This window comes from Felis catus (assembly GCF_018350175.1).
Source record: "Felis catus isolate Fca126 chromosome D2 unlocalized genomic scaffold, F.catus_Fca126_mat1.0 chrD2_random_Un_scaffold_45, whole genome shotgun sequence".
In the NCBI taxonomy this organism is placed as follows: domain Eukaryota; kingdom Metazoa; phylum Chordata; class Mammalia; order Carnivora; family Felidae; genus Felis; species Felis catus.
This window is the reverse complement of record NW_025408508.1, coordinates 1-137,189: the sequence shown is the minus strand read 5'-3', so window position 1 is coordinate 137,189 and position 137,189 is coordinate 1. Positions and strand designations below refer to the sequence as shown.

At 48.7% G+C, this 137,189-nt stretch overlaps 1 protein-coding gene and 1 long non-coding RNA gene across 22 annotated transcripts; one reads left to right on the top strand and one right to left on the bottom strand.

The window, feature by feature from the left end:
• Positions 1 to 43,196: 43,196 nt before the first annotated feature.
• Positions 43,197 to 115,963, top strand: LOC109501251. 17 transcript variants are annotated; one of them, XR_006593444.1, is made up of 14 exons: positions 51,495 to 52,571; positions 52,750 to 52,773; positions 53,770 to 53,793; positions 54,213 to 54,236; positions 55,413 to 55,457; positions 55,855 to 55,878; positions 58,404 to 58,493; positions 82,017 to 82,173; positions 108,331 to 108,469; positions 111,619 to 111,679; positions 111,787 to 111,822; positions 112,101 to 112,195; positions 114,841 to 114,994; positions 115,591 to 115,963. XR_006593444.1 is itself a non-coding variant. In XM_045051537.1 (7 exons), the coding sequence occupies exons 2-7, from the start codon at positions 108,442 to 108,444 to the stop codon at positions 115,880 to 115,882; spliced, it is 723 nt and encodes a 240-aa protein (XP_044907472.1). In that variant the 5' UTR covers positions 81,188 to 82,173; positions 108,331 to 108,441; the 3' UTR covers positions 115,883 to 115,963. The 17 variants fall into 17 exon arrangements, 3 of the variants coding, with proteins under 3 accessions (XP_044907472.1, XP_044907473.1, XP_044907471.1); XR_006593442.1 differs by having other exon boundaries at positions 51,458 to 52,571; positions 55,413 to 55,878; XR_006593443.1 differs by having other exon boundaries at positions 51,499 to 52,773.
• LOC109501253 lies at positions 110,980 to 134,734 on the bottom strand. Of its 5 annotated transcripts, none has more exons than XR_006593455.1 (5): positions 134,482 to 134,734; positions 116,324 to 119,965; positions 115,041 to 115,220; positions 111,968 to 114,897; positions 110,980 to 111,294 (listed from the first exon to the last, which is right to left on the bottom strand). It is a non-coding gene; the product is annotated as an uncharacterized LOC109501253 (long non-coding RNA). The 5 variants fall into 5 exon arrangements; XR_006593456.1 differs by lacking the exon at positions 111,968 to 114,897 and having other exon boundaries at positions 116,324 to 116,416; positions 119,899 to 119,965; XR_006593458.1 differs by lacking the exons at positions 111,968 to 114,897; positions 134,482 to 134,734 and adding an exon at positions 120,868 to 121,703 and having other exon boundaries at positions 116,324 to 116,416; positions 119,899 to 119,965.
• Positions 134,735 to 137,189: the final 2,455 nt, after the last annotated feature.

Genomic DNA, 137,189 nt, shown 5'->3' with positions numbered 1-137,189 from the left:
GAGAGTGCGGTGTCCCGGGCACTGGGTTCACTGCAGAGTGCAGTGCCACGGGCACTGGGTTCACTGCCAAATTCAGTGCTGCGGGCACTGGGTTCACTGGAGGGTGCAGTGCCTCGGGCACTGGATTCACTGGAGGGTGCAGTGCCGCGGGTATGGATTCACTGCAGACTACAGTGTCACAGGCACTGGGTTCACTGGAGGGTGTGGTGTCCCTGGCACTGGGTTCACTGGAGGGTTCAGTGCTTTGCGCACTATGTTCCCTGGAGGGTGCAGTGCCGCGGGCACTGGATTCACTGCAGACTACAGTGCCACAGGCACTGGGTTCACTGGAGGGTGAAGTGCCGCTGGCACTGGGTTTACGGGAGGGTGCAGTGCCCCGGACACTTGGTTCAATGGAGATTGCAGTTCCACGGGCACTGTGTTCACTGGAGGGTGCAGTGCCGCGGGTACTGTGTTCCATGGAGGGTGCAGTGCCACGGGATCTGGGTTCACTGCAGGGTGCAGTAATGCGGGGACTGGGTTCAGTGAAGGCTGCAGTGCCGCGAGCTCTTGCTTCACTGGAGGCTGCAGTCCTGAGGGCACTGTGTTCAATGGACGCTGAAGTGCTGCGGGCAAATCGTTCACTGGATGGTACAGTGCCACGGGCACTGCCTTCACTGTAGGCTGCAATGCCGTGGGCAATGGGTTCGCTGGAGGCTGCAGTGCCGGGGGCAATGTGTTCATTGGAGGCTGCAGTGCCACGGGAACTGGGTTCACTGCAGACTGCCGTGCCACGGGCACTGGGTTCACTTCAGACTGCCGTGCCACGGGCACTGTTCACTGGAGGGTGCAGTGCCGCAGGCACTGGGTTCACTGCAGACTGCAGTGCCACGGGCACTATATTCACAGCAGGCTACAGTGCCGCTGGCACTGGGTTCACTAGAGGGTTGCAGTGTCATGGGCACTGGGTTCACTGGAGGGTGCAGTGCCACGGGTACTGGGTTCACTGGAGGGTGCAGTGCCGCGGGCACTGGGTTCACTGCAGACTGTGGTGCCGCGGGCACTGTGTTCACTGGAGCGTGCAGTGCCGCGGGCACTGGGTTCACTGGAGAGTGCAGTGTCGCGGGCACTGGGTTCACTGCAGAGTGCAGTGCCGCGGCTACTGGCTTCACTGCAGAGTGCAGTGCCACGGGCCCTGGGTTCACTGCCGAATTCAGTGCTGCGGGCAACGGGTTCACTGCACAGTGCAGTGCCACGGGCACTGGGTTCACTGCCAAATTCAGTGCTGCGGGCACTGGGTTCACTGGAGGGTGCAGTGCCTCGGGCACTGGGTTCACTGGAGGGTGCAGTGCCGCGGGTATGGATTCACTGCAGACTACAGTGTCACAGGCACTGGGATCACTGGAGGGTGTGGTGTCACTGGCACTTGATTCACTGGAGGGTTCAGTGCTTTGGGCACTATGTTCCCTGGAGGGTGCAGTGCCGCGGGCACTGGATTCACTGCAGACTACAGTGCCACAGGCTCTCAGTTCACTGGAAGGTGCAGTGCCTCGGGAACTGGGTTCACTGGAGGTGCAGTGCCGCGGGAACTGGGTTCACTGGAGGGTGCAGTGTCACGGGCACTGGGTTCACTGGAGGCTGCGGTGCTGTGGCACTAGGTTCACTGCATGCTGCAGTGCCAGGGGACCTGGGTTCACAGGAGGGTGTAGTGCCGCGGGCATGGATTCACTGCAGACTACAGTGTCACAGGCACTGGGTTCACTGGAGGGTGCAGTGCCGCGGGCACTGGGTTCACTCCAGACTGTAGTGCCGCGGGCACTGGGTTTACTGGAGCGTGCAGTGCCGCGGGCACTGGGTTCACTGGAGAGTGCGGTGTCGCGGGCACTGGGTTCACTGCAGAGTGCAGTGCCACGGGCCCTGGGTACACTGCCCAATTCAGTGCTGCGGTCACTGGGTTCACTGGAGGGTGCAGTGCCGCGGGTATGGATTCACTGCAGACTACAGTGTCACAGGCACTGGGTTCACTGGAGGGTGTGGTGTCACTGGCACTGGGTTCACTGGAGGGTGCAGTGCCACGGGCACTGGGTTCACTGGATGGTGCAGTGCCACGGGTACTGGGTTCACTGGAGGGTGCAGTGCCGCGGGCACTTGGTTCAATGCAGACTCTGGTGCCGCGGGAACTGGGTTCACTGGAGCGTGCAGTGCCGCGGACACTGGGTTCACTGGAGAGTGCAGTGTCGCGGGCAGTGGGTTCACTGCAGAGTGCAGTGCCGCAGGCACTGGCTTCACTGCAGAGTGCAGTGCCACGGGCCCTGTGTTCACTGCCGAATTCAGTGCTGCGGGCAATGGGTTCACTGCACAGTGCAGTGCCACGGGCACTGGGTTCACTGCCAAATTCAGTGCTGCGGGCACTGGGTTCACTGGAGGGTGCAGTGCCTCGGGCACTGGGTTCACTGGAGGGTGCAGGGCCGCGGGTATGGATTCACTGCAGACTACAGTGTCACAGGCACTGGGTTCACTGGAGGGTATGGTGTCACTGGCACTGGGTTCACTGGAGGGTTCAGTGCTTTGGGCACTATGTTCCCTGGAGGGTGCAGTGCCGCGGGCACTGGATTCACTGCAGACTACAGTGCCACAGGCTCTCGGTTCACTGGAAGGTGCAGTGCCGCGGGAACTGGGTTCACTGGAAGTGCAGTGCCGCGGGAACTGGGTTCACTGGAGGGTGTAGTGTCACGGGCACTGGGTTCACTGGAGGCTGCAGTGCTGTGGCACTAGGTTCACTGCATGCTGCAGTGCCGCGGGCACTCCTTTCACTGGAGGGTGCAGTGCCACGGGCACTGCATTCACTGGAGGGTGCAGTGCCACCGACACTGGGTTTACTGCAGTCTGCAATGCCGCGGGCACTGGGTTCACTGGAAGGTGCAGTGCTTCAGGCACAAGGTTCACTGCGGAATGCAGTACCGCGGGTACTGGGTTCACTGGATGGTCCAGTGCCGCTGGTACTGGGTTCACTGGAAGGTGCAGTGCCACGGGCACTGGGTTCACTGCAGGCTGCAGTGCCTCCGGCACAGGGTTCACTGCGGAATTCAGTACCATGGGCACTGGGTTCACTGGAGGCTGCAGTGCTGTGTCCCTAGGTTCACTGCATGCTGCAGTGCCAGGGGAACTGGGTTCAAGAGGGTGCAGTGCTTTGGGCACTGGGTTCACTGGAGGGTGCAGTGCCGTGGGCACTGGGTTCACTGCAGACTGCAGCCACGGGCACTGTGTTCACAGTAGGCTATAGTACCGCTGGTACTGTGTTCACTAGAGGGTTGCACTGTCATGGGCACTGGGTTCACTGGAGGGTTCGGTGCCCCGGGCACTGGGTTCACTGGAGGGTGCAGTTCCGCGGGCACTGGGTTCACTGGAGGGTGCTGTGCTGCTGGTACTGTGTTCACTGGAGGGTGCAGTGCCGCGGGCACTGGGTTCACTGGAGGGTGCAGGGAGGAGGGCACTGGGTTCACTGCAGAATACAGTGCCACGGGCTCTGGGTTCACTGCAGGCTTCAGTGCCGCTGGCACTGGGTTCACTGGAGGGTGCCATGCCTCGGGAACTGCTTTCACTGGAGGGTGCAGTGGCACGGACACTGGGTTCACTGGAGGGTGCAGTGCCACCAGCCCTGGGTTCACTGCAGTTTGCAACGCCATGGGCACTGGGTGCACTGCAGTATGCTGTGCCGCTGGCACTGGCTTCAATGGAGGGTGCAGTGTCACAGGCACTGGGTTCACTGGAGGCTGCAGTGTTGTGGCACTGGGTTCACTGCGGGGTGCAGTGTCACAGGCACTGGTTCACTGGAGGCTGCTGTGCTGTGGCACTAGGTTCACTGCATGCTGCACTGCCAAGGGAACTGGGTTCACTGGAGGGTGCAGTGCCTCAGGCACAGGTTTCAGCGGAATGCAGTGCTGCGGGCACTGGGTTCACTGCAGGGTTCAGTGCCGCGGGCACTGCATTCACTGCAGACTTCTGTGTCTTCTGTGTCTGCAGACTTCACTGCAGGCTGCAGTGTCCCTGGCACTGGGTTCACTGGAGGGTGCAGTGTCATGGGCACTGGGTTCACTGGAGACTGCTGTGCTGTGGCATTAGTTTCACTGCATGCTGCAGTGCCAGGGTACTGTGTTCAGAGGAAGGTGCAGTGCCTCGGCCAAGGTTACACTGGAGGGTGCAGTGCCGTGGGCACTTGGTTCACTGGAGGGTGCAGTGCCACGGGCACTGGATTCAATGCATGCTGCAGTGCTGATGGCACTGGGTTTACTGGAGGGTGCAGTGCTGTGGCACTGGGTTCACTGCATGCTGCACTGCCATGGGTACTGGGTTCACAGGATGGTAAAGTGCCTCGGTCACAGGGTTCACAGAATGGTGCAGTACGTGGGCACCTGGTTCACTGAAGGGTGCAGTGCCTCGGGCACTGGATTCACAGTAGAGTGCAGTGCCGCAGGCACTGTGTTCCCTGGATGGTGCAGTGCCGCAAGCACTGGGTTCACTGGAGTGTGCAGTGCTTTGGGCACTGTGTTCCCTGGAGGGTTCAGTGCCTCGGGCACTGGTTTCACTGCAGACTATAGTGCCACAGGCACTGGGGTCACTGAAGTGTGCAGTGCCGCGGGCACTGGCTTCACTGGAGGGTGCAGTGCCACGGGCCCTGTGTTCACTGGAATGTGCATTGCTGCAAACACTGGTTCTCTGAAGGGTGCAGTCCTTTGGGCAGTGTTCACTGGAGGGTTCAGTGCCTCGGGCACTGGTTTCACTGCAGACTATAGTGCCACAGGCACTAGGTTCACTGGAGGGTGCAGTGCCGCTCACACTGGTTTCACGGGAGGGTGCAGTGCCACAGGCATTGGGCTCACTGGAGGGTGCAGTGCCGCGGGCACTGGGTTCACTGCAGAGTGCAGTGCCACAGGAACTGGGTTCACTGCAGGGTGCAGTGCCGCTGGCACTGGGTTCCCTGGAGGGTGCAGTGCCGCGGGCACTGTGTTCAATGTATGGTGCAGTGCCGCGGGCACTGGGTTCACTGGAGGGTGCAGTGCCTCGGGCACAGGGTTCACTGCGGAATGCAGTATCGCGGGCACTGTGATTACTGCAGAATGCAGTGCAACGGGCACTGGGTTCACTGGAGGGTGCAGTGCCGCGGGAACTGGGTTCACTGCAGGCTGCAGTGCCTCGGGCACTGGGTTCACTGGAGAGTGCGGTGTCGCGGGCACTGGGTTCACTGCAGAGTGCAGTGCCACGGGCACTGGGTTCACTGCCGACTTCAGTGCTGCGGGCACTGGGTTCACTGGAGGGTGCAGTGCCTCGGGCACTGGGTTCACTGGAGGGTGCAGTGCCGCGGGTATGGATTCACTGCAGACTACAGTGTCACAGGCACTGGGTTCACTGGAGGGTGTGGTGTCCTTGGCACTGGGTTCACTGGAGGGTACAGTGCTTTGGGCACTATGTTCCCTTGAGGGTGCAGTGCCGCGGGCACTGGATTCACTGCAGACTACAGTGCCCCAGGCACTGGGTTCACTGGAGGGTGAAGTGCCGCTGGCACTGGGTTTACGGGAGGGTGCAGTGCCCCGGACACTTGGTTCAATGGAGATTGCAGTTCCACGGGCACTGTGTTCACTGGAGGGTGCAGTGCCGCGGGTACTGTGTTCCATGGAGGGTGCAGTGCCACGGGATCTGGGTTCACTGCAGGGTGCAGTAATGCGGGGACTGGGTTCAGTGAAGGCTGCAGTGCCGCGAGCGCTTGCTTCACTGGAGGCTGCAGTCCTGAGGGCACTGTGTTCAATGGAGGCTGAAGTGCTGCGGGCAAATCGTTCACTGGATGGTACAGTGCCACGGGCACTGCCTTCACTGTAGGCTGCAATGCCGTGGGCAATGGGTTCGCTGGAGGCTGCAGTGCCGGGGGCAATGTGTTCATTGGAGGCTGCAGTGCCACGGGAACTGGGTTCACTGCAGACTGCCGTGCCACGGGCACTGGGTTCACTTCAGACTGCCGTGCCACGGGCACTGTGTTCACTGGAGGGTGCAGTGCCGCAGGCACTGGGTTCACTGCAGACTGCAGTGCCACGGGCACTATATTCACAGCAGGCTACAGTGCCGCTGGCACTGGGTTCACTAGAGGGTTGCAGTGTCATGGGCACTGGGTTCACTGGAGGGTGCAGTGCCACGGGTACTGGGTTCACTGGAGGGTGCAGTGCCGCGGGCACTGGGTTCACTGCAGACTGTGGTGCCGCGGGCACTGTGTTCACTGGAGCGTGCAGTGCCGCGGGCACTGGGTTCACTGGAGAGTGCAGTGTCGCGGGCACTGGGTTCACTGCAGAGTGCAGTGCCGCGGCTACTGGCTTCACTGCAGAGTGCAGTGCCACGGGCCCTGGGTTCACTGCCGAATTCAGTGCTGCGGGCACTGGGTTCACTGCACAGTGCAGTGCCACGGGCACTGGGTTCACTGCCAAATTCAGTGCTGCGGGCACTGGGTTCACTGGAGGGTGCAGTGCCTCGGGCACTGGGTTCACTGGAGGGTGCAGTGCCGCGGGTATGGATTCACTGCAGACTACAGTGTCACAGGCACTGGGATCACTGGAGGGTGTGGTGTCACTGGCACTTGGTTCACTGGAGGGTTCAGTGCTTTGGGCACTATGTTCCCTGGAGGGTGCAGTGCCGCGGGCACTGGATTCACTGCAGACTACAGTGCCACAGGCTCTCAGTTCACTGGAAGGTGCAGTGCCTCGGGAACTGGGTTCACTGGAGGTGCAGTGCCGCGGGAACTGGGTTCACTGGAGGGTGCAGTGTCACGGGCACTGGGTTCACTGGAGGCTGCGGTGCTGTGGCACTAGGTTCACTGCATGCTGCAGTGCCAGGGGACCTGGGTTCACAGGAGGGTGTAGTGCCGCGGGCATGGATTCACTGCAGACTACAGTGTCACAGGCACTGGGTTCATTGGAGGGTGCAGTGCCGCGGGCACTGGGTTCACTCCAGACTGTAGTGCCGCGGGCACTGGGTTTACTGGAGCGTGCAGTGCCGCGGGCACTGGGTTCACTGGAGAGTGCGGTGTCGCGGGCACTGGGTTCACTGCAGAGTGCAGTGCCACGGGCCCTGGGTACACTGCTCAATTCAGTGCTGCGGTCACTGGGTTCACTGGAGGGTGCAGTGCCGCGGGTATGGATTCACTGCAGACTACAGTGTCACAGTCACTGGGTTCACTGGAGGGTGTGGTGTCACTGGCACTGGGTTCACTGGAGGGTGCAGTGCCACGGGCACTGGGTTCACTGGATGGTGCAGTGCCACGGGTACTGGGTTCACTGGAGGGTGTAGTGCCGCGGGCACTTGGTTCAATGCAGACTCTGGTGCCGCGGGAACTGGGTTCACTGGAGCGTGCAGTGCCGCGGACACTGTGTTCACTGGAGAGTGCAGTTTCGCGGGCAGTGGGTTCACTGCAGAGTGCAGTGCCGCGGCTACTGGCTTCACGGCAGAGTGCAGTGCCACGGGCCCTGTGTTCACTGCCGAATTCAGTGCTGCGGGCAATGGGTTCACTGCACAGTGCAGTGCCACGGGCACTGGGTTCACTGCCAAATTCAGTGCTGCGGGCACTGGGTTCACTGGAGGGTGCAGTGCCTCGGGCACTGGGTTCACTGGAGGGTGCAGGGCCGCGGGTATGGATTCACTGCAGACTACAGTGTCACAGGCACTGGGTTCACTGGAGGGTATGGTGTCACTGGCACTGGGTTCACTGGAGGGTTCAGTGCTTTGGGCACTATGTTCCCTGGAGGGTGCAGTGCCACGGGCACTGGATTCACTGCAGACTACAGTGCCACAGGCTCTCGGTTCACTGGAAGGTGCAGTGCCGCGGGAACTGGGTTCACTGGAAGTGCAGTGCCGCGGGAACTGGGTTCACTGGAGGGTGTAGTGTCACGGGCACTGGGTTCACTGGAGGCTGCAGTGCTGTGGCACTAGGTTCACTGCATGCTGCAGTGCCGCGGGCACTCCTTTCACTGGAGGGTGCAGTGCCACGGGCACTGCATTCACTGGAGGGTGCAGTGCCACCGACACTGGGTTCACTGCAGTCTGCAATGCCGCGGGCACTGGGTTCACTGGAAGGTGCAGTGCTTCAGGCACAAGGTTCACTGCGGAATGCAGTACCGCGGGTACTGGGTTCACTGGATGGTCCAGTGCCGCTGGTACTGGGTTCACTGGAAGGTGCAGTGCCACGGGCACTGGGTTCACTGCAGGCTGCAGTGCCTCCGGCACAGGGTTCACTGCGGAATTCAGTACCATGGGCACTGGGTTCACTGGAGGCTGCAGTGCTGTGTCCCTAGGTTCACTGCATGCTGCAGTGCCAGGGGAACTGGGTTCAAGAGGGTGCAGTGCTTTGGGCACTGGGTTCACTGGAGGGTGCAGTGCCGTGGGCACTGGGTTCACTGCAGACTGCAGCCACGGGCACTGTGTTCACAGTAGGCTATAGTACCGCTGGTACTGTGTTCACTAGAGGGTTGCACTGTCATGGGCACTGGGTTCACTGGAGGGTTCGGTGCCCCGGGCACTGGGTTCACTGGAGGGTGCAGTTCCGCGGGCACTGGGTTCACTGGAGGGTGCTGTGCTGCTGGTACTGTGTTCACTGGAGGGTGCAGTGCCGCGGGCACTGGGTTCACTGGAGGGTGCAGGGAGGAGGGCACTGGGTTCACTGCAGAATACAGTGCCACGGGCTCTGGGTTCACTGCAGGCTTCAGTGCCGCTGGCACTGGGTTCACTGGAGGGTGCCATGCCTCGGGAACTGCTTTCACTGGAGGGTGCAGTGGCACGGACACTGGGTTCACTGGAGGGTGCAGTGCCGCCAGCCCTGGGTTCACTGCAGTTTGCAACGCCATGGGCACTGGGTGCACTGCAGTATGCTGTGCCGCTGGCACTGGCTTCAATGGAGGGTGCAGTGTCACAGGCACTGGGTTCACTGGAGGCTGCAGTGTTGTGGCACTGGGTTCACTGCGGGGTGCAGTGTCACAGGCACTGGTTCACTGGGGCTGCTGTGCTGTGGCACTATGTTCACTGCATGCTGCACTGCCAAGGGAACTGGGTTCACTGGAGGGTGCAGTGCCTCAGGCACAGGTTTCAGCGGAATGCAGTGCTGCGGGCACTGGGTTCACTGCAGGGTTCAGTGCCGCGGGCACTGCATTCACTGCAGACTTCTGTGTCTTCTGTGTCTGCAGACTTCACTGCAGGCTGCAGTGTCCCTGGCACTGGGTTCACTGGAGGGTGCAGTGTCATGGGCACTGGGTTCACTGGAGACTGCTGTGCTGTGGCATTAGTTTCACTGCATGCTGCAGTGCCAGGGTACTGTGTTCAGAGGAAGGTGCAGTGCCTCGGCCAAGGTTACACTGGAGGGTGCAGTGCCGTGGGCACTTGGTTCACTGGAGGGTGCAGTGCCACGGGCACTGGATTCAATGCATGCTGCAGTGCTGATGGCACTGGGTTTACTGGAGGGTGCAGTGCTGTGGCACTGGGTTCACTGCATGCTGCACTGCCATGGGTACTGGGTTCACAGGATGGTAAAGTGCCTCGGTCACAGGGTTCACAGAATGGTGCAGTACGTAGGCACCTGGTTCATTGAAGGGTGCAGTGCCTCGGGCACTGGATTCACAGTAGAGTGCAGTGCCGCAGGCACTGTGTTCCCTGGATGGTGCAGTGCCGCAAGCACTGGGTTCACTGGAGTGTGCAGTGCTTTGGGCACTGTGTTCCCTGGAGGGTTCAGTGCCTCGGGCACTGGTTTCACTGCAGACTATAGTGCCACAGGCACTGGGGTCACTGAAGTGTGCAGTGCCGCGGGCACTGGCTTCACTGGAGGGTGCAGTGCCACGGGCCCTGTGTTCACTGGAATGTGCATTGCTGCAAACACTGGTTCCTGAAGGGTGCAGTCCTTTGGGCAGTGTTCACTGGAGGGTTCAGTGCCTCGGGCAATGGTTTCACTGCAGACTATAGTGCCACAGGCACTAGGTTCACTGGAGGGTGCAGTGCCGCTCACACTGGTTTCACGGGAGGGTGCAGTGCCACAGGCATTGGGTTCACTGGAGGGTGCAGTGCCGCGGGCACTGGGTTCACTGCAGAGTGCAGTGCCACGGGAACTGGGTTCACTGCAGGGTGCAGTGCCGCTGGCACTGGGTTCCCTGGAGGGTGCAGTGCCGCGGGCACTGTGTTCAATGTATGGTGCAGTGCCGCGGGCACTGGGTTCACTGGAGGGTGCAGTGCCTCGGGCACAGGGTTCACTGCAGAATGCAGTATCGCGGGCACTGTGATTACTGCAGAATGCAGTGCAACGGGCACTGGGTTCACTGGAGGGTGCAGTGCCGCGGGAACTGGGTTCACTGCAGGCTGCAGTGCCGCTGGCACTGTGTTCACTGGAGGGTGCAGTGCCGCGAGTACTGTGTTCCATGGAGGGTGCAGTGCCACGGGATCTGGGTTCACTGCAGGGTGCAGTAATGCGGGGACTGGGTTCAGTGAAGGCTGCAGTGCCGCGAGCGCTTGCTTCACTGGAGGCTGCAGTCCTGAGGGCACTGTGTTCAATGGAGGACGAAGTGCTGCGGGCAAATCGTTCACTGGATGGTACAGTGCCACGGGCACTGCCTTCACTGTAGGCTGCAATGCCGTGGGCAATGGGTTCGCTGGAGGCTGCAGTGCCGGGGGCACTGTGTTCATTGGAGGCTGCAGTGCCACGGGAACTGGGTTCACTGCAGATGCCGTGCCACGGGCACTGGGTTCACTGGAGCGTGCAGTGCCGTGGGCACTGGGTTCACTGCAGACTGTAGTGCCGTGGGCACTGGGTTCACTGGAGGGTGCAGTGCCTCGGGCACTGGGTTCACTGGAGAGTGCGGTGTCGCGGGCACTGGGTTCACTGCAGAGTGCAGTGCCACGGGCACTGGGTTCACTGCCGACTTCAGTGCTGCGGGCACTGGGTTCACTGGAGGGTGCAGTGCCTCGGGCACTGGGTTCACTGGAGGGTGCAGTGCCGCGGGTATGGATTCACTGCAGACTACAGTGTCACAGGCACTGGGTTCACTGGAGGGTGTGGTGTCCTTGGCACTGGGTTCACTGGAGGGTACAGTGCTTTGGGCACTATGTTCCCTTGAGGGTGCAGTGCCGCGGGCACTGGATTCACTGCAGACTACAGTGCCACAGGCACTGGGTTCACTGGAGGGTGAAGTGCCGCTGGCACTGGGTTTACGGGAGGGTGCAGTGCCCCGGACACTTGGTTCAATGGAGATTGCAGTTCCACGGGCACTGTGTTCACTGGAGGGTGCAGTGCCGCGGGTACTGTGTTCCATGGAGGGTGCAGTGCCACGGGATCTGGGTTCACTGCAGGGTGCAGTAATGCGGGGACTGGGTTCAGTGAAGGCTGCAGTGCCGTGAGCGCTTGCTTCACTGGAGGCTGCATTCCTGAGGGCACTGTGTTCAATGGAGGCTGAAGTGCTGCGGGCAAATCGTTCACTGGATGGTACAGTGCCACGGGCACTGCCTTCACTGTAGGCTGCAATGCCGTGGGCGATGGGTTCGCTGGAGGCTGCAGTGCCGGGGGCACTGTGTTCATTGGAGGCTGCAGTGCCACGGGAACTGGGTTCACTGCAGACTGCCGTGCCACGGGCACTGGGTTCACTTCAGACTGCCGTGCCACGGGCACTGTGTTCACTGGAGGGTGCAGTGCCGCAGGCACTGGGTTCACTGCAGACTGCAGTGCCACGGGCACTATATTCACAGCAGGCTACAGTGCCGCTGGCACTGGGTTCACTAGAGGGTTGCAGTGTCATGGGCACTGGGTTCACTGGAGGGTGCAGTGCCACGGGTACTGGGTTCACTGGAGGGTGCAGTGCCGCGGGCACTGGGTTCACTGCAGACTGTGGTGCCGCGGGCACTGTGTTCACTGGAGCGTGCAGTGCCGCGGGCACTGGGTTCACTGGAGAGTGCAGTGTCGCGGGCACTGGGTTCACTGCAGAGTGCAGTGCCGCGGCTACTGGCTTCACTGCAGAGTGCAGTGCCACGGGCCCTGGGTTCACTGCCGAATTCAGTGCTGCGGGCACTGGGTTCACTGCACAGTGCAGTGCCACGGGCACTGGGTTCACTGCCAAATTCAGTGCTGCGGGCACTGGGTTCACTGGAGGGTGCAGTGCCTCGGGCACTGGGTTCACTGGAGGGTGCAGTGCCGCGGGTATGGATTCACTGCAGACTACAGTGTCACAGGCACTGGGATCACTGGAGGGTGTGGTGTCACTGGCACTTGGTTCACTGGAGGGTTCAGTGCTTTGGGCACTATGTTCTCTGGAGGGTGCAGTGCCGCGGGCACTGGATTCACTGCAGACTACAGTGCCACAGGCTCTCAGTTCACTGGAAGGTGCAGTGCCGCGGGAACTGGGTTCACTGGAGGGTGCAGTGTCACGGGCACTGGGTTCACTGGAGGCTGCGGTGCTGTGGCACTAGGTTCACTGCATGCTGCAGTGCCAGGGGACCTGGGTTCACAGGAGGGTGTAGTGCCGCGGGCATGGATTCACTGCAGACTACAGTGTCACAGGCACTGGGTTCACTGGAGGGTGCAGTGCCGCGGGCACTGGGTTCACTCCAGACTGTAGTGCCGCGGGCACTGGGTTTACTGGAGCGTGCAGTGCCGCGGGCACTGGGTTCACTGGAGAGTGCGGTGTCGCGGGCACTGGGTTCACTGCAGAGTGCAGTGCCACGGGCCCTGGGTACACTGCCCAATTCAGTGCTGCGGTCACTGGGTTCACTGGAGGGTGCAGTGCCGCGGGTATGGATTCACTGCAGACTACAGTGTCACAGGCACTGGGTTCACTGGAGGGTGTGGTGTCACTGGCACTGGGTTCACTGGAGGGTGCAGTGCCACGGGCACTGGGTTCACTGGATGGTGCAGTGCCACGGGTACTGGGTTCACTGGAGGGTGCAGTGCCGCGGGCACTTGGTTCAATGCAGACTCTGGTGCCGCGGGAACTGGGTTCACTGGAGCGTGCAGTGCCGCGGACACTGGGTTCACTGGAGAGTGCAGTGTCGCGGGCAGTGGGTTCACTGCAGAGTGCAGTGCCGCGGGCAGTGGCTTCACTGTAGAGTGCAGTGCCACGGGCCCTGTGTTCACTGCCGAATTCAGTGCTGCGGGCAATGGGTTCACTGCACAGTGCAGTGCCACGGGCACTGGGTTCACTGCCAAATTCAGTGCTGCGGGCACTGGGTTCACTGGAGGGTGCAGTGCCTCGGGCACTGGGTTCACTGGAGGGTGCAGGGCCGCGGGTATGGATTCACTGCAGACTACAGTGTCACAGGCACTGGGTTCACTGGAGGGTATGGTGTCACTGGCACTGGGTTCACTGGAGGGTTCAGTGCTTTGGGCACTATGTTCCCTGGAGGGTGCAGTGCCGCGGGCACTGGATTCACTGCAGACTACAGTGCCACAGGCTCTCGGTTCACTGGAAGGTGCAGTGCCGCGGGAACTGGGTTCACTGGAAGTGCAGTGCCGCGGGAACTGGGTTCACTGGAGGGTGTAGTGTCACGGGCACTGGGTTCACTGGAGGCTGCAGTGCTGTGGCACTAGGTTCACTGCATGCTGCAGTGCCGCGGGCACTCCTTTCACTGGAGGGTGCAGTGCCACGGGCACTGCATTCACTGGAGGGTGCAGTGCCACCGACACTGGGTTCACTGCAGTCTGCAATGCCGCGGGCACTGGGTTCACTGGAAGGTGCAGTGCTTCAGGCACAAGGTTCACTGCGGAATGCAGTACCGCGGGTACTGGGTTCACTGGATGGTCCAGTGCCGCTGGTACTGGGTTCACTGGAAGGTGCAGTGCCACGGGCACTGGGTTCACTGCAGGCTGCAGTGCCTCCGGCACAGGGTTCACTGCGGAATTCAGTACCATGGGCACTGGGTTCACTGGAGGCTGCAGTGCTGTGTCCCTAGGTTCACTGCATGCTGCAGTGCCAGGGGAACTGGGTTCAAGAGGGTGCAGTGCTTTGGGCACTGGGTTCACTGGAGGGTGCAGTGCCGTGGGCACTGGGTTCACTGCAGACTGCAGCCACGGGCACTGTGTTCACAGTAGGCTATAGTACCGCTGGTACTGTGTTCACTAGAGGGTTGCACTGTCATGGGCACTGGGTTCACTGGAGGGTTCGGTGCCCCGGGCACTGGGTTCACTGGAGGGTGCAGTTCCGCGGGCACTGGGTTCACTGGAGGGTGCTGTGCTGCTGGTACTGTGTTCACTGGAGGGTGCAGTGCCGCGGGCACTGGGTTCACTGGAGGGTGCAGGGAGGAGGGCACTGGGTTCACTGCAGAATACAGTGCCACGGGCTCTGGGTTCACTGCAGGCTTCAGTGCCGCTGGCACTGGGTTCACTGGAGGGTGCCATGCCTCGGGAACTGCTTTCACTGGAGGGTGCAGTGGCACGGACACTGGGTTCACTGGAGGGTGCAGTGCCGCCAGCCCTGGGTTCACTGCAGTTTGCAACGCCATGGGCACTGGGTGCACTGCAGTATGCTGTGCCGCTGGCACTGGCTTCAATGGAGGGTGCAGTGTCACAGGCACTGGGTTCACTGGAGGCTGCAGTGTTGTGGCACTGGGTTCACTGCGGGGTGCAGTGTCACAGGCACTGGTTCACTGGAGGCTGCTGTGCTGTGGCACTATGTTCACTGCATGCTGCACTGCCAAGGGAACTGGGTTCACTGGAGGGTGCAGTGCCTCAGGCACAGGTTTCAGCGGAATGCAGTGCTGCGGGCACTGGGTTCACTGCAGGGTTCAGTGCCGCGGGCACTGCATTCACTGCAGACTTCTGTGTCTTCTGTGTCTGCAGACTTCACTGCAGGCTGCAGTGTCCCTGGCACTGGGTTCACTGGAGGGTGCAGTGTCATGGGCACTGGGTTCACTGGAGACTGCTGTGCTGTGGCATTAGTTTCACTGCATGCTGCAGTGCCAGGGTACTGTGTTCAGAGGAAGGTACAGTGCCTCGGCCAAGGTTACACTGGAGGGTGCAGTGCCGTGGGCACTTGGTTCACTGGAGGGTGCAGTGCCACGGGCACTGGATTCAATGCATGCTGCAGTGCTGATGGCACTGGGTTTACTGGAGGGTGCAGTGCTGTGGCACTGGGTTCACTGCATGCTGCACTGCCATGGGTACTGGGTTCACAGGATGGTAAAGTGCCTCGGTCACAGGGTTCACAGAATGGTGCAGTACGTGGGCACCTGGTTCACTGAAGGGTGCAGTGCCTCGGGCACTGGATTCACAGTAGAGTGCAGTGCCGCAGGCACTGTGTTCCCTGGATGGTGCAGTGCCGCAAGCACTGGGTTCACTGGAGTGTGCAGTGCTTTGGGCACTGTGTTCCCTGGAGGGTTCAGTGCCTCGGGCACTGGTTTCACTGCAGACTATAGTGCCACAGGCACTGGGGTCACTGAAGTGTGCAGTGCCGCGGGCACTGGCTTCACTGGAGGGTGCAGTGCCACGGGCCCTGTGTTCACTGGAATGTGCATTGCTGCAAACACTGGTTCTCTGAAGGGTGCAGTCCTTTGGGCAGTGTTCACTGGAGGGTTCAGTGCCTCGGGCACTGGTTTCACTGCAGACTATAGTGCCACAGGCACTAGGTTCACTGGAGGGTGCAGTGCCGCTCACACTGGTTTCACGGGAGGGTGCAGTGCCACAGGCATTGGGCTCACTGGAGGGTGCAGTGCCGCGGGCACTGGGTTCACTGCAGAGTGCAGTGCCACAGGAACTGGGTTCACTGCAGGGTGCAGTGCCGCTGGCACTGGGTTCCCTGGAGGGTGCAGTGCCGCGGGCACTGTGTTCAATGTATGGTGCAGTGCCGAGGGCACTGGGTTCACTGGAGGGTGCAGTGCCTCGGGCACAGGGTTCACTGCGGAATGCAGTATCGCGGGCACTGTGATTACTGCAGAATGCAGTGCAACGGGCACTGGGTTCACTGGAGGGTGCAGTGCCGCGGGAACTGGGTTCACTGCAGGCTGCAGTGCCTCGGGCACTGGGTTCACTGGAGAGTGCGGTGCCGCGAGTACTGTGTTCCATGGAGGGTGCAGTGCCACGGGATCTGGGTTCACTGCAGGGTGCAGTAATGCGGGGACTGGGTTCAGTGAAGGCTGCAGTGCCGCGAGCGCTTGCTTCACTGGAGGCTGCAGTCCTGAGGGCACTGTGTTCAATGGAGGACGAAGTGCTGCGGGCAAATCGTTCACTGGATGGTACAGTGCCACGGGCACTGCCTTCACTGTAGGCTGCAATGCCGTGGGCAATGGGTTCGCTGCAGGCTGCAGTGCCGGGGGCACTGTGTTCATTGGAGGCTGCAGTGCCACGGGAACTGGGTTCACTGCAGATGCCGTGCCACGGGCACTGGGTTCACTGGAGCGTGCAGTGCCGTGGGCACTGGGTTCACTGCAGACTGTAGTGCCGCGGGCACTGGGTTCACTGGAGGGTGCAGTGCCTCGGGCACTGGGTTCACTGGAGAGTGCGGTGTCGCGGGCACTGGGTTCACTGCAGAGTGCAGTGCCACGGGCACTGGGTTCACTGCCGACTTCAGTGCTGCGGGCACTGGGTTCACTGGAGGGTGCAGTGCCTCGGGCACTGGGTTCACTGGAGGGTGCAGGGCCGCGGGTATGGATTCACTGCAGACTACAGTGTCACAGGCACTGGGTTCACTGGAGGGTGTGGTGTCCCTGGCACTGGGTTCACTGGAGGGTTCAGTGCTTTGCGCACTATGTTCCCTGGAGGGTGCAGTGCCGCGGGCACTGGATTCACTGCAGACTACAGTGCCACAGGCACTGGGTTCACTGGAGGGTGAAGTGCCGCTGGCACTGGGTTTACGGGAGGGTGCAGTGCCCCGGACACTTGGTTCAATGGAGATTGCAGTTCCACGGGCACTGTGTTCACTGGAGGGTGCAGTGCCGCGGGTACTGTGTTCCATGGAGGGTGCAGTGCCACGGGATCTGGGTTCACTGCAGGGTGCAGTAATGCGGGGACTGGGTTCAGTGAAGGCTGCAGTGCCGCGAGCTCTTGCTTCACTGGAGGCTGCAGTCCTGAGGGCACTGTGTTCAATGGACGCTGAAGTGCTGCGGGCAAATCGTTCACTGGATGGTACAGTGCCACGGGCACTGCCTTCACTGTAGGCTGCAATGCCGTGGGCAATGGGTTCGCTGGAGGCTGCAGTGCCGGGGGCAATGTGTTCATTGGAGGCTGCAGTGCCACGGGAACTGGGTTCACTGCAGACTGCCGTGCCACGGGCACTGGGTTCACTTCAGACTGCCGTGCCACGGGCACTGTGTTCACTGGAGGGTGCAGTGCCGCAGGCACTGGGTTCACTGCAGACTGAAGTGCCACGGGCACTATATTCACAGCAGGCTACAGTGTCGCTGGCACTGGGTTCACTAGAGGGTTGCAGTGTCATGGGCACTGTGTTCACTGGAGGGTGCAGTGCCACGGGTATTGGGTTCACTGGAGGGTGCAGTGCCGCGAGCACTGGGTTCACTGCAGACTGTAGTGCCGCGGGCACTGGGTTTACTGGAGCGTGCAGTGCCGCGGGCACTGGGTTCACTGGAGAGTGCAGTGTCGCGGGCACTGGGTTCACTGCAGAGTGCAGTGCCGCGGGCACTGGCTTCACTGCAGAGTGCAGTGCCACGGGCCCTGGGTTCACTGCCGAATTCAGTGCTGCGGGCACTGGGTTCACTGCACAGTGCAGTGCCACAGGCACTAGGTTTACTGCAGAGTGCAGTGCCACGGGCCCTGGGTTCACTGCCGAATTCAGTGCTGCGGGCACTGGGTTCACTGCACAGTGCAGTGCCAAAGGCACTGGGTTCACTGCCGAATTCCGTGCTGCGGGCACTGGGTTCACTGGAGGGTGCAGTGCCTCGGGCACTGGGTTCACTGGAGAGTGCGGTGTCGCGGGCACTGGGTTCACTGCAGAGTGCAGTGCCACGGGCACTGGGTTCACTGCCGACTTCAGTGCTGCGGGCACTGGGTTCACTGGAGGGTGCAGTGCCTCGGGCACTGGGTTCACTGGAGGGTGCAGGGCCGCGGGTATGGATTCACTGCAGACTACAGTGTCACAGGCACTGGGTTCACTGGAGGGTGTGGTGTCCTTGGCACTGGGTTCACTGGAGGGTACAGTGCCCCGGACACTTGGTTCAATGGAGATTGCAGTTCCACGGGCACTGTGTTCACTGGAGGGTGCAGTGCCGCGGGCACTGGGTTCACTGCAGAGTGCAGTGCCACGGGAACTGGGTTCACTGCAGGGTGCAGTGCCGCTGGCACTGGGTTCCCTGGAGGGTGCAGTGCCGCGGGCACTGTGTTCAATGTATGGTGCAGTGCCGCGGGCACTGGGTTCACTGGAGGGTGCAGTGCCTCGGGCACAGGGTTCACTGCAGAATGCAGTATCGCGGGCACTGTGATTACTGCAGGGTGCAGTGCCGCTGGCACTGGGTTCCCTGGAGGGTGCAGTGCCGCGGGCACTGTGTTCAATGTATGGTGCAGTGCCGCGGGCACTGGGTTCACTGGAGGGTGCAGTGCCTCGGGCACAGGGTTCACTGCAGAATGCAGTATCGCGGGCACTGTGATTACTGCAGAATGCAGTGCAACGGGCACTGGGTTCACTGGAGGGTGCAGTGCCGCGGGAACTGGGTTCACTGCAGGCTGCAGTGCCGCTGGCACTGTGTTCACTGGAGGGTGCAGTGCCGCGAGTACTGTGTTCCATGGAGGGTGCAGTGCCACGGGATCTGGGTTCACTGCAGGGTGCAGTAATGCGGGGACTGGGTTCAGTGAAGGCTGCAGTGCCGCGAGCGCTTGCTTCACTGGAGGCTGCATTCCTGAGGGCACTGTGTTCAATGGAGGCTGAAGTGCTGCGGGCAAATCGTTCACTGGATGGTACAGTGCCACGGGCACTGCCTTCACTGTAGGCTGCAATGCCGTGGGCAATGGGTTTGCTGGAGGCTGCAGTGCCGGGGGCAATGTGTTCATTGGAGGCTGCAGTGCCACGGGAACTGGGTTCACTGCAGACTGCCGTGCCACGGGCACTGGGTTCACTTCAGACTGCCGTGCCACGGGCACTGTGTTCACTGGAGGGTGCAGTGCCGCAGGCACTGGGTTCACTGCAGACTGCAGTGCCACGGGCACTATATTCACAGCAGGCTACAGTGCCGCTGGCCCTGGGTTCACTAGAGGGTTGCAGTGTCATGGGCACTGGGTTCACTGGAGGGTGCAGTGCCACGGGTACTGGGTTCACTAGAGGGTGCAGTGCCACGGGCCCTGTGTTCACTGGAATGTGCATTGCTGCAAACACTGGTTCTCTGAAGGGTGAAGTCCTTTGGGCAGTGTTCACTGGAGGGTTCAGTGCCTCGGGCACTGGTTTCACTGCAGACTATAGTGCCACAGGCACTAGGTTCACTGGAGGGTGCAGTGCCGCTCACACTGGTTTCACGGGAGGGTGCAGTGCCACAGGCATTGGGTTCACTGGAGGGTGCAGTGCCGCGGGCACTGGGTTCACTGCAGAGTGCAGTGCCACAGGAACTGGGTTCACTGCAGGGTGCAGTGCCGCTGGCACTGGGTTCCCTGGAGGGTGCAGTGCCGCGGGCACTGTGTTCAATGTATGGTGCAGTGCCGCGGGCACTGGGTTCACTGGAGGGTGCAGTGCCTCGGGCACAGGGTTCACTGCGGAATGCAGTATCGCGGGCACTGTGATTACTGCAGAATGCAGTGCAACGGGCACTGGGTTCACTGGAGGGTGCAGTGCCGCGGGAACTGGGTTCACTGCAGGCTGCAGTGCCGCTGGCACTGTGTTCACTGGAGGGTGCAGTGCCGCGAGTACTGTGTTCCATGGAGGGTGCAGTGCCACGGGATCTGGGTTCACTGCAGTGTGCAGTAATGCGGGGACTGGGTTCAGTGAAGGCTGCAGTGCCGCGAGCGCTTGCTTCACTGGAGGCTGCAGTCCTGAGGGCACTGTGTTCAATGGAGGACGAAGTGCTGCGGGCAAATCGTTCACTGGATGGTACAGTGCCACGGACACTGCCTTCACTGTAGGCTGCAATGCCGTGGGCAATGGGTTCGCTGCAGACTGCAGTGCCGGGGGCACTGTGTTCATTGGAGGCTGCAGTGCCACGGGAACTGGGTTCACTGCAGATGCCGTGCCACGGGCACTGGGTTCACTGGAGCGTGCAGTGCCGTGGGCACTGGGTTCACTGCAGACTGTAGTGCCGCGGGCACTGGGTTCACTGGAGGGTGCAGTGCCTCGGGCACTGGGTTCACTGGAGAGTGCGGTGTCCCGGGCACTGGGTTCACTGCAGAGTGCAGTGCCACGGGCACTGGGTTCACTGCCGAATTCAGTGCTGCGGGCACTGGGTTCACTGGAGGGTGCAGTGCCTCGGGCACTGGGTTCACTGGAGGGTGCAGTGCCGCGGGTATGGATTCACTGCAGACTACAGTGTCACAGGCACTGGGTTCACTGGAGGGTGTGGTGTCCCTGGCACTGGGTTCACTGGAGGGTTCAGTGCTTTGCGCACTATGTTCCCTGGAGGGTGCAGTGCCGCGGGCACTGGATTCACTGCAGACTACAGTGCCACAGGCACTGGGTTCACTGGAGGGTGAAGTGCCGCTGGCACTGGGTTTACGGGAGGGTGCAGTGCCCCGGACACTTGGTTCAATGGAGATTGCAGTTCCACGGGCACTGTGTTCACTGGAGGGTGCAGTGCCGCGGGTACTGTGTTCCATGGAGGGTGCAGTGCCACGGGATCTGGGTTCACTGCAGGGTGCAGTAATGCGGGGACTGGGTTCAGTGAAGGCTGCAGTGCCGCGAGCTCTTGCTTCACTGGAGGCTGCAGTCCTGAGGGCACTGTGTTCAATGGACGCTGAAGTGCTGCGGGCAAATCGTTCACTGGATGGTACAGTGCCACGGGCACTGCCTTCACTGTAGGCTGCAATGCCGTGGGCAATGGGTTCGCTGGAGGCTGCAGTGCCGGGGGCAATGTGTTCATTGGAGGCTGCAGTGCCACGGGAACTGGGTTCACTGCAGACTGCCGTGCCACGGGCACTGGGTTCACTTCAGACTGCCGTGCCACGGGCACTGTGTTCACTGGAGGGTGCAGTGCCGCAGGCACTGGGTTCACTGCAGACTGAAGTGCCACGGGCACTATATTCACAGCAGGCTACAGTGTCGCTGGCACTGGGTTCACTAGAGGGTTGCAGTGTCATGGGCACTGTGTTCACTGGAGGGTGCAGTGCCACGGGTATTGGGTTCACTGGAGGGTGCAGTGCCGCGAGCACTGGGTTCACTGCAGACTGTAGTGCCGCGGGCACTGGGTTTACTGGAGCGTGCAGTGCCGCGGGCACTGGGTTCACTGGAGAGTGCAGTGTCGCGGGCACTGGGTTCACTGCAGAGTGCAGTGCCGCGGGCACTGGCTTCACTGCAGAGTGCAGTGCCACGGGCCCTGGGTTCACTGCCGAATTCAGTGCTGCGGGCACTGGGTTCACTGCACAGTGCAGTGCCACAGGCACTAGGTTTACTGCAGAGTGCAGTGCCACGGGCCCTGGGTTCACTGCCGAATTCAGTGCTGCGGGCACTGGGTTCACTGCACAGTGCAGTGCCAAAGGCACTGGGTTCACTGCCGAATTCCGTGCTGCGGGCACTGGGTTCACTGGAGGGTGCAGTGCCTCGGGCACTGGGTTCACTGGAGAGTGCGGTGTCGCGGGCACTGGGTTCACTGCAGAGTGCAGTGCCACGGGCACTGGGTTCACTGCCGACTTCAGTGCCGCGGGCACTGGATTCACTGCAGACTACAGTGCCACAGGCACTGGGTTCACTGGAGGGTGAAGTGCCGCTGGCACTGGGTTTACGGGAGGGTGCAGTGCCCCGGACACTTGGTTCAATGGAGATTGCAGTTCCACGGGCACTGTGTTCACTGGAGGGTGCAGTGCCGCGTGTACTGTGTTCCATGGAGGGTGCAGTGCCACGGGATCTGGGTTCACTGCAGGGTGCAGTAATGCGGGGACTGGGTTCAGTGAAGGCTGCAGTGCCGCGAGCGCTTGCTTCACTGGAGGCTGCATTCCTGAGGGCACTGTGTTCAATGGAGGCTGAAGTGCTGCGGGCAAATCGTTCACTGGATGGTACAGTGCCACGGGCACTGCCTTCACTGTAGGCTGCAATGCCGTGGGCAATGGGTTCGCTGGATGCTGCAGTGCCGGGGGCAATGTGTTCATTGGAGGCTGCAGTGCCACGGGAACTGGGTTCACTGCAGACTGCCGTGCCACGGGCACTGGGTTCACTTCAGACTGCCGTGAAACGGGCACTGTGTTCACTGGAGGGTGCAGTGCCGCAGGCACTGGGTTCACTGCAGACTGCAGTGCCACGGGCACTATATTCACAGCAGGCTACAGTGCCGCTGGCACTGGGTTCACTGGAGGGTGCAGTGCCACGGGCACTGGGTTCACTGGATGGTGCAGTGCCACGGGTACTGGGTTCACTGGAGGGTGCAGTGCCGCGGGCACTTGGTTCAATGCAGACTCTGGTGCCGCGGGAACTGGGTTCACTGGAGCGTGCAGTGCCGCGGACACTGGGTTCACTGGAGAGTGCAGTGTCGCGGGCAGTGGGTTCACTGCAGAGTGCAGTGCCGCGGCTACTGGCTTCACTGTAGAGTGCAGTGCCACGGGCCCTGTGTTCACTGCCGAATTCAGTGCTGCGGGCAATGGGATCACTGCACAGTGCAGTGCCACGGGCACTGGGTTCACTGCCAAATTCAGTGCTGCGGGCACTGGGTTCACTGGAGGGTGCAGTGCCTCGGGCACTGGGTTCACTGGAGGGTGCAGGGCCGCGGGTATGGATTCACTGCAGACTACAGTGTCACAGGCACTGGGTTCACTGGAGGGTGTGGTGTCACTGGCACTTGGTTCACTGGAGGGTTCAGTGCTTTGGGCACTATGTTCCCTGGAGGGTGCAGTGCCGCGGGCACTGGATTCACTGCAGACTACAGTGCCACAGGCTCTCAGTTCACTGGAAGGTGCAGTGCCTCGGGAACTGGGTTCACTGGAGGTGCAGTGCCGCGGGAACTGGGTTCAGTGGAGGGTGCAGTGTCACGGGCACTGGGTTCACTGGAGGCTGCGGTGCTGTGGCACTAGGTTCACTGCATGCTGCAGTGCCAGGGGACCTGGGTTCACAGGAGGGTGTAGTGCCGCGGGCATGGATTCACTGCAGACTACAGTGTCACAGGCACTGGGTTCACTGGAGGGTGCAGTGCCGCGGGCACTGGGTTCACTCCAGACTGTAGTGCCGCGGGCACTGGGTTTACTGGAGCGTGCAGTGCCGCGGGCACTGGGTTCACTGGAGAGTGCGGTGTCGCGGGCACTGGGTTCACTGCAGAGTGCAGTGCCACGGGCCCTGGGTACACTGCCCAATTCAGTGCTGCGGTCACTGGGTTCACTGGAGGGTGCAGTGCCGCGGGTATGGATTCACTGCAGACTACAGTGTCACAGGCACTGGGTTCACTGGAGGGTGTGGTGTCACTGGCACTGGGTTCACTGGAGGGTTCAGTGCTTTGGGCACTATGTTCCCTGGAGGGTGCAGTGCCGCGGGCACTGGATTCACTGCAGACTACAGTGCCACAGGCTCTCAGTTCACTGGAAGGTGCAGTGCCGCAGGAACTGGGTTCACTGGAAGTGCAGTGCCGCGGGAACTGGGTTCACTGGAGGGTGTAGTGTCACGGGCACTGTGTTCACTGGAGGCTGCAGTGCTGTGGCACTAGGTTCACTGCATGCTGCAGTGCCGCGGGCACTCCTTTCACTGGAGGGTGCAGTGCCACCGACACTGGGTTCACTGCAGTCTGCAATGCCGCGGGCACTGGGTTCACTGGAAGGTGCAGTGTTTCAGGCACAAGGTTCACTGCGGAATGCAGTACCGCGGGTACTGGGTTCACTGGATGGTCCAGTGCCGCTGGTACTGGGTTCACTGGAAGGTGCAGTGCCACGGGCACTGGGTTCACTGCAGGCTGCAGTGCCTCCGGCACAGGGTTCACTGCGGAATTCAGTACCATGGGCACTGGGTTCACTGGAGGCTGCAGTGCTGTGTCCCTAGGTTCACTGCATGCTGCAGTGCCAGGGGAACTGGGTTCAAGAGGGTGCAGTGCTTTGGGCACTGGGTTCACTGGAGGGTGCAGTGCCGTGGGCACTGGGTTCACTGCAGACTGCAGCCACGGGCACTGTGTTCACAGTAGGCTATAGTACCGCTGGTACTGTGTTCACTAGAGGGTTGCACTGTCATGGGCACTGGGTTCACTGGAGGGTTCGGTGCCCCGGGCACTGGGTTCACTGGAGGGTGCAGTTCCGCGGGCACTGGGTTCACTGGAGGGTGCTGTGCTGCTGGTACTGTGTTCACTGGAGGGTGCAGTGCCGCGGGCACTGGGTTCACTGGAGGGTGCAGGGAGGAGGGCACTGGGTTCACTGCAGAATACAGTGCCACGGGCTCTGGGTTCACTGCAGGCTTCAGTGCCGCTGGCACTGGGTTCACTGGAGGGTGCCATGCCTCGGGAACTGCTTTCACTGGAGGGTGCAGTGGCACGGACACTGGGTTCACTGGAGGCTGCAGTGTTGTGGCACTGGGTTCACTGCGGGGTGCAGTGTCACAGGCACTGGTTCACTGGAGGCTGCTGTGCTGTGGCACTAGGTTCACTGCATGCTGCACTGCCAAGGGAACTGGGTTCACTGGAGGGTGCAGTGCCTCAGGCACAGGTTTCAGCGGAATGCAGTGCTGCGGGCACTGGGTTCACTGCAGGGTTCAGTGCCGCGGGCACTGCATTCACTGCAGACTTCTGTGTCTTCTGTGTCTGCAGACTTCACTGCAGGCTGCAGTGTCCCTGGCACTGGGTTCACTGGAGGGTGCAGTGTCATGGGCACTGGGTTCACTGGAGACTGCTGTGCTGTGGCATTAGTTTCACTGCATGCTGCAGTGCCAGGGTACTGTGTTCAGAGGAAGGTGCAGTGCCTCGGCCAAGGTTACACTGGAGGGTGCAGTGCCGTGGGCACTTGGTTCACTGGAGGGTGCAGTGCCACGGGCACTGGATTCAATGCATGCTGCAGTGCTGATGGCACTGGGTTTACTGGAGGGTGCAGTGCTGTGGCACTGGGTTCACTGCATGCTGCACTGCCATGGGTACTGGGTTCACAGGATGGTAAAGTGCCTCGGTCACAGGGTTCACAGAATGGTGCAGTACGTGGGCACCTGGTTCACTGAAGGGTGCAGTGCCTCGGGCACTGGATTCACAGTAGAGTGCAGTGCCGCAGGCACTGTGTTCCCTGGATGGTGCAGTGCCGCAAGCACTGGGTTCACTGGAGTGTGCAGTGCTTTGGGCACTGTGTTCCCTGGAGGGTTCAGTGCCTCGGGCACTGGTTTCACTGCAGACTATAGTGCCACAGGCACTGGGGTCACTGAAGTGTGCAGTGCCGCGGGCACTGGCTTCACTGGAGGGTGCAGTGCCACGGGCCCTGTGTTCACTGGAATGTGCATTGCTGCAAACACTGGTTCTCTGAAGGGTGCAGTCCTTTGGGCAGTGTTCACTGGAGGGTTCAGTGCCTCGGGCACTGGTTTCACTGCAGACTATAGTGCCACAGGCACTAGGTTCACTGGAGGGTGCAGTGCCGCTCACACTGGTTTCACGGGAGGGTGCAGTGCCACAGGCATTGGGCTCACTGGAGGGTGCAGTGCCGCGGGCACTGGGTTCACTGCAGAGTGCAGTGCCACAGGAACTGGGTTCACTGCAGGGTGCAGTGCCGCTGGCACTGGGTTCCCTGGAGGGTGCAGTGCCGCGGGCACTGTGTTCAATGTATGGTGCAGTGCCGCGGGCACTGGGTTCACTGGAGGGTGCAGTGCCTCGGGCACAGGGTTCACTGCGGAATGCAGTATCGCGGGCACTGTGATTACTGCAGAATGCAGTGCAACGGGCACTGGGTTCACTGGAGGGTGCAGTGCCGCGGGAACTGGGTTCACTGCAGGCTGCAGTGCCGCTGGCACTGTGTTCACTGGAGGGTGCAGTGCCGCGAGTACTGTGTTCCATGGAGGGTGCAGTGCCACGGGATCTGGGTTCACTGCAGGGTGCAGTAATGCGGGGACTGGGTTCAGTGAAGGCTGCAGTGCCGCGAGCGCTTGCTTCACTGGAGGCTGCAGTCCTGAGGGCACTGTGTTCAATGGAGGACGAAGTGCTGCGGGCAAATCGTTCACTGGATGGTACAGTGCCACGGGCACTGCCTTCACTGTAGGCTGCAATGCCGTGGGCAATGGGTTCGCTGCAGGCTGCAGTGCCGGGGGCACTGTGTTCATTGGAGGCTGCAGTGCCACGGGAACTGGGTTCACTGCAGATGCCGTGCCACGGGCACTGGGTTCACTGGAGCGTGCAGTGCCGTGGGCACTGGGTTCACTGCAGACTGTAGTGCCGCGGGCACTGGGTTCACTGGAGGGTGCAGTGCCTCGGGCACTGGGTTCACTGGAGAGTGCGGTGTCGCGGGCACTGGGTTCACTGCAGAGTGCAGTGCCACGGGCACTGGGTTCACTGCCGACTTCAGTGCTGCGGGCACTGGGTTCACTGGAGGGTGCAGTGCCTCGGGCACTGGGTTCACTGGAGGGTGCAGTGCCGCGGGTATGGATTCACTGCAGACTACAGTGTCACAGGCACTGGGTTCACTGGAGGGTGTGGTGTCCCTGGCACTGGGTTCACTGGAGGGTTCAGTGCTTTGCGCACTATGTTCCCTGGAGGGTGCAGTGCCGCGGGCACTGGATTCACTGCAGACTACAGTGCCACAGGCACTGGGTTCACTGGAGGGTGAAGTGCCGCTGGCACTGGGTTTACGGGAGGGTGCAGTGCCCCGGACACTTGGTTCAATGGAGATTGCAGTTCCACGGGCACTGTGTTCACTGGAGGGTGCAGTGCCGCGGGTACTGTGTTCCATGGAGGGTGCAGTGCCACGGGATCTGGGTTCACTGCAGGGTGCAGTAATGCGGGGACTGGGTTCAGTGAAGGCTGCAGTGCCGCGAGCTCTTGCTTCACTGGAGGCTGCAGTCCTGAGGGCACTGTGTTCAATGGAGGCTGAAGTGCTGCGGGCAAATCGTTCACTGGATGGTACAGTGCCACGGGCACTGCCTTCACTGTAGGCTGCAATGCCGTGGGCAATGGGTTCGCTGGAGGCTGCAGTGCCGGGGGCAATGTGTTCATTGGAGGCTGCAGTGCCACGGGAACTGGGTTCACTGCAGACTGCCGTGCCACGGGCACTGGGTTCACTTCAGACTGCCGTGCCACGGGCACTGTGTTCACTGGAGGGTGCAGTGCCGCAGGCACTGGGTTCACTGCAGACTGAAGTGCCACGGGCACTATATTCACAGCAGGCTACAGTGTCGCTGGCACTGGGTTCACTAGAGGGTTGCAGTGTCATGGGCACTGTGTTCACTGGAGGGTGCAGTGCCACGGGTATTGGGTTCACTGGAGGGTGCAGTGCCGCGAGCACTGGGTTCACTGCAGACTGTAGTGCCGCGGGCACTGGGTTTACTGGAGCCTGCAGTGCCGCGGGCACTGGGTTCACTGGAGAGTGCAGTGTCACGGGCACTGGGTTCACTGCAGAGTGCAGTGCCGCGGGCACTGGCTTCACTGCAGAGTGCAGTGCCACGGGCCCTGGGTTCACTGCCGAATTCAGTGCTGCGGGCACTGGGTTCACTGCACAGTGCAGTGCCACAGGCACTAGGTTTACTGCAGAGTGCAGTGCCACGGGCCCTGGGTTCACTGCCGAATTCAGTGCTGCGGGCACTGGGTTCACTGCACAGTGCAGTGCCAAAGGCACTGGGTTCACTGCCGAATTCCGTGCTGCGGGCACTGGGTTCACTGGAGGGTGCAGTGCCTCGGGCACTGGGTTCACTGGAGAGTGCGGTGTCGCGGGCACTGGGTTCACTGCAGAGTGCAGTGCCACGGGCACTGGGTTCACTGCCGACTTCAGTGCTGCGGGCACTGGGTTCACTGGAGGGTGCAGTGCCTCGGGCACTGGGTTCACTGGAGGGTGCAGTGCCGCGGGTATGGATTCACTGCAGACTACAGTGTCACAGGCACTGGGTTCACTGGAGGGTGTGGTGTCCTTGGCACTGGGTTCACTGGAGGGTACAGTGCTTTGGGCACTATGTTCCCTTGAGGGTGCAGTGCCGCGGGCACTGGATTCACTGCAGACTACAGTGCCACAGGCACTGGGTTCACTGGAGGGTGAAGTGCCGCTGGCACTGGGTTTACGGGAGGGTGCAGTGCCCCGGACACTTGGTTCAATGGAGATTGCAGTTCCACGGGCACTGTGTTCAGTGGAGGGTGCAGTGCCGCGGGTACTGTGTTCCATGGAGGGTGCAGTGCCACGGGATCTGGGTTCACTGCAGGGTGCAGTAATGCGGGGACTGGGTTCAGTGAAGGCTGCAGTGCCGCGAGCGCTTGCTTCACTGGAGGCTGCATTCCTGAGGGCACTGTGTTCAATGGAGGCTGAAGTGCTGCGGGCAAATCGTTCACTGGATGGTACAGTGCCACGGGCACTGCCTTCACTGTAGGCTGCAATGCCGTGGGCAATGGGTTCGCTGGAGGCTGCAGTGCCGGGGGCACTGTGTTCATTGGAGGCTGCAGTGCCACGGGAACTGGGTTCACTGCAGACTGCCGTGCCACGGGCACTGGGTTCACTTCAGACTGCCGTGCCACGGGCACTGTGTTCACTGGAGGGTGCAGTGCCGCACGCACTGGGTTCACTGCAGACTGCAGTGCCACGGGCACTATATTCACAGCAGGCTACAGTGCCGCTGGCACTGGGTTCACTAGAGTGTTGCAGTGTCATGGGCACTGGGTTCACTGGAGGGTGCAGTGCCACGGGTACTGGGTTCACTGGAGGGTGCAGTGCCGCGGGCACTGGGTTCACTGCAGACTGTGGTGCCGCGGGCACTGTGTTCACTGGAGCGTGCAGTGTCGCGGGCACTGGGTTCACTGGAGAGTGCAGTGTCGCGGGCACTGGGTTCACTGCAGAGTGCAGTGCCGCGGCTACTGGCTTCACTGCAGAGTGCAGTGCCACGGGCCCTGGGTTCACTGCCGAATTCAGTGCTGCGGGCACTGGGTTCACTGCACAGTGCAGTGCCACGGGCACTGGGTTCACTGCCAAATTCAGTGCTGCGGGCACTGGGTTCACTGGAGGGTGCAGTGCCTCGGGCACTGGGTTCACTGGAGGGTGCAGTGCCGCGGGTATGGATTCACTGCAGACTACAGTGTCACAGGCACTGGGATCACTGGAGGGTGTGGTGTCACTGGCACTTGGTTCACTGGAGGGTTCAGTGCTTTGGGCACTATGTTCCCTGGAGGGTGCAGTGCCGCGGGCACTGGATTCACTGCAGACTACAGTGCCACAGGCTCTCAGTTCACTGGAAGGTGCAGTGCCTCGGGAACTGGGTTCACTGGAGGTGCAGTGCCGCGGGAACTGGGTTCACTGGAGGGTGCAGTGTCACGGGCACTGGGTTCACTGGAGGCTGCGGTGCTGTGGCACTAGGTTCACTGCATGCTGCTGTGCCAGGGGACCTGGGTTCACAGGAGGGTGTAGTGCCGCGGGCATGGATTCACTGCAGACTACAGTGTCACAGGCACTGGGTTCACTGGAGGGTGCAGTGCCGCGGGCACTGGGTTCACTCCAGACTGTAGTGCCGCGGGCACTGGGTTTACTGGAGCGTGCAGTGCCGCGGGCACTGGGTTCACTGGAGAGTGCGGTGTCGCGGGCACTGGGTTCACTGCAGAGTGCAGTGCCACGGGCCCTGGGTACACTGCCCAATTCAGTGCTGCGGTCACTGGGTTCACTGGAGGGTGCAGTGCCGCGGGTATGGATTCACTGCAGACTACAGTGTCACAGGCACTGGGTTCACTGGAGGGTGTGGTGTCACTGGCACTGGGTTCACTGGAGGGTGCAGTGCCACGGGCACTGGGTTCACTGGATGGTGCAGTGCCACAGGTACTGGGTTCACTGGAGGGTGCAGTGCCGTGGGCACTTGGTTCAATGCAGACTCTGGTGCCGCGGGAACTGGGTTCACTGGAGCGTGCAGTGCCGCGGACACTGGGTTCACTGGAGAGTGCAGTGTCGCGGGCAGTGGGTTCACTGCAGAGTGCAGTGCCGCGGGCACTGGCTTCACTGCAGAGTGCAGTGCCACGGGCCCTGTGTTCACTGCCGAATTCAGTGCTGCGGGCACTGGGTTCACTGCACAGTGCAGTGCCACGGGCACTGGGTTCACTGCCAAATTCAGTGCTGCGGGCACTGGGTTCACTGGAGGGTGCAGTGCCTCGGGCACTGGGTTCACTGGAGGGTGCAGTGCCGCGGGTATGGATTCACTGCAGACTACAGTGTCACAGGCACTGGGTTCACTGGAGGGTGTGGTGTCACTGGCACTGGGTTCACTGGAGGGTTCAGTGCTTTGGGCACTATGTTCCCTGGAGGGTGCAGTTCCGCGGGCACTGGATTCACTGCAGACTACAGTGCCACAGGCTCTCGGTTCACTGGAAGGTGCAGTGCCGCGGGAACTGGGTTCACTGGAGGTGCAGTGCGGCGGGAACTGGGTTCACTGGAGGGTGCAGTGTCACGGGCACTGGGTTCACTGGAGGCCGCAGTGCTGTGGCTCTAGGTTCACTGCATGCTGCAGTTCCAGGGGACCTGGGTTCACAGGAGGGTGTAGTGCCGCGGGCATGGATTCACTGCAGACTACAGTGTCACAGGCAGTGGATTCACTGGAGGGTGCATTGAGGCGGGCACTGGGTTCTCTGGGGGGTGCAGTGCCGCGGGCACTGGGTTCACTGCATATAGCAGTGCTGCAGGCATTGGGTTCACTGCAGACTGCAGTGCCACAGGCACTGGGTTCACTGCAGGCTGCAGTGCCGCTGGCACTGGGTTCCCTGGAGGGTGCAGTGCCGCGGGTATGGATTCACTGCAGACTACAGTGTCACAGGCACTGGGTTCACTGGAGGGTGTGGTGTCACTGGCACTGGGTTCACTGGAGGGTTCAGTGCTTTGCGCACTATGTTCCCTGGAGGGTGCAGTGCCGCGGGCACTGGATTCACTGCAGACTACAGTGCCACAGCACTGCGTTCACTGGAGGGTGAATTGCCGCTGGCACTGGGTTCACGGGAGGGTGCAGTGCCCCGGACACTTGGTTCAATGGAGATTGCAGTTCCACGGGCACTGTGTTCACTGGAGGGTGCAGTGCCGCGGGTACTGTGTTCCATGGAGGGTGCAGTGCCACGGGATCTGGGTTCACTGCAGGGTGCAGTAATGCGGGGACTGGGTTCACTGCAGGCTGCAGTGCCGCTGGCACTGGGTTCCCTGGAAGGTGCATTGCCGCGGGCACTGGGTTCACTGCAGGCTGCAGTGCCACGGGAACTGGGTTCACTGCAGGCTGCAGTGCCGCTGGCACTGTGTTCACTGGAGGGTGCAGTGCCGCGAGTACTGTGTTCCATGGAGGGTGCAGTGCCACGGGATCTGGGTTCACTGCAGGGTTCAGTAATGCTGGGACTGGGTTCAGTGAAGGCTGCAGTGCCGCGAGCGCTTGGTTCACTAGAGGGTTGCAGTGTCATGGGCACTGTGTTCACTGCAGGATGCAGTGCCAGGGCACTGTGTTCACTGGAGGGTGCAGTGTCGCGGGCACTGGGTTTACTCCAGACTGTAGTGCCACGGGCACTGGATTCACTGCAGGCTGCCGTGGCTGTCACTGGGTTCACTGGAGGGGTCAGTGCTGCAGGCCCTGGGTTCAATGGAGGGTGCAGCGCTGTGGCAGTAGGTTCCCTGCATGCTACAGTGCCAGAGGAAATGGGTTCACTGGAGGGTGCTTTGCCTCGGGCACAGGTTTCACTGTGGAATTCAGTGCGGTGGGCACTTGGTTCACTGGAGGTTGCAGTGTCACAGGCACTCCGTTCACTGGAGGGTGGAGTGCCATGGGCACTGTGTTCACTGGACGGTGCAGTGCCTTGGGCACAGGGTTCAGTGTGGAAGGCAGTAACACCGGCACTGGGTTCACTGGAGGGTGCAGTGTCGCGGGCACACAGTTCAGGGCAGGCTGCAGTGCCACGGGCACTGAGTTCACTGCCGATTGCAGTGCCGCGGTCACTGGGTTCACTGGAGTGTGCAGTTCCGAGGGCACTGGGTTCACTGCATACTACAGTGCCACGGGCACTGGGTTCACTGCAGGTTGCAGTGCTGCTGGCACTGGGTTCACTGGAAGGTGCAGTGCCTCGGGACCTGGGTACACTGGAGGGTGCAGTGGCGAGGGCACTGGGTTCACTTGATGCTGCAGTGCCGCGGGCACTCCTTTCACTGGAGGGTGCAGTGCCACGGGCACTGCATTCACTGGAGGGTGCAGTGCCACCGACACTGGGTTCACTGCAGTCTGCAATGCCGCGGGCACTGGGTTCACTGGAAGGTGCAGTGCTTCAGGCACAAGGTTCACTGCGGAATGCAGTACCGCGGGTACTGGGTTCACTGGATGGTCCAGTGCCGCTGGTACTGGGTTCACTGGAAGGTGCAGTGCCACGGGCACTGGGTTCACTGCAGGCTGCAGTGCCTCCGGCACAGGGTTCACTGCGGAATTCAGTACCATGGGCACTGGGTTCACTGGAGGGTGCAGTGCCGCGAGTATGGATTCACTGCAGACTACAGTGTCACAGGCACTGGGTTCACTGGAGAGTGCAGTGTCACGGGCACTGGGTCACTGCAGAGTGCAGTGCCGCGGGCACTGGCTTCACTGCAGAGTGCAGTGCCACGGGCCCTGGGTTCACTGCCGAATTCAGTGCTGCGGGCACTGGGTTCACTGCCGAATTCAGTGCTGTGGGCACTGGGTTCACTGCACAGTGCAGTGCCACAGGCACTGGGTTCACTGCCGAATTCTGTGCTGCGGGCCCTGGGTTCACTGGAGGGTGCAGTGCCTCGGGCGCTGGGTTCACTGGAGAGTGCGGTGTTGCGGTCACTGGGTTCACTGCAGAGTGCACTGCCACGGGCACTGGGTTCACTGCCGAATTCTGTGCTGCGGGCACTGGGTTCACTGGAGGGTGCAGAGCCTCAGGCACTGGGTTCACTGGAGAGTGCGGTGTTGTGGGCACTGGGTTCACTGCAGAGTGTAGTGCCACGGGCACTGGCTTCACTGCAGAGTGCAGTGCCACGGGCCCTGGGTTCACTGCCGAATTCAGTGCTGCGGGCAATGGGTTCACTGCACAGTGCAGTGCCACGGGCACTGGGTTCACTGCCAAATTCAGTGCTGCGGGCACTGGGTTCACTGGAGGGTGCAGTGCCTCGGGCACTGGGTTCACTGGAGGGTGCAGGGCCGCGGGTATGGATTCACTGCAGACTACAGTGTCACAGGCACTGGGTTCACTGGAGGGTTCAGTGCTTTGGGCACTATGTTCCCTGGAGGGTGCAGTGCCGCGGGCACTGGATTCACTGCAGACTACAGTGCCACAGGCTCTCGGTTCACTGGAAGGTGCAGTGCCGCGGGAACTGGGTTCACTGGAAGTGCAGTGCCGCGGGAACTGGGTTCACTGGAGGGTGTAGTGTCACGGGCACTTGGTTCACTGGAGGCTGCAGTGCTGTGGCACTAGGTTCACTGCATGCTGCAGTGCCGCGGGCACTCCTTTCACTGGAGGGTGCAGTGCCACGGGCACTGCATTCACTGGAGGGTGCAGTGCCACCGACACTGGGTTCACTGCAGTCTGCAATGCCGTGGGCACTGGGTTCACTGGAAGGTGCAGTGCTTCAGGCACAAGGTTCACTGCGGAATGCAGTACCGCGGGTACTGGGTTCACTGGATGGTCCAGTGCCGCTGGTACTGGGTTCACTGGAAGGTGCAGTGCCACGGGCACTGGGTTCACTGCAGGCTGCAGTGCCTCCGGCACAGGGTTCACTGCGGAATTCAGTACCATGGGCACTGGGTTCACTGGAGGCTGCAGTGCTGTGTCCCTAGGTTCACTGCATGCTGCAGTGCCAGGGGAACTGGGTTCAAGAGGGTGCAGTGCTTTGGGCACTGGGTTCACTGGAGGGTGCAGTGCCGTGGGCACTGGGTTCACTGCAGACTGCAGCCACGGGCACTGTGTTCACAGTAGGCTATAGTACCGCTGGTACTGTGTTCACTAGAGGGTTGCACTGTCATGGGCACTGGGTTCACTGGAGGGTTCGGTGCCCCGGGCACTGGGTTCACTGGAGGGTGCAGTTCCGCGGGCACTGGGTTCACTGGAGGGTGCTGTGCTGCTGGTACTGTGTTCACTGGAGGGTGCAGTGCCGCGGGCACTGGGTTCACTGGAGGGTGCAGGGAGGAGGGCACTGGGTTCACTGCAGAATACAGTGCCACGGGCTCTGGGTTCACTGCAGGCTTCAGTGCCGCTGGCACTGGGTTCACTGGAGGGTGCAGTGCCTCGGGAACTGCTTTCACTGGAGGGTGCAGTGGCACGGACACTGGGTTCACTGGAGGGTGCAGTGCCGCCAGCCCTGGGTTCACTGCAGTTTGCAACGCCATGGGCACTGGGTGCACTGCAGTATGCTGTGCCGCTGGCACTGGCTTCAATGGAGGGTGCAGTGTCACAGGCACTGGGTTCACTGGAGGCTGCAGTGCTGTGGCACTGGGTTCACTGCGGGGTGCAGTGTCACAGGCACTGGTTCACTGGAGGCTGCTGTGCTGTGGCACTAGGTTCACTGCATGCTGCACTGCCAAGGGAACTGGGTTCACTGGAGGGTGCAGTGCCTCAGGCACAGGTTTCAGCGGAATGCAGTGCTGCGGGCACTGGGTTCACTGCAGGGTTCAGTGCCGCGGGCAGTGCGTTCACTGCAGACTTCTGTGTCTTCTGTGTCTGCAGACTTCACTGCAGGCTGCAGTGTCCCTGGCACTGGGTTCACTGGAGGGTGCAGTGTCATGGGCACTGGGTTCACTGGAGACTGCTGTGCTGTGGCATTAGTTTCACTGCATGCTGCAGTGCCAGGGTACTGTGTTCAGAGGAAGGTGCAGTGCCTCGGCCAAGGTTACACTGGAGGGTGCAGTGCCGTGGGCACTTGGTTCACTGGAGGGTGCAGTGCCACGGGCACTGGATTCAATGCATGCTGCAGTGCTGATGGCACTGGGTTTACTGGAGGGTGCAGTGCTGTGGCACTGGGTTCACTGCATGCTGCACTGCCATGGGTACTGGGTTCACAGGATGGTAAAGTGCCTCGGTCACAGGGTTCACAGAATGGTGCAGTACGTGCAGGCACCTGGTTCACTGAAGGGTGCAGTGCCTCGGGCACTGGATTCACAGTAGAGTGCAGTGCCGCAGGCACTGTGTTCCCTGGATGGTGCAGTGCCGCAAGCACTGGGTTCACTGGAGTGTGCAGTGCTTTGGGCACTGTGTTCCCTGGAGGGTTCAGTGCCTCGGGCACTTGGTTTCACTGCAGACTATAGTGCCACAGGCACTGGGGTCACTGAAGTGTGCAGTGCCGCGGGCACCGGCTTCACTGGAGGGTGCAGTGCCACGGGCCCTGTGTTCACTGGAATGTGCATTGCTGCAAACACTGGGTTCTCTGAAGGGTGCAGTCCTTTGGGCAGTGTTCACTGGAGGGTTCAGTGCCTCGGGCACTGGTTTCACTGCAGACTATAGTGCCACAGGCACTAGGTTCACTGGAGGGTGCAGTGCCGCTCACACTGGTTTCACGGGAGGGTGCAGTGCCGCAGGCATTGGGTTCACTGGAGGGTGCAGTGCCGTGGGCACTGGGTTCACTGCAGAGTGCAGTGCCACGGGAACTGGGTTCACTGCAGGGTGCAGTGCCGCTGGCACTGGGTTCCCTGGAGGGGGCAGTGCCGCGGGCACTGTGTTCAATGTATGGTGCAGTGCCGCGGGCACTGGGTTCACTGGAGGGTGCAGTGCCTCGGGCACAGGGTTCACTGCGGAATGCAGTATCGCGGGCACTGTGATTACTGCAGAATGCAGTGCAACGGGCCCTGGGTTCACTGGAGGGTGCAGTGCCGCGGACACTGGGTTCACTCCAGACTGTAGTGCCATGGGCTTTGTATTCACTGCAGGCTGCCGCACCTGTCACTGGGTTCCCTGGAGGGTGCAGTGCCGCGGGCACTGTGTTCAATGTATGGTGCAGTGCCGCGGGCACTGGGTTCACTGGAGGGTGCAGTGCCTCGGGCACAGGGTTCACTGCGGACGATGCAGTATCGCGGGCACTGTGATTACTGCAGAATGCAGTGCAACGGGCACTGGGTTCACTGGAGGGTGCAGTGCCGCGGACACTGGGTTCACTCCAGACTGTAGTGCCATGGGCTTTGTATTCACTGCAGGCTGCCGCACCTGTCACTGGGTTCACTAGAGGGTGCAGTGCTGCGGGCACTCGGTTCCCTGGAGGGTGCAGTGTCACGGTCACTGGATTCACTGGGGGGTGCAGTGCCGCAGGCACTGGGTTCACTGGGGAATGCAGTGCCACGGTCACTGGTTTCACTGGATGGTGTAGTGCCTTGGGCCATGTCTTCACTGGAGAGTGCAGTGCCGCTGGCACTTGGTTCCCTGGAGGGTCCAGTGTCATGCGGGCACTGTGTTAACTGGGGGGTGCAGTGTCGCGGGCACTGGGTTCACTGGGGAATTCAGTGCAGCGGGCACTGGGTTCGCTTAATGGTGCAGTGCGTTGGGCGCTGTGTTCACTGTTGAGTGCAGTGCCTCTGGCTCTGGGTTCACTGGATGGTGCAGTGTCAGCAGGCACTGGGTTTACTCGGTGGTGCAGTGTCGTGGGCACTGGTTTCACTGCGGAACACAGTGCCGCAGGCACTGGGTTCACTGGAGGGTGCAGTGCGGTGGGCACGGCGTTCAGTGGAGGGTCCAGTTCCGCGGGCACTGGGTACACCGCAAACTGCAGTGCGGCGGGCACTGGGTTCACTGCAGACTGCAGTACCGCGGACACTGGGTTCACTGCAGACTGCAGTGCCGCGGGCACTGGGTTCCCTGGAGAGTGCAGTGTCACTGGCACTGGGTTTTCTGGATGGTGCAGTGCCGCGGGCACTGCGTTCACTGCGGAATGCAGTGCCGCGGGCACTGGGTTCACTGGATGGTGCAGTGCTGCGGGCACTGGGTCCACTGCAGGCTGCAGTGCCATGAGCAATCGGTTCACAGCATGATGCAGTGCCACGGGGACTGGGTTCACTGCAGAGTGCAGTGCCGCTGGCACTGGGTTCACTGGAGGGTGCAGTGTCACGGGCACTGGTTTCACTGGAGGCTGAAGGGCTGTGGCACTAGGTTCACTCCATTCTCCAGTTCCAGTGGAACTGGGATCACTGGAGGATGCAGTGCCTTGGGCACAGGGTTCACTGCGGAATGCAGTGCCGTGGGCACTGGGTTCACTGGAGGATGCATTGCCTTGGGCGCTGGATTCACTGGAGGGTGCAGTGCCGCGGGCACTGGGTTTACTGCAGACTGCAGTGCCACGGGCAGTGGGTTCACTGCAGTCTGCAGTGATGCTGGCACTCTGTTCACTACACACTGCAGTGCCGCGGGCACCGGCGTCACGGCAGGCTGCAGAGTCACGGGTGCTGGGTTCACTGGAGGCTGCCGTGCTGTGGGACTAGGTTCACTGCATGCTGCACTTCCAGGTTAACTGGGTTCAGTGGAGGGTGCAGTGACTCGGGCACAGGGTTCACTGGTAGGAATGCAGTGCCGCGGATACTGATGGTTCACTGGAGGGTGCAGTGCCTCAGGCATGGGGTTCACTGTAGTGTGCAGTGCCACGGGCACTGGGTTCACTGGAGGGTGCAGTGCCGCGGGCACTGGGTTCACTGGAGGATGCAGTGAGTCTGGCAGTGGGTTCACTGGAGGCTGCAGTGCCTCGGGCACTTTGTCCAATGGAGGCTCCAGTGTTGTGGGCACTCGGTTCAATGCACACTGCAGTACTAGGGGAACTGGGTTCACTGCAGGGTGCTGTTCCGCGGGCACTGTGTTCATTGGAGGCTCCAGGGCCGTGGGCCCTGTGTTACACTGGAGGATGCAGTACTGTGGGCACTGGGTTCACAGGAAGCTCCAGTGCATCGGTCACTGGGTTCACTGGAGGATGCAGTGCCACGGGCACCGGGTTCCCTGGAGGATTCAGTGCCACGGGCACTGGGTTCACTAGATGCTCCAGTGCCGCTGGCAATGGGTTCCCTGGAGAATCCAGTGCTGTGGCCCTGCATTCACTGGAGGATGCAGCGCCACGGGCACTGGGTTCACTGGAGGCTGTAATGCTGCTGGCAGTGGGGTCACTCGAGGCTGCAATGCTGCGGGCAGTGGGTTCACTGGAGGCTGCAGTGCCTCGGGTACTGGGTTCATTGGATGATGCAGTGCAGCAGGCACTGTGTTCACTGGAAGATGCAACTCCGTGGGCATTGGTTTCACTGTAGGCTGCAGTGCCTCGGGCTGAGGGTTCACTGTTAGCAGCAGTGGTGGCCCTGTGGGTGTCCTGCAAGCAGAAGTGCTTCAGGGAGTGGATTCAATGTCAGCTTCAGTGCATTGGACAATGGGTTCATTGGAGGCGGCAGGGCCTCGGGCACTGGGTGCACTGGAGGATCCATTGTCGCGGGCATTGGGTTCACAGGAGGATGCAGTGTCGAGGGCACTGGGTTCACTGGAGGCTGCAGTGCCACCGGCAGTGTGTTCACTGGATCTCCAGTGCTGCGGGCCCTGGTTTCACTGGAGGATGCAGTGCCGCCGGCATTGGGTTCACTGGAGGATGCAGTGCCTCGGGCTGTGGGTCCACTGGAAGCAGCAGTGGTGGGGCAGTGGGTGTCCTGCAAGCAGAAGTGCTTCGGGGAGTGGATTCACTGTAGGCTTCAGTGCATTGGGCAATGGGTTCATTGGAGGCAGCAAGGCCTCAGGCACTGGGTTTACTGGAGGATCCATTGCCGCGGGCACTGTTTTCACTGGAGGCTCCAGTGCCACGGGCACTACGTTCACTGGAGGAGGCTATGTCCCAGTCAATGGGTTCACTGGAAGCTGCCAGTGTCGCGGTCACTTGTTTCACTGGAGTCTCCAGTGCCGCGGGCACTGGGTTCACTGGATGATGTAGTGCCGCAGGCACTGTGTTCACTGGAGGATGCACCGTCCCGCGGGCCCTGGGTTCACTGTAGGCTCCAGTGGCGTGGGCACTAGGTTCACTGGATGATGCAGTGCCGCGGGCCTTGTTTTCACTGGAGTGCCGAAATCCCAGGCACTGAGATTGACTGGAGGCTCCAGTGCCGCTGGCACTGGTTTCAAGGGAGGCTGCAGTACTGTGAGCACTGTGTTCACTTTAGGCTCCACGGCTGTGGGCACTGGGAGTGGAGGCTATGACATCAGTCACTGGGAGTAACTTGAGGCTTCAGTCAGTGGTAGTGACATCAGGATTGACTTCAGTCACTGGGAGTTACTTCGAGAGTGACTTCCATCAGTGAGAGTGACTTCAGTCATTGGGGGTGAGTGACTTCAGTCACTGGGCATGACCTCAGGCACTGGGCATGCCTGTGCCATTCAGGCAGGGGGCTAGCCTTCAGGCACAGGGTGAGAATTCAGGCGTGGGGCGTGCCTTCAGGCAAGGGGCTGTGCCTTCAGGCACTGGGCGGGGCTTCATGCTTGGGGCAAGGCTTCAGGCACGGGGCTTGCTTTCAGGTGCTTGGCTTGCCTTCAGGCAAGGGGCTTGTCTTCAGGCACGGGGCTTGAGTACAGGCACCTGGAGCTGTTTCAGGCAAGAGGCATGCCTTCAGGAACAGGGCGCGGCTTCAGGCGCAGGGAGCATTTTCAGGCACGGGGCACACCTTCAACCATGGGGCTTGTCTTCAGGCACTGGGAGCACCTTCAGGTACAGTGAGCGTCTTCATGCACAGGGTGCGACTTCAGGCACGGGGAGCCTCTGTGCTCTTCGGGCACAGGGTGCGCCAAGAGGCACTGGGCTCACCATCAGGCACAGGGTGAACTCAGGCAAGGGGTGCACTGTCAGGCATGGGGCACGCCTTCAGGGAGTTCCTGTGCCCTTGAGTCAAGTGGAGTGTTTTTTGGCATGGGGCTTGCCTTCAGGCATGTGGAGCTTCTTCAGGCATGGGGTGTGTCTTCAGGCACAGGGAGCTCTTGTGTCATTCAGGTAAAGGGAGCACATGTGCCTTTCAACAAGGATGCCCCATCATGCACAGGATGCTCATTGAGATTCACAGCATGCCCTCAGGCATGGGGTGCGCCCTCAGGGAGTGCCTGTGCCTTTCAGGCAACGGGAGTGCCTTCAGGAACTGGGTGTACCTTCAGGCATGTTGAGTGGCTTCAGCAACTGGAGGCTCTGTGTTGCGAGCACTGGGGCCTGGAGGCTCCCTGCTGTGAGCACTGGGGCCTGGAGGCTCTGTGCTGCGAGTACTGGAGACTAATGCCTCCAGTGCCACGAGCACTGGAAACTGGAGGCTCTGTGCTTCAACCACAGAGCCTGGAGCCTGCTTGGAATTCTGTGTCTCCCTCTCTCTCTGTCCTTCCCCTGCAGTTCCTTCAGGCAGTGGGAATGCTGACTTCAGGGAATGGCAATGCAGACTTCAGGCACTGGGATTGACGACTTCAGTCACTGGGAGTGACAACTGCAGTCACTAGGAGTAACTGCAGACACTGAATGTGACTTTGACTTCAGTCACTGGGAGTGACGTCAGGAGTGACTTCACTCACTGGGAGTGACTTCGGGAGTGACTTCTGTCACTGGGAGTGACTTCAAGAGGGACTACCATCACTGGGTGTGACTTTGCAAGGGACTTCGTTTCTGGGAGTGACTTTGCCAGTGACTGCCATCGCAGGAGAGACCTCCCTCTCTGGGAGTGACTTTGGGATTAACTTTATTTACTGGGAGTGACTTTGACTTTAGTCACTGGGAGTGACTTTGGGAGTGTCTTCATTCATTGGGCAAGACTTCAGTCATTGGGAGTGACTGACTTCAATCACTGGGCATGTCTACAGGCACTGGGCATGCCTGTGCCCTTCAGGCAGGGGGCTAGCCTTCAGGCACAGGGTGAGAATTCAGGCATGGGGCAAGCCTTCAGGCATGGGGCATGCCTTCAGGCAAGGGGCGTGCCTTCAGGCACTGGGCGGGGCTTCATGCAAGGGGCAAGGCTTCAGGCACAGGGCTTGCCTCAGGCAAAGGGCTTGAGTACAGGCACGTGGAGCTGTTTCAGGCAAGAGGCATGCCTTCAGGAACAGGGAGCAGCTTCAGGCACAGGGAGCGTCTTTAGGCACGTGGCGCACCTTCAACCATGGGGCTTGTCATAAGGCACTGGGAGCACCTTTAGGTACAGGGAGTGGCTTCATGCACAGGGCGTGACTTAAGGCACGGCGGGGGGAGCCTGTGCTCTACAGGCACGGGGCGCCCTCTGGCGAGGGGTGCGCTGTCAGGCATGGTATGCGCCTTCAGGGAGTGCCTGTGCCCTTCATTCAAGGGGAGCGCCTTCAGGCATGGAACATGCCTTCAGGCACAGGGTGTGCCTTCAGGCACTGGGCGAGGCATTATGCATGGGGCGCTGCTTCAGTCAAGGGGCTTGCTTTCAGGCAGTGGTCTTGCCTAGGGCATGTGGAGCTCTATCAGGCATGGGTCGTGGTTCAGGAACAGGGAGTGGCCTCAGGCACAGGGAGCATCTTCAGGCAAGGGGTGCACCTTCAGCCATGGGGCTTGTCTTCAGGCACTGGGAGCGCCTTCAGGCACAGGGAGCAGCTTCATGCAAGGGGCGCGCCTTCAGGCAAGGGGAGCATCTGTGCTCTTTAGGCATGGGGCACGCAGTCAGGCATGGGGCAAACCATCAGGCATAGGGAGTGGCTTCAGGCATGGTGCATGGCTTCAGGCATGGGACGTGGCTTCAGGCAAGAGGAGGTCCTGTGCCATTCAGGCAAGGGGAGTGCCTGTGCCTTTCAGGCAGGGAATGCCCCATCCTGCACAGGGAGCTCAGTCAGACTCAGGGCATTCCTTCAGGCATGGGGTATGCCTTTAGAGAGTGCTGGTGACTATTCAGGCAAGGGGAGTGCCTTCAGACAAGGGGAGTGCCTTCAGGCATTGGAGGCTCTGTCCTGTGAGCTCAGAGCCTGGGGTTTCTGTGCTGGGAGTACAGAGCCTGGAGGGGCTTCTTGGGATTCTATGTCTCCCTCTCTGTCCTTCCCCAGGAGGCTCTGTGGTGAGAGCACAGAGCCTGGAGCCTGCTTGGGATTCTGTGTCTCCCTCTCACTCTGTCCTTCCCCTGGAGTGTCTTCAGGCACTGGGAGTGCCAATTTCAGGCACTGGGAGTGATGACTGCAGTCCCTGTGAGTGGAGACTCCAGTCACTGGGAGTAACTGCAGACACTGAGAGTGACTTTGACTTCAGTCTCTGGGAGTGACTATGACATCAGTCACGGGGAATGACTTTGACTTCAGTCACTGGGAGTGATGTCAGGAGTGACTTCGAGAGGGACTTCCCTCACTGGGAGTGACTTCTGGCGTGACTTCTGTCACTGGGAGTGACATCTGGAGTGACTTCCATCACTTTCAGTCACTTCGGGAGTGACTTTCATCACTGGGAGTGACTTCAAGAGGGACTTCCCTCACTGGGAGTGACTTTGGGCGTGACTTCTGTCACTGGGAGTGATATCTGGAGTGACTTCCGTCACTGGCAGTCACTTAGGAGTGACTTTCATCACTGGAAGTGACTTCGGGAGAGACTTCCGTCACTGGGAGTGACTTTGGGATGACTTCCTTCACTGGGAGTGACTTTGTCTTCAGTCACTGGGAGTGACTTTGACTTCATTCCCTGGGATTGACTTTGGGAGTGACTTCATTCACTGGGCATGACTTCAGACATTGGAAGTGACTGACTTCAGTCACTGGGTATGCCCTCAGGCACTGGGCATGCCTAACCCTTCAGGCAAGGGGCGAGCCATCAGGCATGGGGCGAGCCTTCAGGCAGGGGGAGCCTTCAGGCAAGGGGCGAGCCTTTAGGCAAGGGGCGAGCCTGCAGGCATTGGACCTGCCTACAGGCATGGGACATGGCTTCATGCTCGGGGCATGGCTTTAGGCAAGGGGCTTGCCTTCAGGTAAGGGGCTTGTCTTTAGGCATGGGGCATGCCTTCAGGCCCTGGGCATGCCTTCAGGCACAGGGAGCTTGCCTTCAGGCAAGGGGCTTGCCTTCAGGGACGGGGAGAGCTTGTCTTCAGGTATGGGGAGCGGCTTTAGGCATGGGGTGTGCCTTCAGGTACTGGGAGCGTCTGTGCCCTTCAGGACACTTTCCATGGAAAGTAAACGCTGTACCACTTCTGGCCCCACATGTGTGTGGTCATATCAGATTTAGGAATTTTGTCCTCATCGAGAGAGAGAGTCTTAGCTAGTGTTTGGGTTTGGGCCAGGGACTTAGATAGGGCTGAATGGACAGGAGACCTGTGATCACCCTGGAAGGCTGAAGTGAGGGCCCATGCACTAATGCGTGTAAGGTTTAGGATTATGGTAAGAGTTGGTGTGAACTTTAGGTTGAGGGGTATGGTGCGGGTCAAGGTTACTGTTAGGTTTAGGTCCCAGGAGGTTCTAGGCATTGAACCCCTAGCAGTGCAGTGGTCTCCACATAGGGTTGAATGGAGACTGCATGAAAGCCTCTAGTTCAGGCTTCGTCTTTCCATGCCAGAGCCAGCCTCCCGTGTGTGCCACTCTTCAGTTGGGCCTCAGCACCCTCCTTGTGCAACTCCATGCCGGCAGTGGAATCGACATGATGATGTTCCAATTCCATACCGAATAATACTTCAGGGGTCTGGGCCCTATGGGCGTGGTGTTCTCAGAATTCGGAACTCGATCCCCATTGGGAGAGAGCCATCGCTAGGGTTAGGGTATGTTCCAGCGACATAAGCATGGCTGAAGTGACACCAGTCCCTTGAGCTACATGGAGGGCTGAATAGGGCGCATGCACAGGTGCAGGTCAGATGTAGGGTTACGGTTAGAGTTGGTGAGGTTGATGTGTATAGTTATGTTCATTGTTATAGTTCTGTTCATAGTTATGTTCATGGTGAGGTTGGTGTGTATAGTTATGTTCATTATTGGGTTTGGGGTTAAGTCCTAGGTGGCTCCAAGCGATAAACCAACAGCAATGCAGTGAGCTTCCCGGAGGGCTCAGTGGAGGGCATACTGCAGGTTGTCCGTCATGCTTAGTCTTTGTTTGCCAGGGCAAGCCTCCATCGTGGGCCATTCTTTGATTGAGCCTCAGCAACCACTTCTGCAGCAACATCTGGGCTTTGGATATTACATGGTGATATTCCACATTCCACGCCGAGTAATACTCCTCCTCCTCTGGACTCCATGTGTGTGGTATCCTCAGACTAAAGAATTGGGTCACCATCAGGAGAGAGCCTTAGTTTGAGTTAGGGTTTGCTTCAAGGCCATAAGCAGTGCTGAAGCAACACTACTCACGTTATCTACATGGGGTGTTGGATGAGGGACCATGCGCACGTGAGGGTCTGGTGTAGGATTAGCGTTAGAGTTGGAGTGAGGTTTAGGTTGAGGAGTACTGTGAGGGTCACGGTTAGGGTTAGGGTCCAGGAGGCCCTAGGTGCTGAAACCCAAGCAGTGCAGTGATCTCCCTGGAGGGCTGAGGGAGGTCGCATTGGAGGGTGCTGGCCAGGCTTAGTCTTTAGGGGCTAGGGCCAGCCTCAGATATGGACCACACTTTGGTTGGGCCTCAGCAACCCCCTTGTGCAGCTCCCTCTGGGCTTTGGAAATTACCTGGTCATGTTCCACGTTCCATGCCGAGGAATCCGGCTCCTCTTCTGAACCCCACGTGTGTGGTTTGCACAGAAGTAAGTATTGGGTCACCATGGGGAGACAGCCTAAAATGGAGTTCGGGTTCGGTCCAGGGACGTAAGCAGGGCCGAAGTGACAGCAGTCCCGTGATCTCCCTGGAGGGCTGAAGTGAGGGTCCCTGCGAGGGTGCGGGTCAGTTGTAGGTTATGTTTAGAATAGGGGTGATGTTTAGGTTGAGGGGTACTTTGAAGGTCATGGTTATTGTTAGGTCTCTCGAGGCTCTAGGCGCAACAACCCCAGGAAGGATGTGGTCTCCAAGAAGGGCTGAGTGGATCCCACATGGGATTGTGCTGATCAGGCTTTGTCTTTGAGTGCCCGATCAAGCCTCTCGTGTGAGTCACTCTTCAGTTGGGCCTCAGGAACCCCCTTGTGCAGCTCCTTGTGGGTAATGGAAATGACACGATTTGCTCCAAGATCCATGCCGAGGAATCCTGCAAAGCTTTGGGCCCCATGTGTGTGGTCTCTCAGAGTTAGGCATTGGATCCCCATCGGGATTCAGCCACAACTAGGGTTAGGGTTCGGTCCAGGGAGGTAAGCAAGGCCGAAGCAACAGCAATCCCATTACCTACATGGAGGTTTGAATGAGGGCCCATGCGCGGGTGAGGGTCAGGTGTAGGGTGTCAGGTGAAGCCTTAGAGTTGGGGTGAGGTTGAGGTTGAGGAGTATGTTGATGGTCACGTTTACGGTTTGGGTTAGGTTCCAGGAGGTACGAGGTGCTGTACCCCAAGGAGTCCAGTGGTCTCACTGGAGGAATCAGTGGAGGGCAAATGGTAGGTTGCCCTCAGGCTTAGTCTTTGGGTGCCGAAGCCAGCATCAGTTGTGGGGCAATCTTCGGATGGGCCTCAGCAAACCCTTTTTGCAGCTTCCCCTGGGCTTTGGAAATTACCTGTCGATGTTCCACGTTCCATGCGAGTAACGCTGCAGCGCTTCTGGGCCCCATATGCATGGTGACTGAGACTTAGGAATTTGTTCCTCAATGAGAGACAGCCATTACTAGGGTTAGGTACCGGCCCAGGGATGTAGATAGGGCCAAATCCACATGAGTCCGTGATCGTTCTGGAGGACTCCATAGGGCCCATGCTTGGGTGTGGGTCATGTGTAGGGTTAGCGTTAGAGTTGGTGTGAAGTTTAGGTTGAGGTGTATGGTGAGGGTCAAGTTTAGTGTTAGGGTTAGGTCCCAGGAGGTTCCAGGCAGTGAACGCCTAGCAGTGCAGTGGTCTCCACAGAGGGCTGAGTGGAAGCTGCATGCAAGTCTACAGTTCAGACTAAGTCTTTGCGTGCCAGGGCAGCATCCTATGTGTGACACTCTTCAGTTGGGCCTCAGCAACCTCCTTGTGCAGCTCCATCCCAGCAGTGCAAATGAAATGATGATGTTCCAATTCCATCTGAAGAATACTGCAGGGATTTGGACCCTATGTGCATGGTGTTCTCAGAGTTAGGAACTGTATCCCCATTGGGGGAGAGCCATAGCTAGGGTCAGGATTCGGTCCAGGGACATAAGCAGGGCCGAAGCAACACCAGTCCCATTATCTACATGGAGGGCTGAATTGGCACCCATGCAGGGGTGCAGGTCAGGTGTAGCGTTACCTTTAGAGTTGGGGTGAGGTTGAGGATGATGTGTATGGTTCTGGTCAATATAATGGTTAGGTTTTGTCCCAGGTCCTCCAGAAGCTGAAGCACCAGCAGTGCTGGTCTTCCTGCAGGGTTCAGTGGTGAGCACATGGGAGGGTGTAGGTCATGCTTAGTCTTTGAGAGCCAGGGTGAGCCTCCTTTGTGGGCCACACTTTGGTTGAGCCTCAGGAACCGCTTCTGAAGAAACATCTGGGCTTTGGATATTACATGGTGATATTCCACGTTCCATGCTGAGGAATCCGCCTCTTCTTCTGGAAGGGAGGTATCCTCAGACTTAAGAATCGGGTCACCATCTGGAGAGAGCTTTAGATAGAGTTGGGTTTCAGACCAGGGCCATAAGGAGGGCCAAAGCTACCCCATTCCACTTACCTCCATGGGGTGATGAATGATAGCCAGTGTGCAGGTGAGGGTCAGTTGTAGGGTTAGCGTTAGTGTAGGAATGAGTTTGAGGTTCAGGGTATGGTGAGGGTCATGGTTAGTGTTAGGGTTAGGGCCCAAGAAATTCCAGGCAGTGAACCCCTAGCATCACAGTGGTCTCCACGGAAGGCTGAGTGGTGGCTGCATGGGAGCCTTCAGTTCAGACTTATTCTTTGTGTTTCAAGGCCAGCCTCCTGTGTGTGCCACTATTCATTGGGTCTCAGTAGCCTCCTAGGGCAGCTCCATCCCAGCAGTGGAAACGAAATGATGATGCTCCAATTCCATACCGAGTAATACTGTAGGGGTTTTGACCTATATGCGTGGTGTTTCAGAATTAGGACCTGGATACCCATTGGGAGAGAACCACGGATAGGGTGAGGTTCTGTCCAGGGACATAAGCAGGGCTGAAGAGACACCGGTCCCGTTATCTCCATGAGAGCCTGTATGAGGGCCAATGCACGGGTGAGGGTCAGGTGTAGGGTTAGCATTAGCGTTGGGGTGAGGTATAGGTTGGGGAGTATGGGGAGGGTCACGGTTGGGGTTAGGGCTAGGTTCCAGGAGGCCCAAGGTGCTGAATCCAAGGCAGTGCAGTTGTTTCCCTGGGGGACCCAGAGGAGGGCGCATGGGAGGGTGCCAGTCATGTTTATTCTTTGGGTGCCAAGGCCAGCCTCTTGTGTGGGCCACTCTTCGGTTGGTCCTCAGCAACCCCCTTGTGCAGGTCCCTCTGGGCTTTGAAAATGGTATGGTGATGTTCCCCGTTCCATGCCAAGTAAGCCTGCACCGCATCTGGGCCCCATGTACGTGGTTTTCTCCAAGTTAGGAATTGGGTCCCCATCGGGAATGAGCCATAGCTAGGGCAAGGGTTTGATCCAGGGATGGGACGTAAGCAAGGCTGAAGAAACAACAATCCCTTTACCTCCATGGAGGGCTGAATGAGGGCTCATGCACGGATGCGGGTCACGTGTAGGGTTAGCGTTAGACTTAGGGTGAGGTTCCGATTGAGGAGTATGGAGTGGGTCATGATTAGGATGAGGGATAGCTCCAAGGAGTCCCCAGGTGATGAACCCCATGCAGTGCAGTGGTCTCCTGGGAGGGCTCAGTGGAGGGCACATGGGAGGGTGATGGTCAGGTTTAGTCTTTGGTTACCAGTGCCAGCCTTGCATGTGGGCCACTTTTGGGCCTCAGCAAGCACTTTGGCACCTCCCTCTGGTATTTGGACATGACATGGTGGTGGTCCACGCTCCATGTGGAGTAATCCTGCACCGCTTCTGGGCCACAGGTGCATGATATTCTCTGCATTAGGAATTGGATCCCCATCGGGATAGAGAAATAGCTAGGGTTACAGTTAGATCCAGGGACATAAGCAAGGCCAAAGCAACAACAATCCATTTATCTCCATTGAGTATGAATGAGGGCCATGTGCGGTAGCAGGTCAGGTGTAGGGTTAGTGTTAGAATTGGGGTGAGGTTTCGGTTGAGGAATACGGCGAGGGTCATGGTGAGGGTTAGGGGTAGGTTCCAGGAGGTGCTTAAGTGCAGAATCCTAAGTAGTGCAGTGTTCTCCTAGAGGGTTGAGTGGAGGGCGCAAAGGATGGTGCCATTCCTTCTTAGTCTTAGGGTGTCAAGGCCCTCCTTGGGTGTAGGACACTCCTTAGTTGGGCCTCAGCAGAGCCCTTGTGCAGCTCCCTCTGAGCTTTGGAAATGACATGGTGATGTTCCAGGTTCCAAGCCGAGTGATTTACACCATGAGTGTGCTGTTGTCAGTCATTGGAATTGGGTTGCCATGAGGAGGGAGACTTAGCTAGGGTTAGGGTTCAGTGCAGGGACATCACCAGGGCAGAGTGACTCCAGTCTCGTGAATTTCATGGAGGGCTTAAGTGAGAAACCTTGCGAGGGTACGGGTCTGGTATAGAGTTAGTGTGAGAGATAGGTTTAGGTTTAGGTTGAGTGCTAGGGTCAGGGTTCTGGTTAGGGTTGGGGATAGGTCCCAGGAGGCTCCAGATGCTGAACCCACAGCAGTGCAGTGGTCTCCCCGAAGTGCTGACTGGAGTACACAATGGATGCTGTGGGTCAGGGTTAGTCTTTCGGTTGCCAGGCCAGACAACTGTTTGTGGCACTCTTCGGGTAAGCCTCAGGAATGCTCTCGGGCACAACAGAGGCTGCCGGTCAGGATTAGTCTTTGGGTTCCAAGGCTAGACAAGTGTATTGGACACTCTTTGGGGGAGACCTCAGGAATCCTCTTATGCAGCAGCAGCTGGGCTTTGGAAATGACATGGTGATGTTCCATGTTCCACGCCGAGTGATCCTGCACTGCTTCTCGACCCCATGTGCATTCTGTTGTCAGACATTGTAATTGGGTACCCATGGGGAGTGAGTTTTAGCTAGGGTTAGGGTTCAGTGCAGGGATGTGGCCAGGGCCAAAGGACTCCAGTCTCGTGATCTCCCTCGAGGGCTGAAGTGAGGGCACATGCGCTGGTGTGGGTCTGGTGTAGAGGTATTGTGAGATATATGGTCAGGTGAGATTGAGGGTTATGCTCAGGGTTATGGTTAGGGTTAGGGTAGGTCAAAGAAGGATCCAGGCGCTGTACTCACAGCAGTGCAATTGTCTCCCCGAAGGGCTGAGTCAGTGCACAATGGAGGCTGCTCGTCAGAATTAGTCTTTGGGTTCCAAGGACGGACAACTCTATAAGGTCTGGTGTAGATAGGTGTGTCTAGTGTGATAGAAACTGTTAGATTTAGGTTGAGGGTTATTGTTAGGGTTACGGTTAGGTTTAGAGTTAGGTCCCAGGAGTCTCCAGGTGTTGAACCCACAGCAGTGCAGTCGTCTCCTGGAAGGGTTGAGCGGAGTGCACAATGGAGGCTGCCAGTCAGGAATAGTCTTCGGTTTCCAAGGCCAGACAATTGTATCGGGAACTCTTCAGTTAGGCCTGTTGAATCCTCGAGTGCAGTGGCAGCCGGGCTTTTGAAATGACATGATGATGTTCCACATTCCACTCCAAGTATTCCTGCACCGCTTCTCGATTCCATGTGCGTGCTGATGTCAGACTGTGAATTGGGTCCCCATGGGGAAGGAGCCTTAGCCAGGGTTAGGGTTCGGTGCAGGGAAGTCACCAGGGCCGAAGCAACTCCAGTCTAGTGATATCCCTCAAGGGCTGACCTGAGATCCCATGCGAGGGTGTGGCTCAAGTGTAGGGTTAGGGTTAGAAATAGGGTTACGATTAGGTTGAGGGTTATGGTTAGGGGTACAGTTAGGGTTTTCTTCGTTCCCAAGGCTCCATTCACTGAACCCACAGCAGTGCAGTTGCCTCCACAAATGACTGAGTGGTGTGCACAACCGAGGCTGCGGGTCAGGATTAATCTTTGGGTTCTAAGGACAGACAACTGTATCTGGTCTGGTGTAGATAGATGTGTCTAGTGTGAGTGATAGGGTTAGGTTTAGGTTGAGGGTTAGCATACGGTCCTGGTTAGCATTAGGGTTAGGTCCCAGGAGGTTCCAGGCACTGAAACCACAGAAGAGCAGTTGTCTCCCCAAAGGGCAGAAGGGAGTACACAAAGGAGGGTGCTGGTCAGGATTAGTCTTTTGGTTCCAAGGCCAGACAACTGTATGGGCCACCCATCGTTTAGGCCTCAGGAATCTCTTGTGCAGCTGCAGCCGCGCTTTGGAAATACATGGTGATCCACATTCCGTGCTGAGTGTTCATGAACCGTTTCTGGTCCTGGTGTGTGTGCTATTATCAGTCTTTCGATATGGATCCCCATGGGGAGAGGGCCTTAGGTTTATAGTTTTAGATTTAGCGGGTAGAGTTAGAGCGTTAGGATGAGGGTTTTAGGGTTAGAGTTAGAGGCTTAGGGTTAGAGGGTTAGGGTAAGGTTAAGGTTAGTTCGAGTTATATTTATGTTTACGGTTAGTTAGAGGTAGGGCTAGGGTTAGGGGAAGGGTGGGGGCAGGATTTAGCATTAGGGTTATGGTTAGGGTTAGGTGTTAGGTTTAGGTGGTGGGATTTTGTTTAGTGATAGGTTTAGGAGTTGGGCAAGGAGTAGGTCATGCTTGCACTCCCACTTTGAGCGGGAAGGTGTTCATGCGTGGACACCGCCCTCCATATTTGAGGGATTGTGTTCTTGCTATCACCCCAGTCTCTCTGCACTGCAGGTTTTTCTTGCCTCGCCCATTCCAGCTTTGCTCTGGAGTTTTTCACACCATCTCCCCACACTCTCTCGGTATGGTAGGATTTCACATACCACCCAATCCTTTTGGTGCATGGGGTGTGTTCACACATCCGACCCTCCACACCCTCTGCATGCGATGGTGTCACCCATGAGCCTCACCGCTCCTTAGATTTGGATTACTGATGCCAGTATTAAATCTGATACTGATGCCAGTATTAAATCATGAATATCTTTTTCCACTTTCACAACTGAAAAAGTAGGCGTTTCTTAAGGTAAGGTTTATGTTTAGGATTAATGTTAGGTGTCAGTTAAGGTTTAGCGCATGGTGCAATCCCCCTTGGTGTGGGATGGCTTCACGAATGTGTCCCATCTGCTTCCCTTTATCCGCAATGTAGCAGTGATATTCCTTTTAATTCAGATGTTTTCCTTGGCACCTGGATGTCTCTGAGTTAAGCGTCCCACTTCGTCTTGGTTCATGATCTCTCGGTTTCTGGTTTGAGCGCTGGGTAGCTTCTGTGCTGATAGCTGGGAATCTGGAGCCTGCTTCAGATACTATCTGTCTCTCTCTCTCTGCCCATGCCCCACTTGTGTTCTTTGTGTCTTTCAAAAATTAATGTACCTAAAATCATTTTCAATCCGATATTTCCTGGATGGCTCTTTTCACTTTCATTGCTGAAGAAGCAGGCGTCTGTCTCGTTCATTGTTCTTTTGTTATCTTTGGCATAGCTGACAACATATACGACATTTCCCCAGCCAGCATCGGGGATGTGCAGCATTTCTTCTACCAGCCGGACACCTCTCATCCACTGTAACACTGCATTCCTCTAGAGCATCCCACATGCTCTCGGAAACTGGACTGTAACTGTGGATGGTAGCAGTGTCCCATAGTCTTCTGATGGTATTTCAGGAGGTTCTTCATTCGCATCTTTGGTTACCTGAGTGTCTTCTGACATCTCTCATGTTTCCACTAGGCCGCTGCTATGATGCTCAACAGGGAACCCGAAGCACACAGGGATTCAGGAGCAGACCAACTACCGCTTGGCTCCCACAAATGGTCGCCTTGGAACTCTTTATGGAAGAGGAGAAAACACCCACCACCACCGTTTCATAACCCTGCACCGAATGTGGAGACAACAATCACCCACCCCCAAAAGGAAACTCTAGCAGGGTACATGTATCAAACCTAAGGTGTTGGTTATGTATTTTGGATCAATAAGTGAGGTTGTACTTTTGACTGGTAAGTGTACATCTAAATCCCTCAGAGGGGATATTCTCTGAGGTCACCCCAACCTAAATTGTTGGCCCATGGGGAGATGTGTTGTCCCTATTGATTGTATTGATGTTGTCTCTGTAGGCCAGTGAATTAAAGCTCCATAGGGTCTTGTCCTGTTCTTGCCTCTTCACGGGAAGGTCCATTTCACCGATTGAAAGAGACAGCAAGGGAGTAGTGTTGGCACTATTAAATCTGACGTTTCATGAATGAGTCTTTTCACTTTCATGGCTGAAGAAGCAGCATCTCTTATGATGAGGGTTAGGGTTTGGATTACCCTGAGGATTAGGGTAAGGGTTAAGTCATGCTTGCATCCCCGTTTTGGCAAGGGAGGAACGTCACACCTGACCCCCGCCACCCTCCTTGTGGAAGGGTGTTCAGGCATGCAGCCTGCCTCCCCTCCACAAGGGAGTAGTGATGCCACTACTTAATGTGTTGTTTCATGAATGGCTTTTTTCCCTTTCACAGCTGAAGAAGCAGGCATTTCTTAAGGTAAGTGTTATGGTTAGGATTGCCGTTCATGGTTAGGGTAAGGGATAGGCCATGCCTGCACCCTCCCTTGGAGTGGGAGGGCGTTCACACATGAGCCACCCCCCCTCATCTCGGGAGTGTGTTCACCAATAGGAACCAGTCCCCTTCAGTGGGGGGGATGTTGATGTATGCGCCTGCACCCATCTTGTGTGTGAGGGTGTTCATGCATGGACACCACAACCCTTGGCGAGGGAGGGCATTTGTCCATGCACCATGCCCTCCTTGGCTCAGGAGGTGTTCACGCATGAGCACAGTGCCCCCTTGGCTTAGGAAGGTGTTCAGGTATGTGCATGAACCTGCCCCCCAGTGTGGGAGGGGATTCACGCATGTGCCCTCCCCCCTCAGGCTCTGGAGGGGGTCACCTGTGCACAGCACCACTAGTCAGCAAGGGAGTAGTGATGCCACTATTAAATCTGACGTTTCATGGACGGCTGTTTTCACTTTCACAGCTGAAGAAGCATGCATCTCTTAAGGTCAGGGGTAGGGTTAGCATTACAGTTAGGGGTTAAGATAAGGGCTAGGTCATGCTTGCTCTCCCCCCTCAGCACGGGAAGACTTCATGCATCACCCTACTATCCTGAGCAAGGGAGAGTGTTCACCCTTTCACCCCAACCCCTGAGAGTGGTAAAATATTGAAGCACGTGCTCCACTCCACTTCCGCTGGGGAGGGCTTTCACACATGCGTAGATCCCCCCTTCAGGACAGATTGTTCACATATGTGCATGACCACCTGTCGGGTCGGGAGGGTGTTCACTCATGGGCACACCCCACCTCTGCATGGGAGATGGTTCATGCATGTGTCTTGCTCACCTCAGCAGGGAGGGCTTTTACGCATGTGCACAGCCCCACCTTGGTGTGGGAGGAGGTCACCCATGCAGAGCGCCACCCTTCAATGAGGGAATAGTGATGCCATTATTAAATGTGACGTTTCATGAATGGTTCTTTTCAATTTCACAGCTGAAGTAGCAGACAACTCTTAAGGTAAGGGTCTGGGTTAGCATTACCATTAACGGTTAGGGTAAGGGTTAGGTCATGCTTCCACACCCACCCCCTCGTCTCTAGAGTGTATTCACGCAATAGCACCGCCCCTCAGTGTGGGAGAATATTCATGCATGTGTCCCGCCCCCTTCAGCGTGGGAGGGTGTTCACACATGTGCCCCATCCTCTTCAGCTTGGAAGTGCGTTCACGCATTCTCACATTTGCACCACCCGTCCCAAGGTGAGGAAGGGTGTTGACACATGTGCCCTGTCTCCCTCGGCATGGGAGGTGGTTCACACATGCTCCTCATCCCCTCGGTGATGGAGGGTGTCACCCATGAACAGTGCCACCCCTCGGAGAGGGAGTACTGTTGCCACTATTAAATGTGACCTTTCATCAATGATTCTTTTCACTTTCACAGCTGAAGAAGCATGCATCACTTAAGGTAAGGGTTAAGGTTAGCATTACATTTAGGCTTTAGGGTAAGGGTTAGGTCATGCTTGCTTTCCCCCTCTCTGCACGAGAGGTGTTTCACTAATACTCCCTGCCCCCCCGGCACAGATGGGCACAGCCCTCCGTCTGTGTAGAAGGGTGTTCTCACGCACAACCCTCCTTGGCGACGGAGGGCGTTTGTGCACGCACCCTGCCCCATTAGTGCAGGAGTTTGTTCTCGTGTGTGTAAGGCCCCCCTCCTGGCGGAAGGGCGTTCACCCATGTGCACCATCCCCCCACTTTGGCATGGGAAGGTGTTGACCTATGTGACGTGACACGTCAGCATGGGGGAATATTCACGCATCTGCCCCGCCCCCCTCTGCCCGGGAGGGTGTTCATGCATGCGCACAGCCACCAGTCAGTGAGGGACGGGTATTCATGCATGCGCACAACAACCCCTCCATGAAGGAGGGCAGTCACATATGCGCCATGCATCCCTCAACAAGGGAATGGTTCAAGCATGTGCCCCATACCCATTTTGGCACGGGAGGGTGTTGACCTATGCACCTTACCCCCTCAGCGCTGGAGGGTGTTCATAGATGTGCACAGACTCCATTGTGGCGGAAGTGTGTCACACTTCTGAACAACCCCGGCTAGGGGAGGGATGCCATTCGCACGTAGGCCCCGTCCCCATACCACTGGGTGCTGTTCACACATGTGCACAGCTCTCCCTACTGGCGGAAGAGTGTTCACACATGCACAAAACTCCTGCTCCAAGAGGTAGGGCGTTTCCACATGAGCACAATCCCCATCAGTGAGGGAGGGCATGCATGCATGCTCCTTACCCACTACCGCAGGAGGCTGTACAGGCATGCGCACAGCCCCCCTTACTGGTGTATGTTCACGCATGCACACAGCTCCCCTCAATGAGGGAAGGCATTTGCACATGCGCCCCCTTCCCCTGGGCAAGGAAGGGTGTTCAGGCATGCACAGAACCACCACCTCAGCCAGGGAGGTCGTTGGTGCATGCGCCCTGCCCCACTTAGCACAGGAGGTGGTTCAGGCTTCCGCCTGGCCCCCTGTCAGCATGTGAGTCGGTCACCCATGCACAGCGCCACCCCTCAGGGAGGAAGTACTGATGTCACTATTGAATGTGATGTTTCATGAATGGTTCTTTTCACTTTCACAGCTGAAGAAACACAGCTGAAGAAACGTGGCCAGGGAGGGCGTTGACGTATGCTCCCCGCTCCCCTCGCCAGGATGGTGTTCACACATGTGCAAAGCCCCCCCCCCTTGCCAAAGGGGGTTCAGGCATGCCCACAACCCCCGCTCTGTGAGGCAGACCATTTGTACAGGCACACAACCCTCCCTCAGCAAGGGACAGTGTTCATGCTTGGCCCCACTCACCTCGGTGGGAAGGGTGTTCACACATGCACATAACCCCCCTCAGCATTGGAGGGCGTTCAAACATGTGCCCCACCCCACTTGACGCCAGAGGTGGTTCAGGATTCTGCCTTGCCCCTGGTTGGTGTGTGAGATGGTCACCCATGCACAGTGCCACCTTTTAGGGAGAGAGTAGTGATGTCACTATTAAATGTGATATTTCACGAATGGTTCTTTCACTTTCACAGCTGAAGAAACACACATCTCTTAAGGTAAGTGTTAGGGTTGGCACTGACATAAGGGGTAGGGTAAGGCTTAGGTAGTACTTCCTCCACCCTGGGTATGAAAGGTTTTCAAGCATTATCTTTCCCCCCCCTTTGGACAGGAGGGGGTTAACACTTGCGCCCTCCCACATCAAGGGAGGGGGTCACCATTGCGCCACTGTCTCTGTGATGGAGGGGTGTCACTCATGTTCTTTCCCACACCTTGGCACGGGAGGGGATCATGCATGTGCCCCTTCTGCACCCCTTCATCGGCGACGAAGCCTTGATGTTCCTTTTAGGCCAGACGTATTTTGCACTGCCTCGGCCACTCAGTGGATTAAGTGTCCCACTTCAGGTCATAGTCTCACGGTTTGTGGTTTCGAACCCTCGCTTCACCTCTGTGCTGATGACTCTGAACATGGAGCCTGCTTCAAATACTGTGTCTCACTTTCTGTCTGCCCCTTCCCCACGTGTGTTCTGTCTGTCTGTCTGTCTGTCTCTCTCTCTCTCTCTCTCTCTCTCAAAAAACAGTGAAGCTAAAAACATTTTAAAGCAGCTCCATCAGTCTACTTGTCTTCTTGCCCTATTCCCGCCTCTTCTCGGGAAGGTCCATTTCACCGATTGGAAGAGACAGTAAAACCCTCGTGTGGCCATTCAAATGAGTCACTATTTAGGAAACAAGTGATTATGCTACTTTTCCACGGTCAGGATACCATGGCCATTTCATGAATGTCCCTAGGCAGGCGGGGCCTCTAAAACTAGAAATGCTAGAGGTGATTTTACTGGTAAACAGGTGAGGTTTGTGTTCGCTGAGTTCCTTTTACTTCGTTTCATCTTTCCTTGATTGCCTATCTGTGTTGGGTCAACAATTGGTTTGATATTGACTTTACAGTTAGGTTATTTTTATCTCATGGTTAACTATCCATGGTTATCTGCTCTGATAGAGCTTAAGCAAGTACAAATATTTCGTGTTGCACATATTAGCATTAGTGTTTCCTGTGCACCTGCAGCTGTTTCTCCCAGCCCACAGGGAGCAATCACTTCCCATCCAGCACCACCTGCTTTGTCTTCCTATGCCTAGCAGTGCACGTGCTGGTGCCTGCAGAACTTCCCTTGTTTCTCTGTCAGCTGAGTCTGAATGGGCTTCCTCTCCCACTCGTCCCTACTTCTCATCTCTTTAATGGATGACACACATCGCTGAAGGTCACAGTGAAGTCTCAAACTTCAGTATGTGGATTACGTGGCACCATTTTACAGTCTCACTTGATTACCCCCTTTCTTTAAAAATTACTTCCTTCCTCCTCCCACCGTCTGGGCCGCTGCTCACCAGTGTCTGTGTTGGTAGGTCCTCGTCTTCTTCCTGTCCCCCATCTGCTTTCCACCCGCCCTTACTCTGGGGTGATCTCAGCCAGCCTCAGGCTTCTATATGCCAGCATCTGGGGCCTCTAAGTCTTTATGCACTGCCCACAGCTGTTCATGTCTCCAGACACCTGACTCCAGCTGTGCACCACACAGGTGCTACCCTCCCCAGACTCTGCTACCTCCCTGTAGGCCTCTCCTATTCCCCTCCCCTTTTTTACTGGGCTGCTGCCACACTGGCCCCTCCCTGTTCCCTGAGCTTGTCAGGCACATACTCCTGCTTCAGGTCTTTGCACTCACTTTGCCTCTCTCTGTCGGGGATATACTTCCACGTGCCAACAAGACATACTCCCTCATTTCCATCATAACCTTGCTCTGACATCACCTGCTCAGTGGAGTCTCTGCTAGCTCTCTATGTAAAACTGAAAACTGCTCCTTCTCCGACCTGAACACCCGATATCCCTTTCCTGCATTCTTTTTCTTCCTGGCCCTTGGCACCATCTGTTTTTCTTTCTTGCTTGCTGGATGTCGCCTACTGCAGTCCCTGCCAGATTGTCGGCTCCATGGGGTCCAAAGACCAAACTAGCTTTGTTTAGGCCTGGTTCCTTAGGGCCCTCGAACAGTGCCCAACTCCTTCAAAGGCTCACACACCATTTGCTGAGCAAGTAAATATTAGGATTTCATATTATTTTGCTGGGTCCGCCATCACAATGTACCACAGACTGGGTGGCTTAAGCAACAGAAATTGATTTATTTATTTTCTCACACTTCAGATCAAGGTGTGGCCAGGGTGGGTGTCCTCTCTCCATGACTGGTGGATGGCCTCCTTCCCACTGTCTTCACGTGGTCTTCCTTCTGTGTGTGTAGTTGCCCACTCTCTTCCTATAGGACACCGGTTATCAGACTAGAGTCCCTCCCCACAAATGAGCTCATTCGACCTCCACTTTACCTTTCAAGATCTGGTATCCAAGTACAGTCCCATGGGTAGTTAGGACTTCAATGTATGGATTTTGGGGGCAAATCCATTCCATAACAGGTTTCTGTCTGTTGTACCTAGTCACTACCTACATGGGTTTTTTTTTTCTCTATGCCCTTGTGCCCGTTATTTGCTCACACAGTGCTAATCCCAGTTTGCCCTTAGCCCAAGTTATAACTCTGTTTATTTATTTGTATAGGCTTGCATCTTCCCTCTACCTCTATACTCCAAGTTCCGGGCTGGCACTGGAATTACATCTTTAGCACGGACATCATAACCTCCAGGTGAGGTAAGTATGATTATTTTCATTTTGAAAATCAACAATCTGAAGCTCAAAAGAGAGTAGGTCATGTTTCTGAGATCACAGTACTAGTAAGTGCTGTCCTTTGGATAACTTTGTTCTCATGGGCTCCAAAGCCCACTTTCTTTCATCTACCATATGTCCCCAAGATGAACGGGGAAAAGCCATACTTCAGCCTGGTATAATATAAGCAATGGTACGTGTAAAGCTGGTGTAACAATTCAGGAAATGGGATTAAGTTTAGTATCTGAGTAATTATACCCACAGGTTGAATTTCAATATCACATCCTTTTATTTTTTACTGCTGCAATTTCTGTTATCCTTAATGATTATATAAACGTATTCTTCCCTTTGCAAAATTTAGCCAGTAAGAATACTGAGAGAGTTTGTTTCCTTTGTAACAGGTCTGAATTATACAATGAATTCATAATGTCAAGATAATAGCTGTTATTTTTTCCTACAATATAGAGGAAAAGGTCATTGCCTTTGTTGTAAGAGTTTACCATGTGTTCTTGGTAACATGACTGAGCTGTATTGGTGAAAACCCGTCGTAGATTTTGAAAGTCAGTTATTTATAGTTAAGAGAGTATCGTTCTTTCTTTGGGTGCAGCTGATTGTTTGAAATAGAACTTAGGATTTGTCTGCATAGATTGTCTATTTCAGAATGAGCTTTGTTTTAAAAAGTATGTTATATTTGCATTCATGCAAGTTGTACCATCATTAAATTGACAGGAAAGCAGCTGTTAATAGTTGTCATTTGGACATGTAGATGGAAATCCTAAGGGTCATGGTGTGACTCCTTACACGTGTTGAGCTCTGGTTTCATTTGGCATTTCCAAACCATTGCCATGACCTTATGAATGTTGATCAAGTGGCCATATAATGGTTGTTTTAAATTGGCATCAGTGGTGTAGAGATGATTCTTAAGTTGTGTATGAGGAAGCTGTTGGTTTTCTGCTTCTATGTCTGTGTAGCTCCTAAAAATAGAAGACTAGCGCATCTTATCAAAATTACTTTTGTTCAAAGTCAATGCAACTTGTGAATGAGCTAAAGGCTTAGATAATAGTCAGTACTTTTGGAGTCTGATATTTGCAAATTTAAAATAGGTCTTCGGGTATCTGTGTGGCTCAGTTGGTTAATCATCTGACTTTGGCACAGGTCATGATCTCACTGCTCATGACTTTGAGCTCCATGTTGGGCTCTGTGCTGGCAGCTGGGAGCCTGGAGCCTGATTGCGATTCTGTGTTCCCTCTCTCTGCCCCTCCCTGGCTCATGCTCTTTCTCTCTCTCTCAAATATAAACTTAAACATAGAAAATAGGTCTAGAATAAATCTGTAGACCATAACATATTTATAGTGACTGCTGATTGAAACAAAGAAATAGCCTGAAATTCCAAAAATACATTACTGTTGTTTCCCTAGGCTCCCATTAAATGCCAGGTTGACCATTAAGCTGAATACAAGCAGTAATCTTTTAGTAACTTGGAAGAGATAAGCATACTATCATAGCTAGTAAGGTTTGATATATGTCGTTTTGGTAGACCTATTTTCTTTAATGATCAAAAATTAATTTGAGGTCTCATTTATTTGGGTATTCAGGATTAAGAGAAGTTACCCGAGGCAAATGAATTAAGACCATTTTAGAACTGACCTGGACTTAAAAAGCCAGAGACTGGAGTCATGATAAAGATAGTTTGAACATGCCATTTCATCAAATAAAAAAAAATACAGCTCCTGAATGACAATCATCATGTTGGAGGAGAGTTTCTGGTGTTCCCTCCACAAATGGTGCATGATTTTCAGTCAAGGATACAGCCTCACTGACTGTACTTTTACTGACATGATGGTTCAGATACCAACAATGTTGTCTGTTGGGATTGTCTTTTACAAAACTGATATCCTTTCAGTTTTCAGCTTAATTAATATACTAAGGAGAAAAAAAATGTTTCCCTCTTTCTGAAAAATAATCCCATTTGTATTTAGAGTTATCATTAAACATAGTATTTCTAAAAATGGTTAATAAATTGGAAGTCAATATAAATTTGCTTGTGAAGTTATCAAATGGAAAACTGTTGCCAAAGCAGTTATTTTATGTTTTATAGGAAAACTAATCTTTTATGTCCTTACTGCATTTATGTTATATCCTATTCACTTTTGTTTCATGCTATTTGTGTGTGTGTGTGTGTGTGTGTGTGTGTGTGTGTGTGTGTGTTTGCAACTAAGTGAAATGTGCAATATTTGGTCATTTAAATAGATTCACTAATTTAGGCAAAGTCAGCCATAAACAAATGCAATACATTATGTCCAAAGTAGTCAAGCAGATTTTGCATCATGAGTAAAACTTGCTTTATCTTAAATGAATTTGCTTTTCTCTTTTCTTTTTAACAAGCCAAGTCAAAGGTGAATATATTCTTTCTGCTCACCTTGAGGCAGGGCAAGAGCAGATTTGTGTCAGAGCGCACTGTCCGTATTTATGAGAAACTAGGGAAATTAAGAAAGCCACTTAGGTACAAACCTTAGTGGGGACTCATGACTGACACCTTTTCAACAATATTCTGTTGGGATGTCTTTTATTTACTGGGTTAATTTTTTTTTATTTTTAGTTAATTTATTTTTTAAATTTACATCCAAGTTAGCATAATGTGGAACAATGATCTCATTAGTAGATTACTTAAAGTCCCTTACCCATTTAGCACATCAGCCCTCCCACAGTCCCTCCAGTAACCCTGTTTATTCTCCACATTTAAGAGTTTTTTTTAATGTTTTTGTCCCCCTCCATGTTTTTATATTATTTTGCTTCCCATCCCTTATATTCATCTGTTTTGTATCTTAAAGTCCTCATATGAGTGAGGTCCTATAATATTTGTCTTTCTCTGACTAAATTCGCTTAGCATAATACCCTCTAGTTCCATCCATGCAGGTTAAATGGCAACATTTTATTCTTTTGGATTGCTAAGCAATACTCTATTTGTGTGTGTGTGTGTGTGTGTGTGTGTGTGTGTGTGTGTGTGTGTGTATACACCACATCTTCTTTATCCATTCATCCATCGATGGACATTTTTTTTTTTCTATACTTTAGCTGTTGTTGATGGTGCTTCTATAACTTTGGGGTTCACTTTTCCCTTCAAAATAGCACATCTGTATCATTTGGATAAATACCTAGTAGTGCAACTGCTGGGTTGTAGGGTAGTCCTCTTTTTCATTTTGTGAGGAACCTACCTACTGGTTTCCAGAGTGACTGTGCCAGTTTGCATTCCCGCCAGCAGTGCAAGAGTTCCTCTTTCTCCGCTTCCTCGCCAACATCTGTCGTTGCCTGAGTTGTTAGTGTTAGCCATTCTCACAGGGGTGAGGTGTTATCTCATTGTGTTTTTGATTTGTACTTCCATGATGATGAGTGATGTTGAGCATTTTTTCATGTTTCATTTGGCCATCTGGATGTCATCCTTGGAAAGTGTTTGCTCATGTCTTGGCTCATTTCTACACTGGATTACTTGTTTTTTGGGTATTGAGTTCGATATGTTCTTTATAGATTTTGCATACTAATCCTTTATCTCATATGTCGTTTGCAAATATCTTCTCCCATTCTGTTGGTTGCCTTTTAGTTTTGCTGATTGTTTCCTTCACTGTGAAGAAGCTTTTTATTTTGATGAGGTCCTAATCGTTCATTTTTGCTTTTGTTTCCCTTGCCTCTGGAGACTTGTTGACTAAGAAGTTGTGGAAGCAAACATCAAAGAGGTTTCTGCCAGCTTTCTCCTCGAGGGTTTTGATGGCTTCCTATGTTACATTTAGGTCTTTCATCCATTTTGAGTGTCTTTCGTCCATTTTGAGTGTGAGAAAGTGGTCCAGACTCATTCTTCTGTATGTCGCTGTCCAGTTTTCCCAGCACTCTTGCTGAGGAGACTGTATTTATTCCATTGGATATTCTATCCTTTTTGTCAAAGATTAGTTGGCCATACGTTTCTGGGTCCATTTCTGTGTTCGTATTCTCTTCCACTCATCTGAGTGTCTGTTCTTGTGCCAAGAGCATACTGTCTTGGTGATTACTGCTTTGTAATACAGCTTGAAGTCCAGGATTGTGATGCCTCCTACTTTGGTTTTCTTTTTCAAGATAGCTTTGGCTATTCAGGGTCTTTTCTGGTTCCATACAAATTGTAGGATTCTTTGTTGTAGCTCTGTGAAGAATGATGGTGTTATTTTGATAGGTATTGTGTTGACTATGTAGATTGTTCTGGGTACTATTGACATTTTAACATTATTTGTTCTTCCTATCCAGGAGCATGCAACATTTGTCTTTTCTGTGTGTTTGCCATCTGCAATTTCTTTCATAAGCTTTCTATAGTTTTCAGTGTATAGATTTTTCACCTATTTGGTTAGATTTATTCCTAGGTATTTTATGGGTTTTGGTGCAATTTTAAATGGGATCGATTCCCTGATCCCTCTTTCTCTTGCTTCATTGTTGGTGCATAGGAATGCAACTGATTTCTGTGCATTGATTTTATATCCTGCCAGTTTGCTGAATTCCTGTATTATTTCTAGCAGTTTTTTGTTGACTATTGTGGGTTTTCCACATAGAGTTTCATGCCATCTATGAAGAGTGAAAGGTTGAGCTCCTCCTGGACGATTTGGATGCCTTTTATTTCTTTGTGTTGTTTGATTGCTGAGGCTAAGACTTCCAATATTATGTTGAATACCAGTGGCGAGAGTGGACATCCTTGTCTTGTTCCTGACCTTAGGAGGAAAGCTCTCAGTTTTGCCCCTTTGAGGATGATATTAGCTTCGGGTCTTTCATATATGCCTTTTATGATCTCGAGGTATGATCCTTCTATCCCTACGTTCTTGAGGGATTTTATCAAGAAAGGATGCTGTATTTTGTCAAATGCTTTCTCTGCATCTATTGAGAGGATCATGTGGTTCTTGTCCTTTCTTTTATCGATGTGATAAGTCACATTGATTGTTTTGTGGATATTGAACCCGATTTGCATTCCAGGTATTAATCCCACTTGGTCGTGGTGAGTAACGTTTAAATGTATTGTTGGATCTGGTTGGTTCATATCTTGTGGAAGATTTTTGTATCCATGTTCATCATGAAAATTTGTGTATACTTCTCCTTTTTAGTGGGTCTTTTTCTGGTTTTGGAATCAAGGTAATGCTGGGTTCAGAGAAAATGTTTGGAAGTTTTCCTTCCATTTCTTTTTTTGGGACAGCTTCAAGAGCATAGGTGTTAACTCTTCCTTAAATGTTTGGTAGAATTCCCCTGGAAAGCCATCTGGCCCTAGGCTCTTTTTCTTGGGAAATTTTTGATTACTAATTCAATGTCTTTACTGGTTATGGGTCTGTTCAAATTTTCTACTTCTTCCTGTTTCAGTTTTGTTAGTTTATATATTTCTAGGAATTTGTCTCTTTCTTCCAGATTGTCCATTTTATTGGCATATATTTGCTGATAATATTCTCTTATTATTTGTATTTCTGCTGTGTTGGTTGTGACCTCTCCTCTTTCTTTCGTGATTTTATTTCTTTGGGTCCTTTCCTTTTTCTTTTTGATCCAACTGGCTAGTGGTTTATCAATGTTATTAATTATTTCAAAGAACAAGCTTCTGGTTTCATTGATCTGTTCTACTGTTTTGTGTGTGGGTGGAGGGGGGATATTTGTTGTTTTTTTTTTTCTGTGTGTGTTTTTGTTTTTGTTTTCAGTTTCGATAGCATTGATTTTTGCTGTAATCTTTATCATTTCTTGTCTTCTGCTGGTTTTGGTTTTATTTGTTGTTCTTTTTCCAGCTCTTTAAGGTATAAAGTTGGGCTGTGTATCTGAGACCTTCTTACCTCTTTTGGAAGGCCTGGATTGCTATAAACTTCCTCTTATGACTACCTTTGCTGAATCCCAGAGGTTTAGGGGTGTGGTGTTATCTGCTTCGTTGGCTTCCATGTACTTTTTAATTTTCTCTTTAACTTCTTGGTTCACCCATTCATTCCTTTTTTTTAATTTTATTTTTTATGTTTTAAAATTTACATCCAAATTAGTTAGCATATAGTGCAACAATGATTTCATGAGTATATTCCTTAATGCCCCTTACCCATTTAGCCAAACCCCCTCCCACATCCCATCCAGTAACACTCTGTCTGTCCTACATAGTTATGAGTCCATTCTGTTTTGTCCCCCTCACTGTTTTTATTTTATTTTTGTTTCCCTTCCCTTATGTTCATATGTTTTGTCTCTTAAAGTCCTCATGTGAGTGAAGTCATATGATTTTTGTCTTTCTCTAATTTCACTTAACATAATACCCTACAGTTCTAACCACGTAGTTGCAAATGGCAAGATTTCAGTCTTTTTGAAATATATATATATATATATATATATATATATATATATCTATATCTATATATATATATCACTTATATATATATATATCACTTCTTTATCCATTCTTCCATTGGTGGACATCATTTGGGCTCTTTCCATACTTTGGCTATTGTTGATAGTGCTGCTATAATCATGGGGGTGGTGCATGTGTCCCTTCAAAACAGCACACCTGTATCCCTTCGATAAATGCCTAGCAGTGCAATTGTTGGGTCGTAGGGTAGTTCTGTTTTTAGTTTTTTGAGGAACCTCCATACTGTTTACAGAGTGGCTGCACCAGCTTGTATTCCACCATTCATTCTTTAGTAGTATGTTCTTTAGTCTCCAAGTGTTTGTTATCTTTCCAAATTTTTTCTTGTGGTTGATTTTGAGTTTTATAGCATTGTGAGCTGATCATATGCACGGTATGATCTCAAACTTTTTGTACTTGTTGAGGGCTGATTTGTTTTCCAGTATGATATCTATTCTGCAGACGTTCCATGTGTCCTGGAGAAGAATGTACATTCTGCTGCTTTAGGATGAAATGTTCTGAATATAACTGTTAAGTCCATCTGGTCCAGTGTCTCACTCAAATCCATTGTTTGTTTGTTGATTTTCTGTTTAAATGATCTTTCTGTTGTCATAATGGGGTGTTGAAGTCCCATACTATTATGGTTTTATTATCAATGAGCTTCTTTATATTTGTGATTAATTGATTTATATCTTTGGGTGCTTTCACATTGGGAGCATAAATGTTTACAATTGTTAAGTCTTCTTGGTGGATAGACCCCCTCAATTATGATACAACACACTTATTCATCTCTTGTTACAGTCTTTATTTTGAAGTCTAGATTGTCTGATATGAGTAAGGCTACTCCGTCTTTCTTTGGCTATCATTAGCATGATAGATGGTTCTGCAGCCCCTTACTTTCAATCTGAAGGTGACTTTAGGTCTAATATGGGTCTCTTGTAAACAGCATATAGATGGATCTTGTTTTTTTCCCCACCCTGTTACCTTGTGTCTTTTGATTGGAGCATCTATGCCATTGACGTTTAGAGTGAGTACTCACAGATATGAGATTATTGTCATTATGTGTCTTGTAGCGTTGGATTTTGTGGTGGTGTTTTTTTGTGCTATCCAGTCTTTGGTACTTTTGGTGTTTTTTTTATTCTTTTTTTTAATCTTTTCTCCCCTCAGGGAGCCCCCCTGAAAATTCCTTTAGGAATTGCTTAGTGGTCACGAACTCCTTTAAGTTTTATTTGTCTGGGAAACTTTTAATCTGTCCTTCTATTTTGAACGACAGACTTGCTGGATAAGGAATTCTTGGCTGCATAGTTTTCTGATTCAGCACATTGAGTATATCTTGCCACTCCTTTCTGGCCTGCCAAGCCTCTGTGGGTAGGTCTGCTGCAAACCTGATCTTTGTTGTCTTCCCTTGTTGGTTAAGGACTTTTTTCCCTTGCTGCATTCATGATTCTTTCCTTGACTGAGTATTTTGTGAATTTGAATATGATATTCCTTTTACTGGTGGATTTTTGTGGAATCTTATGAGAGTCCTCTGTGCTTCCTGGACTTTAATGTCTGTGCCTTTTCCTAGGTAAAAAAAAATATATATCCGCTATGATTTGCTGACTTAACACTTCTATCCCTTTGTCTCTCTCTTCATCTTCTGGGAGCCCTCTGATTCTGATGTTGTCCTTTTTAATGAGACAGGGTTAGGTATAGGTTGAGGGTTATGGTTAGGGTTAAGGTTAGGGTTAGACTTAGGACCCAGGATGCTCCAGGCACTGAAACCCCAACAGTGCACTTGTCTCCACGAAGGGCTGAGTGGAGTACACAAGGGAGGGTTCCAGTCAGGATTAGTCTTTGGGTTCCAAGACCAGACAACTCTATGGGACGTTCTTCAGGTAGGCCTCAGAAATACTCTCTTGTAGACACACTCGCGCTTTGGAAATCACATGGTGATGTTTCAGGTTCCATGCCAAGTGTTTCTGCACCTATTTTCGATCCCGTGTGCGTGTTGTAGTCAGACTTTGGAATTGGGTCCCATGGGGAGAGAGCCATAGCTACAGTTAGGGTTCAGACCAGGGACATCGACAGGGCTGAGGCAACACCAGTATCATGAATTCCATGGAGGACTGAGGTGACGGCACATGCACAGCTGTGGGCCTGCTGTAGAGTTAGTGTGATAGATAGGGTTAGGAGCAGGTTGAGGGCTAGGGTTAAGATTACGGTTAGGGTTAGGGTATGTCCCAGGAGACTCCAGGCACTGACCCCACATCAGAGCAACTGTCTCCCCGAAGGGCTGAGTGGAGTACACAAGGGAGGATGCTGGTCAGGATTAGTCTTTGAGTTCCAAGGTCAGACAAATATATGGGCCACCCTTCAGGGAGGCCTCAGGAATCTTCTTGGGCAGCTGCAGCCAGGCCTTTGAAAGGACATGGTGATGTTCCGGGTTTTTTGCTGAGTGATTCTGTACCGCTTCATGCACCCAGACACGTGGTGTTTTCAGACTTTTGTATTGGGTCCCCATGGGGAGAGACCTTAGCTAAATTTAGGGTTCGATTGAGTGACATCACCAGTGCCGAAGCGAATCCAGTCTTGTGATCTCCATGGAGGGTTGAAGTGAGGGCCCATGCGAAGGTGCAGGTCATGAGTAGGCTTTGAATTGAGATAGGGTTAGGGATTTGTTGAGAGTTCTGACTAGTGTTAGGGTTAGGGTTAGTTCCCAGGGGGATCCAAGCGCTGACCCCACAGCAGTGCAGTTGTCTCCCTGAAGGGCTGAGTGAGGGCACAGTGGATCGTGCTCGTCAGGATTAATTTTTGGGTCCAAAGGCCAGACAACTGTATGGGCCACTGGTCGGGTAGGCCTCAGGAATTCTCAGGGGCAGCTACAGTGGGGCTTGGAAACAACATAGTGATGTTCCAGGTTCTATGCCAGGTGGTCCTGCACCGCTTCAGGACCCCAGGCGTTGGGGTTGTCAGACTTTGGTATTGGGTACCCATGGGGAGAGAGCCTTAGCTAGGGTTAGGGTTCGATCCAGGGACATCGCCAGTGTTGACGAGACCAGTCTCGTGACCTACCTGGAGGGCTGAAGTGGGGGCCCATGTGACGGTGCGCTTCAAGTGTAGGGTTAGAGTTCGAGATAGGGTTTGGGTTCGCCTGAGGGTTCTGGTTAGGGTTTCTGTTAGGTTTAGGTCTCAGGAGCCTCCAGACACTGACCCCAAGGCAGTGCAGATGTTTCCCCGAAGGGCTGAGTGGAAGACACAGGGAGGGTGCCGGTCATGATTAGCCTTTGGATTCTAGGCCACACAAATATCTGGGCCACCCTTCGTGTAGGCCTCGGTAAACCTCTCTTGCAGCTGCAGTCACCCTTAGAAAATGACATACTGATGTTCCACGTTCCATGCCGAGTATTTCTGCACTGATTCTTGAACCCTTGAGCGGGGTGTTGTCAGACTTTGGAATTGGGTCCCCATGGTGAGAGAGTCTTAGCTAGGGTTAGGATTCGGTCCAGGGAAATAGACCTGGCTCAAGCGACTCCAGTTTTGTGATCTCCCTCAAGGGCTGAAATGAGGGCACATGGGAGGGTGTGGGTCAAGTGTATGGTTAGTGTTAGAGAATGGGTTAAGTGTAGGGTGAGTGTTACGGTTAGGGTTATGTTTAGGGTTAGTGTTAGGTCCCAGGAGGCTCCAGGCACTGACCCCACAGCAGAGCCTTTGTCTCCCCAAAGGGCTGAGTGGGGGACACAAGGGAGGGTGCTGTCAGGATTAGTCTTTGGGTTTCAAGGCCAGATGTATGTATGGGCCATCCTTCGGGTAGGCCTCAGGAATCCTCTTGTGCAGATGCAGTCACGCTTTGGAAACGACATGGTGATGTTACACGCTCCATACTGAGTATTTCTGCACTGATTCTCGAACCCGTCTGCATGGTATTGTCAGACTTTGGAATTGGGACCCCATGGGAAGAGAGGCTTAGCTAGGTTTAGGATTCGGTCCAGGGAAGTTGCCAGGGCTGAAGCGACACCAGTGTTGTTAATTCCATGGAAGGTGAAGTGAGGGAAAATGTGTGGCTGTGAGTCTGCTGTAGAGTTAGTGTGCTAGATAGGGTTAGGTGTAGGGTGAGGGTTATGGTTTGGGTCATGGATAGGGTTTGGGTTAGGTCCCAGGAGACTCCAGGCACTGAACCCACAGTAGATCAGTTGTCTCCCTGAAGGGCTGAGTGCACTACACAAAGGAGGGTGCCGGTCAGCATTAGGCTTTGGGTTCCAAGGCCAGAAAAATGTATTGGCCATCCTACAGGTAGGCCTCAGGAATCCTCTCATGCAGCTGCAATTGCAGTTTGCAAATGACATGGTGAATTTCCATGTTCCATGCCGAGTATTTCTGCACTGATTGTCGATCTCATGTGTGTGCTGTTGTCAGACTTGAAATTTATTCCACATGGGGAGAGAGCCTTAGCTAGGGTTAGGGGTCGGTCCTGGGAAGTCACCAGGGCTGAAGCGACTCCAGTTTCATGATCTTCCTAGAGGGCTGATTGAGGGCCCATGCGAAGTTTCAGGTGAAGTACAGGGTTAGGGTTAGAGATAGGGTTAAGTGTAGGTTGAGGGATATGGTTTGGGTTACGGTTTCGGTTAGGGTTAGGTCCCAGGAGGCTCTAAGCACTGATTCCACAAGAGTGCTGTTGTCTCCCTGAGGGGCCGAGTGGTGTCCCCAGGGAGGGTGTCAGTCAGGATAAGTCTTTGGGTTCCAATTCCAGACAAATGTATGGGAGACACTTCGGATAGGCCTCAGGAATCCTCTCGTGCAGCTGCAGTCGTGCTTTGGAAATGACGTGGTGATGTTCTGCATTCCGTGTAGAGTATTTCTACACTGATCTCGAAACCGTGTGTTTGCTGTTGTCAGTCTTTGGAATTGGTTCCCCACGGGGTTAGCGCCTTAACCAGGGTTAGGGTTAGGTCCAGGGAAGTCGGCAGGGCGGAAGCGACTCCAGGTTCGTGATCTCCCTCGCGGGCTGAATTGAGGGCCCAGCGATGATGCGGGTCAAGTGTAGGGTTAGAGTTCAAGATAGGATTAGGTTTCAGTTGAGGGTTCTGGTTAGGATTACGTTTAGGGTTAGGGTTAGAATAAGGTCCCAGGAGGCTCCAGGCGCTGAAAGCACAGCAGTGCAGTTGTCTCCCCACTGGGCTGAGTGTACAAGGGACGGTGCTAGTCAGGATTAGTCTTTTGGTTCCAAGGCCTGACAACTCTATGGGTCACTGGTGTAGTAGGCCTCAGGAATCCTATAGGCAGCTGCAGCCAGGCCTTCAAAAGCACATGGGGACCTTCCAGGTTCTATCCCGAGTGATCCTGCACCGCTTCTGGAGCCCAGGCATGTGGTGTTGTCAGACTTTGGTATTGGTTCCACATGGGGAGAGAGCCTTAGCTAGGGTTAAGGTTCTGTCCCTGGACGTCGCCAGGTCTGAAGCGACTCCAGTCTCGTGATGTCCTTCCAGGGATGAAGTGAGAGCCCATGCAATGGTGATGGTCAAGTGGAGGGTTAGTGTTTGAGATAGGATTAGGTTTTGGTTGAGGGTTCTGGTTAGGCTTAGGTTTAGGGTAGTGTTAGGACCCAGGATGCTCCAGGCGCTGAACCCACAGGAGTGCAGTTGTCTTCCCGAAGGAATAAGGTGAGGGCACATGGTAGGGTGCTGGTCAGGATTAGTCTTGGGCTTCCAAGACCACACAACTCTTTGGGCCACTGGTCAGTGAGGCCTCTGGAATCCTCTTGGGATGCCGCAGCCAGGTCTTTGAAAGGACATGGTGTTGTTCCAGGTTCTATGCCGAGTGATCCTGCACCGCTTCTGGACCCCAGGTGCGTGGTGTTGTCACACTTGGTTTTGGGTCCCCATGGGGAGAGAGCCTTAGCTAGGGTTAGCTAGGGTTAGGGTTTAGTCCAGTGACATCGCCAGGGCTGAAGCGACTCCAGTCTCGTGATCTCCCTCGAGGGCTGAATTGAGGGCCCATGCGACGGTGTGGGTCAAGTGTAGGGTTAGGGTTACAGATAGGGTTAGGTGTAGGGTGAGGGTTATGTTTAAGGTTATGTTTAAGGTTAGGGTTAGGTCCCAGGAGTCTCTAGACACCCCACAGCAGAGCAATTTTCTCCCCGAAGGTCTGAGTGGAGTACACAAGGGAAGGTGCCGGTCAGGATTAGTTTTTGGGTTCCAAGGCCAGACAAATATATGGGCCACCCTTCGGTTAGGCCTAAGAATTCCTCTAGTGCAGCTGCCATAGCTCTTTGGAAATGACGTTGTGATGTTACATGTTCCATGGCGAGTATTTCTGCACCGATTCTTGAACCTGTGTGCGTGCTGTTGTCAGACTTTGGAGTTGGTTCCCCATGGGAAGAAAGCCTTACCTAGGGTTAGGGTTTGGTCCAGGGACATTGCCAGGGCCAAAGTGACACCAGTGTTGTGAATCCATGGAGGGTGACTTGAGGGCACTTCCTTGGCTCTGGGTTTGTTTTAGAGTTAGTGTGATAGATAGGGTCAGGTGTAGGGTGAGGGTTAGGGTAAGGGTTAGGGTCAGGGTTATGTCCTGGAGGCTCCAGGTACTGAACCCACAGCAGAGGAGTTGTCTCCCCGAAGGTTTCAGTGGAGTACACAAGGGAGGGTGCCGGTCAGGATTAGTCTTTGTGTTTCATGGCCAGTCAAATGTATGGGCTACCCTTCTGGTGGGGCTCAGGAATCCCCTCGTACAGCTGTCTCCCCGAAGTTGTCTCCCCGAAGGGCTGAGTGGAGTACACAAGGGAGGTTTCCAGTAAGGATTTGTCTTTGGGTACAAAGTCCAGACAAGTGTATGGAATGCTTTTCGTGTAGTACTCATAAATCCTCTGTTGTAGCTGCAGTCGTGCTTTGGATATGACATGGTGATGTTCCATGTTATGTGAGTATTTCTGCACCGATTCTGGAACCCATGTACGTGCTGTTATCAGACTTTGGAATTGGGTCTCCATGGAGAGAGAGCCTTAGCTAGGGTTAGAGTTTGGTACAGGGACATCGCCAGGGCCGAAGTGATACCATTCTCGTGAATTCCATCGAGGGCTGAAATGTGGGCACATGGGCGGGTGTGGGTCTGGTTTAGAGTTAGTTTGAGAGTTCGTGTTAGGGTTAGGTGTAGCATTAGAGTTACGTTTCTGTTTATGGCTGAGATTAGTTCCCAGGAGGTTCTAGACCCTGAACCTACATAAGTGCAGTTGTCTCCCCGAATGGCTGACTGGAGTGCAGAAGGAAGGGTACCAGTCAGCATTAGTCTTTGTGTTCCACGGCCCCACACCTATATCCACACTCTTCGGTAGGCCTCAGGAATCCTCCTGTGCACCTGAAGCCCTGCTTTGGAAATGACATGGTGATGTTCCACGCTTCACACACAATTATCCTGCACCGCTTCTCAACCAATTGTGCCTGCTCTTGTCAGACTGTGGAAATTCGGTCTCCATATGCAGAAAGCCTTAGCTACAGTTAGGGTTTTGGCCAGGGAAATCTCCAGGGCTGAAGTGACACCAGTCCTGTGATCTCCCTGAATCGATGATATGAGGGCACATGCATGGTGCGAGTCAGGTGTAGGGTGAGTGTTAAAGATGAGGTGAGGTTTAGGTTCACGTGTATACTGTGGGTCACTGTTAAGATTAGGGCTTGGTCACAGGAGGCTCCTGGCACTATACCTCCAGTAGGGCCATTGTCACCCCACAAGGCTGAGTAGAGGGGTCTAAGGAGGGTCCCAGTCAGGCTGAGTTTTGGGTGCCAGTGCCACTCCTCGGTTAGACCTCAAGAAGTCCCCTGTGGAGCTCCTTCTGGTCTTTGGAAATGACATAGTGATGTTCCCAGGTTCCATGCCACGTAATCCTCCTCTGCTTCTGGGGCCCATGTCCGTCATGTCCTCAGACTTAGGAATTGGGTCCCCATTAGGAGAAAGCTTTTGCCAAGGTTAAGGTTCGTTCCATGGATGTTGCCAGGGCCAAAGCGACACCAGTGCCATGATCACCCTGAGGGCTGAATGAGGGTCCATGCGCGGGTGCGGGTCATGTGTAGGGTTAGGTTTAGAGTTGGGGTGAGGTTTAGTTTGAGCGGTATGTGAGTGTCACAGTTAAGTTTAGGGTTAGGTCCCAGGAAGCTCCAAGCGCTGAACCTCCGCAGTGTAGTGGTCTCCCCAGAGGATTGTGTGTGGGCCTTATCAGAACGGGCTGTTCAGGCTTAGTCTTTGTGTTCCAGGACCAGCCTCGTGTGTGTGCCATCTTCAGTTGGGCCTCATCAGCCCCCTTGTGCTGCTCCATGCGGGCATTGGAAATTTCATGATGATGTTCGATGTTCCATGTCGAGTAATTCTGTACCGCTTTGGGCCATTTGTTTGTGGTGTTCTCAGAGATAGGAATTGGGTCCCCATCTAGAAAGATCCTTAACTAGGGTTAATGTTCTGACCAGGGACTTCACCAGTGTGGATGTGACACCATTCCTGTGTGTCGTGTGCGTTGGGTTAGAGTTTGGGATTGGGTTTGGTGTTAGGGGTTAGGGTTACGGTTAGGGTTGGTGTTAGGGGTTAGTGTTAGGGGTTAGAGTTAGGTTTATGCATTAGGGTTATGTTTAGGGTTATGGTTAGTGTTTAGTGTTATGGTTAAGGGTTAGGGTTTGGAGTTAGAGTTAGGTTTAGGCATTAGGTTTGGGCTTGGGTTAGGCTTAGGTTTAGGGTTATGGTTTGAGTTTGAGAGTTAGGGTAATGGTTAGATGGTGGGGTTAGCGTAAGTTGATAGCATTAGTGTTAGGGTTTGCGTTAGGTTTAGGGATAAGGTGAGGTCTAGGTCTAGGACTTGGGTTTGGGTTATGGGTATGGAGATTCGATTAGCGGTTAGCATTAGGGTTAGTGTTAGAGTTTTATGGTTAGGGTTAGGGTTAGTTTTAGGTTATAATTTTAGGGTTAGCGGGTAAAGTTAGAGCATTAGGGTTAGGGTTTTAGGGTTAGAGTTATAGGGTTAGGGTTAGAGGTTTAGGCACAAGGTTAGGGTTAGTTCAGGGTTTGTTTACTTTCTCAGTTCGGTAGGGTTAGGTTTGGGTTTAGGCGTAGGTATAGGGACAGGGTTTAGTATTAGGGTTATGGTTAGGGTTAGCTGTTATGTTTAGTTGTTGGGATTTCAGTTAGTGTTAGGCTTAGGTCTAGGACAAGAAGTAAGTTATGTTTGCACTCCCACTTGGAACGGGGAGATGATTATGCGTGGACACCGCCCTGCATCTCGGAGGGAGTGTGTTCATTTTTTTGGCCCCTGTCTCTCTGCACTGGAGGTTGTATTTGCCTTGCCCAATTCCTGCTTGGCTCTGGACTGTTTCACACCGCCACCCTGCCTCTCTCGGTATGATAGGATTTCACGTACTGCCTCATCCGTTTTTGATGCATCGGGTGCATAATTTTAATCTCTATATCATTTATTTCTTTTTTTATTTTAATTATTTTCTTCATTCTGTCCTTTGTGAGTTTTGTTTGTTGTCCTTTGTCTGGTTTTTATTTTATATAGTTATGGAGTTTACTTCAGTGTTTGTTTTTTTGTTTCTTTTTTTCCTGAGGCAGACTTGTATTGTTATAAACTTCCCTGTTAGAACCAGTTTTCCTGCTTTACAGAAGTTTGGATTCTTGTGTTTTCATTTTCATTTGTTTCCATGTTTTTCTTGGATTTTCTCTTTGATTTGTTGGTTGAGCCATTGATTGTTTAGTAGCATGTTATTTAACTTCCATGATTTTGTGCCTTTTCCAGATTTTTTTTTCTTGTTGTAGACTTCTAGTTTCATAGCATTGTGGTCTGAAAAGACACATGGTATGGTGTCAATTGGTTTGATTTTGTTTTGGCTTGTTTTATGACCTAATATTTTATCGAGTGTGGGGAATGTTCTATGTGCACGTGAAAAGAATGTGTATTGTGCTGTGTTAGGATGGAATGTCTAAAATATATCGGTTAAGTCCATCTGGTCTACTCTATCATTCAAAGTCTACTTCCTTGTTGATTTTCTGATGGAAATATCTCTCCATTGATGTCATTGGGGTGTTAAAGTGCTCTCAATTCTTTACTTTGGACTGCTTTGTGTATATGGATGCTCTCAGGGTGAGCGCATATATGTTTACAATTGTTCTATCTTTTTGTTGGATTGTATCTTTTATTATTATAGTGTCCTTCTTTGTCTCTTGTTACAGTTTTATTTTTAAATCTATTTTGTCTGATAAAGGTACTGCTACTGCAGATTTCTTTTGAAACCTTAGTTCTGTAATTAGTCTCTTGTAGGTAGAAGATAGATGGGTCCTATATATTTACTCATTCTATCACCCAGTGCCTTTTATTATGAAGAGAGAGAGCACAGGCATGGGAGGGCGGGATGGGGGGAATGAGGGAACAGAGAGACAGAGAGAGAGGGAGAGAGAGAATGAGAATGAGAATGAATCCTCACCAAGTTCCATGCTCAGTGCAGAGCCCAGTTGGGGCTCAATCCCATGATCCTGCGATCATAGCCTGAACTGAAATCAAGAGTCGAAATCTCAAGTGATTGAGCCATCCAGTTGCCCCTATCTGTCACCCAGTGCCTTTGATTTGAGCATTTATTCTGTTTCTATTCAAAGTAATTGATAGACATGTACTTGTCCTATTATTACTTGATATTGGTTATTTCTGATTTTTTCTGATCCTTTGTTCTCTTTCTCTTTTTTTGATTTGCTGGGTTTCTTCACAATTTCACAGTTGAAATTGTTTGTCTTTATACTCTGCATATGTATTAGTAGTGTTTGATTTGTGGGTATTATTAGGTTTGTACCTAACCACTTCTGCATATAGGAGTCTATATTAATTTGATAGTTGTTTAAGTTTGAACCAGTTGTTTACTCCTCTCCTCCCCATGTTGTAGCTATGTAGTGTTCCTATTTTGAAACCTTTCATATTGTGAATACCTTGACTGATGTTTTACAGATATACTCATTTTTATAGCTTTTGCGTTTCACACTTTAATATTGTCACTTTTGGTGTTTCTTTTCCACTTAAAGAGTCCCCTTTAACATTTCTTGCAGGGGTGGTTTGTTGATTGTGAACTCGCTTAGTATTTATTTGGGAACCTCTTGATCTCTCCTTCCATCTGAATGATAGTTTGCTGGATAGACTCTCTTTGGCTACAGATGTTTTCCATTCGGCACCTTTACCAAACAGTGCTGCTCACTTACGGTTCAAATTTTCTTCTGAAATACATCCAGTGATAAATTTATGGGGTTTCGCTTGTAGGTAACTGTCAACTTTTGTTTTCTTGCTGTGAAAATCTTTCTTTATCACGACATTTTGGGTTTTAATTACTATACGACTTGGTGTGGGTCTGCTTCTGTTGAATATAATGGGGGTTCTTTGTGCCTCCTGCTCTGAATCTGTTTCCTTCCCCGCATTAGGGAAGTTTTCATTTATTGTGTCTGCAAATAAATTTTCGGATTCTATTTCTCAGAGTTCTGAGAATGAGAAATAGGACAGAAAAGACCTATTGAAGGTTCTCTGATGAGTCACTGGATTAGCATGCGTGGAGGATAGATTTGAGACTCAAATGAACAACCTACCTTTAACTTCTAAGAACTAGAAGAAAAAAACAATCTATGCCCAGTGTTCTCAAAAGGGAGAAATTAATCCATATGAGAGTGGAAACCAATGAAACAGGCCATGAAATGAATAGAAAATATGAAGAAGAGCAACAGTGGGTTTTCAGAAGAGTGAAACAAAATTTTCAGGACTATACATAGACTATGCTAAGACATAAAGAGGACCAAATTCAAAAGAATTATAAATAAAAGAGAAGATATTATGCCTTATACCAAAGAAACATAAAGCAGACAAAGTGGCGACTATGGCCAAATTAGATGACAGAAAACTACCTACCTAGAAGAAATGGATAGGTTCTTAGAAACACACAACCTACCAAGATTGTATCAGGAAGATATAGAAGGTTTGCACAGACCCATTAAAGGAAGACTGTATCAATACAAGAAGGTAACCAATGTAAGTAAATTGAATCAGTAATCGATGTTCTGCCAAGGAAGAAAACCCCAGGACCAGGTGGATTCATTGGTGAATTTAACCAAACGTTTGTAGAAGAACTAACAGCAGTCCTCTCACTGATTCAAAGGGAATGACCACCACCAAACTCATTTCATGAGACTGGAATTACCCTAGTAGGAAGCCAGAAAGGATACTACCTGAACAGAAATCTATAGGCCAGTATCCCCGTGATGAATATAGATGAATAATTTCCAGTAACATACAGGGAAACCAAATTCAGGATCACATTAAAAGGGTCATTGACCGTGATGAAGGGTTTTTTCCTGTAAAGGCAGGATGTTTCAGAAATGCAAATCAATAAATGTGACCCCTCACATAATTGAATGAAATAAAAATCAACCAGAAACCAGACTCTTAATAATAAATAGCAAATGGATGGTTACTATAAGTGAGGTGGGCAGGGGCATGGGTTAAATGGGTGATGGGCTATGGAGGGCGCTAGCAGTGAGGATCACTGGGTGTTGTATGTAAGTGATGGATGACTACATTCTATACCTGAAATTAACATACACTCTATGTTAACCAATTGGAATTTAAATAAAAACTTGAAAAAATAAATACTGAAGAAATGCATACATAAATTTAAACTAAACTAAATAAGTACATTTTATTTTTTTTCAATATATGAAGTTTATTGTCAAATTGGTTTCCATACAACACCCAGTGCTCATCCCAAAAGGTGCCCTCCTCAATACCCATCACCCACCCTCCCCTACATCCCACCCCCCATCAACCCTCAGTTTGTTCTCAGTTTTTAAGAGTCTCTTATGCTTTGGCTCTCTCCCACTCTAACCTCTTTTTTTTCCTTCCCCTCCCCGATTGGTTTCTGTTAAGTTTCTCAGGATCTACATAAGTGTGAAACCATATGGTATCTGTCTTTCTCTGTATGGCTTGTTTCACTTAGCATCACACTCCCCAGTTCCATCCATGTTGCTACAAAGGGCCATATTTCATTATTTCTCATTGCCACGTAGTACTCCATTGTGTATATAAGCCACAATTTCTTTATCCATTCATCAGTTGATGGACATTTAGGTTCTTTCCATAATTTGGCTATTGTTGAGAGTGCTGCTATAAACATTGGGGTACAAGTGCCCCTATGCATCAGTACTCCTGTATCCCTTGGGTAAATTCCTAGCAGTGCTATTGCTGGGTCATAGTGTAGGTCTATTTTTAATTTTTTGAGGAACCTCCACACTGTTTTCCAGAGTGGCTGCACCAATTTGCATTCCCACCAAGAGTGCAAGAGGGTTCCCGTTTCTTCACATTCTCGCCAGCATCTATAGTCTCCTTTGTTCATTTTGGCCACTCTGACTGGCGTGAGGTGATATCTGAATGTGTATTTCCCTGATGAGGAGCGACATTGAGCATCTTTTCATGTGCTGTTGGCCATCTGGCTGTCTTCTTTAGAGAAGAGTCTATTCATGTTTTCTGCCCATTTCCTCACTGGATTCCTTGTTTTTCGGGTGTGGAGTTTGGTGAGCTCTTTATAGATTTTGGATACTAGCCCTTTGTCTGATATGTCATTTGCAAATATCTTTTCCCATTCCGTTGGTTGCCTTTTAGTTTTGTTGGTTGTCTCCTTTGCTGTGCAGAAGCTTTTTATCTTCATAAGGTCCCAGTAATTCACTTTTGCTTTTAATTCCCTTGCCTTTGGGGATGTGTCAAGTAAGAAATTGCTACGGCTGAGGTCAGAGGTCTTTTCCTGCTTTCTCCTCTAGGGTTTGGATGGTTTCCTGTCTCACATTCAGATCCTTTATCCATTTTGAGTTTATTTTTGTAAATGGTGTGATAAAGTGGTCTAGTTTCAATCTTCTGCATGTTGCTGTCCAGTTCTCCCAGCACCATTTGTTAAAGAGACTGTCTTTTTTTCCATTGGATCATCTTTCCTGCTTTGTCAAAGATTAGTTGGCCATACGTTTACAATAGCATCAAAAACAATAAAATTTATTGGAATAAATTTAGCCAAGGAGGTGAAAGATCTCTACAGAAAACTACAAAACCTGTGTGCAGAAATGGAAGAAATTCAATTTGCATGGAAGAAACAGAACACACAAGTCAGTGAAAAGCCACCCCATGTCCATCTGTAGGAGGAATTAATACAGATACAATGTCCATACTACTCAAAGCTCTCTAGAGATTCAGTGCAATCTCTATCAAGACTCCGATACAATTTTTATGCAATTAGAAACACATATCCTCAAATGTATTTGGAACCACAAAAAGTCCCTAAGTAGCCAATGCAAGCAAGGACAAAATAGGAGGCATCACACTTCTTGATTTCAAGCTTCATTCTAACACAAAGAAGTCAGTTATGTCACTGGCATAAGCACACACACAAGACAATGGAATGGAAATTGAGAGCCCAATCTACACCCATGCATGCACAGTCAACTAGTATTTGACAAGGGAGTCAAAAATACACAGTGGAGAAGAATAGTCTCTTGAATAACTGGTGCTGGGAAAATTGGATATTCACATGTATAAGAATAAAGGTTAGCACCGTATGTTATACCATTCCCTAAAGAGTGAAAGGAAGAAACATAGAGATATGTGGTTAGAGAGAATCAGTGACAAAGAGGAAGTACAAAGAGGAAGGTAGACACCTGCTTGAGGTATGTAGATGGCATTAGATGCATCAGGGGAGAGGGGATGTATGAGGTGGCTCTGAGTGCTGGGGCAGAAAGGGCTTGTGTCATGGGCATCAGAGTTCCATGACCCCAAGGCTCCAACATCCCTGGGTCCAAGCTCTGCAGAAGCCATTGGAATTGAACAGATGGGTATCCCTCATTTCTTCTGGAATTGTGAGGTTCAGCCTCATGTTCTGTCATGGAGAGGGATTTCTTGAGGGAGATTGTGCTGCTCTTTGGCAGGTATACTCCAAGTCTGCCCTGTGGGGAGGTGTCCTGGGGCCATCTCTCTCACTGCCCCAGGCCCTGTTGGATTTCCCCTCTCCCCCACCAGCTGGCCTTCCTCAAGTTCTGAACCCAGGAATCAGGCATCATGTTGTCCCCAGGTCCTGAAGTCTGTACCTGGCAGAGGTGGACTGCTGATATTGATTTAAAAAATTTGACAATAAGGTCCATATCCTCCCTCTGGGACTAGCGGTGTGCATCCCAAACGTGGGTTGCTATCCTCCTGTCCACAACTAATCTGAGAATTCCAGAAGGTAGGTGAACACCTTAAAACACTCTAGTCTTTTCTTACATCAAATTCAAAGACATTTTCTTGTCCCAGCTTTCTTTTAATGCTGAAGAGATGGCAATTAGTAGTTGAAGGCATAATGGCCCTATAGGATATTTACCTATATGACTGGTGGACATTATTTCATCCATCCGTGTCCCTAAAGCACATTTCATTGGAAATATTAGCCAAGGATACATACTGTAAATTCACAACTGATTCATAGCTCCCTGTAAGTTTCATTCTGACCTTGTCACATATGTGTCATCAAAGATATTATAAGTGACTTTTTGGATAAGCTCTCCACATCAAGATGGTGATGTTAGAAAATCTGGTAAAAATGGAATTTCACAAATTCCAAATTAGGAATTTTTTTTTTCTTCAACTTTTTATTTATTTATTTATTTATTTTATTTTTGGGACAGAGAGAGACAAAGCATGAACGGGGGAGGAGCAGAGAGAGAGGGAGACACAGAATCGGAAACAGGCTCCAGGCTCTGAGCCATCAGCCCAGAGCCCGACGCGGGGCTCGAACTCACGGACGGCGAGATCGTGACCTGGCTGAAGTCGGACGCTTAACCGACTGCGCCACCCAGGCGCCCCGGAATTATTTTTTATTTTTAATGTTTCTTTTTTTTTTTTTTTTTTGGGAGAGCCCGAGCTGGGGAGGGGGGAGAGAGTGGGAGATACTGAATCTGAGGCAGGCTCAAGGCTCTGAGCTCTCAGGACAGAGCCTGATGCAGGGCTCAAACTCATGGACTGCAAGATCACGACTTGCATCAAAGTTGGACACTTAACTGACTAAGCCACCCAAGGGCCCCAGGAATGATAGTTTATTGGCAAAGAAGGAGAAATTAAAAATAGTGTAAAGGATGTCTATTTTTAATTGAAATATTGTTCACACATTTGTTGTATGAGTTTTAGGCATACACTGTAGTCATTCCATATGTCTATAAATTATATTGTACTTAAGCACAAGTGTAGCTATCCTGTGAAAGCATGCAACAGTCTTATTACAGGATTGACTCCATTCCATTGGCTGTCCCTTGTATCCCTAGGACTCATTCATTCCATATCTGACGCCGTTATCTCTCTCAAAGGTGTTCATTCTTTATCTTACCTAAGTATTTTGGTGGTAAACACAATTACCACTTGCTCAGCAAGTGTAAATTGGCGGTCTATTTTTCTGTGAACATTGCTTAAAACATTACAAATGATGTCATTACGTTAATAAATTCGGTTTCATTCTTCACTCACAAGAAAGGAGAAGGAAAAGATTTCTTTATGTCCCAGGCCCTGCCATTAAAACCCTTCCCAATGTGGAGAACAGGTTTAGTTGCCCAGGCAACTTCAGTGTCTCAGCTGAGCGACCAGGGCCTTCCACATTGCAAGAATGCCCATGATGGCCAACAGAGAGAGCTCGAGCACCACCGTCCCGGAGATGCGGGTTCCTCTGCCCAGGCAGTGATGGCCAGCAGAGGGCGCACCATCGGCTTTTCTGACCCAGGGCACCTGAGAGCAGGAAGGGCTTTGATTGCTCCCAGAGTACTCAGGGCCTCTGCCGCTGCCTCAGTACAGAGAGCAGAGCTGCATTTCCAGCAGGTTGTGCCGCCCGCCCCAGGGGAGATCTTGGGAGCTTTGTAGCAACTTGGCATCTCCTGAGTCGCCAGAGAGAATTTGTCTTATTGTACTGAGTGCTGAGGAGTGGGCGCTGGGTGGCTTCCCTGGGCAAGCTGGTTGCTGAGCTGCACAGGCCCTTGCATTTTCTGGGCTGTTCCCGTGTTTCATTCCACCCCTTCCCGGACAGTTTTTGAACAAGACGTATTTTACTAAAGGACTTGTGGATTGCAGGGTCCCACGACATCACCTTATCGATGCAGTCGATGGTTTGTTCCAGATTCAGGCTTGTTTCTGGGAAGAAACCCTGACAGAAATTCAGAAGAACGGGAGCTGCATTCCGTTAGGACATGAATACATGAAATGCTCGTCTTGGGAACTCCTAGAAGAATGAGCTGGGACCCACTTTCCGAGTCCTGCTAGAACCAGTGACCAAGGTAAGGGCACAAACTGTCCCCCACATCATACATGCCTTTTAAAAAGTTTCGTGGTTATTTTCCCAACCTAATTAAGTGATTGCAAACTACAGAAAACCTGGTAGGTACCTGTCATTAACGTACGTTATCTTTAATTTAAATTGCAGTGAGTAAAGATACAGTGTAGTATTAGTTTCAGGTGTAAAATATAGAGCAACCCTTCCACAAGTCATCCGGTGCTCATCCCAGGTGCACTCTTTTATCCCCAGCAGCTGTTTCACCCATTCCCCACCTTGCTCTGGAAGCCCTCAGTTTGTTTCCTAGTTAAGAGTCTTTTTGTCACTGTCTCCTCCCCCCCCCCCGCGTTGTTTTGTTTTATTTCCATGTGTTAGTGAAATCATTGGGTATTTGTCTTTGTCTGAAAGGCTTATTTCACCCAGGATAACATTCTCTCGCTCCATCCAGCTCATGGCAAATGGCAAGATTTCATGTTTTTATGGCCTAATAATATTACATTCCATATACCACATCTCAATTTATTCATCAGTTGATGGATGCTTGGATAGTTTCTGTAATTTGGCTGTTGTAGAAAATGCTGCTGTAAACATCATGGTGCATGTATCCCTTTGAAGATTTTGTATTCTTTGTGGAAATACCTTGTAGTGAAATTGCTGGATCGTAAGGTACTTCCATTTCCAGTTTTTTTTTTTTTTGAGAAATCTCCATAATGTTTTCCAGAGTGGCTGCACCAGCTTGCATTCTTACCCACAGTGCAAGAGGGTTATTCTTTCCCCACGTCCTTGGCAACACCTGCTGTGTCATCCTTCATTGATTTTAGTCATTGTGACAGATGTGATGTGTTATCTCATTGTACTTTTGAATTGTATTTCCCTGAAGATCAGTGTTGTTGAGTATTTTTTCATGTGTTTCTTGGCCAGGTATATGTCTTCCTTCGGGAAAGGTCCATTTTTGTCTTCTGCCCATTTTTAATCAGATTTTTCATTTTTTGGGTGCTGTATAACTGTATATATTTTGGGCACTAACCCTTTATCTGATGTCGTTTGCAAATATTATGTAGGTGTTTTAGTTTTGATGATTATTTCCTAGGTGACGGAAGGTTTTAATTTTTATGAAGTCTCATTATTTTTGCTTGTATTTCCCTTACCTCTAGAGATATATCTACAAAGACGTTTGCACAGGCAATGTCAAATAAGATACTACCCATGTTATCCTCTGGGATTTTTATGGTTTCAGGTTTCACATATAGGTCTTTGTCCATGTTGGATTTATTTTTGTGTATGTTGTAAGAAAGTGGTCCATTTTTGTTTTTGTTTTGTTTTGTTTTTCAGGATGCTGTCCAGTTTTTCCAAAACCATATGTTGAGGAGCCTTTTTTTAAGTTTATTTACTTATTTTTGAGAGAGAGAGAGAGAGCATGCAGAAGAGGGGCAGAGAGAAATGGAGACAGAGAATCTCACGCATGCTCTGCACTGCCCTGAGATCATAACCTGAGCTGAATTCACAATCGCACGCTTTGTTGACTGAGCCACCCCTGTGTCCCAAGACTATCTTTTTTTCCATTGGATGATCTTTCCTGCTTTGTTGAGAATTATTTGACCATATAGGTGTGAGTTCATTTCTGCGTTTCTGTTCTATTGATCTATGCCTCTGTGTTTTGTTGTTGTTGTTGTTTTGCCAGTACCATACTGTTCTGATCAATACAGCTTTGTAATATAGACTAAAGTCTGGAATTGTGATGTCTCCAGCTTTGCTTTTCTTCTTCAAGTTTGTTTTGGCTGTATGGGGACTTTTATTATTCCATACAAATTTTGAGATTATTTGTTCTTGTTCTGTCACAAATGTTTTTGTTAGTGTGATAAGGATTTCATTATATGTGTAGATTGTTTTGAGGAGTGTAGACATTTTAACAGTATTTTGTGCTTCCCATCCATGAACATGAAATGTATTCCATTTCTTTGTGTCCTCTTCCATTTCTTTCATCAGTGTTTCATAGACTTTAGAGTACAGGTCTTTCAACTCTTTGGTTAGGTTTATTCCTGGTTTCTTGTGGTATTTGTGAGCCTGTCAATGGGATTGATCCCTTACTTTCTCTCTGTGTTAATTCGTGATTTGTGTTAGAAATGCAATACATCTATGTAGCTTGATTTCTGTATATTGTGACTTGTGGAATTCATATATCAATTCTAGCAATTTTTAAGGGAATCTTTCATGTTTTTTATAGAACACATCATGTCAGTTCCAAATAGTGAAAGTGCTACTTCTTCCTTGCCGATTTGGATGCCTCTTATTTCTTTTTGTTGTCTGAGTGCTGTGGTTAGGGCTTCCCGTACTATGTGGAATAACAGTGGTGAGAGGGATCATCCCTGTTTTGTCCCTGACCTTGGAGGAAAAATTTTCAATCTTTCCCCATTGAGGATGAGACGAGCTGTGGGTTTTTCCTAGATGACCTTTATTATGTGCAGGTAGGTTGACTCTCAATGTACTTTGCTGAGGGGTTTTATCATGAATGGATGTGACATTTTGTCAAATAGTTTTCCTGCATCTGTTGAAAGCATCGTATTGTTCTTATCCTTTCTTCTATTACTGTGGTGCATCGTGTTGATTGATCTGTGAATGTGGAACCACCCTTGCAGCCCAGGAATATATCCCACTTGATTATGGTAAATGATTCTATTAATGTATTGTTGACTTTAATTTGAAGGTATTTTAATAAGAATTTCTGCATACATAGTCATCAGGCTATTGGGCTGCAGTTTTATTTAAAAATTTTTTAAACATTTTTTAAATGTTTCTTTCCTTTGAGTACATAAAAGTGAGGGAGGGGCTAGAGATAGGGAGAGAGAGAATCCTGGCCATGCCCCACACTGTCATGGCAGGGTCCAACATGGGACTCGAACCCACGCACCGCAAGATAATGTCCTAATCCGAAATTAAGAGTTGGAGAGTAAACAGCCCGAGCCACACAGGCGCCCCACCAGTTTTCGGTTTTAGTGGAGGCTTTATCTGGTTTTGGTATCAGGGTAATGATGGCCTCATAAGATGAATTTGTAAGTTTCCTTCTTTTTTATTTTTCGTAATAATTCGAGGAGAATACATGTTACCTCTTTCTTAAATGGATGGTAAAATTCATCAGTTAAACCATCTGACCCAGAACTCTTGTGTGTGGGGAGATTTTTTTATTACTGATTTGATTTCTTTCTGTTTTCAGATTTTATGTATCTTCCTGTTTCAGTTTTGGTAGTTTGTGTGTTTATAGGAATTTGCCCATTTTTCTCAGAGTGTCCAATTTGTTACATATAGTTGTTCATAATATTAACTTCTAACTGTATTTTTGTGGTGTGGACTGTTATTTCTCCTTTCTTATTTGTGATTTTATTTATTGGAGTCCTTTCTCTCTTCTTATTGAAAAGTCTGCCTAGAAGTTTTCATGTTGATTACTGTTTTCAAAGAACCAGCCCCTGGTTTCATTGATTTGGTCTAGTGTCTTTTTGGTTTGAATATCCCTTATTCCTGTCTGAATCTCTATTCCTTCCTTCCTTCTGCTGTTCTTCTTCTGATATGTGACCTAGAATATGGTCAATTCTGGAGAATGTCCCATGTGCACTTGAAAAGAATATGTACTCTGCCATTTTAGTATGGAGTGTTCTAAATATATCTGTTAAACCCGTCTGGTCCAGTGTGTCATTCAAAGCCATTGTTTCCTTGTAGATTTTCTGTTTACAGCTTCTGTCCATTGATGTGAGCAATGTGCTAAAGTCCTCTACTATCGTTATATTATAAAAAATGAGTTCCTTTATGGTTGTTGTTAAATATTTTATATACTGGGTGATTGCATGTTGGGTGCATCAAAATTTACAATCATTGGATCTTCTTGTTTCATTGTCCCCTTTAGTATGAGATAGCGTCCGTCTTCATCTCTTGTTATAGCTTTATTTATTTATTTATTTATTTACTTATTCATTTATTTATTTTAATTTAAGTCATAGTTGACATACACTGCGTTCTCGGATTTGGGAGTAGAATTTGGTGATTCATCCCTTACATACAATACCCAGTGCTCATCACAACAAGTGCTCTCCTTAATACTCATCCCACATCTAGCCCAGCGCTGACCCATTTCCCTCCATTAACTTTCGTTTTTTTCTCTAACATTAAGAGACTCATGTGGTTTGTTACCACTCTTCTCGTTCCCTGCCCCCTTCCCATGTTTTTATGTTTTGTTTCTTCAATTCCACATGAGTGAAATCATATATTTGTCTTTCTCTGATTGACATATTTCACTTAGCATAATACATTCTAGCTCCATCCACATCATTGCAAATGGCAAGATTTCATTCTTCTTGAAGTTGAGTTATATTTCTTTGTATATACATATGTTTGTATATATGAACGTACACATATGTACATATGTATATATGCGTATACATACACACACACACACACACACACACACACACACACCACAACTTCTTTATACCTTCATCAGTTGATAGATACTTGGGCTTTCTCTGTAGTTTGGCTACTGTTGATAATGCTGCAATAAATACTGGGTTCATGAAATGTCACTATTAGGTATTTACCCAAAGTGTACCAAAATAGAGTCTCGGTTTTAAAGCTTATTTTACCTGATATAAGTATTGCTACTGGCTTTCTTTTGACATTATTGGCATAATAAATGTTTCTTTATTCCCTCACTTTAAATCTGAAGGTGACTTAAGTCCAAATAAAGCTTTGTAGGCAGCATCTAGATAGGTGTTGTTTTTGTTCGTTTGTTTGTTTTGCCCATTCTGACGCCCTATCCAATGTCTTATGATTGGAGCATTTAGTCCATGTACATTTAGAGTGATTATTAATAGGTATATATTTAGTGCCATTCTACTAGTTGTTTTGCCACTGTTTCTTGGTGTTTTCTCTGATCCTTTCTTGTCTGTAACACTTTTAGTCCTAGATTTCCACTCAAAGAGCCCGATTTAAATTTTCTTTTCTTTTGACTGGTAGTACATTTCTTTACTTCTTTTTAATATTTCTTTTTTTTTAATTTAAGCTCAAGTTATTTTATAATGGAATACAGTTTCAGCAGTAGAATTTAGTGATCCATCAAGTACAAAATATACCCAATACTCATCCCAAGTGCGCCCGTAATGCCCATCACCCATTTAGCCCATACCCCTATTCAGTAACCCTCCTGGAACCCTGAGTTTCTTCTCTGTATTTCAGAGTCTCTTATCGTTTGACTCCCTCTCTGTTTGTATCTTATTTTTGCTTTTCTTTCACTACGTTCATCAGTTGTATTAAATTCGACAGATGAGAGAAATCATATGATGTGTGTCTTTCTCTGACATATTTTGCTTAGCATAATCAAGTCTGGTTCCATCCATGTTGTTTCAAATAGCAAGATTTCATTCTTTTTTACCGCCGAATAATATTCCATTGTATGAATATACCATATCTTCTTTATCCATTCATCTGTCAATGGTCATTTGGGCTCTTTGCATAATTTAGCTATTGTTGATAATGTTGCTATAAACATTGTAGTGCATGTGCCACTTCAACTCAGCGTTAGTGTATCCTTTGGATAAATACGTAGTAGTTCAATTGCTGGGGCCTAGTGTAGTTCTATTTTTAGTTTTTCTGACAAATCTCCATACTATATCCAGAGTGTCTACACCACTTTGCATTCCCACCAGCATTTCAAAAGCGTTCCCTTTCTCTGCATCCTTGCCAACATCTGTGTTTTTCGGAGATGTTAATTTTAGCCATTCTGATAGGTGTGAGGGGATATCTCATTGTGGTTTCGATTTGTATTTCAGTGATGACAAGTGAGATTGAGCATCTTTTCATGTGTGACCAATCTGGATGTCATCTTTCTTAAAGTGTTTGTTCACGCCTTTTGCCCATTTCTTCACCGGATTATTTGGTTTTTGGGTGTTGAGTGTGATAATTTTTTATAGATTTTGGATACTAACCCTTTATCTGATATGTCACCTGCAAGTATCTTCTCCCATTTCATTCAGTGGCCTTTCAGTTTTGCTGATTGTGTCCTCTGCTGTGCAGAAGCTTTTTATCTTGAGGTCCCAATAGTTCATTTTGGTTTTTATTACCCTTGCTTTGGAGACATGACAAGCAAGAAGTTGTTGTGGCCAGGATCAAGGAGGTAGATTGCCTGTTTTCTCCTCTAGGATTTTGATGGTCCCTTTCTTACATTTATATCTTTCATCCATTTTGAGGTGTGTGTGTGTGTGTGTGTGTGTGTGTGTGTGTGTGTGTGTGTGTGTGTGTGTTTTAAGAACATAGTCCAGGTCCAATCTTCTCACTGTCCAGTTTTCCCAGTACCATTTGCTGAAGAGACTTTTGTTTTTCCATTGGATACTCTTTCCAGTGTTATCAAAGATTACTCGGCCATATGTTTGAGGGTCCATTTATGGGTTCCCTATTCCGTTCCATTGATGTCTGTGTCCGTTTTTGTGCCCGTACCATACTGTCTTCATGATTGCGGTTTTCTAATACACCATAAAGTCCAGATTTTAATGTCTCCAGCTTTGTTTTCATTTTCAACATGACTTTGGCGATTTGGGGTCTTTTATGGCTCCCTACAAATTTTAGGGTTGTTTGTTCTAGTTCTGTGAGGAATGCTGGTGTTATTTTGATAGGGATTGCATTGAATGTGTCGATTGCTTTGGGTAGTATTGACATTTTAATAATATTTGTTCTTCTCATCCATGAGCATGGAATGTTTTTCCGTTTCTTTGTGTTTCTTCCATTTCTTTCATAGATGTTGTATGGTTTGTTCCTTTATTTTTTTTGTTGTTGTTGCTTTTGTGTGATTTTATTTATTTATTTATTTATTTATTTATTTATTTATTTATTTACTTACTTACTTATTTTTATTTTTATTTTTATTTGTTTTTGTTTTTTTTATTTTTTTTATATGAAATTTATTGACAAATTAGTTTCCATACAACACCCAGTGCTCATCCCAAAAGGTGCCCTCCTCAATACCCATCACCCACCCTCTCCTCCCTCCCACCCCCCATCAACCCTCAGTTTGTTCTCCATTTTTAAGAGTCTCTTATGCTTTGGCTCTCTCCCACTCTAACCTGTTTTTTTTTTTCCTTCCCCTCCCCCATGGGTTCCTGTTAAGTTTCTCAGGATCCACATAAGAGTGAAACCATATGGTATCTGTCTTTCTCTGTATGGCTTATTTCACTTAGCATCACACCCTCCAGTTCCATCCACGTTGCTACAAAAGGCCATATTTCATTTTTTCTCATTGCCACGTAATATTCCATTGTGTATATAAACCACAATTTCTTTATCCATTCATCAGTTGATGGACATTTAGGCTCTTTCCATAATTTGGCTATTGTTGAGAGTGCTGCTATGAACATTGGGGTACAAGTGGCCCTATGCATCAGTACTCCTGTATCCCTTGGATAAATTCCTAGCAGTGCTATTGCTGGGTCATAGGGTAGGTCTATTTTTAATTTTCTGAGGAACCTCCACACTGCTTTCCAGAGCGGCTGCACCAATTTGCATTCCCACCAACAGTGCAAGAGGGTTCCCGTTTCTCCACATCCTCTCCAGCATCTATAGTCTCCTGATTTCTTCATTTTGGCCACTCTGACTGGCGTGAGGTGATACCTGAGTGTGGTTTTGATTTGTATTTCCCTGATAAGGAGCGACGCTGAACATCTTTTCATGTGCCTGTTGGCCATCCGGATGTCTTCTTTAGAGAAGTGTCTATTCATGTTTTCTGCCCATTTCTTCACTGGGTTATTTGTTTTTCGGGTGTGGAGTTTGGTGAGCTCTTTATAGATTTTGGATACTAGCCCTTTGTCCGATATGTCATTTGCGAATATCTTTTCCCATTCCGTTGGTTGCCTTTTAGTTTTGTTGGTTGTTTCCTTTGCTGTGCAGAAGCTTTTTATCTTCATAAGGTCCCAGTAATTCACTTTTGCTTTTAATTCCCTTGCCTTTGGGGATGTGTCGAGTAAGAGATTGCTACGGCTGAGGTCAGAGAGGTCTTTTCCTGCTTTCTCCTCTAAGGTTTTGATGGTTTCCTGTCTCACATTTAGGTCCTTTATCCATTTGGAGTTTATTTTTGTGAATGGTGTGAGAAAGTGGTCTAGTTTCAACCTTCTGCATGTTGCTGTCCAGTTCTCCCAGCACCATTTGTTAAAGAGGCTGTCTTTTTTCCATTGGATGTTCTTTCCTGCTTTGTCAAAGATGAGTTGGCCATACGTTTGTGGGTCTAGTTCTGGGGTTTCTATTCTATTCCATTGGTCTATGTGTCTGTTTCTGTGCCAATACCATGCTGTCTTGATGATGACAGCTTTGTAGGAGAGCCTAAAGTCTGGGATTGTGATGCCTCCTGCTTTGGTCTTCTTCTTCAAAATTCCTTTGGCTATTCGGGGCCTTTTGTGGTTCCATATGAATTTTAGGATTGCTTGTTCTAGTTTCGAAAAGAATGCTGGTGCAATTTTGATTGGGATTGCATTGAATGTGTAGATAGCTTTGGGTAGTATTGACATTTTGACAATATTTATTTTTCCAATCCATGAGCAGGGAATGTCTTTCCATTTCTTTAAATCTTCTTCAATTTCCTTCATAAGCTTTCTATAGTTTTCAGCATACAGATCCTTTACATCTTTGGTTAGATTTATTCCTAGGTATTTTATGCTTCTTGGTGCAATTGTGAATGGGATCAGTTTCTTTATTTGTCTTTCTGTTGCTTCATTGTTAGTGTATAAGAATGCAACTGATTTCTGTACATTGATTTTGTATCCTGCAACTTTGCTGAATTCATGTATCAGTTCTAGTAGACTTTTGGTGGAGTCTATCGGATTTTCCATGTATAATATCATGTCATCTGCAAAAAGCGAAAGCTTGACTTCGTCTTTGCCAATTTTGATGCCTTTGATTTCCTTTTGTTGTCTGATTGCTGATGCTAGAACTTCCAGCACTATGTTAAACAGCAGCGGTGAGAGTGGGCATCCTTGTCGTGTTCCTGATCTCAGGGAAAAAGCTCTCAGTTTTTCCCCGTTGAAGATGATGTTAGCTATGGGCTTTTCATAAATGGCTTTTATGATCTTTAAGTATGTTCCTTCTATCCCGACTTTCTCAAGGGTTTTTATTAAGAAAGGGTGCTGGATTTTGTCAAAGGCCTTTTCTGCATCGATTGACAGGATCATATGGTTCTTCTCTTTTTTTTTGTTAATGTGATGTATCACGTTGATTGATTTGCGAATGTTGAACCAGCCCTGCATCCCAGGAATGAATCCCACTTGATCATGGTGAATAATTCTTTTTATATGCCGTTGAATTCGATTTGCTAGTATCTTATTGAGAATTTTTGCATCCATATTCATCAGGGATATTGGCCTGTAGTTCTCTTTTTTGACTGGGTCTCTGTCTGGTTTAGGAATCAAAGTAATACTGGCTTCATAGAATGAGTCTGGAAGTTTTCCTTCCCTTTCTATTTCTTGGAATAGCTTGAGAAGGATAGGTATTATCTCTGCTTTAAACGTCTGGTAGAACTCCCCTGGGAAGCCATCTGGTCCTGGACTCTTATTTGTTGGGAGATTTTTGATAACCGATTCAATTTCTTCGCTGGTTATGGGTCTGTTCAAGCTTTCTATTTCCTCCTGATTGAGTTTTGGAAGAGTGTGGGTGTTCAGGAATTTGTCCATTTCTTCCAGGTTGTCCAATTTGTTGGCATATAATTTTTCATAGTATTCCCTGATAATTGTTTGTATCTCTGAGGGATTGGTTGTAATAATTCCATTTTCATTCATGATTTTATCTATTTGGGTCATCTCCCTTTTCTTTTTGAGAAGCCTGGCTAGAGGTTTGTCAATTTTGTTTATTTTTTCAAAAAACCAACTCTTGGTTTCGTTGATCTGCTCTACAGTTTTTTTAGATTCTATATTGTTTATTTCTGCTCTGATCTTTATTATTTCTCTTCTTCTGCTGGGTTTAGGCTGCCTTTGCTGTTCTGCTTCTAGTTCCTTTAGGTGTGCTGTTAGATTTTGTATTTGGGATTTTTCTTGTTTCTTGAGATAGGCCTGGATTGCAATGTATTTTCCTCTCAGGACTGCCTTCGCTGCATCCCAAAGCATTTGGATTGTTGTATTTTCATTTTCGTTTGTTTCCATATATTTTTTAATTTCTTCTCTAATTGTCTGGTTGACCCACTCATTCGTTAGTAGGGTGTTCTTTAACCTCCATGCCTTTGGAGGTTTTCCAGACTTTTTTCTGTGGTTGATTTCAAGCTTCATAGCATTGTGGTCTGAAAGTATGCATGGTATAATTTCAATTCTTGTAAACTTATGAAGGGCTGTTTTGTGACCCAGTATATGATCTATCTTGGAGAATGTTCCATGTGCACTCGAGAAGAAAGTATATTCTGTTGCTTTGGGATGCAGCGTTCTAAATATATCTGTCAAGTCCATCTGATCCAATGTCTCATTCAGGGCCCTTGTTTCTTTATTGACCGTGTGTCTAGATGATCTGTCCATTTCTGTAAGTGGGGTGTTAAAGTCCCCTGCAATTACCACATTCTTATCAATAAGGCTGCTTATGTTTATGAGTAATTGTTTTATATATTTGGGGGCTCCGGTATTCGGCGCATAGACATTTATAATTGTTAGCTCTTCCTGATGGATAGACCCTGTAACTATTATATAATGTCCTTCTTCATCTCTTGTTACAGCCTTTAATTTAAAGTCTAGTTTGTCTGATATAAGTATGGCTACTCCAGCTTTCTTTTGGCTTCCAGTCGCATGATAAATAGTTCTCCATCCCCTCACTCTCAATCTAAAGGTGTCCTCAGGTCTAAAATGAGTCTCTTGTAGATAGCAAATAGATGGGTCTTGTTTTTTTATCCATTCTGATACCCTATGTCTTTTGGTTGGTGCATTTAATCCATTTACATTCAGTGTTATTATAGAAAGATACGGGTTGAGAGTCATTGTGATGTCTGTATGTTTTATGCTTGTAGTGATGTCTCTGGGACTTTGTCTCACAGGGTCCCCCTTAGGATCTCTTGTAGGGCTGGTTTAGTGGTGACAAATTCCTTCAGTTTTTGTTTGTTTGGGAAAACCTTTATCTCTCCTTCTATTCTAAATGACAGACTTGCTGGGTAAAGGATTCTCGGCTGCATATTTTTTCTGTCTAGCACCCTGAAAATCTCGTGCCAATTCTTTCTGGCCTGCCAAGTTTCAAAAGAGAGATCAGTCACGAGTCATATAGGTCTCCCTTTATATGTGAGGGCACGTTTACCCCTTGCTGCTTTCAGAATTTTCTCTTTATCCTTGTATTTTGCCAGTTTCACTATGATATGTCGTGCAGAAGATCGATTCAAGTTACGTCTGAAGGGAGTTCTCTGTGCCTCTTGGATTTCAATGCCTTTTTCCTTCCCCAGTTCAGGGAAGTTCTCAGCTATTATGTCTTCAAGTACCCCTTCAGCACCTTTCCCTCTCTCTTCCTCCTCTGGGATACCAATTATGCGTATATTATTTCTTTTTAGTGTATCACTTAGTTCTCTAATTTTCCCCTCATACTCCTGGATTTTTTTATCTCTCTTTTTCTCAGCTTCCTCTTTTTCCATAACTTTATCCTCTAGTTCACCTATTCTCTCCTCTGCCTCTTCAAGCCGAGCTGTGGTGGTTTCCATTTTGTTATGCATTTCGTTTAAAGCGTTTTTCAGCTCCTCGTGACTGTTCCTTAGTCCCTTGATCTCTGTAGCAAGAGATTCTCTGCTGTCCTGTATACTGTTTTCAAGCCCAGCGATTAATTTTATGACTATTATTCTAAATTCACTTTCTGTTATATTATTTAAATCCTTTTTGATCAGCTCATTAGCTGTTGTTATTTCCTGGAGATTCTTCTGAGGGGAATTCTTCTGCTTGGTCATTTTGGATAGTCCCTGGCATGGTGAGGACCTGCAGGGCCCTTCCCCTGTGTTGTGGTGTATAGCTGGAGTTGGTGGGCGGGGCCGCTGTCAGACCTGATGTCTGCCCCCAGCCCACCGCTGGGGCCACAGTCAGTCTGGTGTGTGCCTTCTCTTCCCCTCTCCTAGGGGCGGGATTCACTGTGGGGTGGTGTGGCCCGTCTGGGCTACTTGCACACTGCCAGGCTTGTGATGCTGGGGATCTGGCGTATTAGCTGGGGTGGGTAGGCAAGGTGCACGGGGGCAGGAGGGGCAGGCTTAGATCGCTTCTCCTTAGGTGATCCACTTCAGGAGGGGCCCTGTGGCAGCGGTAGGGAGTCAGATCCGCTGCCGGAGGTTTGGCTCCGCAGAAGCACAGAGTTGGGTGTTTGCGCGGAGCGAGCAAGTTCCCTGGCAGGAACTGGTTCTCTTTGGGATTTTGGCTGGGGGATGGGCGGGGGAGATGGCGCTGGCGAGCGCCTTTGTTCCCCACCAAGCTGAGCTCTGTCGTCAGGGGGCTCAGCAGCTCCCCCTCCCTTTGTCCTCCAGCCTTCCCGCTTTCCGAGCAGAGCTGTTACCTTATGACCTCCCAGACGCTAAGTCGCGCTTGTTGTGGGAACACAGTCCGTCAGGCCCCTCCGCTTTTGCCAGCCAGACTCGGGGGCTCTGCTTGGCCGTCGAGCCGCCCCTCCGCCCCGGCTCCCTCCCGCCAGTCCGTGGAGCGCGCACCGCCTCGCAGCCCTTCCTACCCTCTTCCGTGGGCCTCTCGTCTGCGTTTGGCTCCGGCGACTCCGTTCTGCTAATCCTCTGGCGGTTTTCTGGGTTATTTAGGCAGGTGTAGGTGGAATCTAAGTGATCAGCAGGACGCGCGGTGAGCCCAGCGTCCTCCTAAGCCGCCATCTTGCCGCTTCTCCCTTCTGTTCCTTTATTTTTTTAATGTTTGTTTATTTTTGAGAGAGAGAAAGAGAGAGCACATGAGCAGGGGAGGGGCAGAAAGAGAGAGAGAGGGAGACACAGACTCTGAAGCAGGCTCCAGGCTCCGAGCTGTCAGCACAGTGCCCATCACGGGACTCAGACCCACAAGTGAGGGATCATGTCCTGAACCGAAGTCGGCACTTAACCAACTGAGCCACCCAGGCACCCCTCTATTGTTTTAAGTGTACTGATCTTTCACCTCTTTGGTTATGTTTACCCCTGGGTATTTGATGGTTTTCAGTGCAGTTGTAAAGTACATCAATCCTTGATTTCTCTCTGCTGACTCATTATTGGTGTATAGAAATGCAGTCAACTTCTGTATATTGATTTTATATCCTGAGACTTTCCTGAATTCCAGTATCAGTCCTAACAGTTTTTCCATGGAGTCTTTTGGATTTCCTTGGAAAGTATCATGTCTGCGAAGAGGGAAAGTTTGACCCTCCTTGCCAATTTGGACGCCTTGTATTTCTTTTTGTTGTCTGCTTGCTGAGGTTAGGACTTCCAACAGTTTGTGGAATAACAGTGGTGAGAGTGGACATCCCAGTCGTGTTCCTGACCTTAGGGGGAAAGCTCTCAGTTTTTCCTCATTGAAGATGATATTAGCTGTGGGACTTTCGTATCTGGACATACTGATATTCAGACAAGATCTTTCTATCCTTCCTTTCATGACTGCTTTTTTTTCATCAAGAAAGGATGCTGCATTGTGTCAAATGCTCTTTCTGCATCTATTGAGAGGATCATATGGTTGTTATCCTTTCTTTTATCAATGTGATGTATCACATCAGTTGATTTGCAGATATTGAATTGGTGGTGCATCCCAGGAATAAATCCAATTCATTGTGGTGAATAATTATTTGTATGTATTGTTGGATCCGATTCGCTTTTTGTTGAGAATTTTTGCATCCAGGTTCATCATGGAAATTGGTCTGTAGTTTTCCTTTCTGGTGGGGTCTTTGTCCAGTTTGGACTCAAGGCCAAGTTGGCCTCATAGAATGAGTTTGGAAGTGTTCCTTCCATTTCTCTGGCCATGACCTTATCTTGTTCTTTCATTTGGGATGCATTCCTCTTGTCTTGGCATTTTGGCTATTTGCCTTCTCTGTGTTACAAAAGTTCATTATGTTAGCTGCCTGCGAGATGAATGGCTTTATGAAAAGGAGGTCATCTAGTGTCCAGGGCCTGACATATCAGGGAATGTCTTTGGTGTGTGTTGCATACACTGTTTTGTGTTCTGGCTGCACTGTCCTTCAGGCCAGTTGTATGGACAATGTATGGTCCTTGGCCAGAATGTGCTGAGTTTTATCTAGGTCAGCTCCGATCTGCTTCTTAAATGAGACTTGAAATGACTGCCACTCAAAGTGAAGCTCTGCAGAACTGTCTGGTCAAGAGAGGTGGTGTGGTCGTGGGCTTCTGCTGGTCTCTGGGGGAAGGGGACACCTCCATTGGGACTGAGGCAAGCTTGATTGACCTAGAAGGCCAGTCTCACCAGAGCACAGGAATGTGGGGTTGGTGTAAGCATGTTAGGCAGCCAGTGTGGGGATGACATTGTTTCCAGCAGATGGCTCTGTGTTTATGCTGTGGGGAAGAGGAGGAAAATGGTCCCACACACCTCCTCTGTCCTAGCTCCTTTGTCCCCTTGTTGTGAACACTGCCTCTCAGGGATGCTCTCCATGATGAGTGTATAATCTCCCCACTGTGTGCACCAGACGATGTACAGGTCACTGTTTCCATACCATCTGCCTGTAAGTAGTTTGCTGCCTTCTCTCAAGGATTAGGCCAGTGCCCTCAGGGCTGTATCCCAGCCAAGCCTGTAACCTTTGAAACTCCACATTCTCGGGGTCTGGATCGCTTGGTTAAGTGTCCGAGTCTTGATCCTGGCTCAGATCATGACCTCGTGGTCATGGGCTTCTCTCTCTCCCTCTATTCCTGCCCCTCCCTTGCATGTGCTCTCTTTCTCTCTCTCTCTCTTAAAATAAATAAACTTAAAACAAATTTAGTGGCATGGAATACCTTATTTAGGCAAGATTTCCTCCCTGAAGCAATGGCAGGGGTCTATCAGTTAAATTTCCAGCAATGACTAGGAATTTCATTGCTGACTAGTTAAAGGTTACATTCCTACAGGAATGAATTTAGGGTTAGTGACATGAGGCCTTAACGTAAGTAACTCCATGATGGTCCTGTGAGTTTTCTTTACATTCCAATCCCATATTTTTGCACATCAATTTTTTATTAAAAACATAACCCTAAATAATATTTTAGCCATCTACTGCCGACCTGATGATCATATCCTGTAAACCTGTGACCATCTCCTAATCATAGATGAAGATCAACTCTGTGGCTCTAAGATTTTTGTGACTCTAAATTATATTGATGTATGTTACTAAGATCTTTGTGAGTCTAGGTTACTGCTGGCCTCCTGAAATCTTTGACCCAGGGACACCCAGCCAGGTTGCTGAGCCATCACTTAGGCACAGAAGCACCCTTTCCAAGTCACCTCTTCCTAAAGCGTGTCTTTCCCTCTGGTACTTCTGGGTCTTACCCTTTTGCAGATCACATGCTGTGATGGACATCCCCTCATGAAAACCCGTCAAAGTGGACAAGAGAAACCTGCTTGCCTGTGACTGCCACTTCATGGTCACATCTTTTCCTTCTGAAACCCCTTGAACACCCTATCATTCTTCCAGACTTTGAACATCTCTTTGATTTGGAAATATTTCATTCTCTTGTATTCCTGATAAAAATATGCGTGAAAATATTAAAGCAAGGATTCTTTACAATAAGTGAGCCAGTCACAATGATCCATCTGGCCATGTGTACGTATGTTTTCTTTTTTGGACACTGTTCAGGCATGATGTGAAGTACATCCTGTAAAATCTGAGTATCATTCATTATCTAGGATAACCGCCTTTATGGAAAGCCATTTAATGACATGTTCATTCAAGATCCTAAAAAAACTTAATTTACATACCACATAATACAGTGGTGTATACATACGTTATTATCTTAAAATATGTAAAGTGGATGTTTCTATGAAGTGTATATCATGCATTCAGTTTTCTGTACCATGAATGCTATTATTTAAATTAAGCAATAGTAAGAACAACAAGAATAGGTACATGGCCATCACTATTAACTAATACTAGAACTAGTCATATAATATTAGGTGTTGAAAACATAAAACCATGATTACTAATAATCTTTTCAATCGTGGTGGGTTTCTAGTTACCAGAAAAATTGGGAAGATATTATTGAGTCTCCACATACATCAGAGTGTTTTCTGACTATTGGTGTCCTCTAAGTTGATACGTGATCACAATATCTCAAAGAGATATGGTAGTATTAACTAACTTTATATTTGTATTCAGATTGCTTCGGTTTTAATCTCTTCTGTCCCAGACTCATCCCAGCTGGCACATTACAGTCATCCTGTCTCCTTCGGCTCCACTTGGCCATGACAATTTTTAGATTTTTCCATATTTTTCATAACCTGCAAAGTTTTGAGGGTACGTTTGTAGAATGTATTTTGTAGAATGATCCTTGGTTGGGATATGTCTAACGTTTGTTCAAATGCTTAGGCTGACTACTGTGTTTTGGAGCAGAAGATCAGGCATAGTTCCATCCATAATTATCACTTCACATAAAGGTTGTTTACTCTGAAGATTTGGGTCTTTTGTGGTTCTGTACAAATTTTAGGACTCTTCTCATTCTATGAAAAATGTTGTTGCTATTTTGATGGCGATTGCATTAATTGTGTCAGTTGCTGTGGGAGGTATAGACATTTCCATGAAATTTGTACTTCCGATCCATGAGTATGGAATATCCTTCCATTTTTTGTGTCATCTTGTATTTCTTTCATCACTGTTTTATAATTTTCAGAGTATAGGTCGCTCACCACCTTGGATAGATTTATTCATAGATACCTTATTATTTGGTGTACAACTGTAAATGGGACTGTTTTCTTAATTTCTCTCCCTACTGCTTCGTTATTGTCTACAAATGCAACAGATTTCTGTACAATGATTTTGTATCCAGTGACATTGCTGTATTCATTTATCACTTCTAGCAGGTATTGGGTGGACTCTTTAGGGTTTTCTATATATAGTGTCATGTAATCTGCAAAGTGTGAAAGATTCACTTCTTCCAGATTTGGATTAGTTTTTCTTTTCTTCTCTTTTCTTTTCTTTTCTTTTTTTTTCTTTTCTTTTATTTTACTTTAATTTACTTTACATTGTTTTGTTTCATTTTGTTTCGTTTCATTTTGTTTGATTTATCTGCTGGCTATAGCTTGGACTTCCAGTGCTATGTTTATTAAAAGTGGTAAGAGTAAACATCCTTGTGTTTTCCCTGACCTTATAGGAAAAGCTCCCAGATTTTCTACATTCAGGTTGATTATAGCTTCAGGGTTTTCATAGAAAACATTTATTGCATTGATGTATGTTCCCTGTAAACCTACTTTAGGGGGTTATAATCATGAATGGATGTTGTAGTATGTCAAATGCTTTTTCTTCATGTATTGAAATGACCATATGGTTCTTTTCTTTTACCATTTATTAATTTTGAGAGAGAGTGTGAGCAGGGAAGGGGCAGAAAGAGAGTGGGAGACACAGAGTTTGATGGAGGCTCTTGGCTCTGAGCTTTCAGCACAGAGTCCGATGTGGGACTTGAACTCACGAATCATGGGGTCATGGCCTGAGCTGATGTCGGACTGCTAAAGGATTGAGCCACCCAGGTGCCCAGATCATATGGTTCTTATCCTTTCTCCTGTTGATATATTGTATCACATTGATTGATTTGCAAATACTGAACCACCCTTGCAGCTTGGGAATAAATCCCACTTAATTGTGGGATATATTTACAGTTGTTATATCTCCTTTTGGACTGTACCCTTTACTGTTATATAACGTCCTCCTCTGTCTCTTGTTATGTACTTTGTTTTAAGTGTATTTTTTCTGATACAAGTATTGCTACTCTAGTTTTTTTTTTTTTTTCATCCGTTCTTACACCCTATGTCTCTAGATTGGAGCGTTCATTCCATTTACCTTTAAAGAAATGATTGCTATGTATGTATGTATTGCCACTATATTACCTGTTTTCTTGTGGTTTCTAATGATTTTCTCCGATCCTTTCTTTTCTGTCTTTCATGTTTTGCTTATTTTCTTTAGTGAAGTATTTTAATTTATTTATCTTTATTCTTAGCATATTTGTGACTGGTTTCTGATATATGGTTACTGCTGGGTTATGTATATAACCTCTTCTGCGTTTAGCAGTTTGTACTAAGCTGATGGTCATTTACCTTGGAACCCATTATTTTCTCCTCCCCAGGTTTTTGGTAGATGTTATTATATTTCAAATACATATCTCTGAGTTCCTTAACTATTTTTTACAAAAATATTCATGTTTTACTTGATTTGTGTCTTTTACCTCTATAGTGTCACTTTTGGTCTCTCCTTTACACTCAAAGAGTCCCTCTTCATATTTCTTGCAGGACTGGTTTAGTGGTACAAACACCTTTAGTTTTTGTTTGGGAAAGTCTGTGTCTCCTTCCATTCTAAATGATAGACTTGCTGGATAGAGTATTCTTGGCTGCTGATTTTTCCATTCAGCACTTTGAATATGTGATGTCACTTGCTTCTCGCTTGCCAAGTATCTGTTCAGAAATCTGGTAGCTAGCCTTATGGGTCTTCCCTTCTAAGTGAAGGTCTCTTTGTGTTGCTGCATTTAAGAGTTTTTCTTTATTGTCACTGTAATTTGCAAGTTTGCTTACAATATGTCTGGATGTTGGCCTGATTTTGTTCATTTCGATGTGAATTCTCTAGCCTCCCAGATGTGGATGTTTGTTACCTCCCCCAATTAGGGCATTTTTCAGCTATTGTTTCCTAGGGTTAGGTTTCAGTCCAGGGGCGTCACCATGGCAGAAGCCATAGCAGTGTTGTGAATTCCATGAGGGGCCGAAGTGAGGGTACGTGCGTGGCTATGTGTCTGGTGTAGCTTATTGAGGTTGATAGGGTTAGGTGTAGGGTAAGGATTATGTTTAGGATTAGGGTTAGGTTTAGGTCCCAGAAGACTCCAGACACTGATCCCACAGCAGAGCTGGTGTTAACCCAAGGGGCTGAGTGGAGTACACAAGGGAGGGTGCCAGTCATGATTAGCCTTTGACTTCCAAAGCCAGAGAAATTTATGTGTCACCCTTCGTGTAGGACTCAGGAAGCTTCTCGTGCAGCTGTAGTCACGCTTTGGAAATGACATGGTGATGTTCCATGTTCCATGCCAAGTAAATCTTCACTGATTCTCGAGCCCGTGTGCGTACTGTTGTCAGACTTTGGAATTGGGTCCCCGAGCCTTAGCTAGCATTAGGGTTTGGTCCAGGGAAGTCGCCAGGCCCAAAGCAACTCCAGTTTCATGATCTCCCTCGAGGGCTGAATTGAGGGCACATGGGAGGGTATGGTTCAATGTAGGGTAGGGTTAGATATAGGGGTAGGTGTAGGGTGAGGGTAATTGTTATGGGTACGGTTAGGGTTATGGTTTGGAAATAACACGGTGATGATATATATTCCATGCCAAGTATTTCTACACCTGTTTTTGAACCCTTGTGTGTGCTATTGTCAGATTTTGGACTTGTTTCCCCATGGGAGAGACACTTAGATAGGTTTAGGGTTTGGTCCAGGAATGTCACCAGGGCCAAAGCAACTCCAGTGTTGTAAATTCCATGGAGCTCTGAAGTCAGGGCACATGCGCAGCTGTGGGTCTGGTGTAGACTTAATGAAATAGATAGGGTTCGGTGTAGGGTGATATTTATGGTTAGGGTTACTGTTAGGTTTAGGTTTAGGTCCCACGAGACTCCAGACACTGACCCAAACAGAGCAGGTGTCAACCTGAAAAGCTGAGTGTAGGGAGCCTTACACTCAGGGCTGTAAGGGAGGGTGCCCGTCAGTCTTTATATTTGGGTTCCAAGACCAAACAAATGTATGGTCCACCCTTTGGGTAGGCCTCTGGATTCCTCCAGTGCAGCTGCACTCGTGCTTTGGAAGTGACATGGTGATGTTCCAAGTTCCATGCCAACTATTTCTGGACCAATTCTTGAACCAGTGTGAGAGCTGTTGTCAGACATTGAATTGGGTCCCAATGCATACAGAGCCATAGCTAGGGTTAGAGTTCGTTCCAGCGTTGTGGCCATGGCTGAAGAGACTCCAGTCTCATGATCTCGCTGGAGGGCTGAATTGAGTGCCCATGCGAGTGTGCGGGTCAAGTGTAGTGTTTGGGTTAGAGATAGGGTTAGGTGTAGGTTGAAGTTTACGATTAGGGTTATGATTAGGGTTAGGGTTAGGTCCTAACCCAGCAAGCTCCAGGCACTGAACGCACAGCAGAACAATTGTCTCCCCGAAGGGCTGAGTGTAGGACACAAGGGAGGGTGCCTGTCAGGATTAGTCTTTGGTTTCCAAGGCCAGGCAAATGTATGGGCCACCCTTCGGGTAGGCCTCAGGAATCCTCTTGTGCAACTGCAGTCATGCTTTTGAAATGACATGGTTATGTTCCACGTTCCATGCTGAGTATTTTTGCACTGGTTCTCGAACCCTTGTGGGTGCTGTTGCCAGATTTTAGAATTGGGTCCCCATGGGAAGAAAGCCTTAGCTAGGGTTAGGGTTCAGTCCAAGGAAGTCGACAGGGCTGAAGCGACTCCAGTCTCATGATCTCCCTTGAGGGCTGTTTGAGGGCCCTAGAGAAAGTGGGGGTCAAGTATAGAGTTTAATTAGAGATAGGGTTAGGTGTAAGTTGAGGGTTATGTTTAGGGTTACGGGTAGGGTTAGTTTTAGGTCCCAGGAGGCTCCAGGCACTGAACCCACAACAGTGCAGTTGTCTCCCTGAAAGGCTGAGTAGAGTACATGAGGGAGCGTGCCGGTCAGTATCATTTCATAAGATCCAAGGCCAGAGAGATGTTTGGGCCACCCTTGGAATGGGCCTCAGGAATCCTTTCATGCAGCTGCAATCACACCTTCCAAAAGAAATGGTGATGTTCCATGCCGAGTATTGTTGCACCGATTCTTGAACCCGTGTGCGTGCTGTTGTCAGACTTTGGAATTGGGTTTCCATGGGGATAGACACTTAGCTAGGGTAAGGGTTCGGTCCAGGGAAGTTGCTAAGGCCGAAGCGACACCAATGTTGTTAATTCCATGGAGGGCTGAAGTGAGGGCACGTGTGTGGTTGTGGATCTGGTTTACTTTTCATGTGCTAGAGGGTGAGGGTTATGGTTAGGGTTATGTTTATGGTTAGTGTTAGGTCCCAGGAGGCTCTCCATCCATGTAGTTTCAAATGGCAAGATTTTATTCTTTTTGATGGCTAATATTCCATGGCGTGTGTATGTATGTATATGTATACACACACACATGCACACACACATAGACATACTATGTATGTGTGTGTGTGTATGTATGTATGCACACATGATATGTGATATATATTGACATGTGAGATATAGATAGATAGATGATAGATATAGATAGATATCACATCTTTATCCATTCATCCATTGATGGACATTTGGGCTTTTTCCATACTTTAGCTATTGTTGATAGTACTGCTATAAACTTTGGGGTTCACATGTCCCTTCGAAGTAGCATATCTGTATCCCTTGCATAAATACCTACTAGTGCACCTGCTGGGTTGTAGAACAGTCTTCTTTTTCATTTTTTGAGGAACCTACGTACTGTTTTCCAGAGTAGCTTCACCAGCAGTGCAAGCCAGTGCACCAGCAGTGCAAGAGTTCCTCTTTCTCCATTTCCTCGCCAACATCTGTTGTTGCCTGCGTTGTTAATGTTAGCCATCTCACAGAGGTGAGGGGTGTTTCATTGTGGTTTTAATTTGTATTTTCCTGATGATGAGTGACTTTGAGCATTTTTTCATGTGTCGGTTGGCCATCTGGATGTCTTCCTTGGAGGAGTGTTTGCTCATGTCTTTGCCCATTTCTTCACTGGATTACTTGTTTTTTGGGTGTTGAGTTTAGTATGTTCTTTATAGATTTTGAATACTAATCCTTTATCTCATATGTCGTTTGCAAATATCTTCTCCCATTCTGTTGGTTGCCTTTTAGTTTTGCTGATTGTTTCCTTCTCTGTGCAGAAGCTTTTTATTTTGATGAGGTCCTAATAGTTCATTTTTGCTTTTGTTTCCCTTGCCTCTGGAGATGTGTTGGGTAAGAAGATGTGGACGCCAACATTAAGAGGCTTTTGCCTGCTTTCCCCTTGAGGATTTTGATGGCTGCCTATCTTACATTTAGGTCTTACATCCGTTTTGAGTGTCTTTTTGTGTGAGAAAGTGGTCCAGGCTCATTCTTCTGCATATCACTGTCCAGTTTTCCCAGCACACTTGCTGAGGAGACTGTCTTTATTCCATTGGATGTTCTTTCTTTTGGTCAAAGATTAGTTGGCCATACATCTGTGGGTCCAATTCTGTGTTCCTGTTCTGTTCCATTGATCTGAGTGTCTGTTCTTGTGCCAGTACTGTACTGTCTTGATGATTACAGCTTTGTAATACAGCTGGAAGTCCAGGATTGTGATACCTCCTACTTAGGTTTTCTTTTTCAAGATTGCTTTGGCTATTCGGGGTCTTTTCTGGTTCCACACATATTGAAGGATTATTTGTTGTAACTCTGTGGAGAATGCTGGTGTTATTTCGATAGGCATTCGGTTAAATATGTAGATTGCTTTGGGTACTATTGACATTTTAACAATAGTTGTTCTTCCTATCCAGGCGCATGGAATGTTTTTCGTTTTTGTGTGTTTATCATCTTCAATTTCTTTCATAATCTTTGTATAGATTTCAGTGTATAGATTTTTCACCTCTTTGGTTAGATTTATTCCTAGGTATTTTATGGGTTTTGGTGCAATTGTAAACGGGATCGATTCTGTGATTTCTCTTTCTGTTGCTTCTTTGTTTGTGTACAAGAATGCAACTAATTTCTGTGCATTAATTTTATACCCTGCCACTTTGCTGAATTCATGGATCATTTAAGTTTTTTGGTGGAATCCTTTTATCAAGAAAGGATGCTGTATTTTGTCAAATGATTTCTCTGCATCTGTTGAGTGCATCATGTGGTTCTTGTCCCTTCTTTTACTGATGTGATGAATCACATTATTTTGTGGATATCGATCCAGCCTTGAATTCCAGGTTAAATCCCACTTGGTCGTGGTGAATAAAGTTTAAATGTATCGTTGGATCTGGTTGGCTAATATCTTGTGGAAGATTTTTGCATCCATGTTCATCATGAAAATTGGTCTATACTTCTACTTTTTTGTGGGATCTTTGTCTAGTTTTGGAATCCAGGTAATGCCGACTCATAGGAAGAGTTTGGATGTTTTCCTTCCATTTCTATTTTTGGGACAGCTTCAAGAGAATAGGTGTTAACTCGTTCTTAAATGTTTGGTAGAATTCCCCTGGAGAGCCATCTGGCCCTGAGCTCTTGTTTTTTGGGAGATCTTTGATTACTAATTCAATTCTTTACTGGTTATGGGTCAGTTCACATTTTCTATTTCTTCCTCTTTCAGTTTTCATAGTTTGTATATTTCTAGGAGTTTGTCCATTTCTTCCAGATTGTCTATTTTATTGGTATATAATTGCTGATAATATTCTCTTATTCTTTTTTGTATTTTTGCTGTGTTGGTTGTGATCTCTCCTCTTTCATTCTTGATTTTATTTATTTGGGTCCTTATACTTTTTGATCCAACTGGGTGGTGGTTTATCAATTTTTTTAATTTCAAAGAACTAGCTTCTGGTTACATTGATCTCTTCTGTTTGTGTGGGGGGGGGTTGTTGTTTGTTTTTGTTTTTGTTTTCAGTTTTGAAAGCATTGATTTTTACTGTAATCTTTATCATTTCTTGTCTTCTGCCAGATTTGGATTTTATTTGATGATCTTTTTTCCATTACTTTAAGGTATAAGCTTACGTTGTGTATCTGAGACTTTTCTTCCTTCTTTAGGAAGGCCTGGATTGCTAAACTTCCTCTTATGACTACCTTTGCTGCATCCCAGAGGTTTTGGACTGTGGTGTTATCAGTTTTATTGGCTTCCATGTACTTTTTAATTTTCCCTTTAACTTCTTGGTTCGCCCATTCATTCTTTTTTTTTTAATTTTAGTTTTTATTATTTACAATTTACATCCAAATTAGTTACCGTATAGTGCAACAGTTATTTCATGAGTAGATTCCTTAGTGCCCCTTACCCATTTAGTCCATCCCCCCCCACAACCCCTCCAGAAACCCACTGTTTGTTCTCCATATTTATGTGTGCACTTCTTTTGGACAACTCCCTGTTTTTATTTTTGTTTCCCTTCCATTATATGTTCATCTGTTTTGTGTCTCAAAGACCTCCTATGAGTGAAGTCATATGATATTTGTCTTTCTCTGAGTACTAATTTCACTCAGCATAATACCCTCTAGTTCCACCCATGTAGTTGCAAATGGCAAGATTTCATTCTTTTTGATTGCTGAGTAATACTCCATCACACACACACACACACACACACACACACACACACACACACACACTACATCTTCTTTATCCATTCATCCATCAATGGACATTTGGGCTTTTTCCATACTTTGGCTATTGTTGATAGTGGTGCTATAATCATGGGGGTGCATGTGTCCCTTCAAAACAGCACACCTGTATCCCTTAGATAAATGCCTAGTATTGCAATTGCTGTGTCGTAGGATAGTTCTCTTTTTAACTTTTTGAGGAGCCTACATACTGTTTTCCAGAGTGGCTGCAGCAGCTTGCATTCCACTATTCATTGTTCAGTAGGATGTTCTTTAGTCTACATGTATGTTATCTTTCCAAATTTTTTCTTGTGGTTGATTTCGAGTTTCATAGCATTGGGGTCTGAAACTTTGCACGGTATGATCTCTATCTTTTTGTACTTGTTGAGTACAAGTAAACATAAAATTATTTATTTATTTTAGAAAGAGAGAGACAGGAGCAGAGAGAGGGAGACACAGAATCCGAAGCAGGCCCCAGGCTCTGAGCTGTCAGCACAGAGTCCAACACAAGGCTCAAAGTCACAAACCATGAGATGACGACCTGAGCTGAAGTCAGATGCTTAACTGAATGAGCCTCCCAGGCACACACTTTAATGAAATTTTAAATGACACCATTCAAAGTGCACTTGCTACCTTGCAAACTCAGAGAGAGAGAAAGAAATGTGAAGAATCAGGAAGTGGTTAAGAGTTGGCTGCTGAGTTTTACCGTAATTTGGATTTGGAGGGTTTTTGTTCATTGGGTGAAGTGAGCACAGCACTTTGCCTGCCATTTACCACAGTAGACAGCGGGCCTCTGGGAGCCAAAACTCTTTCTGACCAATGAGCTGGAATTTTACTAGGACCGCCAAGATGAGATTTGCTATTTCAAGGACTAGGAGTTATCTTTTACTTTCACAACTCGGTAATTATCACATCATTCAACTCTGCCCTCCAAGATATGTAGAAAATACCCAAATATAGTTGAGAGAGAAAGGGTGATAGCCAAAGTGTATAATCCTTTGCCTTTAAAAAATATGTTTAAATTATGCTTTATGATTTTTTTAAATTTTAGTGAGGGGGCATGCAAGTGGGGGAGAGGGGCAGAGGGAAAGAGAGAGAATCTTAAGCAGGATTCACACTCAGTGTGGAGCCCAACACAGGTCTGGATCACATGATCCTACAATCATGACCTGACACAAAATCAAGAATCTGATGCTCAACTGACTGAGCCACCCAGGTGCTCAATAGTCTCTTTCTCTCTGAATGCTGAATAGTAAATTTTCAACGTGAATGGGGGATAAACAGGCATACATACATACATACATACATACATACATACACCACTAAGAAAGCCATGAGTTGTTAGACATGAACTATTTTCCATCATCTTTGTCTTCTAGTTATATTCATGCCTCTAGTGTTTGTTGATTGCAATGCACGATCTTGCTTGTGAGGTACAAATTGTTGTGTGTTCAGTTTTCCGTGAAAGTCTTTCCTCAAATCTGCCTTAACAACACGATGCAAATGTTGAATTCAAGGATGCAGAGCTAAGAGCCTTGAGGTGCAATAACTGTCAACTAGAAGTTATATTTTCTGTTGGGGAGATATCCCCATATGATGGCAATGGCTTTGCATTGGTAAGAGAAAGAATACTTTCATGCCTTCAGGGTTCTTGTCTTTTTTCTGTCACCAAAATCAAGACTCAGGTCATGTGCACGTTTATGAAGAAAACACCTTTTTTTTTTTTCCAGAAAATAAAAACGCCCTGGAAGACAAGCGTGCCACATTGAGGTCTGTGAAAGCCACAAAGGAAGCGAAAGTCAAACAGCTGAAGGAGAAAGCACATACCCTGGAAGAATTCTATGAACAAAGAAAAGTGCCTACAAAAAAGTAAGATGGGGGCGCATGGGTGGCTCAGTCGGTTGAACGTCCAAATTTGGCTCAGGTCATGATCTCACGGTCCATGAGTTCCAGCCCCATGTCAGGCTCTGTATTGACAGTTCAGAGCCTGCAGCTTGCTTTGGATTCTGTATCTTCCTCTGGCCCTACCCAACTCGCACTCTGTCTCTATCAAAAAATGAATAAACGTTAAAAAAAATTTAGAAAAGTAAGATGTTCATGTGAGAACTGTCACAAGGACCGGATTGTATGGGAGAACATGGCAGCCAGTAGAGATAATTGTATTTCTTTTGGAACTGGTTCCAGAGTATTTTTGCCCAATGCATTCAGTAGAATTGGACCTTTCCTTCCTACCTTGCTTTTTGTAACGTAACCTGCATTTTCCTTTCTGTCCTAAGTGCTTGCCACACATTGTGTCATGTTTTGGGGGCAGAAGAGGGAAGGTACCATCATTAATAACTTTAATACCTGGATCCACTCTGGATCCACTTACACTGTCCTATAGGTTTCAATCGCATCACACTGTTTTGTCACCCAGCAATTAGGTCATTTTTGTTCAGGACCAGGCATGGGTCAAAAATGTGTGGGGGAAAAAATGAATTATCTTGCTGCAGAAACAATGGAAGTTGCTTTCTGGAAAGTGGGTAGGGGTACCAGCAGTACAGGATCCCTGCATCCATTCTGCCAGTGAGATTGTTCACTGCAGGCCCAATCCCTAAGAAAGTCGTTTCCTGTCCCCTGATTTTTCAAGTGTAACTCTTCTGAGTCTTGGCCAAAGCCCGCAGCTTCACTAGAGCTCATCTTTGCTGGCCACCCCTGAACTACACTTGTTTACTTCTAAGTCTGTACCCATAAAGTTTTTCAGCTTCTTTGCCATTCAAATGTATGCCCCCCACATCAATGATGAGTCCTAGGGAGTTTGGGTCCAACTGCAAGGCTGGCTTTGTCCTGGGATTCCTTCTTCTCCATCTTGGTCTTGTGTGTCTTCGTGGGGTTGTCAGATACTTGGTGCATTCAGTCACATGTTTCCTCCTTTGTACAGTATTTCCTTTTGTTCTCAGGAGGAGATGGGGGACTTTAGAGTCCCTCACTCGTGTTGGAAAGTGAAGTCTTCTCTTCCCTGGAGACTCACCTTTATGTTCGTCCTTCCCACAGCTGGGGTTAGGGCTCACTGGCGTCTTGTTTTTGTTAACTCATAAGCTCTTTCTGTGAGTGGGTACAGCACCCTGACCACCTATCTTCAACCCTTTACAACAGAGCCACTACATTACAACCATTCCAGCACGCATTTGCCGAAGGACTGCCTGAAAGGCCAGAAGGAAATGCATGTGCCTTTCTCTGTCTAGTGCTTTTGTGTCATTTTCTAAGAGATTTTCAATTTTGCATGTGATTCTTGAGTACATCAAGTGTCAAGTTGAAACCATCTCAGTCAACACCACAAAGAAAATAGTCTGAGGGCAACACAGCAACCCAGCCTTGCCAAGCATTGCCTTTTGCTGCCTTCACTATCAATGGAATGAGTCTTGTTAAAGTAGATTTGGCTCCATGAAGTTGAGAGTTTTCCACCTGAAATCTCTTTCCTGGAAGTAAACCCAGACTGTGTGACAGTTCATATTAGGTTGTACGTCAGGAGATGATGTTGTTCTAAGATTGGCCTTTTGAAGGTGGAGGCAAGGGTTGCAGTCCTGAACTCTAGTGATGTCTGGGAGTGAGCTGCAATGTTAGTGAAACCATATTCTGGAAGGTCGTCTTTCAGGTGATTGCCTGTGTCATGGTACAACTTTTGGACTGAGAATCAGGGCTCCCCACGGAGGTGTAAGACTAGTGATGATCCCCTGCTTCATCCTAATGGGTACAGTTGGTCAGATATGGTTTTTCACTCAGTGATGAAATGAGTCTTTGCCATATCAAACAAAAGACCAACTCTGGGAAGGCACAAAGTACAATGTTTTTTTGATGACTTTATGATAAAGGAGAGGAAACAAGAGAACTAGAAAGACAGTTCCAATATTAGAGACGTGGCAGCAGACAGAGGTTGAACTTTCTTGAACTTAAATGGGGTGTTCACTTCATTTCTCTGATTGGGTTGTCAGTCTGTGCGTTTAGGGGAAAGTGGGGGAAGGGATATTTGCATAGGCCTGCAAGAGTGCTGGGAGGTAAAAAGGGGGAACTTAGGAAGCTGAAAGTGACACTGGCGGCAAAGAAGAATGAGCTGGCAGCTGCAGGTAAAATTTGAAAATAGCTACAGAAGGGGCGCCTGGGTGGCTCAGTCGTTTAAGCGTCCAACTTCATCTCAGGTCATAATTTCACAGTCCAGGAGTTCAAGGCCTGTGTCAGGCTCTGTGCTGACAGGTCAGAGCCTGGAGCCTGTTTCAGATTCTGTTACATCTCTCTCTGTCCCTCCCCCGCTCATGCATGTGCTCACTCTCTCTCTGTCTCAAAAGTAAACATTAGGAAAAAAAAGAAAATAGCGACAGAAGAAATAAACAAGTACAAGTGAGTTCAGCCAGTAATTACCAGCAGCTCATGAAACCGCTGTTATTTTTTGGTTTTTAATCTTTTTGCAATGTTTAAAGTCAACATATGCATAGAGTATTAACAGATAAAAAAGGTAAGTTTTAGAAAGAATAAAACAATTAAGTTTCTAAACATTTGCAGATCTCAAGTAGTGACCAGACTGTGTGGAAACTTTGTCCATGCTAACATTCCTCGGGGGTGGTGTCAATTGTCATCATCTGTAGGAAAGCAGTGTGTCGTACAATGAATCATACCCATCAATGTGGTAGTGCCATTTCATGGCCCTCGTCTTTGCAACCCTGGGAAACATGGTGAGGATATAAGTTATAGAAGAATATACCTTTATGATAAAAGACACTTGTCACATGATGAGTTAGAGAAAGATTGAAAATGGGAAGGAATTCTATGAACTCTGAACCCTACAAGCATGGACTAATGAGTAAGGAAAGGATGTAACAATAGCTTTGATCCTACTGTACATTGATAATCATGGGCAAAGTGTTTCATGTGTAAGAATAAATTGTATCAGGGGACAGATATGAGGTTGTTGGGAACGTGGGCAGCTTATTTAAAATCATACCCAATATTGGGCCTTATCTGACAAGAGCAATTGTAACTCACAGGCAACAAATTGAACAAACACGGGAACAGCTGCAGCAGGCAGAGCTCACCTTTAGATACCAGGTAACCTGAGTTCTGCCTGACATACTGAACCCTTAGCACCTCACGTGGGTGAGTGTAGTGGCCCTTGGAATCCCTAACCATGGGCTTTTCATTGTTGGCTTTTTCAGCTTGCAGTTCATGAGAAGAATGCTCAGGACAACTAGGTAAGTGTTTTCTTGTTTCCTCCTCTTTGTTTGGTGCACAGTGTGGCACCACCTTCCGACTGAAGGTGGATGTGTTTTTCTCCCCCAGATCAAGACTCAGATCTGGGACAGGGAGATGGCGGAGCAGGGCAGGGAGGTTGGTTACTTGAAATACAGGTGTGGTCATTTGACTTGCGTTTTTATGGGTGTTTCCAGGGATGACACCTGCACTGTTAGTTGTCTAGTAAACACGTGGTGTTGCAACTCTTATAGAAGTCCATTATTTTTGTGTATCCAAGACTGGAAGGGATGGAAGCAAAGAGGCTGCCTGAGGGATACACGGGGCAGAAACCAATGGCTGCAAGACCAGAGACGCAGAACCCTCCGAGGAGAGGTAAGAGGCACGTTGTGATGTGCCGTAATCTAACTTCTGCTGTGCAGCTTGTTCCTGTGGATGATCATTGTGTGGTCTGGAAAGAATCACAAGCAGTAAGGACGGCAGGTGGTCTGAAGGGGTGACAGAAGGGTGTTCTCCTCTGGCGCCACAGACAGTGAGACACTTGTCCCTGAGACTGGTGGAGCTCATGCCCCTCCTCTGCCGGTGACCCTCCCAACTCCTCTAGCATCCCCCTGTCTGAAGAGCCTGGAAAGGATGACAGGACATGGGCCTATTCCTTTTTCCCACTCAGACTCAATGTGAAGACTTTAGTTTATTTGAGGAGAAGGTCATTTATTCACTAGTTTTAATGGTCTTTCTTTTTGTTTGTTTTTGGGAACTGTAGCTCTACATCCCTCAATTCAAGTTCCATAAAGCTTAGCTTAGTCCTCTGATGGTATCAGTGTAACTCTGCAGCTTCACTGCTAACTTCTCACAGTTTTCCTTTTCTCTATAGTGTAAAATTAGTCTTTAGTTATATACTAACTGCTCTCATGTGGAAAGCAGCTTGTAGATAAGCTGAGAGATTGAACAATTTGCCTGAAGTCTGAAGAAATGCACGCTTCTTGAGGACTCATTGAGGATATACACCAAACCAGTATTCTCAATGTTATTTTTTTTTAAGTTTATTTTAAGAGAGGCAGAGACAAAATGCCAAGCAGGTTCCACACTGTCAGTGAGGAACCCAACGCTGGGCTTGAATTCACAAGCTGTGAGATCGTGACCTGAGCCAAAATTAAGAGTCGGATGCTGAATCCAAGCATCCTCATATTAATTCTATATCTGTAATGAAATCATGATTTCCCATGATGTATACTGAGAAAACTGTTTTACTGATGAATTCTAAATTGTTAGTTGTGCCTGACCTGTCCACAGTTATGTGATTATGAAACAACATGAACTAGAGCACTGTGAGGTCTTTATCAAGGTGAGGGGATGATTCTCTCCCTTATCCTTGGGGGTCACCTGAGGCATGTGGGATACCCTCTGCCTCTGGTCAGGGACCTGACTGTAGGGAAAAGTTTAAGATATTTGAGGAATGAGTTGAGGGATTGTTTTCATTATGCCCAGTCCTCTGAAAGCAGAATAAACCTCTGTCCCTTCTATGGTCGTTAGTAGATCGAGAAACTGCTGAAACCTCTGTGAGTTACAGCGGCTCTGGCTGTACCAAGAATGCAGACAAGGACAAGGTAAATGCCGGGGCCATTCTCAGTTGTAACTCTTTTGGCAAACCCTCATCTTTATGTACAGCACGCTCTCCCGGCCTTGTCTTGTTTTGCGTGTTGTGTGAAATGTCTGTTTCTTCTTTGTTTTTGAAATGCATACTCATGACCCAGGAGCCAACAGGCTTCTCAATTTTTATTCTGTCAGCTTTCCATGGTAAGTTTAGAAGCCAAAAGCGCTTAGAGACTGAGTACCTTAAGGTTTTTCCGTGAGTTTCAAGAAATAACGAGAGGAGGATGACTGCACACTCCAAACAGAAGTCTCCTGGCCTGGGTGACCCCTTCCAGACCTCACCTCTGTGGGAAGAGTGTGGTTGCTGTGTCTTTCTTTCTTGATTCTGGCTAGGAGATGAACCTGTTGGAAACGACCTCATGACTCCAACTTTATATTTTGTGCCCTGTGCCATTTAGAGTGGTCCTAGATAAAGCCAGTGTCATCACTCATCACCTTCCTGTCTTTGTTGGTAAATGACTAGCCTGGAATCCTTCCAGCTATACCTTAGGTAAAAATAGTTTGAACACTGTGTCCTTCAATTGTGTTTCTATGAGCAGTTTTTGGTTATGTCCCCAGTCACTGTTAGAGCTCATACAGTCTCATGACACATACCAGGAGTTTTATACCAAAACACTTGCATGAAATCTGTTATGTGAATTTCTTCTTTTTTTTTTTCTGTTGCACATAATTACTCTGTGCCCTGTACTATGCTTAAAGTCAGAATTCCCTATGAATTACACATCTGAGCTTTGTAGACATTCACCACAAGTAACTCGTTCTTCACAGAAGACTCTCATTCCCCTGCAAGATTCCAGGCATCCTCCACTCCCCATAGGTCTCAGAGGCCTTTGACAACACTTCAAGAGGGAAGACTCCTTTCTCAGGGAGAAGAGCAGAGGAGGCATAGAGAGGGTCCGGCTGCAGAACGTTTTGCCAGGAGTGGCTGTGATTCCATGAGCAGAATATGAGCCGTGTATTCCCACTCATTTTTTTGTGTTCTTAATATACCAAAAACAGAGCATCTGGAGTCACTGTAGAGGAGGGATGCAGGGTGAACCTGGACATCGATGGCTGCTTGTCTGGAGAATGCTACTTCATTAATCTGTAATTACTTCTGTTAACTCTTTAGGACAGGACCCTTGCCATTTTCTTCCACAGACATGGGCAGTGATGTGTGGTGGCAGTAGGTTAACCTCTTGCATCTACTACCCCAAGCTGTAGGTGGTATCCAGTGACAGGGACAGAGTTTTCAGGTGCTGATGCTACTCTCTTGGATCCTGGTGGCAGAGAAGGTGGCAGGTGCTGACACATTCTTCTCTGGGTTACAGCTGCTTTTGGTATTGGTTCTCTTGTCTGGCATATGGATGTAGCTGTCGATTCTGCAGGACAGTCTGGATCCTGGGGACCTCCTCGGTTAACTGGACGATTCTGCATGCCCTGCCCTGGAGACGCCCCGCCCCCATGGACTATTAGGCATGTCCACCTCCTGAACCTTGGTGGCCCTGGGGCCACCCGGAACCCCTCCACCTGCAACACTTGGTAAGATGATCTAAGCACTAGGAGTTGACTTGTAAAACACACTCACCTTATTTTTGTTGCTGTTAGGTCTTGGGCCAAGGTGCAGAGGTGGTACCACAGACCATTGTGATGCAAGGGGAATGTGTCTGCTGCCATTACCACATTCCTCAAGTTTCTCAGGATCTCATCTTTGTCCTTTCCCCCACCATGGGTTGGTACAGGCGTCTCTTGGAGAGAAGGAATGGGGCTATATGCAGAAAATCAGACATAGCGTTTCAGCAGAAATGCCCTGTACACAGTCCACGTGCTGGTATCTGTGAGGCATGAGGCACAATATAACGTATGTCCATCTAGTTGTGCCCCGAGCCATCCATAGTTGTTCGATGAGTGATGAATACATCTGAATCAGGGCTTTTATGAGTCTTCATCACGTTATAAGGGATGGTTCTTCAAGTGCTTCTTGGGGATCACTGGAGGCATGTGGGACACCCTGTGCATGTAATTTGGGATCTCACTGGGGCAAAGAGTTTAAGTTGTTGGAAGTATCAGGGGAGGGTCTTTTGTTTTTGATCTTCAAACAGTCTACTCAAATCAGAATAAACCTCCATCCCTTCCAGGATTTTTTGCAGGTCCAGAAGTGGTGTCACAACCAAGAGTGACATCGACACTGGCTCTGCCAAAACTGCAGAGAAGCACAAAGTAAATGCTGTGGCCATTTTCAGTTCTAAGTATTTACGGACAGCCACATCTTTCTGTACAGGACAGTCGCCTGCCATTGTCTCTGGTTTGTGTGAAGTATGTTCTGTCTGCTGTTTTTGTTTTTTTCCCAAATGCAAAACCTTTACCGCCGAGTCTATGGGCTTCCCTGTTTTCCAGCTGGCATCTGTTTTTGATAACTTGAGCAGCTAAGCGTGCCTAAAGGTGGGGACCATAGGGCCTTTCCAATGTGTTCCTGGAATAAATCAAGGAGGATAACACCACATTCCACTTGGAAGTCTCCTACATTGCCTCATTCTTTGTGGATCTCCTCAATGTGGAATCATTGCTCTTGCTGTTTCTCCCTCTCCTGTTGCCTTCTATTGAGGGTTTTAACATGGTCAGAAAAATCTGTGGGTATCCTTACAATTTCAAAATGCGAACTGCCTTCACTCCAACTTATATTTTTGTATGTGTCATTTAGAATGGTCTTAGACAAAGTAAACTTCATACCCATCAGCATGTGGGTAAACATGCTGTCCAGAATCCCCTCAGGTGTGCCCTGGTCACAAATACTCTGAACTATAAGAGGTGGCATATTTGTCATAGAAAACATGCACTGAAACTTGTGAAGAGAAAAAAATCCAAAATTACCTGCGTGGCAAGCCCTCACGGTGTCCTTCACTTGTGTTCACATGAGCACGTTCTCTCGTGTCCTGTGTCACAGGTACAGCTAAAACATGGAAACTTACACCAGACATCAAAGTGCATTTGTGTTAATTTTGTCTTTTAGAATTTCAGCTCATTTTTCCAGAGAACACAATTACCCTGCAAAATGTACTGTACTTCAGCTGAGAAGTACCCTCTGAATTCAAATAAATTAGCTGAACCTAACTAACATGTATAGGCCAACTAACATGTATAGGCTACCTGTTTCTCTAAGAGCATGCTTTCCCAGGTCCTCTACAGGCCCTCAAGATCCCCATCTCCCCATATGTTTCTGTGAGCATGGATAGCACTTCCAGAGAGGAAGAGACCCCATTGTCGGGACAGTAGTTTGGGTACAGGCAGGGGCTTAGAGGCAGAACTTTGAGCCACAAGGGCTATGATTCCATGTGTGGACACTGGGATTGTCATTCCTTCTCATTCTGTAGTTCTTCACAACACAATAAACAGCCTCTGTGGTGGAGGGGATGAAGGGTGGAGTGTGATCCTGGACATAGTTGCCTTCCTATTTGGAATATGCTACTTTGTTAATTTAGTATTCAGCCTATAAATCTTCTAGGAAAAGGGCCCTTGCTGTTTCTACGTTTCCAGACACGTGGGGACATTAGTTTACCCCAATCACATCCTCTTCCCACCCCAAAGCTGTAAGTGGAACCCACATATGGGTAGAGATTTTGGCGCTGATGCTGCCCTCTTGGAACCAGGTGGTGGGGAAGCTAGTAGGATATGAGCACTGCTGCTTTGGGTTTCTGCTTTTTGCTGGTGTTGGTGCTCTGTTCTGTCCTATGAACATACCTCTCATTTCTTTTCCTCAGGCTATTTTGTATGCAAGAGTCCTGGTCCTTTCCCAGGATTGCCTTGCAGGCTGTACCCCGTGGACCACGCTTCACCACCAGTCATAGGCTATAGGCCACATCCCCCTCCTCCACCTACTCTATTTGTTAAGATGACCTGAACTGGATGAGTGGCTGGTAAAGTATAGTCATCTTCTTCATGATTGACTTTGTGGCAATGATGTAGAGATGGCTGTGAGTCTTGGCAATCCAACTACAAACTGCCTGAGGACACTGTAGCATATCTCAAGTTTCTCAGGACATACATACAATGGGCAGTGTCATGTCCCTGGAATACAGTGAGCTATGTTTCTCTTGTCAAATGAAAGAGGATTTTTTACACAAAAGCAGACGTATCAGCAGTACTGGGGCGTATGTTGGAGACACAATGTGTTGGGTTCTCTAACTTTTAGAGCATCAGGTGTCCTGTGTGAAAGAGGGACATTCATTAAATGATTCAGACCTTGTAATCACCAAAATGGAAACACCAGTGAAGGATCCAGGGCAAAAATGGGGGAACCTTGAATCATACAGGAATAGAAGGGAAGTTGAGCACAGTAAGCAGAGTTTGAGGAGGTGCAGAGGGGAGGGTGTTGGGGTCAGTGAGATGCAGTTGGAGGTCATTCCTGGCCACAGCCTGAGCAGGGAGTGTGAGGTCCATACGGAGCTATGTGGGATCGCTCTCAGTGCACAATGCACCGTTCATCTCCAAAATGTCAGTGTGTTGCCAAAGTGTACACAGGTAATCATCTAAAAAGACTGTTGTCTCCCTGGATTTTCCTGAAGGGTCTGGTATTTGTGGGGGGGAAAGAGCCCTGGAGATATGGGGAGTTTAACTTGGTCTAATGAAAATGCCGTATGCCCAAGTTCATATCCCTCAGTGAGACTAAAAGTGGATACAGAGTCTAGATCAGCTGAGTCATCCTACAATTCAGGGCTGGCCAGATGACACCACTGCTGGACGCCTGTCATCATCCTGACTACAGCTTTGCATCTCCTCAAACTTCTCTCACAATATTATGACGCTTTGCCTGTGTTCCTGCTGTCTCAGCCCTAATACCAGTTCTCAGTGGGACCTACAGAGCCTCAGCTGTGTTATCTGTGAAAACAGGGATAACATTCGTTTCCAAGAACAAGAGAAAAAGAAGACATTCAGTGCAGAAAGCATCTGCAAAATCTCCGGGAAGTGTCCCCTCACGCTTCTCACAGTTTCCATTGAGATCTCTCCACACAATGATCCTCCAAAAAAGATGGTCACGGGAGTTCATTAAACTAAGACTGTTAACAACTCAGCCCAGGGAATGGGAATCACTGTTTTAAAAAATAAGACAATGTCCCTCGTTTTTCTATTAGAATTCAGGCCCTGTCACACCATGAAAGAAAAGATAATTATGAGAATGTGTACATTCAGAGACCTAGATCTGAAGACAATCATTTTCTATTACACATAACCTCACAGATGAAGCCACACACTAAAGTGTTCATCTGAGGCCACAGATAAACTACAGAAGACAGAATGCACGTAGGAAAACATAAGATCACAGGGGAATAAACCAAAATCTCTTTGCCTTATAGGACAACTCTTTTGAAATTTGAAGAGGACTGTGCACGGTGACAATCATGTTTGTATATACATTTTAAGAAGGTGTCAGATCTACCTAAATGCTTTCCCTGCCCATCCTGTCCCTTCCACTTTGTCCTTCCTACTGTCCCCTAATCTACCTTTCATCGTTTTGTCTCTGTGTCAGCGTCTGCTTCTAGGGCCATCTACTCTCACTCCCCATTGAGTGCACACAGTGGGGTTCCTGTACACACAGGTAACAAAGTGCCAGAAATGGTGGTGAGGGAGGATAGAAGCAAGATCACCCTGTGTGCAGGGGAGCCTGAGGGAGTTTTCCGGGGTGATGGGAACTTCCTATATCTAGATTGATGGGGTGCTTATGCTCAATTATTTTGGAAATATTCCCTGACTCCATGGTGCCTTGGGGTCAGACAGGTATCTGTCCCTAGGAAATGGCTGAGTTATAATGGTGGAGAAGGATGAGGGACCAGCAGTGACTGTAGAGAGGAATTAGGGTCAGACCCACACCCAGGATGCCAGGTCTCCACAGACAGCACCACGTGTAGGAGGACTCTGAGGAACAGAGATTTCTTGATCAGACCCATGAACTACATAATCCTCTTGCAGTTTCCTCACTGAGTGATGGCCAAAGCAGAGGCCAGCAGCTGGAGGACACCCTTATCATGGCTGGAATGGAGCAGTGGGCCTGGGGGATTGAGTCAGGGAAAGAGCCAGGCAGAAGGTAGTGACAGGGAGTTTGAGAGAAAAACGGAAGAGAAGAGAAGAGAAGGGACCCTTCTCTGCTGACTTCACCTACATTTCTGTGTGACCAAAACGAGACCCTTGTCTCCCAGGGAAGGGAAGAGGGCTGGCAAAACACCGAGTGACATACTCAGCTCAAGTCTCCAGGGTATCTGCCTTGCTCTTGAGTACCTAACACAGGAAGCACGTGCTTTCTGTCATGATTGGAACTGCAGCTCATACCATTTAGTGAAAATCAATCCAATTATGCATCCCTCAGCATTAAAGTACTCCAACAAAATTAAGTGAACAGACTGAAAGATACAATGCAGGATAAAGTCCAAAGGTAGAGCGACGGCAATACTTACAGGAATACAGTCTATCAGAAAAGGAGGTAGGTACCCTAGTGCAGGCATTCAGACACCTGGCCGATATCTGAAAACGTTAAAAAAAAAAAAAAAGTCCTTACTTCAAAAGCAACATTAGCTCTAGACACAAAGGGATCATGATTTAAGGTTTAGAGAGCAATCATATGACTTCATGGTGTTGTATCCATGAGATCAAGTCCCATCAAATTATACCCTTTAAATTGAGGCTCTTTGTTATATGTAAATTTTACCTCATTAAAGAGTTTCAAAACACAAAATACTAGAAGCAAATGTGGGAACGTTCCTTTCTAATCCTGAAGTGCACGGGTGATATGAGTCAGCCCATGCTCAAAAATCCAAAATAATAAGACATTTAAAAAAATTAATAATAGCAGAGTAAGCAGACCCTGAGCTCATCCTGTCCCATGCTTTCAACTACATAACTTCCACATCCAATTCCATGAACCAGAGAGGGATCCAAGACTGGCAAAACAAAGTCCACACCTAAATAGAAGCTGCATCAGGAAGGTTAGGAAGGTCAGAAAGGTGGAGGTTGGATGTCTGCAGAAGGAGCAGAGAAAGTGAGCCCTCACACCAGGGAGCTGACACAGGGAAGACTAATCTCCATAACATTTGGCATTAAAACCCAGGGGAGCTGAATTCCCTTGAGTTTAGATCCTGGAGCTTTGGAGGTAAGCTGACCCAGCACTGGGTGATCCAGAAGGATGAGTGATAGACAGGTCCCTGCCTGTGTAGAGAGGCTACGTAAACATGGCATTTTACACAGTGCCCAGGCCACAGGAGACACATGTATTCATGCTGATTCTTGATTCTTGACTCAGCTGGCCTGCCTGGGTCCCACTGACACCACTGAGAGCAAGCAGAGCCCATAACAGGCATGCAATCATTGCAGACCCCTGCACTGAAAGGAAATGTAACCCAGACACAATAGCAGGGAGTGAGCAATACCCATATGATATCCTCCTGAAGGTCCAGGTTCTATAAACGGAGACGTGCACTGCTGAGGACTCCAGGACATCTTCTTCATAACGGCATTAATTCCAAGATCAGAAGGCACAGCTGACTTTCCTAACACAGAGAAATAGAGCCAGAGAGACAAACAAAATGGACAAACAGAGATGTTTATCTACAATGAAAGACCTACTCAAAGCCACAGCCAGAGATCTAAGCCAAAGAGATATAAGTAACATACCTGATACACAATTTAAAGCAATGATCATAAGGATACTCATTGGAGTTGCAAAATGAGTAGAAGAGTGAGACCCCTGACAGAGATAAGATATAACATAGACACTGAGGACACAATAAAGGAGAAACATGCTTGCTGGAATGAACGGAGTGGTGGAAGAAGCACCGGAACAAATTAGTGACCTCGAAGACTGAGTGATGGAAATTAATCACACTAAACCAAAGAGAGAGCACAGAATTCTGCAACGTGAGATGAGACTAAGGGAACTCAATGACTACAGGAAATATAACAATATTCATATTGTAGGTGTCCCAGAAGGAAGAGAGAATGGGGCAGAAAATTTATTTGAGGAAATAATAGCTGAAAACTTCCCTAATTGGGGGAGGGAAACAAACATCCACATCCAGGAGACTAGAGAACTCCCATCAAAATCAACAAAATCAGGCCAACACACAAACCTATTGTAAACAAACTTACAAATTATGGTGAGAATAAAGAAAAACTCGTAAAAGCAGCAAAACAGTCCTTAACTTACAAGGGAAGACTCATGAGGCTAGCTATATATTTCTGAACAGAAACTTGGCAAGCCAGAAGTGAGTGACATCACATATTCAAAGTGCTGAATGGAAAAATCAGCAGCCAAGAATACTCTATTCAGCAAGGCTATCTTTCAGGATGAAGGAGACACAGACTTTCCCAAAGAAAAACTAAAGGAGTTTGTACCACTAAACCAGTCCTGCAAGAAATATTAAGAGGGATTCTTTGAGTGGAAAGGGGAGACCAACAGTGACAGTATAGAAGTAGAAGACACAATTCAAGTAAAAAATGAACATTTCTGGAAAAAAATTAGTTAAAGAATTCAGAGAAATGGTTTGAAATATAATAACCTCTACCAAAAACCTAGGGAGGAGAAAGTAATGAGTTCAAAGGTAAATGACCATCAACTTAATACAAACTGCTAAATGCAGAAGAGGTTATATAAACACCTAACAGTAACCATATACTAAAACCAGTCATAAATATGCTAAGAATAGAGATAAAGAAATCAAAATATATCAGTAAAGAAAATAAGCAATACATGAAAGAAAGGCAAGAAAGGATCAGAGAAAATCATTAGAAACCACAACAAAACAGGCAATAAAATGGCAATACATATATACATATCAATCAATTTTGAGGGAAATGGAATGAATGCTCCAATCTAGAGATGTAGGGAGTAAGAATGGATGAAAAAACAAAACAGATTCAGATGCCTACAAGTGACCCACTTTACACCTCAAGAATGATAGGATAGAGAAACATCACACAAATGAATGTCAAAAGAAAGCTGGAGTAACAATACTTGTATCAGAAAAAAATACACTTAAAAAAAGTACATAACAAGAGACAGAGGAGGATAGTCTATAACAGTAAATGGTACAATCCAAAAAGAAGATATAACAACTGTAAATATATCCCACAATTAAGTGGGATTTATTCCCAAGCTACAAAGGTGGTTCAATATTCGCAAATCAAAGTGATACAATATATCAACAGGAGAAAGGATAAGAACCAGATGATCGGGGCATCTGGGTGGCTCATCCTTTAATAGTCTGAAATCAGCTCAGGTCATGACTTCATGATTCCTGAGTTCATGTCCCGCGTCAGACTCTGTGCTGAAAGCTCATATCCAAGAGCCTCCTTCGAATTCTATGTCTCCCTCTCTCTCTGCCCCTCCCCTGCTCACACTCTGCCTCTCTCAAAGTTAATAAATGTTAAAAGAAAAGAAGCATACAGTCATTTCAATACATGCAGAAAGGAACATTTGACAAAGTACAACATCCGTTCATGCATGTAACCCCCTAAAGTAGGTTTACAGGAAACATACATTAACGTCATAAAGGTTATCTATGAAAACCCTGCAGTTATAATCAGCCTTAATGGGGAAAATCTGAGAGCTTTTCCTGTAAGGTCAGGAAGAAGACAAGGATGTTTACTCTTACCACTTTTAGTACACAAATTACTGGAACTCCTAGCCACAGCCAGCAGACAAACGAAACGAAACCATTTGCAGATTACATGACACTATATATAGAAAACCCTAAAGAGTCCACCCAATAACTGCTAGAACTGATAAATGAATTCAGCAATGTCACAGTATACAACGTCATCGTACAGAAATCTGTTGCATTTGTAGACAATACAGAAACAGTAGAAAGAGAAATTAAGAAAACAGTCCCATTTACAGTCGTACACCAAAAATAAGATATCTATGAATAAATCTAACCAAAGTGGTGAGCGACCTATACTGTGAAAAGTATAAAACAATGATGAAAGAAATTCAAGATGACACAAAGAAATGGAAGAACATTTCTCACTCACGGATCAGAAGTACAAATATAGTGAAAATGTCTATACTTCCCAAAGCAATTGACGGAATTAATGCAATTTCCATCAAAATACCAACAGCAGTTTTCACAGAACGAGAACAGTCCTAAAATTTGTATGGAACCAAAAAAGACCCCAAGCTTCAGAGTAAACAATCTTAATGTGAAGTGATAATTTTGGATGACACTATGCCTCTGGATCTTCTGCTCCAAAACACAATAACTCTGTCTTAAGCATTTGGACAAACGTTAGACATATCCCAACCAAGGATCATTCTACAAAATACATTCTACAAATGTACCCTCAAAACTTTGCAGAGTATGGAAAACATGGAAAAGTCTAAAAATTGTCATGGCCAAGTGGGGCCTAAGGAGACAGGATGACTGTAATTTGCCAGGTGGGATGATTCTGGGCTAGGAGAGGTTTAACTGCAGCAATCTGAATACAAATATAAACTTTACTTCATACTACCATATCTCTTTGATACATTGATTGTGATCATGTAGCAACCATTATGACATCAATAGTGAGAAAACAGTCTGATGTAGGTGGATACTGAGTATTATCTTCCCAATTTTTTTTTTTTTTTGGTAACTAGAAACCCATCATGAAAGAAAAGGTTATTAGTAATCATGGTTTTTCAACACATAAGATTATATAACTAGTTCCATTATTAGTTACTAGTGATGGACATGTACCTATTCTTGTTGTTCTTACTATTGTTTAATTTAAACAATAGCATTCATGGTACAGAAAACTGAATGCATGATAAACACTTCATAGAAACATCTACTTTACGTATTTTAAGATAATAACGTATGTATATACCACTCTATTTTGTGGTATGTAAATTAAGTGTTTTTCTGATCTTGAATGAGCATGTCATTGAATGGCTTTCCATAAAGGTGGTTATGCTAGATAATGAATGATACTCAGATTTTACACGATGTATGTCACATCATGCCTGAACATTGTCAAAAATAAAAACATACACACGGCCAGATGAAGCATTGTGACTGGCTCACTTACTGTAAAGAACCCTTGCTTTAATATTTTCATGTATATTTTTAGCAGGAATACAAGAGAATCAAATATTTCCAAATCAAAAAGATATTCAAAGACTGGAAGAACGATAGGGAGTTCAAAGGGTTTCAGAAGGATAAGATGTGACCATGAAGGGGGAGTCACAGGCAAGCAGCTTTCTCTGGTCCACACTGACATGTTTGCATGAGGATATGTGACTTGCCAAAGGGTAAGTCCCAGAAGTACCAGAGGGAAAGACAACGCTTTAGGGTGGGGTGACTTGGAAAGGGTACTTCTGTGCCTAAGTGAGGGTCAGCAACCTGGCTGGGGGTCACTGCATCAAAGATTTCAAAAGGCCAGCAGTAACCTATACTCACAAAGATCTTAGTAACATAGATCGAAGTAACTTAGAGCCACAAAGATCTTAGAGCCACAGAGTCGATCTTCAACTATGATTAGGAGATGGTCACAGTTTCACAGGATATGATCTTTGGGCCGGCAGTAGATGCCTAAAATATTATTTAGGGTTATACATTTAATGAAAAAAAATGTAGGTGTAAAAATTTGGGTTTGGAATGTTAAGAAAAATCACAGGCCCATCATGGAGTTACTTACGTTAAGGCCACATGTCACTAAACCTAACTTCATTCCTGCAGGAATGTAACCTTTAACCAGTCAGCAAAGAATTTCCTAGTCAGTGCTGGAAATTTAACTGATAGATCCCTGCCATTCCCCTCAGAGAGGCAGTCTTGCCTAAATAAGTTATTCCATGCCACTATTTTTTTTTTAAGTTTATTCAAGTTAGAGACAGAGAGCACATGCAAAGGAGGGGCAGGACAACAGGGAAAGAGAGAATCCCACAACCAAGAGGTCATGATCTGAGCCAGTATCAAATGTCAGAAACTTAACCAAGCCATCTAGGCACCCCGAGAATGTGTAGTTTCAAGGGTTAGCATGCTTGGCTGGGATACAGCCATGAGGGCACTGGCCTACTCCTGAAGAGAAGGCAGCCAACAACTTGCAGGCAGATGGCATTGAAACAGTGATCTGTACAACCCCTGGTGCACACACTGGGGGAGATCATACACTCATCTTGGAGAGCATCCCTGAGAAGATGTGTTCACAATGATGGGACAAAGAGCTAGGACAGAGGAGCTGTGTGGTGCCATTACCCTGCTCTGCACACCCCCCAGCAAAAAAAAAAAAAAAAAAACACAGAGCCATCTGCTGGAACCAAGGCAATCCCCACACTGGGTGCCTAAGCTGCTTAGGACAACCTCAACTTCCTGTGTCCTGGTGAGACTGGCCTTCAAGGTCATTCAATCTTGCTTCAGTCCCAATGGAGCTGGCCCATTCCCCAGAAGACCAGGAGAAGCCCATGACCATACCACCTCTCTTGACCAGACAGTTATGCAGGGCTTCACTTCTAGTGGCAACCATTTCAAGTCTCACTTAACAAGCAGATTGGAGCAGACCTAGATAAGTCTCACCACATTTGGCCAAGGACCATACATTGCTCATACAACTGGCTTGAAGGATAGTGCAGCCAGAACACAAAACAGTGCATGCAACACACACAACCGACACTCCGTGATGTGCCAGGCCCTGGACACTAGATGATCTCCTCTTCATAAAGCCATTCATCCCAGAGGCAGGTAACATAATGAGCTTTGGTAACAGAGAAGGCAAATACTCAACCAAAATGCCAAGACAAGAGGAATGCATCCCAAATGAAAGAACAAGATAAGGTCATGGCCAGAGAAATGGAAGAAACACTTCCAAACTCATTCTATGAGGCCTCCATGTCCACGAACTGGACAAAGACCCCACCAGAAAGGAAAACTACAGACCAATTTCCCTGATGAACCTGGATGCGAAAATTCTCAACAAAAAGTAGCAAACCGGATCCAACAATACATAAAAAGTATTATTCAGGACAATGAGGTGGATTTTATTCCTGGAATGCACAATAGATTCAATATCTGCAAATCAACTGATGTGATACATTACATTGATAAAAGAAAGGATAACAACCACATGATCCTCTCAATAGATGCAGAATAAACGTTTGACAAAATGCAGCAGCATCCTTTCTTGGTGAAAAAAAAAAAAACCTCATGAAAGGAGGGATAGAAGTATCATACCTCAACATGAGAATATCCAGATATGAAATTCCCACAGCTAATATCATCTTCAATGGTGAAAAACTGAGCTTTCCCCCTAAGGTCAGGAACACGACAGGGATGTCCACTCTCAGCACTGTTATTCACCATACTGTTGGAAGTCTTAGCCTCAGCAATCAGACATCAAAAAGAATACAAGGTGTCTAAGTTGGCAAGGAGGAATCAATCTTTCCCTGCTCACAGACACGATACTCTCCGTGGAAAATCCGAACGACTCCACCAAAAAACTTCTAGGATTGATACAGGAATTCAGGAAAGTATCAGAAAATAAAGATCAATATGCAGAAGTTGATTGCATTTCAATACACCAGTAATGAATCAACAGAGAAATCAAGGAATTTATGTCATTTACAACTGCACTGAAAACCATAAAATAACCCAGGGATAAACCCAACCAAAGAGGGAAAAGATCAGTACACTTAAAACAATAGAGGGTCTCCTGGGTGGCTCAGTCGGTTAAGTGCTGTCTTCGGTTCTGGGCATGATCCTGCATTTGTGGGATTGAGTCCCTTGACGGGCTCTGTGCTGACAGCTCAGAGTCTGGAGCCTGCCTCAGAGTCTGTGTCTCCCCCTCTCTCTCTGTGCGCCCCCCCCACCCCATGCGCTCTCACTTGCTCGCTCACTCTCTCAAATATAAATAAACATTAAAAAAATTAAAAGAACCATACAACATCTATAAAAGAAGTTGAAGAAGACACAAAGAAATGAAAAAAAAAAACATCCCATGCACATGGATTAGAACAAATATTGTTAAAATGTCAATACTATCCAAAGCAATTGACAAATTCAACGTAATTCCTATCAAAATAACACCAGCATTTTTCACAGAACTAGAGACAACAATCCTAAAATTGTATGGAACCAGAAAAGACCCCAAAGAGCCAAAGTAATGTTGAAAAAGAAAAACAAAGATGGAGACATTACAACTCTGGACTTTATGGTGCATTAGAAAGCTGCAATCATCAAGACAGTATGGTACGGGCACAAGAACGGACACATAGATCAAAGGACCAGAATACGGAACCCAGAAATGGAGCCTCAAATATATGGCTGAATAATCTTTCACAAAGCAGGAAAGAATATCCCAAGGAAAAAGAAGAGTCTCCTCAGCAAATGGTACTGGGAAAACTGGACAGTGAGAAGTATGAACCTGGACTATGTTCTTAAACTTCTCTCTCTCTCTCTCTCTCTCTCTCTCTCTCTCTCTCTCTCTCTCACACACACACACACACACACACACACACACACACACACACACACCTCAAAATGGATGAAAGATATAAATGTAAGACAGGAAACCATCAAAATCCTACAGAAGAAAACAGGCAACCTACCTCTTTGATCCTGACCGCAACAACTTCTTGCTTGTCATTTCTCCAGAAGCAAGGGCAATAAAACCAAAATAAACTATTGGGACCTCAAGATAAAAAGCTTCTGCACAGCAGAGGACACAATCAGGAAAACGAAAATGAAACTTAACGGAATGGGAGAAGATATTTGCAGGTGACATATCGGATAAAGGATTAGTATCCAAAATCTATCAAGAACTTATCGCACTCAACACCCAAAAACCAAATAATCCAGAGAAGAAATGGGCAAAAGACATGAAGAGACACTTTAACAAACATGACATCCAGATTGGTCACACGTGAAAAGATGCTCAACCTCATCCCTCATAAGTGAAATACACATCAAAACCACAATGAGATATCTCCTCACACCTATCAGAATGGCTAAAATTAACATCTCAGGAAACAACAGATGTTGGCAAGGATGCAAAGGGAAAGCTTTTGCAATGTTGGTGGGAATGCAAAATGGTGTAGCCACTCTGGAAAATAGTATGGAGATTCGCTACAAAAACCAAAAACAGAACTGCACTAGGACCCAGCAATTGCACTACTAGGTATTTACACAAAGGATACATTAATGCTGACTCCAAGTGGCACATACACTCCAATGTTTATAGCAGCATTATCAACAATAGCTACATTATGCAAAGAGGCCAAATGACCATTGACAGATGAATGGATAAAGAAGAGGTGATATATTCATACAATGGAATATTACTCGGTGATCAAAAGGAGTGAAATGTTGCTATTTGCAACAACGTGAACTGGACTTCATTATGATAAGCAAAATATGTCAGAGAAAGACACACATCATATTAAATTCCACAGATGAGAGAATTCATAACACTGAAGAACATAGTGAAAGGAAAGCAAAAATAACATACAAACAGAGATGGAGTCAAACGATAAGACACCGTTAAATAGAGGGAAGAAGCTCAGGGTTCCTGGAGGGTTACTGAATAGGGGTATGGGCTAAATGGGTGATGGGATGAGTACTGCATATATTTTGTAATTGACAGATCAATAAATTCTTATCCTAAAACTGTATTCCACTATAAGGTAACTAACTTGGGCTTAAATTTTAAAAAAGAAAAAATATTAAAAATAAGAAATATACTACCAGTCAAAAGAAAAGAATATATAAATCGGGCTCTTTTAGTGGAAATGAAAGACCAAAATTGTTACAAAGGATCAGAGAAAACATCAAGATACAATGGTAAAACAACTAGTAGGGCACTAAATATATACCTATCAATAATAACTCTAATGTAAATCGACTAAATGCTCCAATCAAAAGACATTGGATAGGGTGACAGAATGGACAAAAAAAAAAAAAAAAAAAAGGAAAAGAAAAGAAACAAACAAAAAAAAAAAACAAGGCCTATCTAGATGCTGCCTACAAAGCCTTATTTGGACTTAAGTCACCTGCAGATTTGAGGAAATGAAAAAACATTTATCATGCCAATAATATCAAAAGAAACCCAGTACCAATACTTATATCGGGCAAAAAAACCTTTAAAATCGAGACTGTAGTTTGGTACCCTTTAGGTCAATACCTAGTAGTAAAATTGCATGCACCCAATATTTATAGAAGCTTTATCAGCAGCAGCTAAATTTTGGAGAAAGCCCAAGTATCCATCAAGTGATGAAGATACAAAGAAGTTGTGGGGTCTGAGTATGTGTGTGTCTGTGTTCATGTATACACACGTGTGTGTGTTTGTGTATATATTCATACATACATACATATGTATATACAATCAAATATGTCTCAGCTTCAAAAAGAATGAAATCCTGCCATTTGCAATGATGTGGATGGATCTAGAATGTGTTATGCTAAGTGAAATATGTCAATCAGAGAAAGACAAATATATGATTTCACTCATGTGGAATTGAACAGATGAAAACATGGGAAGGGGGCAGGAAAAGAGAAGAGTGGTAATAAACCACATGTGTCTCAATGATAGAGAAAAAAAAAAGTGAAGGTTCATGGAGGGAGATGGGTCAGCTCTGGGCTAGATGGGGGACCTGTATTAAGAAGAGCACTTGTTGTGATGAGCGCTGGGTGTTGTATGCAAGGGATGAATCACTGAATTCTACTCATGAATCCGAGAATGCCCTGTATGTCAACTAAGACTTAAATTTAAAAAAAATAAATAAAGCTGTAACAAGAGATGAAGACGAACACTATCTCATACTAAAGGGGACAACCAAACAAGAAGATCCAATGCTTGTAAATTTTGATGCCCCCAATATGCAACCACCAAGTATATAAAACATTTAACAACAACCATAAAAGAACTCATTTATAATAATATAACGATATTAGAGGACTTCAACACATAACTCACATCGATGGACAGAACCTGTAAACAGAAAATCAACAAGGAAACAATGGCTTTGAATCACACACTGGACCAGATGGGTTTAACAGATATATTCAGAACACTCCATACTAAAATGGCAGAGTACACATTCTTTTCAAGTGCACATGGGGCATTCTCCATAATTGATCACATTCTAGGTCACAAAGCAGGCATCAACAGGTACCCAAAGACAGAGATCAGACCAAGCATCTTTTCTGACCACAAAGCTAAGAAACTGGAAGTTAACCACGTGCACACACACACACACACACACACACACACACACACTAAGGGGGAAAGGACACAAATAAAGGGAAGTTAAATAACATGCTACCAAATGAATGGGTCAAACAGGAAATCAATGAGAAAATACACTGAAACTAATGAAAATGAAAATACACTGGTAAAAATATTTGGAATGCGGCAGAAGCAGTCTATGATGGAAGTATATAGCAGTACAAGCCTACCATAAAGAGCAAGAAAAATCCCAAACAATCCTAACTTATAACTAAAGGAATGAGAAGAACAGCCGAAGGAAGGAAATAATAGAGATTAAGGCAGAAATAAGGAATATAGAAACCAAAAAGACACTAGACTAAATCAATGAAACCAGGGGCTGGTTCCTTGAAAACAGTAATCAACATGAAAACCTCCTAGGCACAGTTTTCACAAAGAAGAAGGAAAGGACTCAAGTAAATAAAATCACAAATAACACAAGAGAAATAACAGTCAACACCACAAAAATACAGTTAGAAGATAATATTATGAAAATCTATATGCAACAAATTGGACACTCTGAGAAAAATGGAACAATTCCTAGAAACACACAAACTACCAAAACTGAAACGGGAAGATACATAAAATCTGAAAACAGAAATAAATCAGTAATAAAAAAATTTCCCCCCAACACAAGAGTTCAGGGCCAGATGGCTTCACTAATGAATTCTACCATCCATTTAAGGAAGAGATAATATGTATTCTTCTCGAATTATTACAAAAAATAAAAAAAGAAGGAAAACTTACAAATTCATCTTATGAGGCCATCATTACCCTGATACCAAAACCAGTTAAAGCCTCCACTAAAAATGAAGCCTCCTGTGTGGCTCGGTGGGTTTAGTGTCCAAATCTTAATTTTGGATTAGGACATTATCTTGCAGCGCATGGGTTCGAGTCCCACGTTGGACCCTGTGCTGACAGTGTGGAGCATGGCCAGGATTCTCCCTCTCCCTGTCTCTCTGCCCCTCCCTCACTTTTATGTACTCTATGTCTCTAAGTAAATAAATATTTTAAATATGTTAAAAAAATTTTTAAATAAAACTACAGACCAATATCCCGATGAATATGTATGCATGAATTCACATCAAAATACCTTCAAATTAAAGTCAATAATACATTAATAGAATCATTTACCATAATCAAGTGGGATATATTCCCGGACTGCAAGGGTGGTTCCACATTCACAGATCAATCAACATGATGCACCACAGTAATAGAAGAAAGGATAAGAACAATATGATGCTTTCAAGACATGCAGGAAAACGATTTGATAAAATGTCACATCCATTTACGATAAAACCCCCTAGCAAGTGTATTGGGACTCAACCTACTTGCACATAATAAAGGTCATCTATGAAAAACCCACAGCTCATCTCATCCTCAATGGGGAAAAATCGAAAGTTTTTCTTCCAAGGTCAGGGACAAGACAGGGATGATCCCTCTCACCACTGTTATTCCACATAGTACTGTAAGTTCTAGCCATAGCAATCAGACAACAAAAAGAAATAAGAGGCATCCAAATTGGCAAGGAAGAAATAGAACTTTCACTATTTGGAAATGACATGATGCTCTCTATAGAAAACATGAAAGACTCCCCCCAAAATTGTTAGAATTGATATATGAATTCGACAAATCAAAATATACAGAAATCAGTGTACATAAATCTATTGCATTTCTGTAGACAAATAATGAATTAACAGAAAGAGAAAGTAAGGGATCAATCCCATTGACAGGTGCACCAAATACCCAAGATACCTGGAATAAACCTAACCAAAGAGGTAAAAGATCTGTACTCTAAAGGCTGTGAAACACTGATGAAAGAAATGGAAGAGGACACAAAGAAAAGGAAATACATTTCATGTTCACAGATAGGAAGAACAAAATACTGTTAAAAGGTCTACACTCCACAAAACAATCTACACATGTAATGAAATCCCTATCACACAAACAAAACATTTGTCACAGAACTTGAATAGTCCCAAAATATGTATGGAGTGACAAAGACCCCAAACATCCAAAAGAAATTGAAGGCCAAAACTAAAGCTGGAGACATCACGCTTCTAGACTTTAGGTTATATTACAAAACTGTACTGAACAGAACAGTATGGTACTAGCAACCAACAACAACAAAAACACAGATGCAGAAACCAATAGAATGGAAACCCAGACATGAACTCATACATACATGGTCAATTAATTCTCAACAAAGCATGAAAGGATATCCAATGGGGGGAAAAGATACTCTTGGGACACATGTGTGGCTCCACAGCGTGTGACTGTGGATTCAGCTCCGATCATGATCTCAGGGCAGTGCAGAGCATGCGTGGGATTCTCTCTCTCCATTTCTCTCTGCCCCTCTTCTGCATGCTCACTCTCTCTCTCTCTCTCTCTCTCTCTCTCTCTCTCTCTCTCTCTCTCTCAAAAATAAATACATAAACTTAAAAAAATCTCCTCAACATGTGGTTTTGGAAAAACTAGACAGCAACCTGCAAAACAAAAATACAAACGGACCACTTTCTTACAACATACACAAAAAAAATCCAACATGAATAAAGAACTATGTGTGAAACCTGAAACCATAAAAATCCCAGAGGATACCTAACACAGGCAGTATCTTATTTGACATTGGCTGTACAAACATCTTTGTTAGATATATCTCCTGAGGTAAGGGAAACACAAGCAAAAATAATGGGACTTCATAAAAATAAAAAGCTTCTGTCACAAAGGAAATAATCAACAAAACTAAAACACCTACAGAATAATATTTGTAAACGACATCTGATAAAGGTTACTGTCCAAATTATATAAAGTTATACAGCACCCAAAAAATGAGAAATCCAATTAAAAATGGGCAGATGACATGAATGGACATTTTCTCAAGGTGACATAAACATAGCCAAGAGACACATGAAAAGATGCTCAGCATTACTCATCTTCAGGGAAATACAATTCAAAAGTACAACGAGACAACACGTCACATCTGTGAGGATGACTAAAATCAATGAATGAAGAAACAGCAGGTGTTGGCAAGGATGTGGGGAAAGAGAAACCCTCTTGCATTGTGAGAAGGAATGCAAACTGGTGCAGCCACTCTGGAAAACATCATGGAGATTCGTCAAAAAAAAAAAAAATGGAAATAGAACTATGTTACAATCCAGCAATTTCACTACGAGGTATTTACAGAAAGAATACAAAAATAATTCTTCAAGGGATACATGCACCATGAGTTTACAGCAGCATTTTCTACAAAAGCCAAATTACAGAAACTGACCAAGCATCCATCAACTGATGAATAAACTGAAATGTAGTATATGGAATGTAATATTATTCAGCCATAAAAACATGAAATCTTGTCATTTTCCACGAGGTGGATGGAGTGAGAGAATGTTATGTTGGGTGAATTAAGCCTGTCAGAGAAACACAAATACCAGATGATTTCACTAACACATGGAAATGAAACAAAACAAAGTGGGGGGGGGGGGAGGAGACAGTGACAAACACTCTTAACTAGAAAACAAGGTGAGGGGTTCCACAGTGAGGTGGGGGAATGGATGAAACAACTGCTGGGGATTAAGAAGTGCACCTGGGATGAGCACCAGGTGACGCATGGAAGTGTTGCTCTATATTGTACACCTGAAACTAATATTACACTGTATGTTTACTAAGTTCAATTTAAAGTAATAGATAACATAAGGTTAAGACACCTACCTACCAGGTTTTCTGTAGTTTTCAATAACTTCATTAGGTTGGAAAAATAACCATACATTTTTTAAAAAAGCATGTATGATGTGGGGGACAGTTTGTGCCCTTACCTCGGTCTCTGGTTCCAGCAGGACTCAGAAAGTGGGTCCCAGCTCATTCTTCTACAAGGTCCTGAGACCAACATTTAGTGTATTCAAGTCCTAATGGAATGCAGCTCCCATTCTTCTGAATTTCTCTCAGGGTTTCTTCCCGGAAACAAGCCTGAATCTGGAACAAACCATCGACTGCATCTATGAGGTGATGTCGTGGAACCCCGCAATCCACGAGTCCTTTAGTAAAATACGACTTGTTCAAATACTGTCCAGGAAGTTGAGGAATGAAACACGGGAACAACCCAGAAAATGCAAGGGCCTATGCTGTTTAGCAAACCATCATGCCCAGGGAAGCCACCCAGCGCCCCCTCCTCAGCACTCAGTACAACAAGGCAGCTTCTCTCTGGCGATTCAGGAGATCCCAAGTTGCTGCAAAGCTCCCAAGGTCTCCCCTGGGGCCGGCGGCAGAACCCGCTGGAAACACAGCTCTGCTCTCTGTCCTGAGACAGCGGTAGAGGCCCTGTGTCCTCTGGGAGCAACAGCAGACCTTCCGGCTCTGAAATGCCCTGGGTCAGAAAAGCAGATGGTGCGCCCTCTGCTGGCCATTACTGCCTAGGCAGAGGAGCCCGCCCCTCCGGGTCTGTGGTGCTTGAGCTCTCTCTGCTGGCTACCCTGGGAATTCCTACAATGTTGAAGGCCCTGGTCGCTCAGCTGAGGGACTGAAGGTGCTCTGGGCAACTCCGCCTGTTCTCCACAATGGGAAGGGTCTTAGTGACAGGGTCTGCGACACAAAGAAATGTTTTTCCTTCTCCTTTTTTTTTTGAGTGAAGAATGAAACAGAATTTATTAACATAATGACATCATTTGTAATGTTTTAAGCAATGTCCACAGAAAAATAGACCGCCCAATTTACACATGCTGAGCAATTTAATTGTGTTTACCACCAGAGTATTTAGGTTAAAGAATTGACACCTTTGAGAGAGAGATAACTGCTTCCAGCTATGGAACGAATGATTCCTAAGGATACAAGAGGACAGCCAATGGAATAGAGTCAATCCTGTAATAATTTATTGTTGCAGCATGCTTTCACAGGATAGCTACACTTGTGCTGAAATACAACATAATTTATAGACATATGGAATGACTACAATGTATGCCTAAAACTAATACAACAAATGTGTGAAGAATATTTCAATGAAAAGTTGACATCCTTTACACTATCTTTATCTTTTTTTTGCCAATAAATAAACTATCATTCCTGGGGCGCTTGGGTGGCTTAGTCAGTTAAGCGTCCGACTTCCCCTCAGGTCATGATCTTGCAGTCCATGAGATTGAGCCCTGTGTCAGGTTCTGTCCTGACAGCTCAGAGCCTGGAGCTTGCCCCAGATTCGGTGTCTCCTGCTCTCTCCCCCCTCCCTCCCTCAGGCTCTCTCCAAAAAAAAAAAAAACAGAAACATTATAAATTTAAAAAAATCATTCCTAATTTAGAATCTGTGAAATTCCATTGATACTAGATTCTCTAACATCACCATCTTGATGTTGAGAGCTTATCTGAATAGTCACTAATAATATCTTTGATGACACATATGTGGCAGGGTCAGAATGCAACTTACAGGGAGCTACACATCTGTTATGAATTTACTGTAGGTATCCTTGGCTAATATTTCCAATGAAATTGTGCTTTAGGGATACAGATGTATGAAATAATGTCCATCAGTCATATAGGTCAAAATTCCTATAGGACCATTCATTATGCCTTCAATTAGTAATTGCCATCTCTTCAAAATTAAAAGAAAGCTGGGACAAGAAAATGTCTTTGAATTTGATGTAAGAGAAGACTATGGTGTTTTAAAAGGTTCACCTACCATCTGGCATCTTCAGTTTCACAGTGGACAGGAAGATAAAAAACCCACGATCTTGATGCACACCGCTAGCTCCAGAGGGAGAATATGGACCTTCTTGTCAAATACTTTTTATCAATATCAGCAGTTCAACTCTGCCAGGTCCAGACTGCCGGACCTGGGGGCAACACAATGCCTGATGCCCGGGTTCAGAACATGAGGAAGACCAGCTGGTAGGGAGCGGCGGGGAAATCCAACAGGGCCTGGGGCAGTGAGGGAGATGGGTCCGGGTTCCCTCCCCACAGGGAGGCTCTAGTGTTTACCTGCCAAAGAGCAGCACACACTCTCCCTCAAGACATCCCTCTCCATGACAGAAAATGAGGCTGTGCCCCCACAATTCCAGGAGAAATGAGGGATACCCATCTTTTCAAATGCAATAGCCTCTGCAAAGCTTGGCCCCAGGGATGTTGGAGTCTTGGAGTCAGACAACACTGATGCCCATGATACCTGCCATTTCTGCCCCAGCACTCAGAGACACTTCTCATACATCCCCTCTCCCCTGGTCCATCTCACCCCATCCACATTTCCTGGACCAGGTCTCTACTTTCTCCTTGTACTTCCTCTTTGTCTCTGTTTCTCTCTAACCACATCACTCTCTATTTCTTCCTTTCACTCTCTAGGGACTTGCCCAATTCCCCTATTACAAATTCAATGTCTCTCTCCCTGCCTGTCTCTTTCTCCACCTCTCCCCAGGCTTCAGGATATCTGCTTTGTGCATGCAGCCCTGTCCAGGAGCACAGGGCACTACTGTCTCTCCCTCTCTCGTGTCTTGTTTTGTCCCAGGCCCTGATCACAATGGAGGAGAATCCCCTGTACAGCAGCTGC

Bases quoted from the DNA above. Each gene is read 5' to 3' on its own strand.
- LOC109501251 (XM_045051536.1), top strand. From the start codon at position 111,239: ATGAATCATACCCATCAATGTGGTAGTGCCATTTCATGGCCCTCGTCT. The intron at 111,680-111,793 runs GTAACCTGAGTT...TTCAGCTTGCAG, and splicing joins AGCTCACCTTTAGATACCAG to TTCATGAGAAGAATGCTCAG. The intron at 112,196-114,783 runs GTAAGAGGCACG...TCTGGGTTACAG, and splicing joins GCAGAACCCTCCGAGGAGAG to CTGCTTTTGGTATTGGTTCT.